Source organism: Mytilus californianus, unplaced genomic scaffold (genome assembly GCF_021869535.1).
Source record: "Mytilus californianus isolate M0D057914Y unplaced genomic scaffold, xbMytCali1.0.p SCAF_20, whole genome shotgun sequence".
NCBI lineage: Eukaryota > Metazoa > Mollusca > Bivalvia > Mytilida > Mytilidae > Mytilus > Mytilus californianus.
In genome coordinates this window covers 4,104,138-4,220,829 of record NW_026262669.1, presented here as the reverse complement: position 1 = coordinate 4,220,829, position 116,692 = coordinate 4,104,138, and the positions used below count along the sequence as shown (strand labels likewise).

The 116,692-nt window shown below is 35.1% G+C and overlaps 2 protein-coding genes and 1 long non-coding RNA gene across 32 annotated transcripts in view; 2 read left to right on the top strand and 1 right to left on the bottom strand.

Annotated features, from left to right (window-relative positions):
- LOC127731721 (phytanoyl-CoA hydroxylase-interacting protein-like) overlaps window positions 1-1,572 on the top strand; it is a 6,661-nt gene extending 5,089 nt beyond the window's left edge. The window contains exon 3 of the mRNA XM_052240559.1: window positions 1-1,572. This exon is cut by the window's left edge and continues 1,141 nt beyond it. The gene's annotated coding sequence lies outside the window, so the exon portion shown is untranslated.
- Window positions 1,573-37,857: 36,285 nt separating this feature from the next.
- LOC127731720 (uncharacterized) lies at window positions 37,858-45,109 on the bottom strand. 8 transcript variants are annotated; one of them, XR_007995713.1, is made up of 7 exons: window positions 44,615-45,109; window positions 44,147-44,437; window positions 43,019-43,614; window positions 40,007-40,184; window positions 38,947-39,123; window positions 38,630-38,769; window positions 37,858-38,454 (listed from the first exon to the last, which is right to left on the bottom strand). It is a non-coding gene; the product is annotated as an uncharacterized LOC127731720 (long non-coding RNA). The 8 variants fall into 8 exon arrangements; XR_007995710.1 differs by lacking the exon at window positions 43,019-43,614 and adding an exon at window positions 43,728-43,765 and having other exon boundaries at window positions 43,943-45,109; XR_007995709.1 differs by having other exon boundaries at window positions 43,019-43,410; window positions 44,121-45,109.
- Window positions 45,110-49,563: 4,454 nt separating this feature from the next.
- Window positions 49,564-103,017, top strand: LOC127731718 (pyruvate kinase PKM-like). 23 transcript variants are annotated; one of them, XM_052240535.1, is made up of 15 exons: window positions 49,564-50,181; window positions 57,138-57,233; window positions 58,452-58,478; window positions 72,936-72,950; window positions 77,131-77,287; window positions 79,130-79,221; window positions 79,615-79,734; window positions 80,167-80,353; window positions 89,222-89,364; window positions 90,440-90,567; window positions 91,156-91,306; window positions 92,438-92,590; window positions 93,892-94,058; window positions 95,310-95,428; window positions 101,326-103,017. In XM_052240535.1, the coding sequence occupies exons 2-15, from the start codon at window positions 57,165-57,167 to the stop codon at window positions 101,640-101,642; spliced, it is 1,845 nt and encodes a 614-aa protein (XP_052096495.1). In that variant the 5' UTR covers window positions 49,564-50,181; window positions 57,138-57,164; the 3' UTR covers window positions 101,643-103,017. The 23 variants fall into 23 exon arrangements, with proteins under 23 accessions (XP_052096495.1, XP_052096499.1, XP_052096494.1 ...); XM_052240534.1 differs by lacking the exon at window positions 49,564-50,181 and adding an exon at window positions 53,544-53,681; XM_052240536.1 differs by lacking the exons at window positions 49,564-50,181; window positions 72,936-72,950 and adding an exon at window positions 53,544-53,681.
- Window positions 103,018-116,692: the final 13,675 nt, after the last annotated feature.

The following is a 116,692-nucleotide window of genomic DNA, read 5'->3' as shown; positions in this document are numbered from 1 at the left end:
GATCTTTGTAACGTTATTGTGAAAAGTGTCAAGTGTTGAAATGGTATAAAAAGGACTACTTTAAACTTTATAAGTTTGAATAAACTAAGTGTGTTTTCCATTATTACACATTTAATGTGACTTTGTATCAACACTTGTTTTCTGTTTACATAATTTAGCCTGGAATACTGGTTCACTGCTCGACAGCAGACTTACTAATGCGAAGGTGTTGTTAACTCAGGATTCCAGGCTAACATAATTTGAGATGAGCAATTTTTCTTTGTCACCATTTTGGAGGGCAACTTGCACAGATTCTTTCATTAATCAAACTACTAATTCTAATAATGCCATTTCATATGTTGACCGCTAGAAATGTTGTTTTCTGAACAATTTACAGTCGTTTTAAGCCTTGTAAAAGTCGTCACTTCGATCTAGATATTTTATAAGACTTGATCGTAACAAATATTTCAATTTGATTAATCCATATATGTATAAACCCATGATTAATCATTTAAGAAAATCAACTAGTTTCCCCAACGACGTGATGATCAATGGAAATTCCTCGATCTCATATTATATCATTGCAAAACATTCTTTTTGGAACTACAAATCCATTCCATATACATTGTATGCATATATTTGAATGTATGGATGGTGAATGTGTGATTGTAATGAATAGCGCATGACACATTTTATAGGTAATAAGAATCGTGAATTTGAGATAATGTAACTTTATCCAGCCTTTGGTTATTTTCAGTGTTTTGAGGACAGTTCCACACCTGCGATCAGTTTAATACTGCTGGTTTTAGACATTTTATCTAACTGTGTTTATTTGTATTAACATTTATTCTGTAGCAATATTGTATTTTATATTTTACAAAACATAGTGTATCTCTTTGGTGATGAATGCATTTCGTAGTTTAAACAGCCTTCGATGTGAACAGGGAGATGTTTAATTGTTCTGACAGATAAAAAAAAGGTTGAAAACATCGGCATTCGTTTGTACGATGTTTTCCTGATTTTAGTTGTACATGACGTATTTGAATTGAAGTAATAAGTAATAACAACAATTCCTTTTCAAGTTAAGCCAATTTCGGATCGGGCACAACATTTTGAGAAAATATAAAATTTGTAGATTAAAGGTTTGTAATATTTCAACTGATGTCAAGGAATATCTTAATAGTTAGCGTATATAAGTATTTTGAATTTCTGTGAATAAATTTTGAAATTGACCGGTATATTAAGATCAATGTGATCAAATTAAAATGCATGACATCTGATGTTGCAGATGTAAAGCCGTTTGGATAACAAATGTTCAATAGAACCTATACTAATGTTACACACATTTATATTATAATCGACAGTAGTTTATCATGTCCCAACAAATGTGATATTCATTAGAATTATGCAAAGAACATTTTTTTGTAGAACTCCAATAAAGATTGAGTATTTCGTTGATATACTGGATTTGTGTCCAAAACAGAGAGGCGAAAGATACCAAAGGGACATTCAAACTCATAAGTGGAAAACAAGCTGACAAACGCCATAGCTGAAATAGAAAAAAGACCAACTGAAAAACAACAATATACAAAACACAACATTGCAAACTAAAGACTGAGCAACACGAACCCCAACAAAACTGGGGGGTGATCTCAGGTGCTCCGGAAGGGTCAGTAGATCCTGCTCCACATGTGGCCCGTCGTGTTGCTCGTGTAAGTACAAACCCGGTGATAAATCTAATTCGGCAGGTCACATTCGGGGAAAAGGGGACGGGATTGTAGTTACGACGATTAAAACATATCCGTCGTAATCTGTGAAACAGATATTAAATAATGGTCGACTAACTTGTGATGGCGTCCGTAAAATTTACGAAGGGATGATTTCAACATCACCACTTGGAACTCTTGGTTTAATAGATTCCTTGTGATCAGCAACCCTCTATCAAGGAAATCATGAAAGGAAATATAAGCCCTGGAATATCGTATCAACTGGGAGATATATACTCCGTTTGATGGAATGTTGCTACACAGATATGGAAAGTTCACAATTTGGAAGCTAAAATCGTCTATTTTGTTGAAAGTTTTTTCAACCGATCCTCATTGTCAATTTCTAGATTAAGTCAAATATCTCTTAAATCGATATTAAAATCAATACTACATGTATTTTATAAATGTTTTTAAATAAGTTTAAAATTATTGTTTTTCTGTCACTTGACTCATAGCTAATTACTGACCTATGTATTAATGTGATTTGTTTTTTGTCGTTACGACATTTGGTCTAATTAGGCACAAGGGAGGTATGTACGTATGTTAAACTGGTTAAACCATATCACATGTTGTGTCTGCATTAAGTCGGGCTATCTATACTATTTGCTGATTGTTGGTATAAAAAAGTATTAACGAAAAAACTGAGCTGTAAGGTAAATAAAGAAAGGGGGAAGTCCATAAAAACTGACAAAATCACACTTCAGACTGCATCAACCGACGGAACAAATCGATAAAAAAACTATGATATTCCTCACTTAGTACAGGCATTTTCCGAAGAAAATGGTGAGTCAAATCTGGTTTTATAGCTAGCTATACCTCCCACTTGTGTGACATTTGTTTATAGTTCTATTATATTTACAAAATTGGGTGAACAACCAAAACAGACATAACAGGTTGATGTGACAATAATTGGGATCTAGCAGCTATTGGGAACTTACTGTGTAAACATACATCACAAACATACAACACAACGGACTACAAATTCAAACAAACATAAAAATAAATAGAACAAATTTATAAAAACTAATAAATGTTTGTGTGTTTTCGGGAGTTTGTAGCAGATTCTGTTGTACTGTCCATTAATTGTGGCAATTCCTATTATAATTGGGTATTATTCGATTGAATCATCATCAATTTAAGAAATGTTCATGTGTTAAAGAGTGACTAAAGATGCCAAAGGGACATTCAAATCATAAGTAAAAAATAACCTGACAACGCCATGACTAAAAAAGAAAGAGACAAAAGGATAAACAACAGTACACAACGCACAAAATAGAAAATAAAAGACTCAGCAACACGAACCCTAACGAAAACGGGGGTGATCTCAGGTGCTACGGAAGGGTAAGCAGATCCTGCTCCACATGTGGCACCCGTCGTGTTGCTCATGTTAATACAAACCCTGTAATAATTCTAATTCGGAAGGTCACATTCTGGGAAAGCGGTATGGGATTGTAGTTACGACAATTGGAACATATCCGCTATCATCTTTGAACCCGTGATGGCGTCCGTAAAATTTACGAAGGGATGACTTCAACTTCACCACTTGGATCATTTGGTTTAATAGCTTCCCTATGGTCAGTAACCCTCTATCAAGGAAATCATGATAGGAAATACAAGCCCTGGAATATCGTATCAACTGGGAGATATATATTCCGTATGCAGGCGATGCTGGAATGTTGCTACATAGAAATGGAAAGTTCACAATTGGTAAGCTGAACTCATCCCTTTTGTCGTAAAGTTTTGTTTCCAACCGGCCCTCATTGTTAATTTCTATATGAAAGTCAAGATATGAGGCTATTTGGCTTTCTGTTAAGTAACACATACATGTTGATTCACATTCAGAAGTAAAACAATGTCATCTGTTTCCTCGGAGCGATCAAGCTTTTTTATATCTGTGTGTTTTTTTAATGTTTTTTTCTTGAATTGAAGACCAGATACCTTGTTTGAGTTTTATTTGTATTGTTTTTTTGGTTGAATCTCCTTTTGTCAGCTCACTTTGCCATTTAGTCTTAGAAATCATTTCTGAAATTACAAAACGAGAGAGAAAATACTAGGAAACGCAAGCCCTTGAATATTGTATCAACTGGGAGAATTATGCTCCATATGCAGCCGCTGCTGGAAAATTGCAACACAGAAATGCATTTGTCACAATGGGATTTTTAAATCGTTTCTTTATTCGTAAAGTTAAGTTCTAAACCGACCCTCATTGTCAATTTCTAGATTTGACTCTAGATCGGATGCATGCTTAACTGTATCTGTGATCTTCTTTATATCAAATTCAATGGGATAGGTGCGATCAACATGCATGGTCACCAAACCTAGAATTATTTAATGAAAAGAAATCTTTTACATAGGAATGTATGAAATGTCTTCTTCAAATAATTGCCATTTAGTTTTAAATGTTTTAGATGCAAAATTAAATTGCAATCTCGCGATATTATTTTTAGACTTGGCATAAAAGTGAATGTCTGGAACAAATGTTCCCTATGTATTTTTTTAACAGGATGAAAGACGTTACTCTCCACCTTATTTGTTTTTTGTTGTTTTTTTTTTTTTGTGATTCAAAGTTAAAAACATCTCTAGAGGTAAAAGGCGATATTTATTTTTTCTATTTTGTGGCCTGGCAATTGACGAGTGAACTCAGGCTCCGTGAATCATATACTATTAGTTTATATTACGAATGATAAACTTTCGAATGGCCCATCATCCTTAAGGAGGCAAAAACTCTTATTGCATAAACCAACCATACAATTAAGAAAATGCGTATTTCTGACATCTTAGATAACGTGGTTTCAAATCTTGTTCTTGCAACGACAAACCAGAGCAAATAAAATATTTTTTTACTGTACGAGAGTGAAATAAACTATCAATTGGTCTTGCGTAGAGAGTTGTCTCAATGGCAATCATGCCACTTATTTTGATATCTTTCACATATGGTAAAAAAAACATAGAATGGGTACGTATTTAAAAAAATATATAAAATAATATATTAAAATGAGGACAAAAAATGCCAAACAAGTAATATACTCTGTACTTAGTGATATCATTAACACCACAAACTTTACCGCACCAGATGCGTATTTAAACAACTGATGTCTCTTCAGTCATGATTGAGGCAAAAATATTTGAAGTATGTTTATAAATGCGAGTTGAATTGTTCAATCTAAGAATTTTTTACTATTTTGGAACAATGATAGTTGGTTTAGACTGTGCTGCTTATGTGCTGATTTCAGAATGATTAACTGTGGAACTTCAACCCGAAGGTAGCAAACATTGATCCATTGCCAATAGTACATGCTGCATTCGTTTACAAAAAGGTATTACCAATTTAACATTCGAAGAAGTTTCCATATTATTGCAAATAAAAACGTGCTATTTTGATTTTATACTTACAATATTATACTTTTTGTATTGGCTTAAAAATTGTACCCTTCAGAAACCTAAACCAAAGGACAGACTAGTTTGCTGTCTTGGTTGTCTTTATTTTTAGACGAAATTATAAACCTTTAATCGGGACCATGAATTTGTTTTGCCTTATATCTGGACCAAGACATTTTTAATAGAAAGACCACCATATTTTCTTTATAGTGAGGTATATTTGATGCCAACGTCAATGTAGTGTATAAGAAAGATTTTTCTACATGAACTTTCGAACAATAAACGGTTTTATTTCAAATCAAAATTAACTGCTTGAGACCAGTAAGATGCAAGGCGTCATTAACCTCCTAATATTGCATACAAAACATATAGAGGATGCAGTCATGATTACATGAGGAACGTCAAAAAGGAAGTTAAAAGATAATGAGTTTCATTTTGATATTTAAAAGTAAATAAACTCGGGTAGCAATCCACAGTTAGGTGTGTAGTTTCCCATTTTGGCCCCTGTGGATTTTTCAAATATAAGAGCTAATGTGCAATAAAATTTATTTTTGGATAGCTGAAGATTAATATAGCCTTCATAGTGGGTTTATAGGAACATCAAGATTGTGTAATGTATGTATTACAGGGGCGGATCCAGCCATTTTCAAAAGGGGAGATTCCCAACCAAAGATAAAGGAAGGGGGGTGTGTTCCAACTATATGTCCCCATTCAAATGCATTGATCGTCCAAAAAAGGGGGGTTCGAACATACAAACTGATTATACATATGCACATGTATGACACAAACAGTTGGTTTAATGTATTAGAAAGCCAGGAATAAAAGATGATTAAACATTTTGTGGTTCAGTTTTAATTTTATTTTCTAACTGTGGAGTGCTACCTCATCATAGATACCAGGATTGAAATTTTGTACGCCAGACGCGCGTTTCGTCTACAAAAGACTCATCAGTGACGCTCGAATCAAAAAAGTTAAAAAGGCCAAATAAAGTACGGAGAGAGAGTCAAAACTGTTTGCCGTATCTTCCACATCTGAGAAAAATACTGAGCAAACCCTTACTATCATTCAAAATAGAATTGATGTTATTGAGGAATCAATGGTCAAAATTTCAAAATCAGTAACTAACTTGTTGACTTTACAAAGTGACTCAAAAACTAACATAATCAGTGAAATACAAAACATGATCAAGTCAGTAAAGTGTACCCACAATCCACCTGATAGCAAAATGTATGAGTCACAATTAAAAGAAAAGAATTCAACAATTGAGAAACTTAAAAGAGATAACGAACTCCTCCGATCAAATAAAGAAAAAGATCTGAATACTGTAAAAAAGGATTTGGAGAAAAGAAACTTAGAACTTCAAAACCAACTTGAACAAATTAGAAAGTCAAAAATGGAATCTGATTTAGACAATGAAAAGCTAGTTTTCCTTATAGATAAAGCCAATAAAGATGGGGAAGAACTTAGGTATAATGTCAAAGCAAGAATTGAAGAAAAAGATGTAGTTATCAAGGACTTACAAGATAGGATACAGTCCTTTTTATATGACTGTCAGGGTTACCCGATTGAGCCATGGAAAAAACTCAAAGGACAAAATCAACAAAATGAAACAACTAGAAATGTAGGACATGTAGGAAATCAACAAAACAATATATCGACGCGAGAGAGTACAACAAATCATTTAAGTCCTACGGAAAAAGTTGCTCAACCTAACTCAAACTCTAACATGACAAATAGGAAAACAAATGATATCATTGAACTAGATAACACCGATGTCATCTTCATGCATGACTCTATTTGTCATTTTGTAGATATTAGAAGACTACTTTTAAGATCAGGTAAAGAGGGTATAAAATATACCACGTACACAATTGGAGAAGCTTTAGGGCAAGTAGACAGAGTCTCCTGTGTAGAAACAATCATTATACACGTAGGGATCAATAACCTGAAAAATGAATCAGCAGAAGACGCCTTTAGTAAATATACTGATCTAATAGAAAAGGCCTTAGGAAAAGCAGAATTGGTAGTTATTTCACTGGTAGTGCCTTCACAACTTGCAGGGCTTAACGTAAAAATCCAAGATTTTAATGACAGAATTTTGTCAAAATATGACACAGCTACTAACATAAAAATCTGTAGAAACAGCAACTTCATGACCAATGGTAATGTGGTAAAAAAATTATATTGGGATTCATTTAGACTGATGACAAATGAAGGAGTTCGTGTATTAGCTGGGAACCTAAGAAACACCTTATTCCCACGCACAATCTATCTATGAATTCATATAGAGAATCTCAGAAAGACACAATCAGGAATAGGAATGATTTTAACTACCCACACAATACACCTAATAGAAAGAACAGTGATCGTAGTGACAGAGGACGAATATCTGAGGCTCCAGATGCTAACCCCTACCAAAGGTCACCCAACATGTACTATGACAGAAAGCCAGAACACACTTATAATATGGGTTTTGATCATCAGACTTTAGCCGCTAGTATCGCATCGGCAGTAGCAAGTGTTTTTCACCATTATGGATCTTAGGAAAATAAGCTTAATGTAGACTATAAGATATCTCTTACTAATTAAAATATGTATTTTGATATGTTAAGAACTGATCATACATTTTGATTATTATTATTTCCATAAACTTCTTGTAGAAGTTATATTTTGTTGGTATTTTCTTTTAGCATGTGGAGAAAGGATTAGCCAAGGATGGCAAAAGAAAATATTGTAATACTTAGAATTATTTATAGTTCTGGAAATATTAAGTAATTTTCCAGCTTGTATCCTAGTAGAAGGCGAGCACTTTTATTTTATTTCTTCTAGAATATAGTTAAAGCAAATACTTATGTCGCAGATAGTGTATGCAAATTTAGAAATACTCAAGTACACCAAAAAACTAATAACTATGGAAAACTTATACTTGACTTATGCACAGAATCTCAATTAAGAATCCTTAACGGAAGAACACTTGGTGATTCGAAAGGTAAAATCACGTTCTATAATCATAATAGTGTGTCTATTGATGACTATTGCTTATGCTCATCTGAATTTTTACCAAATATTGTCAATTTTAGTGTAGGTCAATATGAACCAACAATCTCTGATCATTATCCAATTTCAATAACCATACTATCTCAATTAGTAAAGGAGCCAATGAATAATTATGTAAAGCCTACTCTTAGAAGAGTTAAATGGACTAATAAACGAGAAGAAATTTTTAAGTCTAATATGTTAAAATTTAACTTTAAAACTATTAACTCTGAATTAGATAATTTAACCCAAAAAATGGATGCAAATAATGCACTTGATTCCACTTTAGCTCAAAGTGTTATAATGACACAGTCTCAAGTATATCATCAATATTATACAATGCTGCTGTTTTAAGTAATACTAATAAAACCCCTGTTATAGCCAGAAGAAGTAAACGAAGAAAAGCAAAAAAGCCATATTATGATAATGAATGTGAATCTAAATATAGGTCTCTAAAAAGTCTGACTAGAAATTTGTGTACTGAGCCATGGAATGATAGTCTTAGACACAAAGTATTATATCATAAAAAGGAACTAAATAAAGTCATAAGGAAAAAATATAGACAGTTTTGACATAAAATGATAAAACAGATTATAGATTCAAATAATAGCTGTTCAGATGATTTTTGGAAAACTATTAAAAAACTAAAAAAGGAGAACTTCAAGGATCCTAGCTCTAACATACAACCTAAAGAATGGTTTGAATATTTTAATAAATTAATGAATATTGATTATGATAAAAATGTACTTAACGATCAGAAAATTTATACTGCTTTTAATGATTGTAATACTGAGATTTTAAACAGTTATATTACAACTGAGGAGGTGGTTATTGCAGCTAAATCTTTAAAGAATAATAATGCAAATGGTTCAGATTGTATTACAAATGAAATGTTGCAAATATCTTGTAATATGAATATTGATGTTTATGTAAAATTGTTTAATCTTATTCTTAAGTCTGGTATTTACCCAACTTTATGGAGAGAAAATTTTATTAAGCCCATTTTTAAGGGTGGGTGTTTTAATGATCCATCTAATTATCGAGGTATAGCCCTTTCAAGTTGTTTAGGAAAATTCTTTCTTAAAGTTTTATATAGTAGATTAGAAAAATATCTTGAAGGAAATAAAATTATTTGTCGTGAGCAAATTGGATTTAGAAAGGGAAGTCGAACAAGTGATCATGTTTTGACTCTTAAAACTATTATTGATAAGGCATTTAAATCATCAAAAAAGATATATGCCTGTTTTATAGATTTCAGGAAGGCATTTGATACTATTAACAGGGAGGCTCTCTTTTACAAATTGTCTTATTACAACATAGATGGCCTCTTTTTCGGTATAATGAGAGATATGTATAAAGAGGTTTTGTACTCCGTGAAGATCTCTGAAGGTGTCACTGATTTTTTTAATTCCACAGTTGGGGTAAAACAAGGGTGTATTTTAAGTCCCGCATTATTTTCTTTATTTATATTAATGATTTACCCCCTATTTTTGACTCCACATGTGATCCGCCCAAGTTAGATGATAATGATTTCATGTTTGTTATATGCTGATGATTTAGTTCTTATTTCTGAAACTGCTAATGGCCTACAAAAATGCCTTGATAAGCTAAGTTTATATTGCACTAGTTGGGATTTAACAGTAAATCTTTGACAAAACCAAAATTATGATTTTTAACAAATCTGGTAAAAAACTTTCAAAAGACAAGTTTGTATTTAATGATAATGTTTTGGAACACTGTACAGAATATAAATATTTGGGTATACTGTTTAAACCCTCTGGTAGTTTTACTGAGGCAGTGAGACTTCTTTGTAAAAAAGCCTCAAAAGCTATATTTTGTATTAGAAAACTGTTATTTTCTGAAGATATTAATGTTTTACCTTACCTCAAGCTTTTTGATGCTTGTGTTAAACCTATACTTCTTTATTGTAGTGAAGTTTGGTCTCTATATATGATTAAAGATATTACAAATCTAGAGTCAAAATATTGGTCATTGGCTACCAATAAAATTCAGATTAAATTTGCAAAAACTTTAATTGGAGTAAATAAAATAGCTGTCAATTTAGCAGTGCTAGCTGAACTTGGTATGTATCCAGTTTTTATAGAAGCATTAAAACTGTCAATTGGCTTCTGGTTGCATGTGATAAAATCTGGTAATAATTGTTTACTTAAAGATGTATATAGTTCAAACCTGCAATTAACCAATGGATTTGCGAAAAAGATTGAACAGCTACTTGCTACATTAAATTTTTCACATGTTTGGGAAAATCATGATACTATTTCAAAAAGGCGTTTATTATATGCACTTCATACCAAACTTAATGATAGATATCTGAATTATTGGAAAGAAAATATTTTTTGTGATGATAAATCATTGCACGGTAATAAGCTCAGAACATATAGGCAGCTTAAAGAAAATTACAAATTGGAAACCTATTTATTGTTAAATATTGACAGAAAAGTAATAGGACATTTTACCAAAATTCGCATAAGTAATAGTGTTCTTAAAATTGAACAAGGACGACACACTAAAACACCTGTAGAAGAAAGAATTTGTCCCTTGTGTCTTTTAGAAGTAGAAGATGAATTTCATTTCACTATAATATGTACAAAACTAAATACAATTAGAGAACAATTATTTTCCAAAATTAGTGAAATAGTTCCCTCTTTTTTAAATATGACTTTGTATACCTGTGGTGAGACTGATATAATTAAAATTGTTGTAAAATTGATAAGCACCATGTATAATTCTAGAAATGCTTTATTGAGTTCTTAATAACTTTGTGGTACCACCTCCTCAACAGAGATTATATACATTCATTTATTATTGTAACAATATTTTCTTTTTATAATGGAGGGGATATACAGTTATATATATATAATGTTTATAAATGTGGTCAGATTTTGTTTGTATGTTTTTGTATTGTCTTGGTAACAATCCTATAGTTTTGGATTTGAACCAATAAAATTATCTTATCTTATCTTATCTATCCACATCTTTTTGGAATTAAAAAATGTTTAATCTTGAACTTGTTTTGGGTGCTTGGATTCTAGCTCCACTGGTATTTAGTAGAAACACGTGTCTGGCGCGCCAAATTATCACTTTGATATCTTAAATGAGTTTTCTAATATCTAAAACAGCTATTTTATTCATTGCAATGTTCACCTCAACACCGTTTTAATTAAAATAATACCTGATAACCGCCTCAATGATCACACGCCTTGAACAAACATACATATGAAAGATGGTTGTTGATCACAGGAGGCTAGCATTAATTTAATCGCATTTCTTTTTCCGACCATTGGAATCGAATCTTGACAACGAGTATGTTCAATGAATAATTTATGATAATGTTTCCTTTTATTACTTTTTGATAGGAATTTCTTCAGTACAATACCGGCATTGTCCTGTTTTTGTTGTAAATCAGATCAAGGTAAGTTATGCTGTAAAGGGGCAGGGTGCCCGGGCCCCCGCTTATGGAGCTATATTTATGGTCAATACAGACTGTTTACCTGTTCCATTCCAAATGTTGCCTTTCAGTGACAGTAATAGACAAACAAAGATATGGGGTATCAATCCATGACACAAAATCAATACATGCACCGCAAATAACACAAAAAAGCAAAGGAACAGCGCTTTTATTGCTGTTCTTCATCTCAAAGTCACAGTGAGGCCTTTCAACACGGAGCAAAATAACTCTCACCTCACTGCAAGTTTAAGACGGCCCCTAACACCGACTTGAGCGGAATTCTTTGCTAAAATAATGTAAGCATACTATATATTTCTATTTATAGTCCGTACTGTTTATTCCATCGAAAGAGATAAAATGACAAGAGGTTGAGTAGTACAACCAGTACGTCGCCACATATTACTGTATCTGTTCAAATTTAGTCAGCAATAAAAGATTGTTTTTATTGTTTGCATTTATTTTCTTCTGGGAGTGTGTGTCAATCCATCTATTCCGTATATAGGCAAGGATTTCCGATGACGTCTGCGTGAAGATTTTCCAAAATGACCACATCCACAAGTCCAGTAGCGTGCCTTTACTGTAGTTTCGCATGTTGAGACAAAGTTTCTGGTCAATTGACGCACACCAGTTCTATCACGCGTTCTTTGTAGAGTAATTAATCACGTCTCTTTCCTATCTACACTTCAGATTGATTGATTTTTTTTGTGTTAACGCCACCTTCTGCACTATTGGCTATATCGTTGCGGCAAGTTTTTATTGGCGCTCCAGGGAGCCGAAGAGGATCACCGACCTTTGGCAAGAAAAATTGAAATCCTTGTCGATGAAAGTTGGAGTCGAACGCACGTGCGGGATTGGAATTCACAACCTCAGTGTTGACAGGCTAGTGATACTGTACTTAGACAACTCGGTCATCGAGGCCCCTATGAACTTCTGCATTACAGTGTACCTTATTATTTTAGTAAGCTCGTCTCTACGAGTAAACTTTAGGAACGGACGGGGGGGGGGGGACAGTCAAATTAATCAAAATCGAATTAAATGCAGCCATATAATTTGGTGCATATGTATCTTCAGTGAATTGACAATACGCAATGAACTGGAGCTTTATGTGGGCCGTATTTCTCTCCAATCAGTGGGTCTGATTAACTGGAACCTCATGTGACCCATATTTCCCGCCAATCAGTGGGTCTGATGAACTGGAGCTTCATGTGAGCCATATTTCCCGCCAATCAGCTAGTCTGATGAACTGAAGCCTCATGTGATCCCTATTTCCCGCCAATCAGTGGGTCTGATGAACTGGAGCCTCATGTGGTCCATATTTCCCGCCAATCAGCGGATCTGGTGAATTGATGCCTCATGTGATCCATATTTGATTTTCCCGCCAATCAGCTAGTCTGATGAACTGAAGCCTCGTGTGATCCCTATTTCCCGCCAATCAGTGGTTCTGATGAACTGGAGCCTCATGTGGTCCATATTTCCCGCCAATCAGCGGGTCTGGTGAATTGATGCCTCATGTGATCCATATTTGATTTTCCCGCCAAACAGTGTGTCTGATATAAAGATATATGAAGACATTTTACTCTCTACCTGTTTTTGTCAAGCCTGCAACATTTATGTCGGAAAAGCGAGACATAGCGAGCCTAGATTCCATCGTCGGCGTCTACAATTAGGTTCAGTCTGTGGTTAAAGTTTTTTACTTTGTCAAACCTTATGAAATTTAGATAGAAGCTTGTTTATGACCAAAAGACAGTATGCAGAGCAAAAATTTGAAAATATTTATTGTCATTTTCCGTATTTTACTAATTAATATACAGCCTTTTATAGCTGACTGTGCGGTACGGGTTTTGCTCATTATTGAAGGCCGTAAGGTGAATTATAGTTTTTAACTTCTATGTCATTTGATCACCAGGCTGAAGCTAGCGAACAATAACTAGCGAACAATAAGCCAGCGAACAATAAGGCGATATATCTAAAAACCGAAAAAATGAATAAGACAGCAACGGCCGTTAAATGAAAAATATTTAAACAGGCAGAAATTCCGTCCAAATATTGCAATTTCAACTCTATCATGAAATAGTATTTATCCCATCCATTGATAAAACAAGTCACATCTCTTTTTAGGCTAATATTCAGTACCACAGTAAATCTGCATCTGCCAACGGATTATTTGTAGGTGTAAAACCACCAACGCACCCACTTCCATTTAGAACGTATGTACAAGTAGTCCTTCCATGTAAAATACAGCACCTTTGATGTCATTGTTTAATTGAACTAAGATACACATTTGCAGAAATGGGGGTTGGCCTATTCCATGGCTTCTTGAGAAAAATAATGAGGGGTTTCACGGGGTATGACTATATAAGTCTTGTAGAGGAGAAACAGGCGCTTCTCTTGCGCAAGGTATCGAAGGGCGCTATGTTAAAAAATCTGAAACTAGAGCTCAAAATTTGAAAAAAAAAATGTTAAAAACAGGGGGATTGGCCTATTCCATGGCTTGTAGAGAAAAAAAAAGAAAGGTGTCACGGGGTATGACTATATAGGTCTTGTAGAGGAGAAACAGGCGCATCTTTTGCGTAAGGTATCGAAACGCGCTATGTTCAAAAATCTGAAACTAGAGCTCCAAATTTGAAAAAAAATTTGTTAAAAACAGGGGGGTTGGCTTATCCATGGTTTCTAGAGAAAAATAATGGGGGTGTCACGGGGTATGACTATATAGGTCTTGTAGAGCAGAAACAGGCGCATCTCTTGAGCAAGGTATCGAAGGCGCTATGTTCAAAAATCTGAAACTAGAGCTCAAAATTTGAAAAAAATTGTTAAAAACAGGGGGGTTCGCCTATTCCATGGCTTCAAGAGAAAAATAATGAAGGGTGTCACGGGGTATGACTATATAGGTCTTGTAGAGGAGAAACAGGCGCATCTTTTGCGCAAGGTATCGAAGGGCGCTATGTTCAAAAATCTGAAACTAGAGCTCAAAGTTTGAAAAAAAAAATGTTAAAAACAGGGGGGTTGGCCTATTCCATGGTTTCTAGAGAAAAATAATGAGGGGTGTCACGGGGTATGACTACATAGGTCTTGTAGAAGAGAAACAAGCGCATCTTTTGCGCAAGGTAACGAAAGGCTCTATGTTCGAAAATCTGAAACTAGAGCTCAAAATTTGAAAAAAAATTTATTAAAAACAGGGGGTTGGCCTATTCCATGGCTTCTAGACAAAAATAATGGGGGGTGTCACGGGGTATGACTATATAGGTCTTGTAGAGGAGAAACAGGCGCATCTCTTGCGCAAGGTATCGAAGGGCGCTATGTTCGAAAATCTGAAACTAGAGCTCAAAATTTGAAAAAAAATTGTTAAAAACAGGGGGGTTAGCCTATTCCATGGCTTCTACAGAAATATAATGAGGGGTGTCACGGGTAATGACTATATAGGTCTTGTAGAGGAGAAACAGGCGCATCTTTTGCGCAAGGTATCGAAGGGCGCTATGTTCAAAAATCTGAAACTAGAGCTCAAAATTTGAAAAAAAATTGTTAAAAACAGGGGGGTTGGCCTATTTGATGGCTTCTAGAGAAAAATAATGAGGGGTGTCACGGGGTATGACTATATAGGTCTTGTAGAAGAGAAACAGGCGCATCTTTTGCGCAAGGTATAGAAGGGTGCTATGTTCAAAAATTTGAAACTAGAGCTCAAAATTTGAAAGAAAATTGTTAAAAACAGGGGGGTTGGCCTATTCCATGGCTTCAAGAGATAAATAAAGAGGGGTGTCACGGGGTATGACTATATAGGTCTTGTAGAGGAGAAACAGGCGCATTTTTTGCGCAAGGTATCGAAGGGCGCTATGTTCAAAAATCTGAAACAAGAGTTCAATATTTGAAAAAAAATTCTTAAAAACAGGGGAGTTGGTCTATTCCATGGCTTCTACAGAAAACTAATGAGGGGTGTCACGGGGTATGACTATATAGGTCTTGTAGAGGAGAAACAGGCGCATCTCTTGCGCAAGGTATCGAAGGGCGCTATGTTCAAAAATCTGAAACTAGAGCTCAAAATTTGAAAAAAATTGTAAAAAACAGGGGGGTTGCCCTATTCCATGGCTTCTAGAGAAAAATAATGAGGGGTGTCACGGGGTATGACTATATAGGTCTTGTAGAGGAGAAACAGGCGCTTCTCTTGCGCAAGGTATCGAAGGGCGCTATGTTCGAAAATCTGAAACTAGAGCCAAAAATTTGAAAAAAAATAGTTAAAAACAGGGGGTTGGCCTATTCCATGGCTTCTACAGAAAAATAATGAGGGGTGTCACGGTTAATGACTATATAGGTCTTGTAGAGGAGAAACAGGCGCATCTTTTGCGCAAGGTATCAAAGGGCGCTATGTTCAAAAATCTGAAACAAGAGCTCAAAATTTGAAAAAAAATTGTTAAAAACAGGGGGGTTGGCCTATTCCATGGTTTCTAGAGAAAAATAATGAGGGGTGTCACGGGGTATGACTATATAGGTCTTGTAGAGGAGAAACAGGCGCATCTTTTGCGCAAGGTATCGAAGGGCGCTATGTTCAAAAATCTAAACTAGAGCTCAAAATTTGAAAAACAATTGTTAAAAACAGCGGGTTGGCCTAATCCATGGCTTCTACAGAAAAATAATGAGGGGTGTCACGGGGTATGACTATATAGGTCTTGTAGAGGAGAAACATGCACATCTTTTGCGCAAGGTATCGAAGGGTGCAATGTTCAAAAATCTGAAACTAGAGCTCAAAATTTGAAAAAAATTTGTTAAAAACAGGGTGGTTGGCCTATTCCATGGCTTTTACAGAAAAATAATGAGGGGTGTCATGGGGTATGACTATATAGGTCTTGTAGAGGAGAAACAGGCGCATCTTTTGCGCAAGGTATCGTAAGTCGCTATGTTCAAAAATCTGAAACTAGAGCTCAAAATTTGAAAAAAAATTGTTAAAAACAGGGGGGTTGGCCTATTCCATGGCTTCTACAGAAAAAAAATGAGGGTGTCACGGGGTATGACTATATAGGTCTTGTAGATGAGAAACAGGCGCATCTTTTGCGCAATGTATTGAAGGGCGCTATGTTCAAAAATCTGAAACTAGAGCTCAAAATTTGAAAAAAAATTGTTAAAAACAGGGGGGTTGGCCTATTCCATGGCTTCTAGAGAAGAATAATGAGGGGTGTCACGGGGTATGACTATACAGGTCTTGTAGAGGAGAAACAGGCGCATCGTTTGCGCAAGGTATCGAAGGGCGCTATGTTAAAAAATCTGAAACAAGAGCTCAAAATTTTAAAAAAAATTGTTAAAAACAGGGGAGTTGGCCTATTCCATGGCTTCTACAGAAAAATAATGAGGGGTGTCACGGGGTATGACTACATAGGTCTTGTAGATGAGAAACAGGCGCATCTTTTGCGCAATGTATTGAAGGGCGCAATGTTCAAAAATCTGAATTTAGAGCTCAAAATTTGAAAAAAAATTGTTAAAAACAGGGGGTTGGCCTATTCCATGGTTTCTAGAGAAAAATAATAAGGGGTGTCACGGGGTATGACTATATAGGTCTTGTAGAGGAGAAACAGGCGCATCTTTTGCGCAAGGTATCGAAGGGCGCTATGTTAAAAAATCTGAATCTAGAGCTCAAAATTTGAAAAAAAATTGTTAAAAACAGGGGGGTTGGCCTATTCCATGGCTTCTACAGAAAAAAAATGAGGGTGTCACGGGGTATGACTATATAGGTCTTGTAGATGAGAAACAGGCGCATCTTTTGCGCAATGTATTGAAGGGCGCAATGTTCAAAAATCTGAAACTAGAGCTCAAAATTTGAAAAAAAAATTGTAATAAACAGGGGGGTTGGCCTATTCCATGGCTTCTATAGAAAAATAATGAGGGGTGTTACGGGGTATGACTATATAGGTCTTGTAGAGCAGAAACAGGCGCATCTTTTGCGCAAGGTATCGAAGGGCGCTATGTTAAAAAATCTGAATCTAGAGCTCAAAATTTGAAAAAAAATTGTTAAAAACAGGGGGGTTGGCCTATTCCATGGTTTCTAGAGAAAAATAATAAGGGGTGTCACGGGGTATGACTATATAGGTCTTGTAGAGGAGAAACAGGCGCATCTTTTGCGCAAGGTATCGAAGGGCGCTATGTTCAAAAATCTGAAACTAGAGCTAAAAATTTGAAAAAAAATTGTTAAAAACAGCGGGTTGGCCTATTCCATGGCTTCTAGAGAAAAATAATGAGGGGTGTCACGGGGTATGACTATAAAGGTCTTGTAGAAGAGAAACATGCACATCTTTTGCGCAAGGTATCGAAGGGCGCAATGTTCAAAAATCTGAAACTAGAGCTCAAAATTTGAAAAAAAATTGTTAAAAACAGGGGGCTTGGCCTATTCCATGGCTTCTACAGAAAAATAATGAGGGGTGTCACGGGGTATGACTATATAGGTCTTGTAGAGGAGAAACAGGCGCATCTTTTGCGCAAGGTATCGTAAGTCGCTATGTTCAAAAATCTGAAACTAGAGCTCAAAATTTGAAAAAAATTGTTAAAAACAGGGGGGTTGGCCTATTCCATGGCTTCTACAGAAAAATAAAGAGGGTGTCACGGGGTATGACTATATCGGTCTTGTAGAGGAGAAACAGGCGCATCTTTTGCGCAATGTATTGAAGGGCGCTATGTTCAAAAATCTGAAACTAGAGCTCAAAATTTGAAAAAAAATTGTTAAAAACAGGGGGAATGGCCTATTCCATGGCTTCTAGAGAAAAATAATGAGGGGTGACACGGGGTATGACTATATAGGTCTTGTAGAAGAGAAACAGGCGCATCTTTTGCGCAAGGTATCGAAGGGCTCTATGTTCAAAAATCTAAAACTAGAGCTCAAAATTTGAAAGAAAATTGTTAAAAACAGGGGGGTTGGCCTATTCCATTACTTGAGAAAAATAATGAGGGGTGTCACGGGGTATGACTATATAGGTCTTGTAGAGGAGAAACAGGCGCATCTTTTGGGCAAGGTATCGAAGGGCGCTATGTTAAAAAAATTGAAACTAGAGCTCAAAATTTAAAAAAAAAATGTTAAAAACAGGGGGTTGGCCTATTCCATGGCTTCTACAGAAAAATAATGGTGGGTAGTAGTGTAAAAAGGGGGAGTCTGCCTCACTTGCCATTTTTAAGCACAAATCCTGCATAGGGACCCCAACCTCAAACATAAAATGCAAATGCATTGTGTTTCAACTAGTCTAAGGGTAGAAACAAGAATATGGCTTTTTGTAAACAATGGTAGAGACACCTTAAAGGGATGTAATCCTAGGGGTAGATACAAAAATATGGCTTTCGTACAAAAGATGGAGGAACTCAGAAGTTCAAAAATCGTAGACGACGATTTTATTGATAATGTTTTCGAGGAAAGGGAAAGGACCAGAGCCTGGAAACCCTAAAATGGAAGGAACTCCCAACCTGGGTAAAATATAAAATCCTAGAAGTGGTAGAAGTAGATGGAAAGTTTGGGAGGAGTAAGATCCTCACCTTGAAAAACAAAGAAGGAGAAACGACAAGGGTATGGGCCTGCAGTAGTCTGAACAAAGAGAAGGAACCCTTGGAATGAGCCTTCGTGAGAAGTACAGGCTTAAAAGTTAGTAAAAAGACCAAACAGGAGTACTTTTCTTGCGATCTTGTAAGAAATTAATTGAAAAAAAAAAAAAAAAATGGGGTGGGTGGGGTATAAAAAAAATATTCCAATCCGACATTTCTGCCGGATCGGAAAGTTTTTTTGTTTTTGTTTTCTTTAATGCTTTAAACGGAGCACATCGTGAAATGAAGCAGAACGGAACAAATCGTGAAACGATGTGTGTAGTGAAGCGTAATGGAATGTGTGACGTTTTTACGGCGCATGCGCATTATGGTCCTCACTAAAAGTGGTGGAAGGTTGTCGCAGCTGATCTTTCTCATCATAGTAATTCTTGAGGCAGCTTGCGATCTTACCAAACTCAGCATCATCAATTTGTTTATCATCAGCCAAAGCAGTACTAATACATTGTTCATCCAAGGATTTTGTGGACTGTGCCAATCGCAAGGTGTCGCGGTGTTTTTTCTTCTTTTTCATGATACGCCCTGAGATCAGTGTGAGTACCATCACGCCAGTGGCACTCAAGCAAGCAAGGGATCCTAGGGGAAGGGAGGCTATAATACCTATAACGGTCAAAGCTGAACCCATGGTGCAGCTGGTCAACATCAAACTGGCTACGGAACACACACCCTGTGCTATAGACACTACTTTATCGAGTCGTTTGTAGATCTTCAAGGTACGTTGATACTTAAGAATATCCGCGTTGAGTTGGTATTCCATACATTCGACTCTGGTCTGCCGGTATCCAGAATCTAAATCATCCATTTATTTATAGGAGCATACCGAGGAGGGGAATGTTTTTGAAGGGCTGTTAGCACCTAAGATCAGACCGGCTCCGTCGTGGAATTGCTGACCACGCTTTAAGTAGAGTCCATCACCATAGGTAATCCATGCGTTTGAGGGTTTGAGGTAGAGACCGTTGCCACTAGGTTTCACGGTATAAACACACCCACCACGTTTCAGGTACAATCCAGACCCTAAGGCCTTGTTGATGGCTACACCACCCAGACCGCTCAAGGCTCTAACACCCAAGGCAGGTAGAATTGTCTTAGCTACCATGGGATGTGCCCTCATTACCAGCCCTGCCAACATGGGTAGGAATCCACCTACTTTTTGCATGTTTTCCTTCATTTGGGCGGCACTCAGCTACAGATTCATACCACCAGTACCTTTCTGGAGAAGCTTAATAATCTTTTGAACCTGCCGAGAGGTGAGCCACATCTTGTGTTCACCTTGCAGGTTCGCGTGGGACAAACGAATGGAGACCGGACAACCTTGCTTGACAGCCTGTTGTAGTTTATCAGCTTGACCTTTTGTCAAGGTCAAACCATGTTCGTGATAAGTCATTTATTTATACCTCACGAAGATGAAAGCGGATGGTGAGATGTTCACCCCTGAAATCGATGGGCCTACCATCTTGATCGGTGAGATACGTTTGCATGCGATTGATGGTTCGCAAGGTCACCGGCAAGTATACTAGATTCTTGGGGGTTATCTTCATACCAGGACCGTCTGCGGGAAAGAAGCTGTAGATGGTAGACTGCTGTGTACCATTCACATAACTTCCATGGATGATATCACTATTCACCTGAATGCTGTTGATGCTGATGATATTTACAATTTGTTCCCCTTCTGTATAGCCATCTGTGATCATATCGAATGTGTTAATCTGCCGCTTGAATCCCAAGACGGTGTTGATGCTATTGACAACGTTGAAGTATACTTGATAGTGTCTGGCGAGGGTTAGCGTTGCTTTTAGGGTCGCCCGGTTGACATCGATGATGATCTTTGTTTTGTGTTTGTTGAGCCGTAGGCGCCGCTGGATCTCATTGTTGATGTCTTCGATGTCATAGGAACCTGTGCTCAGTGCGATGGGAAACCAGTTGGCACCATCGTCGGGGGAGTAGCGGAAGGAATTGTTACCTGTATGAATGTTGGGGATGGAGTTATAGGTTTCCAGGTTCACTAATGCCATCTCATAGGTCTTGGATTCCTTGAGTTCCAGTGGGGGGTTGAACCAGGTAAGGATTTGACTATCGTTTCCAGAGACGACGAACGAGAACCCCTGTTTGGGGTCAGTGTTTTTTGCAATTCGTCGCAAAAATGTGTTATCCATTTATTTATGGTACACCATTGTCACATATTTTTGCTTCCACTCTTCGATATCGTCATACTGCTCCTTGAGGTGTCTACCAGCCTTCACCACGATCGCATAGACTTCGGCAGGGCGGCTGCAAAGAGGAGTAAATTTTATCCATTTTTTACTTTTAGAACACAACGTTCATCTTCTGACCATCGGATTCAAACTGTAGGATTCTGTCGGAAATGATAAGTGCAAATGCTCTGGTGTTGGCCTCCACGTTACGCTCGAACTGGGCCCGGATCTGAATGTCCACCGTCGATTCTTTCAGCCTCTCGGACTGGTGACTCACGTCAATGACAAACAAGGGGTACAGATTGATGAAGTCAGAGGGGTTGATGCCAACGTTGCTGAGGAGGGTGTCCATGTTGTGTAATTTCTTCCTGAAGTCAGCAGCCTCTTTGAACACTCTGGCTACCCTGTTTTCGGTGAAAACGGCATTGTAGTCGACGGCCGGGTAGCGTTCAGCGTTGAGAGTGACATGGATGTTTTGCAATCGACAGAAATCGAACACGGCAACTTTGCGCTCCTGGTTCCCACTTCTCTCGGTTTGGAAGGCAACGATGATGTTCCTGGGCTTCTCGCGACCGCTCTTGGCAAATAAACGCCAGCTGAACTGTGAGGCTTGGGGGACGGCTATGGAATCGCACTGCCTCATTCGAAATCCACAGTTGATCTTCGCTTTACTCTGAATGGTTTTGTTTAGCTGCATCTTGTTTTCGTCTAAAGGAGTGACGTGGGGGACGAACCATGAGATCTTACGCAGGACAACTTTTCCCACGTCGACGGCGTGGTCCCTCAGGATGGCATTTGTATCTGAATCGCGCACGAGTGTGATTTCATGCCTGAACCCGTACACGATCTTGTCGTAGTCAACAGCGAACCCTAAAATGTGCTTCAGGGGGATGGCGAATGAAAACGACCCTTTGTTTGCCGGCTTGGCAATGATGTAGCCACGGCGCGCTACAAAGCCGGTGTTGTTTGCATGGGCGTCGATGGAGGAATCCTTGAACCACAGTTGGTTGAACCCTTGTGATTTGGAAAAGTCGACGGGGTAGGTCAACATTTCCATCATGGTGGTGGCGACGCCGGGGTCGTTGATGTGCTCAATTTGCTGGCCGGAGAGTCGATAGCTGATGGTTCAGAAGAGATAAATGATACCATTATGGACGAGGGACACGAGATCAGCGTCGGCATATGCAGTGCCGTCGTTCTTTAGGAGCCGTCCTACTACCAAGAGATAACTCTCGGTGGGGTGTAGGAACAAATCCTGGGTTTCGATGTTGATTCGGATTTCAAAATCGGCACTGTTCAGCTGGGCACCGGCTTGTGGTTCGTATTCTCGAACCTGATATTCCTGGAGACTTTCGTGGAAGGTCAACCCTTCGGTGATTGTAAGGATGTCAGACATAATGTATTTATTTATAGCGTTGGACGAAGTCATGGATGGTTTTGATACCAGAGCCGGAGATAAGATTGTTCAACCGAACTTGCTCTGGCTTCTTGCGTTGAACACTTGACTGTTGGGGGGTTTTATTGCGTTTCCTGGGGCGGGTCACTTTATCAATCACATGGTCGACGGCTTTGGAGGCCCCATTTTCAACACCTTTCAAGGCTGCATTCGTGGCAGCACTCACGGCCTTACTTCCTATGGTTTTGGCGGCAGAGGAAGTAAACATGCGTCCAGCCAAACTGGCGATTGTGTCAAACAGTCCTCTACCACCGTAGGCGTACTTTCGAGCGTAACCTTTTTTGATTTGCAACATTTATTTATAGGATGCTACGATGAAGCGCCTTATATTCCTCGATGCTGATATATCTACCCTTTCTCATAGCATCGATAATCGACACAATTTCGTTGCGCACACCATTATTTCCTGCCTGGTATGCTGCGGCACACAGTTCCAAGCGATCGAGAAGCTGCTTGAAGTTTGAAGGTAAAAACACGGTTTGCAGCCCACTGCCAAACTTATTCTTTTGGTAGATGTGGGACACGATTTCCTTCCACTTGTAACCCTTATTCGCCTTTGAGGTTATCGAGAGGGTGGAATTGCCTTGATACATGGCACCGGAACTTTTTAGAATCTGTGCATAGTCCTCTAGGTCTTCGGGCTCGAACGATTCTGGATTCTTTTTCACCATGAGTTCCCAGAGACCAAGGGTTCCTTTGTACCTCACACCATCCACGAAAATATCATCACCGTCAAAAGTAACTGGTGAGCTTCCGATAAAGATACTATCGTTTTCAGATCGCAATCCAAAGGTGTGGTCGGCGGAAGGAGTCATACTGAGCTGCAAATACTGCCGTGCTCGGGGTCCAAGGACGGTGTATGTAGGTGGTGCGATTGGTAGTGGGTCGGCAAACTCGGGCGGTGGAGGAGGAAGGGCTGGCACTGCTGCAGGAAGGTCTGCTATCATTTTGGTGATCTGTGAAGCTACCTCTCGCTGAGCCTCAACCACAGGCTTAAACACCTTTGCATACCAGCCTTTAGTCACAGGTTCATTGGCCGATTTTGGAGTTGGGAGATTGGTGATTGGGTGTCGCAGCATATCTATTTCACCATTTACCCTTCCCCCGGTCGAAGGCAAGCACTTCGCCACATCTTTCTCGATGCCGTTTAAACGTTTCTTCTCCACCTCAAGCTCTTTCGAGATTGCTTCGAGCGCAGCCTCTAGATCATTGATGTCTTTTATACCATCTTTCAACTGTTGGGTAACCCACCGTTTTGTCACGGCATCCGAGCTGTCCTTGGGATATCCTAGGCTAGTAATGCGATTGTCGTTCATATCCAAATCCTGCAGCATTCGCCAAATGGATGTGCGCTTTCTTGCATGAGATCCAAACTTATCCATTTATTTATAGAGTGAGAAGATTGTATCTTCCAGCGATTTTCCAGTCGCCAACACTTTCAACACAAATAGGCAAAAGTGACCACACACCACCGAGCCTCGTTGCTGTAATTTATCGGTGCTATATTGAATTTCAGGCTGTAAGTAGTTCACCATCTCTGCAGGCGGTGGCAATCCATAAGAGTCAAAGTAATACTTTACCGGTCCACGTTTATACCAGCAAGTCCAATGCGTTCCAGGACCCTCCCAGCTTTCATGATTCAAGATTCCACATTCGACGCGGCGCGGACTAGGTGGTAGGGTATCTCGCATAAACACCCCTCTAAAACTTGGGATTCCTAGGGCTGTGACGGCGTTCTCCAATTCCTTATTCGACAGAGGCTCGTGGGGAAGAACTACATTGTGCACCTCGATGTATTTCATTCTTTTCTGAGTTTTACCCATACTGTGGATTCATTATTATTCGTTGGATACCAATTTTTGTGGGTTTCGAGGGTACAGGTGAACCACGAATTCAAATGTTCAACGAATAACATATTTTCAATAGGCTTTGTTTACAGAGATTGGCAAAACTATGAAATCAAATATCCACGAATATGCAAGTTTTCAGCAATCCACGAAAATTAGTACCCACGAAATTAAATGAATCCACAGTACTTTATTTATTGCAGGCGGTGTTGCTCCTCAATTTTATAATGTCCGTGACTAAGGGTGCTAATTCCGTCGGGCAGAATGTGTCGCTTGGTATCTTTAGCCGAAAGTGCAACCTTGTTGATCTCCTGAATGTAGATCTGATGGCGGTAACTTCGGAAAATATTCATCGGTCGGTATATTTCCTGTTGGGTGTCAAAACATCTCTTATAGTTGTCAAAGGTAATATGCTGCTTGATGACAGCCTTTGTAACTCCCTTTGCTTTCTTGGTAGTGTCTCCATCATCCATTTTGTACGCATATAATTTTGGTCGAAGTCCCACGAAGCCAGTCATCCAAGGACGATGTATGTAGGTGGTGCGATGGGTAGTGGGTCGGCAAACTCGGGCGATGGAGGAGGAAGGGCTGGCACTGCTGCAGGAAGGTCTGCTATCGTTTTGGTGATCTGTGAAGCTATCTCTCGCTGAGCCTCAACCACAGGCTTAAACACCTTGGAAAGGTCTCGGCTAAGTCAAATCTTATAGCGTTTGAAAAGATATCTCTCATTTAGCGTTTAAAAACTTGTTGAAACAATGGGGGTAACGAGTATGGTTGTATTCTCTTCGAAAGCTTCAAGTGTCTTAGGCATAGGTCTTTACGCGGTTGGCATGGGTGTGTACACTGGTGGTCTCGAATCGTCTTGGTAGGGCATTGGGGTAGAGGAAAGCGCTCACCTTACCATACTGGCGGCCAGAGTTTCATACGTCGAAATCACCTACACCGCTATCGATCGGGCGGGGGATCGCGCGACCACACTTCCAACACATACTCCTCATATCGACTGAGTCCCACTCGAACTTACATTTGCAGGGCCACTAAAACTTGTAGGGCTGGGGTTCCTCTGTGTCTTCATACTCCATTTCCAGGAAGAAATCTTCAAACTGATCCATTCTTTATCTTATACCTCATAGAACTCATCTAATTTGTATCGGTATTTCCCTGCTGACTTGGGCTCGTGAGATCGATGGTTACAAATCCATAGGGTTGGGACCAGCAATGCTTACACAGAGAGTCAAATTGTTACTTGGTAAGATCGTTGCAGTGGTCACGCCGGATATGATCGAGATTCTTAGCATCTTACTGAAAGAGACAGATAAAGTTTGCATTTTCTCGGATCGATTGTCGGGGCAGATTGAAGTAGTTCTGGCACAGGTAGAAACAATCGACGTTGTTGTGGCGACCGCGCACGTAGTAATCTTCACACGTGTTCTGTTTGCTTAGCATCAAGTCGTCGAACACCATGAGGTTCTTGCGGCTGGGGTCAATTTCACGGGGGTCTGGTACATCGCTCCCTTGCTCGAAGAAAAAAGTGTCGATACCATTTGGGTGTCGTGGTTGTGGTAAGGCGTTGACCACATCGATCAACGAGTAGGGTGACTTGCCCTTGCACTGTAGGAGGTCTCGGATATCTTCCTTAGGGAAGCCTTTTCCCAGCGCTTGCTGTAGCGATTTTCCGAAAACGTACAATCGATCGTAGTCGAGCCATCCATCGCGCAGGAGTAGGTTGTTCAACAGCGTTGTCTTACCACAGTCCGACTTCCAAATGATCAACCCTCTGATCGACCGCTGCGGTAGGAGGTAGTGATTGCTCTTTTTGGGGGCGTTGGCACTGTGGGAAATGTCTTCGACGTTCATTTATTTAAATAAAATAGCGATGATCTTCTGCGTGAAATGTCGTAGGAAGACGGACACAGTTAACCCTGGCGAGACAATTACCAGCAACGGGCGATGGAGGAAGTTTGGCAACTGCAAGGTGTGCGGTGCCAAGAAGTCTCAGTTTGTTGCTACAACCGGTGCAAGGTACATGAACAAACTAATCAACCGATTACCCATGGAAATGCATCTGCCCGGACACAACTTCACCGGACCAGGGACTAAACTTAGCAAGCGGCTACTCCCCGATGGCACCCCGAAGGCTTAGTCAAAACCCATTAATCGAGTTGACCATGCTGCATATAACCACGATCTCTGTTATGCCCAGCACAAAGATACAGCCGCACGCAACTCCATCTGTGACAAAGCTATGCTAGCCTCGCTTAACACCATTCCCAACCCTACCACACGCGAACGCATTGACCGCAGCATCGTCGGACCCATCATCGGTACCAAAGCTCGATTTGGTCTGGGTATTAAAAAAAAAAAAGTTCGCTGGACCGATGATTTAGCCGAGGAGTTGCACAAACCTGTTCGACGCAAGTTTCAGAAACGCCGTGTGGTAGTGGGTGGTGTGGATGAGACCTGGGCGGCCGACCTTGTTGATATGAGTGCCTTTTCCAGGAACAGCAAAGGAAATAAGTTCATCCTAAGCATCATCGATGTCTTCTCCAAATATGGCTGGTTGATACCACTCAAAAACAAGAAGGGGATGAGGGTGCGGGATGCCTTTCAAGCGGTGTTCAAGGAGCGCGTTCCTGAGAAATTGTGGACAGACACAGGTACTGAGTTTTACAACAAGGATGTAAAGCAGCTGCTCCAAAAGCATGATATTGAGCTCTACTCCACTGAGAATGAGGAGAAGTCGAGTGTTGTCGAGCGCTGGAATCGCACCATGAAAGAGAAAATGTTCAAATATTTCTCAGCCAACTCTACATGCACCTACATCAATGTGTTGGATGATCTTGTTCACCAGTACAATACCGCCAAACATAGATCCATTAAAATGACTCCTGTGATTGCAAGCCTCAAGAAACATGAAAACAAGGTGTATTGGAATTTGTATGGAGACCTCCCTCCAATGCAGCAGGCACGGTTTCGTATAGGTGATAAGGTTCGAATTACCAAGAAGAAAGGCACATTGGAGAAGGGTTACACACCGCGCTGGACCAAGGACGTTTTCGAGGTGTCTCAAGTTCTTTCCACCCAGCCACCCACTTATCATCTTAAGGATTTAAATGGGGAGGAAATTCAGGGATCCTTCTATGAGCCCGAACTTCAGAAGACTGATCAGGACGTCTACCGCATAGAAAAGATCCTCCGCATGCGAACCAAGAACAGGATTAATGAGGTGTTTGTGAAGTGGAAGGGTTATCCTGCTTGTTTAACTCTTGGATCAAAAAGTCAGATGTACAATAATGTCAACCTTTCAAGCTTTCCCATCCTTTCAATCAGGACGGGAAAGGTTGTTGAGGTTACCCCAAGAGTTCCTTAATCCTATTAATGTGTTTATCCTCTTCAGACGCAACATCAAGCTCGCGCCGTGACCTTCCTCTCTTAATCTTCTTTTCGAGATCGTTTATCTTACCGGTGAGGCTCATGACAAGTTCCTGCCAGTTCTTTGCATACCAGCCTTTAGTCACAGGTTCATTGGCCGATCTTTCTCGATGCCGTTTAAACGTTTCTTCTCCACCTCAAGCTCTTTCGAGATTGCTTCGAGCGCAGCCTCTAGATCATTGATGTCTTTTATACCATCTTTCAACTGTTGGGTCACCCACCGTTTTGTCACGGCATCCGAGCTGTCCTTGGGATATCCTAGGCTAGTAATGCGATTGTCGTTCATATCCAAATCATGCAGCATTCGCCAAATGGATGTGCGCTTTCTTGCATGAGATCCAAACTTATCCATTTATTTATAGAGTGAGAAGATTGTATCTTCCAGCGATTTTCCAGTCGCCAACACTTTCAACACGAATAGGCAAAAGTGACCACACACCACCGAGCCTCGTTGCTGTAATTTATCGGTGCTATATTGAATTTCAGGCTGTAAGTAGTTCACCATCTCTGCAGGCGGTGGCAATCCATAAGAGTCAAAGTAATACTTTACCGGTCCACGTTTATACCAGCAAGTCCAATGCGTTCCAGGACCCTCCAAGCTATCATGATTCAAGATTCCACATTCTATGCGGCGCGGACTAGGTGGTAGGGTATCTCGCATAAACACCCCTCTAAAACTTGGGATTCCTAGGGCTGTGACGGCGTTCTCCAATTCCTTATTCGACAGAGGCTCGTGGGGAAGAACTACATTGTGCACCTCGAGGTATTTCATTCTTTTCTGAGTTTTACCCATACTTTATTTATTGCAGGCGGTGTTGCTCCTCAATTTTATAATGTCCGTGACTAAGGGTGCTAATTCCGTCGGGCAGAATGTGTCGTTTGGTATCTTTAGCCGAAAGTGCAACCTTGTTGATCTCCTGAATGTAGATCTGATGGCGGTAACTTCGGAAAATATTCATCGGTCGGTATATTTCCTGCTGGGTGTCAAAACATCTCTTATAGTTGTCAAAGGTAATATGCTGCTTGATGACAGCCTTTGTAACTCCCTTTGCTTTCTTGGTAGTGTCTCCATCATCCATTTTGTACGCATATAATTTTGGTCGAAGTCCCACGAAGCCAGTCATACTTTTACCACCACATTCGTCCTTAAACATTCCAATTATCTTCTTGTTGACGCCGGATGGAATTCCTGAAGTGTGGTCAGCTGGATAGTTCGAGGTATCGAATTTTTCCTGAAAATGGGGGGTAACATTTTTGTAAAAAACCTCGGTCTGAATTTCATAGGCCAAGCTATCTGTATCGGTAAACAGTAGCCGGGCGTTATCACCATACGTCTCCTGTATGAAACAGTAATGGAATTTATACATCAGGAGCTTTGAGATGTCCAGGATACATGCTCCTAAGTAGACTGGCTTGTCGAATTTCAGCTTGGTTCTTTTCATGTGAACGGCTGCCAGATTTTCATTGAATACGACCCGGCGATCAAAATTGGGCTTAGACACCAGTTTTAGGGCTTGTTTTTCACTGTTCACCAGTCGAACATCGACCCTCTTTCGAATATTCTCCATCGTTTTTCCAAACACTGAATTATTCATGAGTTCGTAAAAACCCTTCTCAGCATCGCTGTAGCCTGAGATCTGAGTTCGGTATTCAGGTCGATATACGGTTTAAGCCATGGGGATTGTTCAAATCTGATGATCCGATGAACCTTTTTCAAGATCATTCCCTGGGAGATATAGTATTGGAGGTTCTGAAGATGAAGGGTATATTTTTCGCGTTTGCCTAGATGAGGTACCAATTTACGAACTCCGTCGATTTCCATGGCTTCCGGCGCGAGAGGGTAGTCGTTATGACTATCGTGAAGGTGTTGAGGATATTCTAGATCACTTTCTACTAACGCCCCATATTTATGATCTTCTGAATATTTTAACATCTCGTCGATCTCCTCTAGATCTACCCATTCAAACCCTCCTGTGGGAAGGGGTTGTGCCATAGCCCCACCATAACTGTTTGCATCTAGGTAGGTCATAAACTTGGTTGGCTGCGATGGATCGTAATTGCTCATATATGGATTATTGGCATTTCCGAGTCGGTGAGATATCATGGCCACACCTCCCCTAGTCGCATTTTCGAACATCAACAGCATATCCGGATCGGCCAGAAGTTCCAGTCGGATCCTGCTGTATTTTAGCATCGCTTCGTGAGATAGACCTGGGGATGTGAAATAGTGTGCGGGATCGAGCTTGTTAGTTTTCATACAGTTATCCCTGAAATTCTCGAAAACATCTTCTAGTAAGGCCACATCACTTTCCAAGTAAAGATTATGATACTCTTGCATCGTCCGGCAACTAAATTCCTTGAACACCAGCTGGGCGTGGGCGTAATCTTCATTGGAAATATGTTCACCGCGAAGTTTGTTGAAAAACGCCTCCTTAGGTGGTAGCTGTGTTTCCTCCAGCTTGGTGGGACTATCTTCATAATCGTATGGATATACTCCCTTCCTAATCATCAGTTCGGTGTGATCACCGAAACACTTCTGCGTTGCCTTGAATTTATCCTTGGTCAGATTCTTTGCCAAGTTTTCAATGGAGGAGAGTAGGAATTGCTTGGAGTCTCGATATCTCCAACCTTCTTGGAGAAGCTAATATATTTTTCATCGGTATTGGGGATACAGTTAATCTTTCCTTCTCCGAATCCTAATTCCCTCACAAATAAATGGGCATCATACCCACTCAAATTATGAAATTCGATGGGGACAAATTTGGGAAGCTGAAACGCTAAATTACACTCGTTGTGTGCTGCACCTCGATATTTGCCAGTAAGATGATTGTGATCCCGAACCTTATCCCCACCCAAAGTGTTACCACAAATGTGACAGAGTGTGCTCGCCGCGAAATTCTCATTATCATCATCCGTCATTACCATCGCAATTTTGGTTTCATAGGTTTTGGCAATTTCTCCGATTTCCTTTTTTCATACACTCCACAAATGTCTTGGCTGTATCTTCTCCACAGTAAACGACTGAATCTTTGTAGTCACCGTGGACATATTTTATGCGGTAACAGAATCCAGATAGCTGATGCAGTTGATATGCCTTGGTGTAGGCTCGTGATGGATCTGGCTGGCAGGTGTCCATTTTTTCCGTAAAGCACTCAAAATCCGCATACTAGTAGATTATGAATGTACCCTCATCTGGCGTTGGTAGTTTTGGAAACTGATGAAGGTTCCTTCTTCCGGCATATCGATTCTGACCGGCTTCTTCTGACTGCAATATTCCATGTGCTCGTCTAGGATGTCCTGTCTGGAAAAGTGACACAAACACCTACGGCAGAAGTATACTGATTCTTTGTGTCCTGTCACTTGAGAGGTCAGAAGGCGTGAAAGGCTCTTAATCCATCAGTAGTGCTGCTTGTCATTATTTCACAAAAAATGAGGTCTATGTGTTTCTCTCCGGTGTTCTCCGATATTCTCAGGGGATATACTTAGAGATCCTCCTCTTCATCTTCACCTTTCTTAACACCATCGTAGCCAAAAACGTTAATGTTGAGGTTTGGATTTTGCCGCTTGAATTGTTAATTGCCTTGAGGGAAACTGGGAATTCAATCCCATCAAAGTTAAGCTCGCCTGCCCACTGTTTGTACTGTGTGACTCGGGTTGCTGATTTCCTGTCTACTTCCGGATTGTAAAGTGCTGATAACACTGCCCACTTGAAGCAAGGATCATCTTCATTTCTCATATTGATGATAGCTTTCTTTTGGGTGAACTTCTGTGGGAGTGGGATGTAAGACTTCCCGGCGAGTGGTTTGAATTTGTTCAAGTGGATTTCTAGCTTATCGATCTTTTTAAATGTCCATCCACTATCATCGCGCATATACTTGGCCATATTTTCCTGAACCTTCTCTGCCACAAGGGAATTCTCGAAATCGAGGTCTTATGATTGGGTGATCGTAACCTGACATGATCTGAAGGTGGGATATTCGTAGATATTCTCTCCGGTTGCAGGGTTTGATTTCACTAACTCTTCTGTTAATGCTATTTGCACCTTCAATGCTTTCTCTTGGGTGAGGGTACTTTTGATTTCATTGGAAATGGTTCCTCGGCTGATCTGGAAATACGTTTCCAAATTATGCTGCTTGAGTGGTTCAATGGTGACTGTACCAAATACACTTTTCAATGCATTGCGTCGGTCGACAATTTTGATTTCCTCTTCGATGGGTGCATTTTCGATATCATGTTTCACCAGCTCAGTCAGAGCAGCTCCCGCTAGTCGGGAATAGTTGGTGATTCCCCGTCTTTTGTTTGGCAATGGTCTTCAGTTCCTTTTTGGTGAAAACCTCTTCGCGAGTAAATTTGTGGGCGGTTTTGTCCTCGATTAACTTTACCAATTCCCCCTTGGGTTTCCTACTGTATCCCTTAAGTCCTTCCTTCTTCGCGATTTCTCGGAGTTCTTTCATGGTGGCTTTCACCACGATTTTCCCTCCAACTGGGGTATCCTCTTCCTTCTCCTGTTGGCGTGGTTCTTTGCTGTGTCTCCAGCAGAGCCCATCTTTTCCCGATTTACTCTTGCAGAACTGTCCCTTCTTCCTCTTCAGTGAAACGCCGCAAGTTTTTGGTTCTTCATTCTCAAGAAAGAAATCTTTGAACTGATCCATATTCATATCAACACTATGCCATCCCTTTATTTGTATCAATTGAAGGGGTGCTTCCTTCTAAGGTGTTTGGGGCTGGGGTATCTCTGACGTTTTGTGTGAAAGACATACATGTATCTACCCTAGGATTACATCCCTTTAAGGTGTCTCTACCATTGTTAACAAAAAGACATATTCTTGTTTCTATCCTTAGACTAGTTGAAACACAATGAATTTGCATTTTATGTTTGAAGTTGGGGTTCCTATGCAGGATTGGTGCTTAAAAATGGCAAAAAAGTTCAATTGGTCTGGGCGTCTCAATAGAAAAGTTCGTTGGACGGATAAAACATTTCGACGTAAATTCGAGAAACGATGCCTGAACGCTGTTCGTTTAGGTGAAACTTGGATTACAGTTCTATCTCAACAGAACAAAGAATTCACGTTTATTCTAAGCATCATCAATGTTTTCCTTGCCAAATACGACTGCTTAGTGCCGCCAAAGACCAAGAAGGTATGACGATCAAGGTTGCTTTTTTATACCGTATTTAAGTCAAGCATTTTCATAAAACTATGGACGGAAAAGGTTACTGAATTCCACAACAAAGAGGTTAAAGTGCTATGCCGAAAACACGACGTTGATCCCGCCAGAATGGAGGAAAGCCGAGTTTTCTCGACCACTGGGACCACACCATGATGGGAAGATGATCAAATACTTTAAAGCCAAATCTACGTGCACACCAACAAAATACCACCAAACAGAGATCGACTTAAGACCTTTGGCAGCAAGTCATAAGAAATATGAAAGAAAATAAGGTGTACCTCAACTTGTATGCAGACATGCCTACTATACAGCAGGGTCGGATCCGCGTGTTTACCAATTCCCATGATTTCAACGATGAGGAAATACAGGGTTCCCGAACTTCTGAATACCTCGTACCGCATCGATAAGGTATTGCGTAGGCGAAATCGGGGTGATGTCAATGATCTCTTTGAGAAATGGATAGGTAATCTCAGTCATTTATTTCTTGGATCAAACAATTAGACATGGAGTCACAACCTGTCTTTTCAAACACAAAGGTTCGTGGTTCGATCTCTGTTCCTGGGAGAAAATTTCATGGACCAAATTTTCGGCTCTGCCTTGACACCATTTGCGAGTATTGTCTTCAGGAACGATGATAGTCTGTCGGAAGGGTACGATAAACGGCTGACCCGCATTAAGAGAGATCCATATCACTGCACGTAAAAGACAACCTTGTAGATTTCGAAAGAGACCAGGCTAATGCCGCTACAAGGCAGCATTCGCACCAGCAAAGTAGAGAGGGATATGATTAATATAAGTTACAATAACTTGTTTCCAAATCCACTAAAAATAACTATGTTTAAACTAACCTCTCTAGAAGGTCTATATTCTTGATGATTCTCCAAGACTGTAAAGGTTATGAGAATGTAAAGGTTACTAGTAACCAATGGGTTTAACGGTTTTCTCTGATATAGCAGGGTTACTAGTATAAAACTATGCTGCATTTTATTGTACAAGAGGTGTCGACCTGAATCAAGTGGCGTGCGGGTTCTATTGAGAGGAGTCGCTTGCGGGTACACTATTGCCTGTAGGTGAAATCATGATATGTATGGGTGTATCAGCGGGAGTAAAATGACTAGCTTGAAAAACGGTAGTATTGACGGGTAAATTATGACTAGTTGATTGTGAGGATTGAATGAGTTTTTAATTTGACGGTTTTTTTTAATGTAAACGAACATGTACTGATCTGTTTGCTGAATTTCTTCCACCACGTCTTCATCCGAGCAAGCTTCTATCATTAAGACCTTTCTGAATATCACTTTTCTGTGACACGGAATCTAAAATAGCTGTGACTTCCTCAATTTCTATATCGAAACTATCTCTGCAGTTATGTCTCCAAAATTCTTCCAAAGTCTTGTAAGTGCTCGTTTATGTCCGAAACGAATGGCTTTCAGCTTTGTATCCATTTTCACTTCTTAAGATAGAAATAAAAGACTTCTTGACTATGTGATAGATGTACTAGTCATAGTAACATGTCAAAGTGACGTGACATTACATTAAGTGCGGCACATAGTTAACGTCATGTGTGTGGTATTTACGAGAGGTATGATTATGATGCAACGTATTACCCTCAATTTTTAAGATCTCGATATCTACTCTAGTTTATTTTAACACATCTCACTCCGTCAATCTATTGAATTTCTCTTTCTTGTTCTTACTATTTCTTTGCATATCAAACATTCATCACCTTGTCCTCTGCCATTTTATTTTCGTGAAGTTAACTAATCAAATGGTTCTGCATGTTTGAGTTTGTGGTCACACTTGTCCAGCTTGTCCATTATTTTTTCTCATGTTCTTTGATTGCTGCATCATAATCTATCTTCATTCATTTTATATCCGTTTAAATCTGGTCGCATTAGGTTTCATACGTGCTGTCTTTTACTTTTTTAATAACCCACCATTTCATTACAGCATCCGAACTGGCCCTCGGAGCTTTCAGAATGGTGATATGGTTGTCGTTCATGTTCCAGTATTTGAAGGAACTACCCATGATTATCCCTCTTTATCAATGGCCCTTTGTGTTGTTCCATTCCCTCAAAAAATGCTATTCGGAGATTGGCGAGATTGGCGAGCGTTTCCAATGGATTTTGGCTCTTTCTGATGGGTCGTCCAAATTCGTCCCAAAAATGTTCCATTGGCGATAATCTGGAGACATTGCTGGCCACGTGACAACAGGCGTTGTCCTGCTGAAAAACGTGATCAAAACGATGCCTTCGGAGAAACGGGAGAACGAGTGGAGCCAGAATTTCGTTCCCATACCTTTTTGAATTTAGGTTACCTTCAATAATTGTCAGATCGGTGCGTTCCTGGTAGGTTATTCCGTCCCATACAATAATTCCGCCACCCTCAAACAGATCCGTTTCCTGTACGCACGCATCAGAAAATCATGCATTGCACCTCCGGTAGACACTGGCTTTGCCGTCGCTAAATGTCAAGTTAAATTTCTATTCATCGGTAAAAAGGACTTGTCTCCATGTTAGCCTATTCCATCGAATCCGTACCCGAGTCCATTCAAGTCGCGACATCCTGTGACGTTGCGTAAGGATAGGTCCCTTCAACGGACGATGAGCTCTTAGGCAAACTTGATGCAGTCGGTTACAAACTGTTTGGGAATATAGCCTGTTTTTGTTCCTTCCATGAGTTTGTCGTGCTGTTTGTGACAAGTTTACAAATCGATTCCGGAGATGAATAATGCGGATGTGACTGTCTTGACGTAACTTCGTTTCACGTTGCCTGCAACCTCGGGGACGATTATTTGTCGTGCCAGTATCTAAGACGAGTCTTAAGCCTTTCAATATTCATTCTAGAGACATTGGGATGATTTGCAACCTGTATTAGAGTCATTTTTGCTGCCAACAACACAATAGCTCGTTCTCTCTCATTATGACGTAGACGTGGCATTGACTTACGTGTAACTTTTTCAATTTTTTAATGCGACCTTTTGTTAACAATAGTGCTCGACACATTTAATGACCAAAAGGACAACTCAATTCCATCTTGATACAGGTAATTGTTTGAAAAAATGCTTATTTGTTTAAAATCAGAAAATGACGTAACGTCGTCTTCGAATTTTTAACAAATTAGTAAATGATAGATAAATCATTCAGGTCACTAGTTTTAATCTTGAAAAAATTATAAATTAATATATGTAATTTCTTTTAATTAAAGACCAGGGTAACGTTTCTATTTTTGCCTAGTAAACATTTATTTATATCAGACAATGCACGCACGTGGACGAGGGTACTTATACCGTCTTTAAGAATGTGGCACTTGGATTGTCAATGATAAAGTTAACTGGTCTGTATGTAGTTTTACTATCATATCTTTTTAACAACTCAGTACTCTTTGCCGATTTTGTTTTATTCTGGTACAAAACCTCTGATATAAATAGACTTTTGAAAATAATACAAAGTAGACTGTCTATTAAGTCTGTAATAGTATATAGATTTTTAGGTTGTATACCAGCTGGCCTTCGCACTAAAGTTCTTTCATCTTCATCGTTTTCTTTTTCGAAATACCCTTGAAAAAAATTCAGCTAGTGTTCAGCCTTCTCTTTATCAGTACTTACATAACACATTTTACAATCTCTTTCATCATATAATTCGGATGGGGGAATTTGGATTTTCATTTCGACTTCATATGACAAGAAATTCTTCTTTGCTGACTCTGATATGTCTTTTTCACGATTTTCACGTTCTTGTCTGACATTTGAGTTGGCTTTGTTCCTCACTAAATTTTAGTTCCTTTCGACATAATTAAACATAGCACCTATTGAAGCTTTGCGCAAACTATGCGCCTGTGTGTTCTCTACAAGACCTTTATAGTCTTACCCCGCTACATCCCTCATTATTTTTTCCAGAGGCCATGGAATAGGCAAATTCCAGTTGTTTTTCCCAAATTTTTTTGAAATTCCGAGCCCTAGTTTCAGTTTTTGGACAAAGCGCAACTCGAAACCTTGCGCAAACCATGCGCCTGTTTCTCCTCTACAACACCTATATAGCTATACCCCGTGAAACTCCACATTATTTTTTTCTCTAGAAGCCATTGAATAGGTGTAATACCACCAATTAATGCATGGTACCTCACATCCGGTTGCATACAAAAATAGATCGAAAAAAATATTCCCTTAAAATTGACAGTTGTAGGTAATTAATCCATCATTTTATTGCAGTAAAACATTTCTGGGTCATAAACATATACATGTATCTTGGGTATTTCAAAGAATCATTATTGTTTTATTTGGGGTTTCTATAGAATAATTTGGAAACTTGAGTTTGCATGGTTACTAAAGCTTCTACACAGGTTAAATAAGGGGCAAATTTGATTGGTTAACTGACAGTGATAGTTATTTTCTTATATGCAAAGAAATGTTATGTTAATTTTTTAATTTGAAACAAAGATAAATTCTCCACATTTTTTTGAAAACTGCAAATTTAAAAAAAAAAAAAAAAAAGAAAATCAATGGAGGTATTACACCAATAGGCCAACCCCCTCTGTTTTTTCCTTTTTTTTAAATTTGAGCCCTGGTTTCAGATTTTTTAAAATAGCGCCCTTCGATACCTTGCGCAAAAGATGCGCCTGTTTCTCCTCTACAAGACCTATATAGTCATACCCCGTGACACCCCTCTTCATTTTTCTCTAGAAGCCATGGAATAGACCAACCCCCTGTTTTTAACAATTTTTTTTTTTAATTTTGAGCTCTAGTTTCAGATTTTTGAATATAGCACCCTTCGATACCTTGCACAAAAGATGCGCCTGTTTCTCCTCTACAAGACCTATATAGTCATACCCCTTGACACCCCTCATTATTTTTCTCTAGAAGCCATGGAATAGGCCAACCTCCCTGTTTTTAACATTTGTTTTTCAAAATTTTGAGCTCTAGTTTCAGATTTTTGAACATAGCGCCCTTCGATATCTAGCGCAAAAGATGCGCCTGTTTCTCCTCTACAAGACCTATATAGTCATACCCCGTGACACCCCTCATTATTTTTCTGTAGAAGCCATGGAATAAGCCAACCCCCTTGTTTTTACCAATTTTTTTTTTAAATTTTGAGCTCTAGTTTCAGATTTTTGAACATAGCGCCCTTCGATACCTTGCGCAAAAGATGCGCCTGTTTCTCTTCTACAAAACCTATATAGTCATACACCGTGACACCCCTCATTATTTTTCTCAAGAAGCCATGGAATAGGCAAACCCCCGTTTTTAACATTTTTTTTCACAATTTTGAGCTCTTGTTTCAGATTTTAGAACATTGCGCCCCTCGATGCCTTGCGCAAAAGATGCGCCTGCTTCTCTTCTTCAAGACCTATATAGTCATACCCCGTGACACCCCTCATTATTTTTCTCTAGAAACCATGGAATAGGCCAACCCCCCTGTTTTTAACAATTTTTTTTTCAAACTTTGAGCTCTTGTTTCAGATTTTTGAACATAGCGCCCTTCGATACCTTGCGCTTAAGAAGCGCCTGTTTCTCTTCTACAAGACCTATATAGTCATACCCCGTGACACCCCTCATTATTTTTCTGTAGAAGCCATGGAATAGGCCAACTCCTCTGTTTTTAACATTTTTTTTTCAAATTTTGAGCTTTTGTTTCAGATTTTTTAACATAGCGCCCTTCGATACCTTGCGCAAAAGATGCGCCTGTTTCTCCTCTACAAGACCTATATAGTCATTACCCGTGACACCCCTCATTATTTTTCTGTAGAAGCCATGGAATAGGCCAACCCCCCTGTTTTTAACAATTTTTTTTCAAATTTTGAGCTCTAGTTTCAGGTTTTTGAACATAGCGCCCTTCGATACCTTGCGCAAGAGAAGCGCCTGTTTCTCCTCTACAAGACCTATATAGTCATACCCCATGACACCTCTCATTATTTTTCTCTTGAAGCCATGGAATAGGCGAACCCCCCTGTTTTTTACAATTTTTTTCAAATTTTGAGCTCTAGTTTCAGATTTTTGAACATAGCGCCCTTCGATACCTTGCGCAAGAGATGCGCCTGTTTCTCCTCTACAAGACCTATATAGTCATACCCCGTGAAACCCCCCATCATTTTTGTCTAGAAGCCATGGAATAGGCCAACCCCCTGTTTTTAATATTTTTTTTTTCAAATTTTGAGCTCTAGTTTCAGATTTTTGAACATAGCGCCCTTCGTTACCTTGCGCAAAAGATGCGCTTGTTTCTCTTCTACAAGACCTATATAGTCATACCCCGTGACACCCCTCATTATTTTTCTCTAGAAGCCATGGAATAGGCCAACTCCCCTGTTTTTAACAATTTTTTTTCAAATTTTGAGCTCTAGTTTCAGATTTTTGAACATAGCGCCCTTCGATACGTTGCGCAAAAGATGCGCCTGTTTCTCCTCTACAAGACCTATATAGTCATACTCCGTGACACCCCTCATTATTTTTCTCTAGAAACCATGGATAAGCCAACCCCCCTGTTTTTAACAATTTTTTTTTCAAATGTTGAGCTCTAGTTTCAGATTTTTGAACATAGCGCCCTTCGATACCTTGCGCAAAAGATGCGCCTGTTTCTCCTCTACAAGACCTATATAGTCATACTCCGTGACACTCCTCTTTATTTTTCTCTAGAAGCCATGGAATAGGCCAACCCCCTGTTTTTAACAATTTTCTTTCAAATTTTGAGCTCTAGTTTCAGATTTTTGAACATAGCACCCTTCGATACCTTGCGCAAAAGATGTGCCTGTTTCTCCTCTACAAGACCTATATAGTCATACCCCGTGACACCCCTCATTATTTTTCTCTAGAAACCATGGAATAGGCCAACCCCCCTGTTTTTAACAATTTTTTTTTCAAACTTTGAGCTCTAGTTTCAGATTTTTGAACATAGCGCCCTTTGATACCTTGCGCAAACGAAGCGCCTGTTTCTCCTCTACAAGACCTATATAGTCATACCCAGTGACACCCCTCATTATTTTTCTGTAGAAGCCATGGAATAGGCCAACCCCCCTGTTTTTAACAATTTTTTTTTCAAATTTTGAGCTCTAGTTTCAGATTTTTGAACATAGCGCCCTTCGATACCTTGCGCAAAAGATGCGCCTGTTTCTCCTCTACAAGACCTATATAGTCATACCCCGTGACACCCCTCTTCATTTTTCTCTAGAAGCCATGGAATAGACCAACCCCCTGTTTTTAACAATTTTTTTTTTTAATTTTGAGCTCTAGTTTCAGATTTTTGAATATAGCACCCTTCGATACCTTGCACAAAAGATGCGCCTGTTTCTCCTCTACAAGACCTATATAGTCATACCCCTTGACATCCCTCATTATTTTTCTCTAGAAGCCATGGAATAGGCCATACTCCCTGTTTTTAACATTTGTTTTTCAAAATTTTGAGCTCTAGTTTCAGATTTTTGAACATAGCGCCCTTCGATATCTAGCGCAAAAGATGCGCCTGTTTCTCCTCTACAAGACCTATATAGTCATACCCCGTGACACCCCTCATTATTTTTCTGTAGAAGCCATGGAATAGGCCAACTCCCCTGTTTTTAACAATTTTTTTTCAAATTTTGAGCTCTAGTTTCAGATTTTTGAACATAGCGCCCTTCGATACGTTGCGCAAAAGATGCGCCTGTTTCTCCTCTACAAGACCTATATAGTCATACTCCGTGACACCCCTCATTATTTTTCTCTAGAAACCATGGATAAGCCAACCCCCCTGTTTTTAACAATTTTTTTTTCAAATGTTGAGCTCTAGTTTCAGATTTTTGAACATAGCGCCCTTCGATACCTTGCGCAAAAGATGCGCCTGTTTCTCCTCTACAAGACCTATATAGTCATACTCCGTGACACTCCTCTTTATTTTTCTCTAGAAGCCATGGAATAGGCCAACCCCCTGTTTTTAACAATTTTCTTTCAAATTTTGAGCTCTAGTTTCAGATTTTTGAACATAGCACCCTTCGATACCTTGCGCAAAAGATGTGCCTGTTTCTCCTCTACAAGACCTATATAGTCATACCCCGTGACACCCCTCATTATTTTTCTCTAGAAACCATGGAATAGGCCAACCCCCCTGTTTTTAACAATTTTTTTTTCAAACTTTGAGCTCTAGTTTCAGATTTTTGAACATAGCGCCCTTTGATACCTTGCGCAAACGAAGCGCCTGTTTCTCCTCTACAAGACCTATATAGTCATACCCAGTGACACCCCTCATTATTTTTCTGTAGAAGCCATGGAATAGGCCAACCCCCCTGTTTTTAACAATTTTTTTTTCAAATTTTGAGCTCTAGTTTCAGATTTTTGAACATAGCGCCCTTCGATACCTTGCGCAAAAGATGCGCCTGTTTCTCCTCTACAAGACCTATATAGTCATACCCCGTGACACCCCTCTTCATTTTTCTCTAGAAGCCATGGAATAGACCAACCCCCTGTTTTTAACAATTTTTTTTTTTAATTTTGAGCTCTAGTTTCAGATTTTTGAATATAGCACCCTTCGATACCTTGCACAAAAGATGCGCCTGTTTCTCCTCTACAAGACCTATATAGTCATACCCCTTGACATCCCTCATTATTTTTCTCTAGAAGCCATGGAATAGGCCATACTCCCTGTTTTTAACATTTGTTTTTCAAAATTTTGAGCTCTAGTTTCAGATTTTTGAACATAGCGCCCTTCGATATCTAGCGCAAAAGATGCGCCTGTTTCTCCTCTACAAGACCTATATAGTCATACCCCGTGACACCCCTCATTATTTTTCTGTAGAAGCCATGGAATAAGCCAACCCCCTTGTTTTTACCAATTTTTTTTTTAAATTTTGAGCTCTAGTTTCAGATTTTTGAACATAGCGCCCTTCGATACCTTGCGCAAAAGATGCGCCTGTTTCTCTTCTACAAAACCTATATAGTCATACACCGTGACACCCCTCATTATTTTTCTCAAGAAGCCATGGAATAGGCAAACCCCCGTTTTTAACATTTTTTTTCACAATTTTGAGCTCTTGTTTCAGATTTTAGAACATTGCGCCCCTCGATGCCTTGCGCAAAAGATGCGCCTGCTTCTCCTCTTCAAGACCTATATAGTCATACCCCGTGACACCCCTCATTATTTTTCTCTAGAAACCATGGAATAGGCGAACCCCCCTGTTTTTTACAATTTTTTTCAAATTTTGAGCTCTAGTTTCAGATTTTTGAACATAGCGCCCTTCGATACCTTGCGCAAGAGATGCGCCTGTTTCTCCTCTACAAGACCTATATAGTCATACCCCGTGAAACCCCCCATCATTTTTGTCTAGAAGCCATGGAATAGGCCAACCCCCTGTTTTTAATATTTTTTTTTTCAAATTTTGAGCTCTAGTTTCAGATTTTTGAACATAGCGCCCTTCGTTACCTTGCGCAAAAGATGCGCTTGTTTCTCTTCTACAAGACCTATATAGTCATACCCCGTGACACCCCTCATTATTTTTCTCTAGAAGCCATGGAATAGGCCAACTCCCCTGTTTTTAACAATTTTTTTTCAAATTTTGAGCTCTAGTTTCAGATTTTTGAACATAGCGCCCTTCGATACGTTGCGCAAAAGATGCGCCTGTTTCTCCTCTACAAGACCTATATAGTCATACTCCGTGACACCCCTCATTATTTTTCTCTAGAAACCATGGATAAGCCAACCCCCCTGTTTTTAACAATTTTTTTTTCAAATGTTGAGCTCTAGTTTCAGATTTTTGAACATAGCGCCCTTCGATACCTTGCGCAAAAGATGCGCCTGTTTCTCCTCTACAAGACCTATATAGTCATACTCCGTGACACCCCTCTTTATTTTTCTCTAGAAGCCATGGAATAGGCCAACCCCCTGTTTTTAACAATTTTCTTTCAAATTTTGAGCTCTAGTTTCAGATTTTTGAACATAGCACCCTTCGATACCTTGCGCAAAAGATGTGCCTGTTTCTCCTCTACAAGACCTATATAGTCATACCCCGTGACACCCCTCATTATTTTTCTCTAGAAACCATGGAATAGGCCAACCCCCCTGTTTTTAACAATTTTTTTTTCAAACTTTGAGCTCTAGTTTCAGATTTTTGAACATAGCGCCCTTTGATACCTTGCGCAAAAGATGCGCCTGTTTCTCCTCTACAAGACCTATATAGTCATACCCAGTGACACCCCTCATTATTTTTCTGTAGAAGCCATGGAATAGGCCAACCCCCCTGTTTTTAACAATTTTTTTTTCAAATTTTGAGCTCTAATTTCAGATTTTTGAACATAGCGCCCTTCAATAACTTGCGCAAAAGATGCGCCTGTTTCTCCTCTACAAGACCTATATAGTCATACCCCGTGACACCCCTCGTTATTTTTCTGTAGAAGCCATGGAATAGGCCAACTCCCCTGTTTTTAACAATTTTTTTTCAAATTTTGAGCTCTTGTTTCAGATTTTTGAACATAGCGCCCTTCGATACCTTGCGCAAAAGATGCGCCTGTTTCTCCTCTACAAGACCTACATAGTCATTACCCGTGACACCCCTCATTATTTTTCTGTAGAAGCCATGGAATAGGCCAACCCCCCTGTTTTTAACAATTTTTTTTCAAATTTTGAGCTCTAGTTTCAGATTTTTGAACATAGCGCCCTTCGATACCTTGCGCAAGACAAGCGCCTGTTTCTCCTCTACAAGACCTATATAGTCATACCCCGTGACACCCCTCATTATTTTTGTCTAGAAGCCATGGAATAGGCCAACCCCCTGTTTTTAATATTTTTTTTTTCAAATTTTGAGCTCTAGTTTCAGATTTTTTTAACATAGCGCCCTTCGTTACCTTGCGCAAAAGATGCGCTTGTTTCTCTTTTACAAGACCTATATAGTCATACCCCGTGACACACCTCATTATTTTTCTCTAGAAGCCATGGAATAGGCCAACCCCCCTGTTTTTAACAATTTTTTTTCAAATTTTGAGCTCTAGTTTCAGATTTTTGAACATAGCGCCCTTCGATACGTTGCGCAAAAGATGCGCCTGTTTCTCCTCTACAAGACCTATATAGTCATACTCCGTGACACCCCTCATTATTTTTCTCTAGAAACCATGGATAAGCCAACCCCCCTGTTTTTAACATTTTTTTTCTTCAAATTTTGAGCTCTAGTTTCAGATTTTTTAACATAGCGCCCTTCGATACCTTGCGCAAGAGAAGCGCCTGTTTCTCCTCTACAAGACCTATATAGTCATACCCCGTGACACCCCTCTTTATTTTTCTGTAGAAGCCATGGAATAGGCCAACCCCCCTGTTTTTAACCATTTTTTTTCAAATTTTGAGCTCTAGTTTCAGATTTTTGAACATAGCGCCCTTCGATACCTTGCGCAAAAGATGCGCCTGTTTCTCCTCTACAAGACCTATATAGTCATACCCCGTGAAACCCCTCATTATTTTTCTCAAGAAGCCATAGAATAGGCCAACCCCCATTTCTGCAAATGTGTATCTTAGTTCAATTAAACAATGACATCAAAGGTGCTGTATTTTACATGGAAGGACTACTTGTACATACGTTCTAAATGGAAGTGGGTGTATTGGTGGTTTTACACCTACAAATAATCCGTTGACAGATGCAGATTTACTGTGGTACTGAATATTAGCCTAAAAAGAGATGTGACTTGTTTTATCAATGGATGGGATAAATACCATTTCATGATAGAGTTGAAATTGCAATATTTGGACGGAATTTCTGCCTGTTTAAATATTTTTCATTTAACGGCCGTTGCTGTCTTATTCATTTTTTTCGGTTTTTAGATATATCGCCATATTGTTCGCTGGCTTATTGTTCGCTAGTTATTGTTCGCTAGCTTCAGCCTGGTCATTTGATCTCTGGTGTAGAGTTGTCGCATTGGCAATCATACCATATCTTCTTATTGTATATATTGTTTTTATTTTACAGTTTACATTCAAATTCAGTCTTAGGTTAAAGTCTTTCTGTCATCAATACCTTTGTCAAATCTTCATGGGATTTTACTAAAATTGGACAGAAAACCTTTTTATGATCAAAAGACAGTATTTACAGCAAAATTTAGAAAATATTTATTTCCATTTTTTTGTATTTTACTGGTAAATGACTGTCACATTTCTTTTTCTACAGTTAGCAAATAGATAAAGTCTAGGGTTAATGTTTGTTTAACATCAATTACTTTGACAAACCTTCATAGAATTTTATGAAACTTTGGCAGGAGCTCGTTTATGATTAAGAGATAATGTCTGAAGCAAAATGTAGAAAACATCTATTTTTAATTTTTCCGTATTTTACTGATAAATGGACTTTTGTTTTTTCACAGTTACAAACTTTTGAAAATCTATTGATTTCATTTTAAGTATTTTACTTCTTGGACCGAAGGTAATCTTCAAGATCAAGATCAATAAGTAGCAGCTAAAGAAAAGTTTGATTTGTTTTAAATTCTACATTTTACGAATAAATAGCTAGGCTCACTTTTTACAGTCAAAATTACACTTTTACACTGACAGCAACAATTAATCGCAGGCGGAACCCTTTACGAATTTTTATTATGTTTTAAACTTATGGTCTCAGATGAAAGATATTAAGAAGGTATACAATTTATAACTCCCGTTAGCCCGTGTGTCGAATAGGACACAAGCCTTCCATCTGAGTCTGTGTGATACTTGTTGTTGAACTTCTCCCTTAATTAAGCAAACCCAACATTTAGCAAGCTATACAAACGTAACTTGGTGTACAGACCTGACACAATATTCTTGTTTTTAATCAGGTCAACTTTTATACTGAAGAATGATCTTTAACAAAGAGTGTTAAATTAACTTCGAATTCCTTATGATATAAATAAGTATCAATTACTTTGACAAATATCGGTAGTAATAAGATTTAACAAATAACTGATAAGCATTATCCAGTGACGACATATTTTTGGTTGCATTGGGCTATTACAGAAATAGTCCCCCCCCCCCCTTTTATGAAAGACATGCAAAGTCAATTTTTTTTTTCGTAGGAGAAATTTTTCAGATTTTGAAAAAATGTCTGGATTTCCACTGATATACATGTATATTTTTCTAATTTAGTTTTTTATTGAAACCAAAATAATCTGGAAATCCAGTGTCTTCCATAGGGTTTGATAACAAAATATTGTTTGGAAATTCCAGTGTCTTGCATAAGGGGGCGGGGTTTGATTATTTCTGGAATTGCCCATTCTAGTTTAATAAAACGTTCAAATGAAAAAGAAATGAAAGTTATTGTTGTCAATTTATTTTAGATTTTTGTTTCTTTTTCTTTTTGTTGAGCCTGCGACTTTTGTCGCAGAGGCGAGACATAGTGATCCTACATTCCGTCGTCGGCGTCGTCGGCGTCCACAAATATTCACTCTGTGATTAAAGTTTTTGAAATTTTAATAACTTTCTTAAACTATCCTGGATTTCTACCAAACTTGGACAGAAGCTTGTTTATGATCATAAGATAGTATCCAGAAGTAGATTTTGTAAAAAAAAATCCAGTTCATTATTTTTATAATTTTATAATTGCATCTTCTATTTACATGCATTTTTATTGATGAATTAAGGGATAAATCATCAATTTTTTCAAACGTTTTATTTCATTAACTGTAAATCTATTATGTGCATTCCCCTATTACACTGAAGACATAGACAACAGCAAAAGTAGGGGAGACACTGGGTTCCGCGGAACCCTTACGATTTTTTTTTTTGCTCAACTGATCCAGACAAATAATAGCTATTGTTATCACTAAGTCTTGACGTACGATTTGTCTAAATTTGTTTTGAGAGCAAGAAAGCATTCTTTTCATTCTTTTTATGTGAGCAGATTCAATGCTTTGAGCTTGCGTGACTGTAATCATTCTATTTATTTCTATGTATAGTCCGTATTGTTTGCTTTATATGTGTTTTGTTGTTCCAGGCGCAAATTTTATGTTTTTCTGAACTTGAGTTTCCCTATCAAAAGAGATGAAATGGAGAGAGGTTAACTAGTATACTAGTAACACATATTAATGTATCTGTTCATTTCCAGCAACAAATTATTGTCTTTTTTTTCTTTCTGTGAGCGTGGGTCAGTCCATCTATTCCGTAAGTAAGTAAGAAAGTAAGAATACATTAGAATTCAACAAAAATAGGTCACTGACCTACATTTACACTTCATTGAAATAATTAGCGATCATTTATCGGTTATTGAAAGAGTACAGAAGATACCAAGAAGGTAATCAAAAACTGACAACACCATGACCAATAGAAAAACTAACAACACCATGACCAATAGAAAAACTGACAACACCATGACCAATAGAAAAACTGACAACACCATGACCAATAGAAAAACTGACAACACCATGACCAATAGAAAAACTGACAATACCATGACCAATAGAAAAACTAACAACACCATGACCAATAGAAAAACTGACAACACCATGACCAATAGAAAAACTGATAACACCATGACCAATAGAAAAACAGACAACACCATGACCAATAGATAAACTGACAACACCATGACCAATAGATAAACTGACAACACCATGACCAATAGAAAAACTGACAACACCATGATCAATAGAAAAACTGACAACACCATGACCAATAGAAAAACTGACAACACCATGACCAATAAAAAAACTAACAACACCATGACCAATAGAAAAACTGACAACACCATGACCAATAGAAAAACTGACAACACCATGACCAATAGAAAAACTAACAACACCATGACCAATAGAAAAACTGACAACACCATGACCAATAGAAAAACTGACAACACCATGACCAATAGAAAAACTGACAATACCATGACCAATAGAAAAACTGACAACACAACACCATGACTAATAGAAAAACTGATAACACCATGGTCAATAGAAAAACTGACAACACCATGACCAATAGAAAAACTGACAACACCATGACCAATAGAAAAACTGACAACACCATGACCAATAGAAAAACTAATAACACCATGACCAATAGGAACACAGCGAAAAGACACACATAAAACCCACAAAACGCAGCAAGGAACACTATACAGATAGTTCAATATGACCGCCACCAAAACAGGGGCTGAACCCATGTATCCTGGAATTTTAAGTATAGTTTCTGCTTCCATACTATTATCCGTTGTGTTGCTCACGACGGTCAAACATTCGGGATTATAAAGTAGCATTTATTTATGCGACCTGCAGTCTTATAACCACAAGTATTGTAGGTGTACAGATGAAAGCTTGGTATTACGTCGGAACAATTTTACATGTGTGTGAAATGTAGCTATATTGTTACACTGATCGAAATGGATATAAGAAGCACAAATGCCTCGTCCTAACATTGCTTATTTATAACTAGAGAAATTGGTATTCCACAAAAAGAAAATGTTTCAAATTTTATTTATAAAAGCTAAACGGTGTTCTGTTTAATATCTTTTATGTAACAATAACTCGTGTTTCATCATTTTAAAAATCGTCATTTGTTTTGATGCTGTCCCGCTGTCCGTCTTACTCCCCTAGCTTTACACTGGGTATTATAATTCAATATCCGTAAGAAATTCAAATAAAATATCATTTTAATTGTTTAAAATATCCTTCATCTTTGGTTGTCCTTCGTATTCGACTTAAAGCAGATCTCCAATATCTAAAAGAAAAAACCACAGAACATTGGTAATGGAATTTAATTCCACTGATGATTAAAAGTCCAGTAACACGGACACCAAGAACGACTAGATAAGAATTAGCCCTATAAACTAAGTGTTGTGTATCATTGCATGCTTTCTTACTCATAACTTTTGGACTTTATATAAATTTTGTGATAATTTCAATTTTGTTTATATACTAGTAGTATATTGGTATAAAAGAGAGAAAACAAATCATATTAAATAAGATATCTGTGATGATGCCACCCAGCAACTGCACTGATGTGTACATTACAATATCCAAAAAGATGTGGACTACAGGAATTAGTATAGCCTTGAAACAGTAATGAACCAATGAAATAATGATGATAATAATAATGGATTCTTTATTTCAAGATTGATTGTAGGTTGCTTAACGTCCAGTGGCAAATATTTCATCAATGTTTAGGACAATTTATTTCAAGAGAGATACCTAATTAGAACGTGTCTAATTTTCATTGAGGCCTCTTATATATGTCAGAGAGATGAGCAATATTAATAATACTTTATTCCAAAAGCAAGTATAATTTAGGGAACTCAAAATAATATAAGATTACATTGTATGTCTGTCCATATAAGTCATATATATATATAGACTATGATTCTACGTTACGACAATTTTTTCGTATCCGTTACCGAAATTGTTTGTAACTTTAAACTTACGTTTATGACGTCACATTATTTACATTAGGAACCAGCTGGTCTGGCATGCAAACCGTGTTTACAAAGGATATTCATTTGGTCATATTTGTTTTCGTGGTAATTAACATTATTGGCCAACATAACATTATGTCGCGTTATGAACCAACGGCCAAGAAAACGTTAAGATAGTAAGTGGCATCTCAAAACCAAGACTACGATTTTCCAAAAGAAAAGAGGATTAGAGTAATAAGCTTTTCCTGCTTCAGCCGTCACTAGTGGCAACCTTTTTGTTATTGCAAGAGTGTTAAAATTGGCGATATATATGCCATAATCAGCAACATGTTGTGAACGATCATAGAAATGAGGACAGGATTGGTGACTTTAACAATAGAACATCCGTGTTAGCATTTTCCTTGGAAATTTGAAAATCAATACTTTCAACGAAATTAATCAAAATTTACCAAAATTCTTTATAGACAACCTGGCCATATTGAAAATTCTGTACGCGTTTGGTACTTTGACATCTTTACAAAGAACTGCCTTACAAAAGCCCATATTCACTGAGCTGCTAAGAAGATTTCAACTTTCAAGACTTATTTTGGTATGCCGGACAATCCACAGTTATTTAGTAGTAATAATGCACACTGCTTTTATATTTCGATGCAAAATGAGATTCCAATAACGAGTCAATGATTCATTACAATGAATGCATACAATCTAATGAGTTCTACTGTAGCTGTATAACTATACAGTTCAGGGACCGTTTACGGTTTCTTTCGCACTGGAGGGAGACTGAGCAGCGGGACTGGGTCAATCTATTGGGTGGCGTCTCTGAAACGTAGTACTACCCATCCAGATGGTTTCAATCTATTGGTTGGCGTCTCTGAAATGTAGTACTACTCATCCAGGTGGTTTCAATCTATTGGGTGGCGTCATTGTAACGTAGTACTAGTACTACTCTTTCAGGTGGTTTCAATCTATTGGATGGCGTCTCTGAAACGCGTAGTACTACTCATCCAGGTGGTTTCAATCTAGTGGATGGCGTCTCTGAAACGTAGTACTATCCAGGTGGTTTCAATCTTTTAGTCTAAGAGATCTTGCAAGGAACGAGTTGTTTTTGTTTTAAGGCGTGACACTGGATTGTTTCATAAGTCTTCGGTTTTTTTTTCTTGTCGCTCTACAATGTTTGTGATTCTGTAGGCACTAAATTATTTTGTTTTGTTCTATCTTTTTGTTCCTGGTTGTTTTAAAATAGTCGTTCAATGGTATGCCCCGCACCAGGCCCTCGACTACTTTTTAAAAATCACAAGGCGTTGTTGCTTCTTTCTGGTAATGTAGGGGTTGACATTTTAGATCTGATAGCATGTTCATGACGTAGTCTACGTCGAGGAAGATGGAATGTTTACTGCCCAACAAGGCGGAAAAAAGTAATAATGGTGTGTACCTCGCTCAGTCTGCATAATGTCATTTCGGACCATCACTCTGAACTTTCCCATCGAAGGACTAAAACAGAAAGTAAAATTTTAAAACTTTGTGTTGTTCGTTATTAACATAAAAGATAGTGATTTAGAAAAAAAAACACACACAAGTTTTTAAAATTTCTTTTGAAAAGTGCGTTGGTGTGTTGCCATTTATGTTACTATGATTTTTTTTATTTTTCTTACTAATTAACATACTATTAACAAAAGATAGTTTCATCTTCGTTAGCAGATATTTTGTTTTATTGAGTAGGTTGATTGATAAGCAGTTAAAGTCGAAATCAATATTAAACTTCAGAACCATCGTGAATCTTTAAGGGTCCTGTTTAAGAATGGCGAAATCACAGATATTTTTGTAAGGGGACGACCATTTTATATTCGGGGGAGGGGAGGGGGCTATTTTTTTCGGATTGACTATTCATTTTCATTGTTGCCAAGCATGCTTTTTTTACGCGGCTTTGAAAACTTATTTGCACTTTAGTACACGATTAATTTCTACATTTTCTATTGCAAAATTTTCATTCTCATTCTGTTTTATGCAAGGTTACTTTTAAAATGATTTATTTAGTTTCCTAGCGAGAAACACCAAGACAAATAGATATAGAAGATGTGGTATGAGTGCCAATGAGACAACTCTCCATCCAATTCACAATTTGTAAAAATAAACCATTATAGGTCAAAGTACGGCCTTCAACACGGGGTCTTGTCTCACACCGAACAGCAAGCTATAAAGGGCCCCAAAATAACTAGTGTAAAACCATTCAAACAGGAAAACCAACGGTCTAATCTATATGAAAAACGAGAAACGAGAACACTTATGAAACAAAATAGTCCATTTTGATTAAAAGACTACGGTCGGTTTGTCAACACATCGCGAACTGACGTTGCAACTTAAGGGCGGTCAGATTATTCATTTTCACTCAGACCAGGGACAGAATATTTATTTTCTGCTCGCCCAAAAAGAACAAAAACCGCCTCCCCAGACCCCTCAGAATTAACTGGTCTTCCAGACAGTAATTTAACTTTTATGATTTAGAGCACCTTTTTAGAAGCAACACATATGACTTCAAACTTGTAAAACAGTCAAAATGAATTCTAACATTTTTATTCTAATGAAATATAAAAATATAATAGCATAAGTTCTAGCAATGAGGGATTTAAGGGAGACAGATTTTTATTAGTAATCCCGTTTCCGAATCCCTGTATAATTGTAATTTGTGCACTTTTGAAAAATAAATATTGTTTAAACTATAGAGGGATTTAATTGTCAAAATAGGTCAAATATCTGCGGAGCAAAGAGAGGCTTTTCTAAATTATCTGTACTATTGTATAGGTGTGTAATTTTTTTTTAAAAGATTTTGAATTTTTTGGGGCCCTGAATATTTGTTTTCATGTGTGATGAGGCAAGATTATTTATTTCCAACTTAATAGGGTGAATATGAATATTCTGCAATACAATACGCAGGAAACAAATATGTGCAAAAGTGAAAATAAATTTTAGCGTATACAAAGCAACAAATGAAAATAAGTGATTAATCCGGAAAAGACTTGACTTGAAGAGCTTAGACATACAATAAAATGTAATATTATGGCCCAGTTTAAAGTTTTAAAGAATCCCCATCAATTGCATTTATGATTTTAAATTTTCCAAAATTTCAGTCCTGCTTAAGGGACTGGTCATTTGTAACCTGAAAAAGGGGGTGGGGATGGGAGTAAAATGAGGTGGTGGGGACCTTGAAAATGTTTGGGCACGGAAAAGGGGTTGTCAGATTTTCAATACTTCAGATGGGGGCATCGAAAATTTTGGCGACCCACACCCTCCTCTTCCCCATACAATCAAAAATATAATTTTTTGGCACAAAAGACATCATTTTTTTTCGCCTCGCTCCGCTCTGCTCATTTGTTAAGATCTATTTCTTACATTTCAACATTTTCTTTCAAAAATGTATCATTATCTAAAGTTGATTTACCAACTTCTTTAATAAAGGATATAGATGATAAATGTGCTGAAATTAAATGAAGGTGTGGTAAATGTCATATTCCTTTAGACCCTTCTGACGGTGTGTTAATATATTTCACAACTTGCTCGCTATGTCCGTGTCTGTCCCAATTTGTCGTACTTGTATAATAGGCACTAGATCAACTGCTGATGCAATATATTATTGAACGATAATATAAATTGAAATTGTATGCATGTATATTTTTTATAAAGAATAAAAGAGTCATAAAAGTATCGAAAACATTTTTTTTGGGGGGGGGGGGGGGGGGGGGTGAAATTTTAATGTCTTTGGAAGGGGTCTTAAATCTATTTTCGTTCCTCAAGGTGGGGACATGAAAAAAAAAAATTCCACTGTTTCTTCCCATCCCCCCTTCTCTAGTGAAAGAAAATGACCAGTCCTTAATTTTGGTATACGCAGTGAGCACGCAAGAATGGTGTGACAGCATTTGTAATATTAATCGTCCGTGATTTCTTTGGTTTTTAGACGAACCGGATGTGATTGAAGGTGAAGGAAAGGTCGTCTGCAAAGAGACCGGAAGCAACTGTATGAACGGTCTGGAATTCACATTATTTATTGAAAGTTAATGCACTAGAATTTTCTAAAAACATCTGCCTGTTAAAGTTGTAAGTAATATAGTTTTGAAAAAGTCTTTTGCCTCATGACATGCCCTCTTTTGTACCCAACGATATGTGGGGTTTTAGTCAATAAGACAGCAACCCAACCACCGTAATGCGCACATTTCAATCGTGATTTAAAGCCTTCTTCTTTCAATGTTCATGACGTGCAACGTTTGAACTCACAACCTCAGTGTTGACAATGTGAAACTGTAGTTCAACTATTTAGAACACTTGACTTACAGAGAAATTTGTCTTCGAAATGACCTTAGATCTGTCTCTGAATAACCTTCTGTTCTGATGTTAAGCACAGGAGTTTGAAATCTTAGCAATTACGGTGTTTAACTATGCCAAACTTGACTATCACAGTAGAGCTTCTATTCAGTATTTGACGCTAACTGCCAAATGAGATTTTATAATGACGATAAACAATTAAGGCTCATTTGATGCTAATGTAACAGTAAATTTGGTCCGGTAGTAAAATTTGTCCGCCAGACTTTTTTTCCTAGTTAATCAAGTCCATGACCATTATTTTAATAGGAATTTAAGTCCCAGGACAAATTTTCCTAGGAAAATAAGTCCATAGCTAGTAAAATATGTCTGGCACTTATTTTCCTAGGAAAAATTGTCCAAAGACTTGTTTTTCGAGTAATTTTTATTATATTTTTAAAATTATTGAAAATAAAAATAACAACATTTTTTCTTAGTTAAGATTGGAAAGTTTCATTAATTTTTCCTATTAAAATAAATGACATGGCCGGACGTTATAACCTAGGCATGTTAATGACATGGACATGATGTCCTAGGAAAATTAGTCTGGGGACATAAATTTTATTAAAATATTAATACACAAATTTAGAAGATTTCAGTAATTTAGCATTACTTAATGATGCTAGTACCCGATACATGTGTATTGTATTGTCAAAAACAGCCCATATTTATGTAACAGGAGTATTCTTCTTTCCAATAAATAGCTAAAAATTTAGATTTTAACAATTTTGTAAAACTGCTATATTTTGGGGCCAAAAAGGGGTCTTACCGGGCCTACTTCTTTATTAAAATATAAATGCACAACTCTTAAAACAATATTAAAACATAAAAATTGAATTTCCATTGTTAACATGTAAATAATTTGTTTCATTAAAATTTTCCTTTTAAAATAAATGGCATGGACGTTTTTACCTAGGAATATAAATGACATGGACATGATTTTCTAGGAAAATTAGTCTGGGGACAAACATTATATTAAAAAAAATTGATACACAACTCTTAAACAATAACATTTATATTTACCTTTTAAAATCAAGGGCATGGACGTTTTACCTAGGAATATTTATGACATGGACATGATTTCCTAGGAAAATTAGTCTGGGGACATAAATTTTATTAAAAATATAAATACACAACTCTTAAATAATATTAAAACTTGATATTTAAATTTCCAATATTGTTTAAATGCAAATGATTTGATTCATTAATATTTTTTCTATAAAAAAAAAGGACATGGACGTTTTTACCTAGGAATATTAATGACATGGACTTGAATTCCTAGGAAAATTAGTCTGGGGACATAAATTACTAACATCGGACTAAAAATACTAGTAAATTCTGTAACCATGGACTTTTTATACTAGTAATATGTGTCCGCCCGGACATATTTTACCAGGACAAATTTATCTCTTACACTAACGGTTGCTAAAAATGGACTTTGGCTTCATAGAAAAATTATTAGGACAGTAAAACAGTCAGGGGAATGACTGATATAAGTGTCTTTAAATTACTCATGTATAATGCACTATCATGACTATGCAGAGTGCACAAAGTGTCTAGTAATACAAAATACATGCTGCACACATCCACCTTACTCTTAATTCTGATTGTGAATACCATGTTATCTTCCTAAATGGCTGCGCCCATAAACCTGTTAAAACAAATGTTCATGTTTTTTTTTGGCCCAAGGAATCAGAAAATGCCTATGGGTGGTTCATAGATAAAAATGTAAAATAGGGTGATCTGATTATTGTATTAACATGATTAGATTTTAAAAATCTCCAAACTTCCATTCTCTGAATCATTTGTGGTGCTGTTTGATAATAATTTGATAATTTTCACGAAAGCCACCTTATTTGAATAAATTAATTGTTCAACAATGTACAATGTAGCTGTACTGTCAATCATTTCATTTATTATTGTTGGACTATGGTTTCCATTCACAGAATTTTGTATATCAGGTGACTATCAGTGGTTAGGTAAGCATTTTAATTTGTACATCTATGTCGGAAATGCACGGTCCAACAGGTCAGATGTCTGACAATAATAGTAATGTATACCCCACATCTCCTTTTGTTCATATTAAAAGGTTGAAATTTCTTTTCCACCCATTTGATGTCAAAATGTGTTAAAGTTTTTGTGTTGTACACATGTAAGTTGTGTTTTTGAAATGACTGACTTATGATCAAGATCCATGTTTTACTAAAGAAGGAAATATCTGCAAATTAATTCATTAAGGTTTAATTCATCTAAGTGACTTTGATTGCAAAAGTAGATACATGTAACTTTCAAACTGCTTTACTGTATTCTATGAGAACTTTTTTTACTGCGTTACCATTCTCACAGGTGGTTGATAATTAGTCTGTTTGTTTCTGCCTTGAAATCATGGTAGAAATTGCTAATAGAATAAATATCCAAAAAGTAAAATTTTGCATTGAAGAAATTGAAGATATCAGCTTAAAATATCTACAAGTAAATAGAAAATACAACATGTGTACAATGTGCAAGTCAATTATAGTTTACCAGGAGTCAGGACATTTTATCAATGTGTAAGAATATAAAAACAAGGGATAAATTTCAACATATATTTTTCATGTTCATGTTTTTGTGTAAAACATGTAAAATGTTTTCCACAATTCATTTGTTAGTTTTGCTGTTGTCTTCTTCATGTCCTTGCATTTGAATAACACAAGATTTACTGCAGAACATATCTGAAAATAAAAATATCCTGTCCATACTACTTGTATATATGGATGCTGTCTACAGCAGTCAGGTGACACCTTTTGAAAGATATCTGCAAATTCTAAATTTTCTAAATTATACTTACATGTAAAATACCTAATATCTGATCTAGCTTTTATGCTGACTGCAAGTTACTTCTTTTTGATTTGTTGTTTTTCTCTATCAGCCATAGTAACTTGGTTAGAATTTCAATATCATAGTAAATTTCCTAAAAATATTCAACAGTCGACAATACTTTAAAGAGGGGGTTACCGTTAGGACGGGTCACATCCCAAATTCCCCAGAAAATAAATGCCAAATGTGTCTGTTCATGCATCATGATATAATTAAATCCTGAATTCCTGACGGTTTTGCTGGCTATTTCTGAATTCAGGGGAATTAAACAAATCAGTCCTGACATCCTGAAAAAAATTCCTTCCACCCCTCTTTGAACAGATATTAATTTCCTTTCAGATTCAAAGTAAAGATTCCTCCAACAAAATGAGTGGTACAACAGAGAAGATGCAGACACAGATGTCCAACATGTCTGGCAGTAGTTCCAGTGGAAAGGTAAACTCACAATTAAACTCATCATGTTGGTCATGTTGGTTGTGCATGTATGTTGTACCGAACCTTTTTGATAAAAAAATTCAATTGTTTTGTTCTACTGCTGTGTTCTCCCCAGGGCCTTATAGCATTATGATATTGCTTGAAAGTGTTTCTATCTGAAATTATATTTCTTATTGATTGCATTATGCGTTCCAATGTACTATGTATTTTGGTTGGTGTGTTCCAATGTACAAGTATTTTGGTTGGTGTGTTCCAGTGTACTATGTAGTTTGATTGGTGTGTTCCAATGTACTATGTATTTTGGTTGGTGTGTTCCAATTTACTATGTATTTTGGTTGGTGTGTTCCAGTGTACTATGTAGTTTGATTGGTGTGTTCCAATGTACTATGTATTTTGGTTGGTGTGTTCCAATGTACTATGTATTTTGGTTGGTGTGTTCCAATGTACTATGTATTTTGGTTGGTGTGTTCCAGTGTACTATGTAGTTTGATTGCTGTGTTAATTGTAGTTTGTTGTATTCTTATTAATATTGTGCTGCATCACATAAGGTCTATGGTGTTCTATGTGCAGGACCTATTTTTTGTGCTGTAAAAATCATTCATATTCTACGCTTTATAGAATAAATTGGTCCACATAGATAAAATTTAGGCTACCCACTACCCAAATTTATATCTCATCTTATCTTAGTGTACTTAACCATGTCTTTACTTAGTACTTAATCTTACTCGACATGCTCTAGTCCTAAAATAACATCAAAATCCTAATTTTTATTGAAAATGTAGATGCTAAATAGATTTACTTTCTGAGAGAAAGAAACAGCCTTCTAACCAACCTATTGTCATGATTGTGATACATTATAGAAATTTTGGGAAATCTGATTTTTTTTGCATGACCAAAGCTTGCCAAAAAAATTTGCTCTTATCTATCTTTGCAAATTACTTTTCCTGATAGTTAAATAGTCAAAATAAAAGTCTTTGACTTGTTCATTTGTCATTGGTAATGTTTGCAAAAGTCTAAGCCAATATCCAATGCCCCTCTCACTGTTTCAAGCTTTCAAATGACTTTACCCAAATTTTAACCTTTTTCTTCAAGCAAGAGATTGTTTTGCCGTGACATGTTTTTAATCATTATCTGAAGACTTTTAGACTGAGCAATCAGTGTATACAATGCTATGTAATTTATTTTAACATGTTTAACAGTTGTATTTTGATTCTTCAGGATCTTCCTACCATTAAAACACCAGAGGTTTGTTTCTTGCCTAACACTATTACTCTCCCTATACATTGCTACATTGATTAATTCTGTCATTTGATAACCTTCTCCAGGATTGCCACATCACTTAAAGTACAGCTTATAGTAAATCTCAACTAGTCAGACAATGATAATGTTGTCAATTTTTGGCTTTCATTTACTTAAGGGGACACTGTACTTTGGGGTAAGGATTCCATGAAGGGAAAGGTTAGAGTCTGTTTTAGTTAAGGGTTAGGTTAAGAGTACTTGTTAGTTTTGTTTAGCCCAATATGGGCTGGTTCCCCTAAAGTAAATGAAGGTTATTATATAGTCACAATATTAAAACCATTTGAGTGGCAGATTTGGATTGAGGTCTTCATATAACAGTGTTAACCTAATACTGTGGATTCATTATAATTAGTGGGATACTCATTGTTGTAGATTTACTGGGTGTAGGTGGCGCGTGAAAAAGGTGATTAAAAAACATGACAAAATACAAATTTCTAGAAGACTTGTATTTAGTCAGAAATTTTGTAAATGTTTTTATACGACTGCAAAAAAATTTTGAGGTCGTATATTGGTATGACGTTGGCGTCGTCGTCGTCGTCGTCGTCCGGCGTCGTCGTCCGAATACACAATGGTTTTCGCACTCTAACTTTAGTTTAAGTGAACGGATCTCTATGAAATTTTACCATAAGGTTCAGTACCACAATAGGAAGGTGGGGATTGATTTTAGGGGTTATGGTACCAACAGTTAAGGAATTAGGGGCCAAAAAGGGGCCGAAAATAAGCATTTTTGTAACTTCCAGACATAACTTGTGTGTAAGCATATGGATCTCTTTGACATTGTACCACAAGATTCCATATCACAAAGGGTCAATGCTGGGATTGATTTTGGGGTTAATTGCCTCAAAATTTTAGGAATAAGGGGCCAAAAGGGGGCAAAAAACTAGCATTTTTCTAGTTTCATGACAATAACTTGTGTGTAAGTGTATGGATCTTTCTGAAATTTTACTACAAGGTTCCATTTCACAAAGGGAAAGCTGGAATTGAGTGTTGTGGTAATTGCCCAAAACGTTTAGTGATAAGGGGCCTAAAAAGGGGTTTAAAATAAGCATTTTTTAGTTTCTATACAATAACTTGTGTTCAAGTGTATGGATCTCTCTAAAATTTTATTACAAGGTACCATACCACAAAGGCAAGGCTGTTATTGAGCTTGGTTTGGGGGGAAAGGGGGGTGGGGGTGATGAATCATAAGGGGGCGGCGGTCAAAAAAGGGGTAATTTTTTTTTTTCCTTTTTTTTTTGTTTAAAATTTACATTTTAAGTTAGTTATTTTTTATCACGAAGAGAAAGTAGGAATTGAGTTTTGGGGTTAATTGCTCAAACATTTATGAATAAGGGGCCAAATATTGGTCGAAAATAAGGATTTTTTTAGTTTGCAACAAAAACTTGTGTTCAAGTGTATGGATCTCTGTGAAATTGTATTGCAATGTACCATACCACAAATTGAAGGTTGTGATTGAGGTAGGGGATGGTGAATCAAAAGGGGGTTGAAAAAATGTGTGGGGGGTGGTTATGGCTCTAATGTTTAAGGAATAAGGGGAAAAAAGGTTAAAAAACAAGGGTTTCCATTTTAATAGACAAATAATTGAGTAAAGAACATTATTTAAAAGCAGTGTAAGGTTGGTAATTCAAACTCATTTAAATATCTCATCTACACTGCTTTTAAATTATGTAAATTGGAAATTTGCCAATAACTTTATTGTTAATAAATGCATTGGAAATTTGCCAACAATTTTAGTGTAATAAACTTCATTGGAAATTTGCCAATATAAAATTTTGCTGATGAAGGTTTTTTGTTTACCTTTAGCCTTGACTATGAAGTCATTTTCTATTTTTATAGCCTTATGATATAGTTGAATTATTTAATACTTTTATGATGTGTTTAAATGGGGTTTTATCATGTTTATGGTTGCAAATTTATTGTTTTAGTATAATAAACTCCATTTAAAATTTGCCAATAAAAAAAAATTTTGTTTATTTTTAGCTATGATTATGATGTCATTTTCTATTTTACTTTTATGGTTGCAAAGAAATTTTTATTTTTAGATATTACTGTTAAATGATGCTGATTAAGGTTTTTGCTATGTTTAGCCATGACTATGATGTCATTTTCTATTTTAATATCTGTTATGATGTATTTAAATGGGCTTTTATGGTTACAAAGGAATTTTATTTTTAGATATTACTATAAAATGTTGCTGATGCTGATTAAGGATTTTGTTTATTTTTAGCCATGACTATGATGTCATTTTCTATTTTAATACCTTTATGATGTAATTTCCATTTTTAGATATTACTGTTAAATGATGCTGATTAAGGGTTTTTTGCTATGTTTAGCCATGACTATGATGTCATTTTCTATTTTAATATCTTTATGATGTATTTAAATGGGCTTGTATGGTTACAAAGGAATTTTATTTTTAGATATTACTTTAAATGTTGCTGATTAAGGATTTTTGTTTATTTTTAGCCATGACTATGATGTCACTTTCTATTTTAATACCTTTATGATGTATTTAAATGGGCTCCCATGTATTTAGATTTTTGATTATTTATACATGTTACCAAATTGGTCCACATTGAACAAAAACGGTCCAAATTTCAACTTTATTACATTACATCAAACATTGAATTCTACATATTCTTTGATATATTGAAATTAACAAACAATTTATTTTAGGGATATTCCACCATAATAGGTAAATTAAATTTTTTCCAGTTCTTACACCACATTCATCCTGTGTCAGAAACCTATGCTGTGTCAAATATTTAATGACAATCCAAAGTCATAGCTGTATCAAGCTTGAATTTTGTGTCCATACTTGCCCCAACTGTTCAGGGTTCGACCTCTGCGGTCGTATCAAGCTGCGCCCCGGCGAAGCATTTTATTATTGTTGTAAAAATTGTAGAAAGAGGTTTTTCGAAAAATGAAAACTCTCATTTAAAAATTTGATAGCATTATTTCTCTGCAGCATTAACTGAAAATGAAATAATCAATTTCGCTTGTGTGGCCATTGTTCAACTATCACAATAATGATTATAAATGCACACATAAATTTCTGAATTAAATACTGTATCCACAAAAATGCAAAATTTCTCCAATCCTCAAGAGTTGATTCCAATGAAGATCAATGAATCCATGTAGCATTCCCTATTTTCATCCATCATTATCATCCAGCATGGGAGATTGGGACATTAAACATCCATCATCATCCCGCATCTGTTGTAAGAGTTGTCTCCTATCTACATGATCTAACAACATATTTTCGTCAAGTTTTAAAGGGAAACTTCGCAAAAAAATGAAAAATTGATATTATGTCCATTCTGTATAAAAAAGCTCAAATTCATAAATATTAAAATTTTATTCTGCTAGATAAGAGATCACCATCGATTTTAAATTTAGTGTATCAATTCTCTGCGTGCGGCCATTTTGACATCTTCTCGGTTTAGAAACAACGATATATCTATAAACCACAAAGGACCAAAACCAGCAGTAACCTAATGTAGTCGTGATTGCGTGTCGATATCTTGTCAATCGTACGGTTGTTTTATCCGACTAACTAACTTGATACGGAAAATGTAATTATTTGTTAAATAACTATGGTCTGTCGGTTTTTAAACTGTTTATATGGGAATTAGTTAAAAAGTCAAAGTTCAAAGTCATAAATAAGTGTTCCGTGTAAAATTGTTTTCGAAAATCTAATTTGTTCAAAATTCTTTTATGTAATAAACTTATTTAAATAAATTCGGACCTTCCCTTATCTGATCACCAGCATGGCTAAAGGTATTACTCCCAAAGGTATTGTGAGGTGACACGTCCAGGTATTCAAGCGATTTCCTGTTGGGCTTAAAAACTCTTATTACACAATTACATAAAGCAAGTTCATGCATCGTCTCACTTGTGAGAGTATTGATCAGTGTATACGGCCGATAACTTGTAACTTTCCATTTTGAAACTATCAGGTGTATAATATAGATCTCTGTCTTGCGTGCCGATAGTGATATACTAGTCATTACCAGAGACATCTCTGTCATTACTAAACTCATACGCTTGTTTATAAATAACATTTCTGGTGTAAAGAATACTATTTATGAAAATCTAAATAATTCCCAAAAAAGATTTGATAAAATAAAAATATATTTACAAATTTTTTTCCAAGGGTAAATTGGGGTAAATGTAAGTATATACTCGTTGTCAATAATGATGGACATTTTGAAACATACAAGAAATATTGATTTAACAAAAATGTACGCACTTGTCGATCATTGATTTATACGCCTTGATATATAAGAAAGAAACATCCAGAACCAATCTGATTTAAATACAGGTCGCGATATCTAACTTGCTTTGGTTCATCGAAGTTATGGACATAGTAAAATCACAGATTTATATTTCAATTAGATTGTTCTCGAACAGTTGAAGAAATTCATCATCATCACTATTGTTGGGTATAATCATGGAAGTAATATTTAATATTACTTCCATTGTATAATGTATAATAAGGTGAACATGGTTCTGAAAGTACCTTATGTCAATTTTCCTGTTCCGACATGCATGTAGTATATGCCACTGGACGTACACTAATGATCCCAAAAAGTCTATTTGAAGAAATAAAGAAACTTCACTTCGGATAGACTGATAGTAGTTGTACAAAAAATAAATTAACGAATACCGTATTAACGTCTGACCAGCAAGAGGGTTGATTAATTTGGGCAGGGACATAAACATTGTTAGATGTACTTAGGGTTCCCAGGTTGTTGTTTTTTGGGGGGAGGGGGCGTGTTGGAGGTCAAGTCTATCGAAAGTTACAAAATAAGAGTGTTTTATTTATGAATTTACAAGAAGAATTCTGTTCTTGGACGTACTTTTCTCTTTTTTTTTTTAGTTCGGTGATTTAAATTGAGAAAAAATCTAGTCAGAATTTAAATCGTTTCTGCAATCCCCCATCTAAGACTCCTCTAAAATCATGAATGGCCATGCGTCACAATCATCAGAATTTTCTTTGCATTGATACATTATGTATCCCATGACATTTCCGGGTATAACAGAGCTTCTTGTATATTACCTGTATGTGGTTAGGTGTCGCCCTATGAGGTCTTGCGTATACAGGTTCACATTTATAATGGTTTGTGATATAACAAGGTTTTATGACATTCACACTTCTGCATGTTCTGTATACCACATTATTATCTTATTTTCAAACTGAAAGAGGAAATGAATAATTTCCAGGTAAAATATTGAGTATCAAAGTATCAAATTAATTTCCAGATTTTTTTCTTTCTTGGTATTAAATAACAGAAATTTAAAGAATAGACTGCTTTTCCGCTTTAGGGGTATTCTTGCCAGTTAAAACAGACATATGATTATATGTGTATATATGTCTCTGGTATAGACATGGTTTATGAATGAATTATAAGTCTTGCAAAGGTACAAGATATAAAGCACATTGAAAATTGATTCCGCCTGTCTGTCTCCATTAAAAAAAAGGAAGGTTGACGATATATTGATTCTGTCATTTTTTTTTTTAAACATCGTTGGTCAAATAGCTTAAGTATTATACGTTGTGAGACTTATAATATTTTAATAAGGACATTCCTGATTAGGAATCCTTTTTTTTTTTATGTTTTTCACACCTGAAAAGAATATTTGTTCGTAATTATTTGATTCCATTCCAAGAATTTCCTGTCAAATTTTCAAACATCTTTTTTCAAATAGCTGAAGTATTTATACGTTGTGACAGAGACAGATTTAAAATATTTTGATGAGAACATTAATTCATGAATATGTAAAGAAAGATCGCTTTGGACGGACCAAATTATATAATTACAATTGGTAATTATCTATTTTAAATAATAAAGGTTACCGATTCTAATTTGAAATAGTACAATTTTTAGTTCATACACCCTTGTTTAGAAGGCCATTATTATTTATAAATCTATTAAATTAAATCAATTCAGTATTTCATGGTTACAAAAACAGTGACAGCGGTCATAATTCATTTTAAACTGAGCTTACGCAAAATATAGAAATATACCACGACTATCCAGTTATTGTGCAACCTTATTACTCCCCCAAAATAATTATATTTCTTTTTTATATTTTCTGAGTCTAAAACTATCACTCCCGTTTATCATTCATACAAAATGTTGTTCACACCTGGAACGGTGAACCGTGACGGCTAAGATTCACTGAGTGAAGATCAAAAGAAATTTTAATTACCCTGAGTTTAACCACGCATTCAACAGTCACTAAGTGTCACAGTACAATACACATTGTATTTACACAGTACTAGCTGGAAATGTTTGCTGGACTTAAGTAAAAGGTCAGAATACAAACATTCATTTTTAATACATTATCAATCATGTCAGTTATATATGTTTGTTCAAAATATTCGTAGGAAAAATATCATAAAAATGTTCTATTGTATGATTTACTTTTATTACTATAATCATATCAGAAATCCTTAAAACATAAATCCTACAATTTAATTTTACTGATCACTTTACTTTCTTAATTTTTAGTTGGTTAATAGCTACACCAAGAGTCGTCGATGCGCTTTAAATCGCGTTATTAGATGGTTAACGAACAAGACTTAAATGAGATTAATTCCACTCCCGGCATGCAAAAAGACTTAAACTACGTCACAGAAGTCAGGAAGTTTGAATAAATAGAATTAATAATTCCCAATTTTCTTCTTTATTAGTTTTCATATCCAAAAAAAACTTGGTGAATATGTTTTTTATGGTATTATGAACATAATAAGATGATAAGTAAAAAATCGCGAATTTTCCCTTTAATAGTCATTTTGAACATTTTTGGTTTTAAAAACATTAATTCCTCTTCAAAGTACATGGTACTCAAAATTAAAGCACAAATTTTAGAATTGATTTTGACCCGAAATTCAAATGTTCCATTTCTACAGAATATATATGATTCCAAATAGATAGAAAGTATGTTACATACATGTTGGAGACCTCCCAAAGAGCAACAACTCTTACATAATTAATATAGATTAAAAAGTTGGATGATTGGAAAAAAGGGGAATTGCAGTATTAAAACTGATAAAACTCCATATAAGATATAGTAAAATATATTTAAAGGGATACTTGTCTAATATTACAAACTGTCACTTGTCTTTATAGCACTCAGTTCTTACATGTAATGTGAAAGAACAATGTTCTTTTCTGGCAAACATTTTGTATGATAGTTAACTGAAACTATAAGTCAAACTTACTTTGGGAAAAGAGGAAGAAATCTGGCTTACCTTTGTTCAATATATCAACCATCCTGTCATTTAATTTAGCTTTTTTCATCACATTTATGTCCTTGGCCATAACATATCATTGCTTCGTGATATTTAGCACTATAATCTGATATACAGCTTCCAGGATTTATATTGAGGTCACACTTTACTGCATAGTAATTAATATATACTTAGTAAAAAAAGTTTACCCAACAAATATTTCTGATATCATATTTAATATAAAATCTAATTATACTTCTAAACATAATGATATATAAATTATTATAACAAAGAAAATAAACCAGAAGATCAAATTCCTAATTGACAAAAGAAATGTTAAAAATTTATGAAGTCAACTTTGTAAAGTTTAAGTTCAAAGTTTAAAAAAAATTAAAATATATGTTGCTGAACCTTTTGTACTCAGTATAGTCAATAGTTAAAACTAATTATAGGTTAGAATAGTAATCTGATCAAATAACTTATTAACAAATTGTATGGTAATTCTAAAGCTTTTAAAATACTATTAAATTGCTAGTATACAAGTTACAACCACATTATACATATGTCCAATACATATAGTCATCGTACTCAGAAGAGAAATGATTACAGAAATACTAGTTTTAAGTTGTACTCAGTACAAATTCAGGATACTCAAGATACTCGAGTATTAGGTTCTACTCATGATACTCAAGTTAAGGATATTAAATTGACCAGAAAGACAGTGAGTACATTATGAATACCAAGATCACTCAGTATTTTTCTGAAAGTTTTTATGGCATTTTAATCATGTTAATTGAGATATATAAGCTAGGCCGTATCAAGATATAAGCTAGGCCGTATCAAGATATAAGCTAGGCGGTATGATTGCCTCTAATTGTTTACATCCATGTCATTTGAACTTTGGTGGATAGTTGTCTCTTTCTCAATCACACCACATCTCCTTATTTAGGAATTATTATAGGAAAACAAACCTTGTTCTTAATCAGACAAATTTTCAAAAACTGTGTTGAATATTTGGGAGTATTTGTTGACCTGTTACAAGGTGCATGCTTTGTTTGTTTTATGGTATTGGGTTCGTTACTGGACATATCACTAGTATTGCTTTTTATTCACGTCTATCATATGGCATGATTTTTAGTGACTAAGCTTATCAAGGAATTTACTTACATTTTGTGAGCACTTCTTTTGATTGTGCTGTGGTCCTTGAATGAAAAAAAACAGGTACTCCTCCATGATAAATTCACTATCTGTTATAGGATAAGGGTGGAAAACCCATCAAGTCACATTTTACATTTAGCCATTTGTTAATGCATCAGCAATTACCTAACTTGTTATTGAGTGAAAGACATTACTGGGAGAGGGAAGCACAATAAGTAATTAATCAAAATCATCACAGAACTCGCTAACAATACAATGATTTGTGTATATATACTAATTAACTGGTCACATAAATAATACTACAGTTAGTACATATAGTGATGGTATATATAGAATGACCTCACTAACAATATTGTCTGTCTCTCGGTAAGTTATTTTTTCTATCTAATATGAAGGCTTCCTCTCGACTGTGGGTGAGACCTGCTTAATTATGTTTTATTGTGGGCATCTAGTTTTTGAACATTGTTACATTTTTTTATAGTCCAAAATTATCACTCCTTCTCAGATTCCCTAAGCTGATATTTGTTTTGTAAGACAGTTTGTCTTATAATGATATCATAGTCAGGATAATTCACAAATGTAGGCTACATTTAAGTTGATTTTTTTTAACATTAAATTTAAAGATTTCTTAAGTAAAAAAAGTCATTCACTCAAAGAAAAAATGAATGCATTTGATTTTAAAAGTGTGTATCATTTTTGTCGAGCCTTTGACTTTAGTCGAAAAAGCGAGACATAGCGATCCTACATTCCGTTGGCTTCGTCGGCGGCGGCGGCGGCGTCCACAAATATTCACTCTGTGGTTAAAGTTTTTGAAATTTTAATAACTTTCTTAAACTATCCTGGATTTCTACCAAACTTGGACAGAAGCTTGTTTATGATCATAAGATAGTATCCAGAAGTAAATTTTGTAAAAATAAAATTCCATTTTTTCCGTATTTTACTTATAAATGGACTTAGTTTTTCTGCCAGGAAATATTACATTCACTCTGTGGTTAAAGTTTTTAAAATTTTAATAACTTTCTTAAACTATCCTGAGTTTGTATCAAACTTGGACAGAAGCTTGTTTATGATTATAAGATAGTATCCAGAAGTAAATTTTGTAAACATAAATCTATTTTTTCCGTATTTTACTTTTAAATGGACTTAGATTTTCTGCCGGGAAACAACACATTCACTCTGTGGTTTAAGTTTTTAAAATTTTAATAACGTTCTTATACTATTTTGGATTTGTACCAAACTTGGACAGAAGCTTGTTTATGATCAAATGCTAGTATCTAGAAGGAAATTTTGTTTTCTTCCAGTTAACATTACATTCAGTTTGCAGTTAAAGTTTTTAAACATTTATTAGATTCATAAACTATCCTGGATTTTTACCAAACTTGGTCAGAAGCTTCTTACAATCAAAAGATAGTATCAAGAGGAATATTTTTATTGATTTACTTCCTCATTTTTGTTGAGCCTGCAATTTACAGAAAAAGTAGGCGAGACACTGGGTTCCGCGGAACCCTTACAAATTTTTATTGTAATATAAGGCAATCCTGAGTTGATCTCCTGACCTTGTTATCTGTGGGATATTCTACTTTCTAATGCATGTTATTGATATAAGTTTAAAGTGCATTTAAATGAAATATGAGACATACTTATATTTTCAAGTTAAATTTACAGCTTTATTTCCCAGTTCAGGCATTGTTTTTGATAAACAAAATTCTTTATAAGTCCATATATATTGCAAAAAGCATATACATGTATTGCTAAAAAAAAGGTGGGGGGGGGGGTGTGTCTTCTTCATTTGAACTCCTCTGATAGTTAGTTGTCTCATTGGCAGTCATTCCACATTTTTATGCCCCCTCCGCTACATTAAGTTTTACCCTTGTCCGTCCGTACGTCCCAAAGTTGGTTTCCGTTCTCTAACTTAAGTTTGCCTCAACCAAATTTTATGAAACTTATTCACAATGCTTATTACCACAAAACACAGATCAAGTTTGAATTTTGGTGGCGTACTTTAACCGATCTAGAGTTATGCCCCTTTACAAATGGAAAAATTGCTGAATTTTTCGTTTCCGTTCTCTGACTTTAGTTTGCCTTAACCAATTGTTATAAAACTTATACACAATGCTTACTACCACAAAATACAGATCAAAATTGAATTTTGGTGGTGTCACTTTTACTGTTCTAGAGTTATGCCCCTTTACAAATGGAAAAATTGCTGAATTTTTCTTTTACGTTCTCTTCCTTTAGTTTTCCTAAACCAAATAATATGAAACTTATACACAATGCTTATTTCTACAAAATACAGATCAAGTTTGAATTTTGGTGGTGTCACTTTAACCGTTCTAGAGTTATGCCCCTTCACAAATGGGAAATTGCTGAATTTTTCGTTTCCGTTCTCTTACTTAAGTAAGCCTTAACCAAATGTTATGAAACTTATACACAATGCTTATTACTGCAAAATACAGATAATTTTGAATTTTGGTGGTGTCACTTTTACATTTCTAGAGTTATGCCCCTTTACAAAGGGAAAAATTGCTGAATTTTTCATTTCTGTTCTCTAATATAAGTTTTCCTCAACCAAATGTTATGAAACTTATACACAATGCTTATTACCACAAAACACAGATCAAGTTTGAATTTTGGTGGCGTCACTTTAACCAATCATAGTTATGCCCCTTTACAAATGGAAAAATTGCTGAATTTTTCGTTTCCGTTCTCTAACTTTAGTTTGCCTTAACCAATTGTTATGAAACTTATACACAATGCTAACTACCACAAAATACAGCTCAAGTTTGAATTTTGGTGGTGTCACTTTTACTGTTCTAGAGTTTTGCCCCTTTACATATTAAAACATTGCTGAATTTTTCGTTTCTGTTCTCTACCTTTAGTTTGCCTCAACCAAATAATATGAAACTTATACACAATGCTTATTTCCACAAAATACAGATCAAGTTTGAATTTTGGTGGTGTCACTTTAACCGTTATAGAGTTATGCCCCTTCACAAATGGGAAAATTTTTCGTTTCCGTTCTTTTACTTAAGTTAGCCTCAATCAAATGTTATGAAACTTATGCACAATACTTATTACCACAAAACTCAGATCAAGTACAAATTTGGGTAGAGTCACTTCAATTTTTCTTCAGTTATGTCCCTTTATATGATATGCAAGCGGGGGCATCATCTGTGTCCCATAGACACATTCCCCATTTATTTTATATTATTTATATATAATTTAATTTGGATGTAACATGTCTTCTGATTGGTTGAAAGTGTTTTGTCTCTCAGCTCATAGACATAATTTTGTCATGTGACTGTGACGTCACCAAAGTTTTTTTCAAAATTTATACTCTTTAAAAATGAAATTTAGAATTAAATTATAAGGAATGACTGTAATATTTTTTCTGTCTATTTGAAATAACCTAAAAAATGTGGTGCACACTTTTAAATAACCCATTGTACAGTGTGCACCACATTTTTCATGTTATTTCTTCATAGACAGAAAAAAAATATTACAGTCATTCCTTAAATAAATTTTTATATTTACCAGACAAATAAGTTTAAACAGCAACATTACTATCTTTGAAGTTTTGTAGATTAACGTTCAGAATCTTAGGAATAATGTTCAATGAGATTTTACAGATTTAGTTTTAAAAATGTAGGACATAGTCACAGGACAAAAATGCACAGGAAAAAATGTTAAAGGACAAAATGTCACAGGACAAAAAGTCACAGACAAAATGTCACAGGACAAAAAGTCACCGACAAAATGTCATAGGACAAAAAGTCACATACAGGACAAAAAGTCACAGACAAAATGTCACAGGACAAAAAGTCACAGACAAAATGTCACAGGACAAAAAGTCACAATTCAGTTTTTAGATTATTTTTCTTTCAATAAGAAAACATTTTTTCATTTTTTGTTGAACTATAAAGCAAATTTGTAAACAAAATTTAGTCTAAAAAATTCAATAATTTTCAAATAATTGTTATGAAAAAAATTTGTTAAAGTGGCTTGGTACTTAAATGGCTTCATGATGTCAAGATGCATATCCTTTGCATGATTAAAATTTGATCAATCTTCATTTATCAAGGCTTATTAACAATTTCCTAAATTGTAAAATGAATATTATGTAATAAAAAAAAATAGTTTCAAGAACTTCCTCTTATATATTAAAACAATTATAAACAAATTAATTGTGACTTTCTGTCCTTTTAACTTTTTGAATAAATATTACATAGCAAATTTTACCCTTTATTTATCATTTACCATTTCAAACCCCTAAACTGGCTAGTCACCAAAAATGATCAAAGTACCTGTACTTAAGGGAAAGAACAAAGTGTACTAATAACTGACAGGTATGTGTGATGTGTACATGTTCCTATTTACATAATTGAAGGATAAGATCAGCCCATGCAATATATATTCCTGTGACATTCAATTTTATCATTACTCATACTTTGAAACTAATATTGGAGATTTAAAATGGTGTTTAGAAAGGTAATGATGATTTTACCTATTAATTTCAATAATGTGACATTTCAATATTATTCTCTTTAATTTAATGTGATCTTTTCAGAGCCTGCTTAATTATTTGTACATTATACAATTTTTATAATTCATTTATACTGATACAAACTTGAAACAAATAGCAAACCTTTTTTAGATGCACCTTTTAACATTTTGAAAATTTGTTAGATTAGTTTAGCATGTTTAGTATAATGTCAGCCCGATTTTGATATGTATATTGACGATCTTGTTCAATCCTGTCTTCTGTAGGGTACCAGTTTTCATGGATTTCCTAGGTATATATATATCAATGTATATATATGAACCCCAAATTTATGTGTTCAGCGAAGTACAAATTTCCCATGTGATAATGTATGTAGAATTTAGCAAAACCACAAAATCATGTGTCATAAAAAATTTTTTTTCTCCAAATCTATGAAAATTGATACCAAAGATAATAAATAAATACACAGTATTCAAATGTCCCTTTCAAATTTTCTTTCTTCTAGTTGGACTCTTCTGTCACAGCTTTTGCCTTTATTAATCTGTCAACATCATATAGACTGTCACAGCTTTTGCCTTTATTAATCTGTCAACATCATATAGACTGTCACAGCTTTTGCCTTTATTAATCTGTCTGAGCATCATAAACTTATCAAGATATATGTGACTAAATTTTGTTTTTTGATTTAAAAAAAACTTTTCTTTGCTGAGATAGAAAAAAGTACGATTCACATCAACACAAATTGCCAGGTTTATGTATTATATTAAAAAAATGTCTTGTTATATGGCTGTATCAGCTGAAGAAACTTAACCAAGATGCAAGGTGAATTACAAGCAGATAATTTCATAATTATATTTGTATTGTATTATTACTAAAAAGAGAAAATCTTTTAAGGATATTATATTTATAAAGAGATTATCCTTGTTATGAAAAAAACTCATCTGAAACCATTGGCTACAACCATTTCCATGGTGTCTAACTAGTTATTATGTCAAATAAAGATGGTGAATGTTACTATAAATAGAACAGAGTTACAAACTGGTATTACTAGTGTTTTAAAGCGCTTTTTTTCTGTAATTTGACTGTACATTTTAAGCCACTTCCATAGTTTTTAGTTTTCACAGTTGCAATTTTTATTATTTTCAGTTTCTAATTACCTTCTTTTGACCTAGTTATAACAATGTTACATAAGAGTTGATACCTTAAGACAGACAACTCTTAAAAATTTAAGAAATGTGAGATAACAAATAGGAAATCTATAACATTTTATTTGCATGTACTGTGCTGGGGTTTCATTTTCAGAAAAAAATATGTTTTTAATTTACCATGATCCACAGCATGCATTGGCAGCATATTATAATTTATATATTTAATATAAAGTTGAGGATTTCAAGGATTTGTTGTTAACTATGATCCTGAGGATGTATTATGAGATTCAGGATTTGTTGTTTGATATGAGCTAGAGAATATGTTATGATATTAAGGATATGATTATTGTTTACAGATGCCATTGGACACAGTAAGCTAGCACTCTAGGTCTTTTAATGATATGCTTCTCACACTGTCACTGATATTGCATTTTTGTTTTATTTAAACATATATCTTTCATGCCAAAATAGTAATAGTATATATATATACTTTCACTCTTGATTCAAGTATTTTATTTATATTTTCTACCTTTTTCAACTATTTATAAAACTGTGGCTTCAGACATGTATACTGTGGATTCATTATTTATGGATTTCGTGGATAAAGGGGAACCTCAGATATAAAGTTCCTTCAAAAAAATAGTTTTATAGAATTTTATGTAGAATTTAAAAAAAAAAGGTGAAATGAAATATCCACCAAAATACGATTTTTCTTCCTTGCATGAAAATAGGTACCCACTAATATATATGAATCACAGTCTGCACTGTTAGACCACTAGTCCGATGCCACAGACTAGTAAAATTTATTCGGACAATTTACTATGTGCAAAACTTTGTTTAGACACATAAGAAAAATGTCGGAATATTGGTTTTCAGACTGGTAGTTGGAAAAGAATTTGATGCAGACTGTATGAATCCACAGTAGTTAATTGTATAGATCTACAAAATTAACAATTCTGTAAATAAATGCTTTTTGAATATACATGTATAAAGTAAAGTACCAAAAAATAAGCAAGGAAAAATGAACATCTATGCGATATCAGAAAAACTATTTACTCAGGTACATTGACATTAAGGCATGATTTTAATAAAATAGGAACCTGGTGTAGGGCGCCTTTGAAGAAATCTTCTTAGAAGCATCATTATGATTATACCTCATTCCAGAGGAGAGAAGCATCATTATGATTATACCTCATTCCAGAGGTGGGGCTATACTGGTTAACCTCTGTCTGTCCATAAAATAGTCTGTCTCATTCTTCCCAGCAACTAAACATCATGGCTTATTGATATACTGTAAATTCAGAAATCATTGCGAGGTTTTGATTAATGCAAATATAGCAACCAGGTTAGTATCGCAAAAATAAGAACTCACATTCTAATATCTTATACACTTTTCCATTCTCAATTTTATCAGGGGCCTCAGTGGCCGAGTGGTCTAAGTAGTCCAAATTTTATCAAGAGAAAAGTAGTCCATCTACTGTATCACTAGCCAGTCAACACTGAGGTTGGGAGTTCAAATCCCGCACAGGGCAGGTGCACTCGATCTTAATTGACCAGGATTGTCAGTTTTCCTACCAAAGGTCGGTAGTTCCCAGGGCACTCCGGCTTCCTCCATAAATAAAAACTGATCGCCATGAAATAGTACACAATAGTGTTGAAAGTGGTGTTAAAACATCAATCAATCAATCAATCAATTTTATCTATGCAGATTTTCAAGAAATTGCAATAATCAATCTTGCATTTTTGTCCATTCTTCAAAAATCGCAATAATAAATGAACGCAATAATTCCTGAATTTACAGTAACTTGAGTAAGACACCAAGCTTCAACAGGTTATTTTTAATACCATGTGACTTTGGAAGTTCTAATTCTTCATTGCTGAAAACTTGTATCTTTAAAAATGTATCATATCATGCACATATATATGAAAGTTATGTAAGATTTTTCTAAGCAACTACAAGTTGTACAGTTTTTATATACAGGGTATAATTACTGAGCAATAAATAGGTTTTAGTTGTTTTTCTTGACTGCCATTTTGGAGGGGTAAATGGTTGAATTTTATATTTGATCAACCAATTGAAACATGCTGTACGATCAAATCTGATAAAAGATACTTACTAGATTGTAGTGATGAATCGAGATAGATTAAAAGAAATTAGAATTATTCAGAAAACAACTTTTTCTTTAACATGTTTAGTCTAGTGGTCAGTTTAATAAGTGGTTTTGGTTGTTTTGATAAGGAATTTGTGCATATGGACCTCCAACATGTCAACAAAAGGGAAGTAACTCTTGCTCAAATTGTGTCATTGGAAACCTATCTGTAGCTCACATTACATCTTGTTTACTATCTTGAGAATCTGCTGAAGTCTGTTACTCCATCATGAGTCGAATGAAAGTTTAGGTAAAAATAACTGAGCATAATGCATTCCCCCAATTCAAAATATTTGACCGTAAACTGACCTTGACTTTATTGTAATAGTCTATTTAAAAGTTATCTTTGTTTATAATTTATCTACTAAATCTTAATTGAAATACTTAAATGAGTTGATGGATCAAATTTCATGCTAAAAATAGCTGTGTGTTTTATTTATGACCTTTAATAAAAACAGGATATAGTTGGTCAATCGAGGTGCGAAGGTAACACAGCTATTTATTTTTAAGTTATATTAATGGTTCATAGATAAAGCAACAAGTTAAACCAGCATGATTTCTAAAAAATTTAAAAGATGATACATACTAAGATGTATAGTGATTCAGTGTAACCTCTTTTGAGAGTCCTCTTTTCTGAGATCTATAGTAATTCAGTGTAACCTCTTTTGAGAGTCCTCTTTCCTTAGAAACTTTAGCTTACTTAAAACTAAATAGCACATAAACCTACAAAATTAATATGGAATAAACATCGTTTTTGAAAAACCTCTTCTTTTTGGTTTTTATTTATAATCCTGGAACAGATTCACAGCAAAATTTTGCAATTGATTGGTGTTTCAATCTAGCTTTGCATATTTCAATGTGAGGAAAAAGATATGTTTCTATTCTGGATTTAACAACCTTTGAAGTGGGAGAATCTTCTAATACATAGTTCTGCATTCATAATATATTTGAGTCATTGTCCTAATGTTAAGAAATACTAGAATGCCTCAACAATACCTTCTCTTCTAGTCTTGATTATCATGATTATATGAATGACAATAGTATAACATGTACGTATTATCTAAACATTTTTAAAATTCTTTATCTAAAATATTTCATGTTTGCGTTTATTGACAGTTACTGTTACTGACTTCTATTTTGATATTCTTGTGCTAATTTAGACTCTAAATGCAGTTCATGTTTATAAACATGCTATCCTATAACTATTATGGTACAATTATTCTCGTTTGAATTGGCAGTGAATTACTTCTAAGGTTTGTCTTCTTCTTTTTTGGGGAAATGGGTAGGGGGAGTTCTAAGTTAGTCACAGTAACCTATTTTGTCTATTTAGGTTGCTCACTTAAATTTGTCAATATAAAGAATCTGTCAACAACTGTCAAACAAGTGGGAGGTTTAGGTAGCTATAAAACCAGGTTTAACCCACCATTTTCTTAGGAAAATGCCTGTACCAAGGCAGGAATATGATAGTTGTTTTCTATTTGTTCCATTAATTGATAAGTTCTAACTTTGATTTTTGTCAGTTTTCATAGACTTCACCCATTTTGAATTTATACTTTTTTCAATCTAATAAATGCTCAAATGTTTAGAAAATTCTAAAGATCAGCTTTAAAAGTAAAATAGTCCTTAAAATAAAAGTATGCTATAGTGCACCAAAAATGTGTTTCAGTCTATAAATATTAAGGATAGTAAACCTTCTTGAATCTGAAAGGCTGCTATACCAAGAGCAGTTTGTTTGTTAAACTGACAAATTATCAGGATTTTAGATATAAAAAACCACCTTCTTGCTCTTTTATATGTGATTATATCGCATCAGAAATGTTTTCACATTTAGTTTTAAAAAGATAAGGAAAGATATATCCCTTAAAAATCAAAGTAATGTGGCCAGTGTATCCGAAAATCAAAAGCTAATCAGAAATTGGTCAAATATTTCAAAATGGTCCCAATATATGTTTTCAGAGACAGAGTATCTTCAGTAAGTAGTTGGGAGATAAATCAACTTTGAAACAATTGTACTTGAGAATTTTGTTACAGGTTAGCTGACATAATTACTGTGAAACAATGGTTGGAATTTTAGGATGCTTTTAGCTTATTGTAAATAGTTATTTAGACTCAGATGAGATTTTCATCCTAATGAGAAAAATTGGTGAAGGGGCGCAACAACATTAGTCATTTATTTAGTTGTGTATGATGTAATTTCATCAATATAGAATGTGATAATTTCCTTATTGTAAATGTTATAAACTTTATATTTCTTTAACATACTTAAAACTTTTTTTTTACTGCAAATGAATAAATAATGACTTTTATTGATTTATTATATAATGCAATAGAAATTCATTTTACTAATGTCATTCATTTTGATCAGTTAAGTAATATATTTGTGGCTGTTCTTTATTTCTAGTTTGATTTGGACACTATGGAACAGGAAGGGGCCTATTATAGGCAGTCACAGCAGCTACAGGCAGCCTATGCTAGATCACACTTAGAGCACATGTGTAAGCTGGACATTGACTCTGAGCCACATGAGGTCAGAATGAGTGGCATCATTTGTACCATAGGTAAGCAAACTGTGAGAGGAACTTGTGCTTTACTATTATAACCTGGATATGACCATCATGAATGTATAGATTATCTTGTTTTCTGCACACTGGTGTTGTAAAATATCAGCTGCTAGCCACGAGTGAATCTTTTTGGTGAGTGAGTGCAGCCAACCAACAAAATAGTTTCACATTGTGTTGAGCAGCTGATATTTTACAATATCTATAAATAGAAAATCTGCTAATCTGTTTATCATACTATTTCTAGTCTTTTACCCTTTACCCTTGATTCTAATCATGCTAATGCAAGTCAGATTGATAAGTTCTGCTCTCAGATTGCTGATAACTTATTCTCACAATTTATGAAGTTCTGGTAGTTCTGCTCATGTCTCAAAGCCATGCTGTGAGAATTTAAGTAGCAAGTGAAATTGACACAAGGAAGTATAATTATGTATAATATCCTTCAAACTTAAATGAAAGTTCACAGGTATTATCATATATCTTTGATAAGATCTGCTTTCAGGAAACTCAGAACTTCTTCTGGAGCCAGTTTGGAAGATTTTAAGTATTATAGTGCCTCATAATATGTCAGATGGCCCACAGTTATTTGGTAGTGCATTTCTTTTTTTTGGTATTTTTTCATTTTATCTGAAAGAACTCCAAGCATTGAGATACATAGATATAGATATAATATATAATAAAAGTATTAATATTAACTTTTTCTATAGCAGTCTAAAGCTTAAATATATGATAATTATCTACTTGATCATACTCATCTTATCACTCTGGTATAAACTACATGAATATGTAGGAAAAGTTAATGATGGCTTTGACCTCCTCTTCTTACCACATGCCACATCTCTATCAATAATATGACTTCGAACATGAAAGGCACCAGAGGTGGTCATTAACATATAAGGGTTGGACAGGACATGTTTGATAGAGTTACAAAGTTAATAACAACCATAGTCAAGGGGAGACAATTCAAATACAATATAACAAAAACAAGTATATCTATATATAACAATATCAATAAACATCATAGATAGCAATGCAATGATGCACACAAACCATTGTCCAAATTGTGATGTGCATCAACATCTTATTAATTCTACATAAATTATTATGATTGCCTTAAAAAAAACTGTAATTAACTTCATTTTACCTGAGGGACATTTTTACAATTATGTAGGACAACTATAGGATTTAGATTTGAGATAGCATCTGGGTTATATGGCTATCTTAATATACCAATCTAAGGAGGTTTGGTTTTAACATCAATAAGACATTAACTGGACAATGGTCAATGCAAATAAAATAAAAAAAGATCAAGAGGTCAGCAAAAGGTGTAAACATAATCTTAAATCATATGACAAGTTGTAACCAATGAGCATGGCATTGACCTCAAGTATTCAGCAGCTTGTTTCACAAAATTATGAACTATTTTTTTTTCTTCTTTGTTAGCATTTAACCAAAACTGATTATTTAAGGGCTGTTCTAGATTTAACTTTGGTTTCCATCAATTAAGATAGTGTTTTTATGCCCACCTAGGGGCATTATGTTTTTCGATCTCTGCGTCCATCCATTCGTCCGTCTGTCCGTTTGTCCCGCTTCTAATTAAAGTTTTTGGTCTAGGTAGTTTTTGATGAAGTTGAAGTCCAATCAACTTGAAACTTAGTACACATGTTCTCTATAATATGATCTTTCTAATTTTAAAGCCAAATTAGAGTTTTGACCCCAATTTCACGGTCCACTGAACATAGAAAATGATAGTGCGAGTGGGGCATCCGTGTACTAAGGACACATTCTTGTTTTTGTGTGAAAATAGTCATTGTAATCAAAAGGTTGTTTTGTGATCTACAGGTCCAGCTTGTGTAGCAGTTCCCACTCTACAGAAGATGATGATCGAGGGAATGAATATAGCTCGTCTCAACTTTTCACATGGAACATATGAGGTAGGTTACCTTTTGAAGTGGATTCTTTCCTTTAAATTTACAGCCTCTTTCACTGCACAAGATAGACATCTGCTTTATACTAAAATAGTGATAAGGACTAAATACATGTTGTTTTAGATGAAAGAACTTCACATGGTCATGAAAATATATAAAATATAAATATGTGGTATGAGTACGATTGCCAGTTAGACTACTATCCCTGAAAAACCAAATGATAAAGAGCAACAATGAGCAAAACAAATACACTACACCCGGCGATAATTTCAGTTTCTCAACCAATAATGTACTGATTTAAGAGTTATAAGAAAATATGTAATAAAAATATATGAACAACATAGAACTACACGGTACAACTTTGAAACCGTAATGTATAATGATTGTTTTTTGTTTCAGTATCATGGTCAGACAATTAAGAACATCAGAGAGGCTGTTAGTAAGTTCAGTCATCCCAGACCAGTAGCCATCGCCCTGGATACCAAAGGTCCAGAAATCAGAACAGGATTACTAAAAGGGGTAAAGTATTGTAATCAGTTTGTTTAGAAACCTCTGTTCAGTTCTTAGTTATATATGGAGATTTTGAAAATAGAGCATAAAGATCTCTTTTGATCTCACCTGGCATTTATGTTCAACTATTGTGTGCCATTTTCTGTTGATTTTTCACCTTTCGTTGATTTTCTTTCAAGAAATCTTATTGATAAATAACGTTGATTTTTCTTTCAAGAAATCTTATTGATAAATAACGTTGATTTTCTTTCAAGAAATCTTAATGATAAATAACGTTGATTTTTTTTCAAGAAATCTTAATGATAAATAAAGTTGATTTTCTTTCAAGAAATCTTAATGATAAATAAAGTTGATTTTCTTTCAAGAAATCTTAATGATAAATAAAGTTGATTTTCTTTCAAGAAATCCTAATGGTAAATAAAGGATTTTTTTCATTTACAGGGAGCCAGTGCTGAGGTTTCCTTGAAGACAGGGAACCAGATTAAATTGACAACAGATGAAAAGTATTATGAAGAATGTAGCGTAGATCTTCTGTATGTTGATTACAAAAATATAACCAAAGTTATGGAGGTCGGAGGTCGGATCTTCATAGATGATGGTCTTATATCTGTTGTGGTTAAAGAGAAAGGTAGGTAGTGGTTTTTAGGGATCTTCTCAATAGTGATGTGATTTCATTTAATATCTTTATACTCCCACTTGATTATTGGAAGGGGGTTATACAGATGTACCTCTTTTCATCACTATGTCAATCAGCAATCCATCTGTCCCATGAAATTTTGTCATATTTTTATGCCCCCACTGTAGTGGAGGGGGCATTAATTTTTATACGCCCGTTTACGGGATGTATTATGGTATACCGTTGTACGTCCGTCTGTCCGTCCGTCTGTCCGTCCGTCCGTCGTCAACATGTCGGACATTAACTCAAAAATGCTTTAACCAATTTGCTTAAAACTTTGGTGAATTGTTTATATCTATTGACGTGAGCTCCCTTTCGTTTTTTATAAATTTTAGATATTACGTTTCCGAGTTATGGGGTTTTATTCATTGAAAAAAGGGGGATTTTCCAGTTTTCGGACAATAACTCAAGAATGCTTTCACCAACTTGCAAGAAATTTTGGTTAATTGTTTATATCTATTGACATGAGCTCCGTTTCGTTTTTTTTATAAATTTTAGATATTACGTTTCCGAGTTATGGGGTTTTATTCATTAAAAAAAGGGGGATTTTCCAGTTTTCGGACTATAACTCAAGAATACTTTCACCAACTTGCAAGAAATTTTGGTTAATTGTTTATATCTATTGACATGAGCTCCCTTAGGATTTTTATAAATTTTAGATTTTACGTTTCCGAGTTATGGGGTTTTATTCATAAAAAAAAGGGGGATTTTCCAGTTTTCGGACAATAACTCAAAAATGCTTTCAGCAGTTCTCATGAAACTTTGATGAATTGTTGATATCTATTGATGTAAGCTCCCTTCAGAAATTTATAAATTTTAGATTTTACATTTCCAAATTATGGGGTTTATTCATTAAAAAAGGGGGGATTTTCCAGTTTTCAGACAAAAACTCAAAAATGCTTTCAGCAATTCGTATGAAACTTTGGTGAACTGTTTATATCTATTGATGTAAGCTCCCTTTAGAATTTTATAATTTTTTTTGTTTTTAGTCTGACAACAGATTTACTAAGTATTGGGCAACAGCACAGTGTATTGCACAACAGCAAGAAATCTTTAATTGAATATAAATTCAATTCATATAACCAACTTCAAGTTCATTTATTCAGAAACCTATAATAGATGTATGTCAAATATTTAATTACAATCCAAATTCAGACCTGTCAATGCCTGTATCAAGCTTGAATATTGTGTCCATTTTTGCCCCAACTGTTCAGGGTTAGACCTCTGCGGGCGTATCCAGCTGCGCTCAGCGAAGCAGTTTATTACCCTTGTCCGTCTGTACAAACTTCCAAATGTCCCGAAATTGGTTTCTGTTCTCTAACTTCAATTTGCCTCAACCAAATGTTATGAAACTTATACACAAGTTTGAATTTTGGTGGCATCACTTTAACCGTTCTAGAGTTATGCCCCTTTACAAATGGAAAAATTGCAAAATTTTTTGTTTCTGTTCTCTAACTTCAGTTTGCCTCAACCAAATGTTATGAAACTTATACACAATGCTTATTACCACAAAACACAGATCAAGTTTGAATTTCGGTGGCATCACTTTTACCGTTCTAAAGTTATGCCCCTTTATAAATGGAAAAATTGCTGAATTTTTCGTTTTCGTTCTCTTACTTTAGTTTGCCTCAACCAAATTTTTATGAAAGGTATACACAATGCTTATTACCACAAAACTCAGATCAAGTACAAAGGACAAGGTATGATAATGGCTGTTCTAGCCCCCCCTTTTCCAGTTAAAACTTTGAAGTTGAAACCAATCCCTCCTGTGGAATGAACTATAGTATCTGCTCGTCCACGTAGCACCTTACTTAATTGTTTTATGTGCTCAAATCTGTGCAAACATAGACCTTGAAAAGGATGTGAACGACGAAAAGTGTAAAAAATCTACAATTTAGTGATGTTTGTAGATGAAATTTGACATCAGCGCCAACGTAGACCATCCTGAAATTTTCAACCATCAACTCTACACTTGTGTATCTTTCATTTAATAAAATATCACGGTGGTCTACTTTGGCGCTGATGTCTAAAATTTAAAAAATAATCCGATTGTTTACAATTTTGACAAGTCCATATAATACATCAAACGAAACGGCACTGGTTACGAGATTATTCCCGGGTCCACAATTAATCAGAATATCACGTACGAATAGCTTTTAGGTCGTATCCAGTCATCAAGACATGTCACTCTCTTAAAGATAATATGTTGTATGTGTAATTAAACCCAGGCAAAAAAGTCTACCACGGTGCAGACATAATACAGAGTGGTGTCCCTTGAAAAATGGTGAATTAATTTCCATTCATTATTATTTTCAAATATTCAATTAAAGTGAAAAAAATGAATTTTATAATAAGGTCTGCATAATTTAAACTCTTTTTGTAATTCTGAAGTAAATTGTTCATTTCCTCAAATATATTTTGCACTTGAAAGTTTTCTATTTTACCATTTACAGAAAAATAGATTTTGACCTATAATGGTTTACTTTTATAAATTGTGACTTGGATGGAGAGTTGTCTCATAGGCACTCATACCACATCTTCTTATATTTATTATATACTTTCATTTCGTCTACATCGCTTACTCTATTGTTTGACCGACCGTATGAGGGCTATATAGCTAGTCAAGGTCGTTAAACACTGCCATCATCATCACTCTATTATTGCCGAGCGTGCAAGACCCTCAGGCAGTCAAGGTCATAAAAAACTCCCCTTGTCATCTTTTCAATAGACAAAATTGTTGTGCAATGTGCAGATAAAAACAAAATAATGTGATAAAAAACATTATTCCATGTAAAAAGTGCAGTTGACACTGAAAGCAAGTTCATGAAACTTCTTAACCTCTACTATGTTTTATATATTGACACCCTATTTATATATATCTACATTTTCTTTATATATGTAAGCACTCATTTGACAAGTTGTATTCATAAAATAAAAGTAGCATTTCATTCTCTTAGCTCCTGTTTGGATTTTCAAATAAAACACTACAAAAAAAGGCTTAGTTTCAACATATTTTACTTGCATAAATACAAATTGGATAAGACCCATGGCAAACAGATTTATAAAGTCCCTGCTAAGTATGCGTGAAGAAATATGTGTATTTAGTTTTGCCATTTCAAACATTTATAGCTATTTTGTCTAAAGTTCTATCTAAGTGACAATCATTTCATGCCAAACCTATACCTTATCCCGGAGTGCACTGGTTCCTAGAAGTATGGTAGTACAAAACAAATTACTCCTGACCTGATCAGTGTACAGGTAAACTATGCCCTCTTATTTCAATTTCATATTTTATACCCTCCTTGACAAAATGTGGAGCAGGCATATTAATTTAGACCTATCCGTCCATCCATCCATCCGGTTGTCTTTTTGTCTGTCTGGATATAGATACATGATATGTCTGGCTATCTCCTCCTACAGTTTTTGAGCTACAGCTTTAATATTTTGTAGGATGTTTCTACACATAATAGAGGTGTGCATGTCCATAGGATTTTGATTTATTTTTTCAAATATTCTTTAAATGCCAGGTATTTGGACTTGGTCATTTTTTTATACTAGCTGCATAAAGAGATCATGTTGTTTTTTTTCGGCTATCTCCTACTGTTTTTGAGCTACAGCTTTAATATTTAATAGGTTAAACAGGGCGCATCGTCCATATCTAGTTTGTTTTTTATTTTTATTATTCAAAGGAAAATTTCAACAAAGTTTCAACTGGCCCAAATAAGTGGTTTTATATCTGTAAAAGCAAAGACTTGTCATCTCTGAGTTGGAAATATGTGTGTGGGTAAGGCTTTATGATACCTTGTGAAGTAGCTCTCAAATGTTCTGATTCGAACGTTTGGTAAGTACACAGCACACTTAAATTTTTTTTCCTTGTGCTTATATGCATGATATATTTCTGATTGCAGTCATCGTCATAAATATGGGCAACTGGTGCAACTATTTGCACTTTCATAATAACAACAAATAATGTTGAATTATATCATTTTCTATAATTAGATTTTAATATTTTAGTCCTCTAAGAAGTTGCACTGATGACACTTTTGAATTTCTTCACTGGTTTTCGATGTCTTTGATCGGTTAATCTATATTTTTCTCAAGAAACCACTTAACGGCTTTGTATAAATCAGGACTTTGCATAGTTGTGGTTAAAAGTGTGTCCTGTTACTGTGTCCATTTTCACAAATACTAATTAGAGCCTCAACATTAACGTTTTAATGAAGTATGTGTACCTTTCTAATCAAATTCAAATATTTTTGGGTTTCATAAAATATTTCTTACCAAGTACATATGTATATGTTTCCATATAAACATTAGCGTCACATTTTGGATAAAATAAGGAGATGTGGTATGATTGCAAGGGATACTATTCATTGGTGATCAATGCGTTAATTTCAGAAAATCTATCGTAGAAACAATGAATTCTCAGAGAAAGTTGAAAATGTTCATAAAGGTCTTCTTCGTCTACGCATCTTCTTGAGTGTTTTTTATGTCTTGCACCCTGACCTCAACGAGAACTTTGAACTTTGCGTTCAGTATTAATTTATTTAAAATATTGCTTTAAGTGTTAAAAAGTTCACAGTGTAGGATATTTAAACTGACAAACAATGGCATTGCACAAGCAACGCATATTTGTCATAAATACTTAAACCGTATTAATCAGATACAGAATTTTCAATAGTATTTTTAACCGCTTTTTGTGTTTTTGTCGAGCCTTCGACTTTAGTCGAAAAAGCGAGACATAGCGATCCTACATTCCGTCGGCGTCGTTGGCGTCGTTGTCGTCGGCGTCGTCCACAAATATTCACTCTGTGGTTAAAGTTTTTGAAATTTTAATAACTTTCTTAAACTATCCTGGATTTCTACCAAACTTGGACAGAAGCTTGTTTATGATCATAAGATAGTATCCAGAAGTAAATTTTGTAAAAATAAAATTCCATTTTTTCCGTATTTTACTTATAAATGGACTTAGTTTTTCTGCCGGTAAATATTACATTCACTCTGTGGTTAAAGTTTTTAAAATTTTAATAACTTTCTTAAACTATCCTGGGTTTGTACCAAGCTTGGACAGAAGCTTGTTTATGATCATAAGATAGTATCTAGAAGTAAATTTTGTAAAAAAATAAATCCATTTTTTCCTTATTTTACTTTTAAATGGACTTAGATTTTCTGCCAGGAAACAACATATTCACTCTGTGGTTAAAGTTTTTAAAATTTTAATAACTTTCTTATACTATTTTGGATTTGTACCAAACTTGGACAGAAGCTTGTTTATGATCAAATGCTAGTATCTAGAAGGAAATTTTGTTTTCTTCCAGTTAACATTACATTCAGTCTGCAGTTAAAGTTTTTAAACATTTATTAGATTCATAAACTATCCTGGAATTTTACCAAACTTGGACAGAAGCTTCTTACAATCAAAAGATAGTATCAAGAGGAATATTTTTATTGATTTACTTCCTCATTTTTGTTGAGCCTGTGATTAACAGAAAAAGTAGGCGAGACACTGGGTTCCGCGGAACCCTTACGAATTTTTTTAATGTAATCATCATGTATATGTACTGCTAATGCTATATATATTCATTAATTCTACTATTATTTATGAATATAAGTGTCACTATAAAGTTTTGTTTTTTATTTTACCTAACTTGTTAATGATTATTTGACAATCTGATTTGCATTTATGCATTTTTGTGGAATAATCTGACCAATTCCTTGGTAGCTCTCTTTGATTTAATCCTGTTTTTAGTCCTCTACCAACGAAGTCAAAGGGGACTTTAGGTTTGCACTCCTTCCGTCTGTCTGTCTGTCTGTCCATCTGTCAGTCCGGCAAATAGTTTTCCAGACTTTTGTTCTTCGTGCTTGAAGATATTGATTTGATACTTGGTTTATTGATTTATCATGACAAGTTGCAGGTCAAGTTCAATTTTCACGATTTAGCTTTTCTCTTTGTTCAGTTAAAGCCCTTTCCCTAGAATTAAATTTTTGATGAAATAATTATTAATTAGTAGATTTATTTTCAAAGGGAAATAACTCATTTTTTAAAAGACAAAATGACATTTTGGATTTTTTTCCTTTTCTTTGGTAAATTGTTTGAAGAATTTAGTGGTAGGTTTGTTTGTCATTCTTGAAGATATTGATTTGATAATTAGTATATAGTTTTATCATGACAAGTTACAGATCAAGATGGAATTTTGTTCCAGTCTGATAATTTTGTGCAGAGTTATGGTCTTTGGACATAGAAAATTCACTTAAATAATCAGTTTTCAACAGTTTTTTATACGACCGCAAAAAAAATTTTGTGGTCGTATATTGGTATGACGTTGGCGTCGTCGTCGTCATCCGAAGACACATTAGTTTTCGCACTCTAACTTTAGTTTAAGTGAATGGATCTCAATGAAATTTTACCATAAGGTTCAATACCACAAAAGGAAGGTGGGGATTGATTTTGGGGGTTATGGTACTAACAGTTAAGGAATTAGGGGCCAAAAAAGGGGCCAAAATAAGCATTTTTGTAACTTCCAGACATAACTTGTGTGTAAGTGTATGGATCTCTCTGACATTGTACCACAAGGTTCCATATCACAAAGGGAATGCTTGGATTGATTTTGGGGGTAATTGCCTCCAAATTTAAGGAATTAGGGACCAAAAAGGGGGAAAAAACAAGCATTTTTCTAGTTTCATGACAATAACTTGTGTGTAAGTGTATGAATCTTTATGAAATTGTACTACAAGGTTCCATATCACAAAGGGAAAGCTTGAATTGAGTTTGGGGATAATTGCTCAAAAGATTTAGGAATTGGGGGCCAAAAAGGGGCAAAAAATAAGATTTTTTCTAGTTTCCAGACAATAACTTGTGTTCAAGTGAATGGATCTCTCTGATATTATACTGCAAGGTACCATACCACAAAGGGTAGGCTGGGTTTGAGTTTGGGGGTAATTGCCCTAAACGTTTAGGAATTTGGGGCCAAAAAACAAGCATTTTTCTAGTTTCCAGACAATAACTTGTGTTCAAGTGTATGGATCTCTCTGATATTATACTGCAAGGTACCATACCACAAAGGAAAGGCTGGAATTGAGTTTGGGGGTGATGCATCATAAGGGGGTTCAAAAAATTTGGGGGGGGGGGGGATTTTTTTCTTCCTTTTTTTTCTTTAAAATTTTCCATTTTAAATTGGTTATTTCTGATTTATATATAAAAGCAAATAATAATGATATGGTTTGAATAGGTAAATTAAAAATTTTTAAGTTCTTTGACCACTTTCATTTTGTGTCAGAAACCTATGCTGTGTCAAATATTTAATTACAATCCAAATTCAGTGCTGTATCAAGCTTGAATGTTGTGTCCATACTTGCCCCAACTGTTCAGGGTTCGACCTCTGTGGTCGTATCAAGCTGCGCCCCAGCAGAGCATTTTATTTCATCATGCTTGAAGATTTTGACTTGATATTTTTATGTAGTTTACACCATGACAAGTTATAGATCAAGTTAGAATTACGTTCCATTACAATGAATTTGTAACCGGTAGAGGACTATGTATTGCCATGCAATACTCACAGAATGCTTGTTTCTGTTGTTAACAAGATATGAGTTAAATTAAAAAATGCTAGATAATTACTTATCAAAATCAAAATTATACTTCAGGTAACAAAAAAAAAACATTATTTGACCATTGCTAAGCACTATTTTGGTTGCTTAATTGTTGATTAGCATGATATACAATTGAATTACTTTCATTTATTACTGCTTGTTATTCTTATAAACCAATCTGAATTGCTTTTACTCTAATTTGTACAATAAAAAAACAAATGTATTTTTTGTAGTTAAATTTAATTTTATCTTTTTTGGCTGTTGCTATGCTCAATATGAACTTCTTAAAAAAAGAATAATGATGACTCAGACATCATTTATGAATGAAAAATCATTTATGGCAGCTAAATCATCAAACATTGCTATATTTATACCCCATATGGCAGAAATTACAAATTTTTGAACCGTTGCTAGGCAATATTTTTGTTTCTAGGTTGCTGATAGCATTTAATAATCTGAAGTTGAAGTGAATATTCATTTGCAACTTTAAGTTATTTATAAAAAAAACAATACTATTTTGAATTATGCTAATTTGTAATGAGAAAGCAATGCATAAGTGATAATTTGGCTATTTAATAAAACCGTTGCTAAGCAACCTTTCTTTCACCAGAACACAAAACAATCATTGTTTTGTCTAGTTTCTATACAAAGGCTATCAATGATCTATATATAAACTTTTTCGGGAAGGGGCCAAAAACACCCCTTATCATACCTTGTCCTTTGGGTAGCGTCACTTTTACAGTTCTTGAGTTATGTCCCTTTATAACATTATATGCAAGCGGGGGCATCATCTGTGTCCCATCGACACATTCCCCATTTATTAAAGATTTATTATGGTTTCATTTTTACCAAAGAGCACAAATATGTTTTAATACAGTATTTAGAATTGCTCTCTGGTTTATAATTGGTTTGGAAATTTTGTTAAACATGTTTGGAAAGTGATGGAAAACTTATTGAAAAATGGAATAGAAAAGGTATATGAACCATAAGTCAGTACTACTGTCCCAATGGTCATCCATTTTTCATGAGAATGCCCTTTTCATAAATGTTAGTATTCTGTTAATTTCATTGAAAAAATAGAATTTAAGATAAAAAGGGGAGTAACTCTAAAATCAAGAGTGGGCATTAACATCATGATGCAAGATAAAAAAAAAATTCTTGTAAATTAAAGAATGACACATGATCATGTTAACACCAATGAAAGAGTTGAATTTATATTTGTTATTCCAGGTGCTGACTGGTTGCTGTGTGATATAGAGAATGGTGGTGACCTTGGCAGTAAAAAAGGGTGTAACTTACCAGGAACACCTGTTGATTTACCTGCTGTTTCAGAAAAAGACAAAAAGGATCTTCAGTTTGGTGTGGACCAGGGGGTTAGTGTTGTACAAAATTTATACATCAACACACATGTATAGATCATTTCTTGACATAAAAAATATTGATTAAAGATAGCAGGCGTATAATTTGGTACGCCAGACTCAAGTTTCATCTACATAAGACTCATAAGCATATGAAACTGGTTAATATAAGTTGACAGCTTGTTTCCGGATCCTATTAACTATTCAAATATATGAATGTTTAGGCCAAATTGTGAATATTATTTTACTTGAATTAAATATATAGAATATGTTTACACTAACATATTAAAATGCTTTCATAGAAAAGGACTGAATTAAGGAACTGGAAGCATTTTATACCTTCCAAATTTAAAAAACTTATTAAAAAATGCGTAAAATATAGCGTTTACCTTGTGGAATTATTTATTGATATAAATGATAAAGATAAGGTATGCTTACCAATGAGAAAACTATCCACCGAAGGACAAAGTTGTAAACGACTACAGGTGTTAGTGCGGCCTTTAACATTGAGCAAACCCGTACTATATTGTAAGCTATAAAGAGACCCAGGATAAGAAAATGTAAACCTTCAAAAGAGAGAACTATTGGTCTGATTACAGCCTTAAACAAAAACCAATAATGGCTACCAACTACAAATTCAGACTACAGGCTCATGATTTTGGATGGGGACTTAAAAAGTGGCTGGTTATGCATGTTTTAAAACAGTCAACCCTCTGTAACCTTGGACAGAGTTGTAAGAGAACATTATCAGTATCAACTGTAAAATAAAGTTGAAACAGGCTTAGCTCTTCAGATTATTACATGTACTAAGAAGTACACTAAGTACTGATCTGAGAGTACTCACAGTTACTGAAAGCTAGCAAATAAATAGACTATGTTTCCCAGACTAAAGTATAAATTGGTATGCTTTAATTGGAAAAGGAGTGATTAATTTGATAGGTTCACAATTTGTCAGAGTAAAGTATTAAGTTATTTGCAAATGTAAATACCCATCTGATTGAGGTAATTTTTTTTCTATTTTGAAAAGGCTATGCAGGTAAATGTTTTTAAAAAATCAAAAATTAAAAAAATGAATTGTTTATTTTTACAGGTAGACATGGTGTTTGCTTCATTTATAAGAAGTGCATCTCATATCAAAGAAATCCGTGATCTTCTGGGAGACAAGGGAAAACATATTAGGATTATCGCTAAAATAGAAAACCATGAAGGTGTGGCAAAGTAAGTTGGTAGATTATCGCTAAAATAGAAAACCATGAAGGTGTGGCAAAGTAAGTTGGTAGATTATCGCTAAAATAGAAAACCATGAAGGTGTGGCAAAGTAAGTTGGTAGATTATCGCTAAAATAGAAAACCATGAAGGTGTGGCAAAGTAGGTCGGTAGATTATTGTAAAAATAGAAAACCATGAAAGTGTAGCAAAGTAAGTCGGTAGATCATTGCTAAAATAGAAAACCATGAAGGTGTGGCAAAGTAAGTTGGTAGATGATGGCTAAAATAGAAATGAAGGGTAAAAAGTGAGTCGCCATTGCTTATTGCTAAAATGAAAAGCTGTGAAGTGGTTTCAAAGTGATATAAAAGTAAACAAAAATGTTGTATAATTGCATTGAGACAAGTATCCAACAGAGAAAAAAAGACAAGGATGTAAACAAATAATAGGTCATGGTTCAGCCTTCAAAAATGAGCAAATTCATATGATGAAGTAAAATTACTTGTTTTTACTAACTAAGTATATACAAACAATTTAAGTTGGTTATGAAAACATCACTATACAAAATTAATTATATAGGTATTAATGATTTATATTTTAGATTTGATGAAATTTTAGAGGCAGTAGATGGTATTATGGTAGCCAGAGGAGATTTGGGAATTGAAATTCCACCAGAAAAAGTTTTCTTAGCACAGAAAATGATGATTGGGAGATGTAATAGGGCAGGAAAACCAGTTATATGTGCAACTCAGGTAATCCACAGAGAAATTCCCCTGTATAACAGAGTTCATACAGATATATACATTATAACCTTTAAGTCACAGGTTCAGAAGGCTATTGTCCATGAAATTTGGTGAAAATTTTGTAGTTGTTCCATAGTTAATAGTAGGAAGCCATTAGAATCTTCTGACTACAAATTTTGAACATGCTATCTCTAAATGTTAATTGTTATTAATCTGAAGTGATGTCACCCTGTGTTAATTGTTATTAACCTGAAGTGATGTCACCCTATGTTAATTGTTATTAACCTGAAGTGATGTCACCATATCAGGACACACTATTAAGACTCGGACCCAGTCATTCTCCTAAATGCTGTATACTTGGAAAAGAAGCAGTTAAAACTGATGCTTATAACTTTGTGTTGCTCAAGCCAGGGATTAAACTCATAGCTTGTTACACTCCAAGCTAGCATGCTTCCACTAGACCACTTAGACGGTAAAATAAAAACATGCATTGTATAGATAGTTGTCAGACAAGAAATATTCTAGAATATTTTCAGTGGTTGCCAGATTTCTTGCTGTAACTTTAAGTTCAGAGATTTATTTTATTCTTATAGGTTTATTGTTATACAATTACTGTCTTTTAATGATGTAAATATGTGGTTTTATTCACTAAAAAAAGATGATATTCACTGAGGCAATATCAGTTTTTCAAAAGTCAATTTAACCACATATTTGTCAAAACAAAAGACAGTAGTTGTTTTATTCCTTATTTAGACAATTATTGTGACAATTATTTTTATCGAAACCAATTGCGCATCAAGCATTTTACCATAATTATACATGTAAAAGCATGTGACGCTTAAATAGCACTAAATAAAATTTTTCTTCAAGTGAATATGCTGTTTAACTCAAAGTCCAATTTGTGTAGAAAAACCTACTAATATAATACCAATGTGAAATAATGTGTATTATTGAAAAAATACATTTTTTGATATCTGCTTCTTTGTATCCCCTCTACAGGAGGTTTTACAAAATCTTTTCTGTACATTTTATGTTTCAAAAGAATAGGTCTCTTATTTTATTTAGAATATCAGAGTCCCATAATAAGGTCCTGTAAATGGTAAAATGATATTTTGTATATCCCATGTCGATTTATTTCAGATGTTAGAAAGTATGGTTAAGAAACCTCGTCCGACCAGAGCAGAGACAAGTGATGTAGCCAATGCTGTCTTAGATGGAGCTGATTGTGTCATGTTGTCAGGGGAGACAGCAAAGGGAGATTATCCATTAGAAGCAGTCCAAATAATGCACAAGGTGATAGTCATTGAATTAATATGTCTTAATTGTTGTTTTGTCTTGTCCTTGATATAGGTTTTCATCTATTTGAACAAATGCCAATTCTAGAGACATCAAAAGGCAGATTTTATTAATCTTTTGTGCCTGACATGTTGAATTTGATGGCCAAATCCAGTTGTTTTTTGTAGATCAGTACAAATCACAGCATTATTCTGTCAGATGTTGAGAAGTTGAATCCAGTATTTTACAAATAGTTGTTTTGTCTTTAAAGAATTTTGTTTGCACAGACTTTGACTTTCTTAAAACATGTATGTTTAATGAAAATAAGTATTTTTGTCACACTTTTCTTGAGTACTGCTGAAAAGAGTGACTTCATTTTTGGTCACCAGCTTGATAACCACTTTTTTATATGTCAGATACCTATTTACTGTTTTATGATTTTTTGAATTAACGAGTTGGGTATGCTTAGCACTACAGGTTGTATATTCTTGTGTTTTTATCATTACAGATCATTACAGAAGCTGGGTTAACAGTATTTAAAATCCTATTTTCTTTTCGTTACAGATCTGCAGAGAAGCTAAATCAGCAGTATTTTACAACTTGTTATATTATTTTACAGATCTGCAGAGAAGCTGAATCAACAGTATTTTACAACTTGTTATATTATTACAGATCCGTAGAGAAACTGAATCAGCAGTATTTTACATATTGTTATATTATTTTACAGATCTGCAGAGAAGCTGAATCAGCAGTATTTTACAAGTTTGTTATATTATTTTACAGATCTGCAGAGAAGCTGAATCAGCAGTATTTTACAACTTGTTATATTATTACAGATCTGTAAAGAAACTGAATCAGCAGTATTTTACATCTTGTTATATTATTACAGATCTGTAGAGAAGCTGAATCAGCAGTACTTTACAACTTGTTATATTATTACAGATCTGTAGAGAAACTGAATCAGCAGTATTTTACAACTTGTTATATTATTACAGATCTGTAGAGAAACTGAATCAACAGTATTTTACAACTTGTTATATTATTTTACAGATCTTTAGAGAAGCTGAATCAGCAGTATTTTACAACTTGTTATATTATTACAGATCTGTAGAGAAACTGAATCAGCAGTATTTTACAACTTGTTATATTATTACAGATCTGTAGAGAAACTGAATCAACAGTATTTTACAACTTGTTATATTATTTTACAGATCTGTAGAGAAGCTGAATCAGCAGTATTTTACAACTTGTTATATTATTTTACAGATCTGTAGAGAAACTGAATCAGCAGTATTTTTCATCTTGTTATATTATTACAGATCTGTAGAGAAGCTGAATCAGCAGTATTTCACACCCAGTTGTTTGAAGAGTTGAGGAAACACACACCTACACCAACAGAACCTACACACACTGTTGCTATAGCTGCTGTTGAAGCTTCATTTAAATGTATGGCTGCTGCTATCATTGTCATTACTACTTCTGGAAGGTTGGTTATTATCAATTTAATGTTCACTTTATTGTAACAAACATTTTATAGTCACAAACAACAAATTAATTTGTAATACTTAAAAAAAAGTGTTGATATGTATAAAAAATAAATCAAAATGATGAAACGTTTACAAAAATATAGTTTGCACTAAGTACTGGAAAGGAGTAAATTCAGTCATGGCCATTTTAGGTTCTCATCGAACATACTCCTTTACAATTTTGTTACGTTTATATTTTATTTTAAAAATGTGATTGGGTAAGTATTAAATTGTTGAGAACTTTCATTTTAAATTTTGGTTGCATGATTTGTATACATCATGTTTACAAAATTGTTCTCTATATAGGTACTTGAACTGTTTCCTGTGTAGATATGATCAGAATCATTTTGATGCTGCATTCTATTTATTTCTCACCTTTGAAAAGTGCTTGAATAATTCAAGTTATCCATGAGATAGATTCAGAGTCTGAGATATGGTATCATACAATAGAAACGTGTTCAATATGTCAAAATCATAATCGGTAAGAGTCTAGACAAGTTGTGAATACATTTAACAGACTATTATCAATATTGTGTAAAGAAAAAATTAAGATATAAATATAGATGACCACTGACAAGGTTCTTGACATGAAGAGACAAAGAGAGACATGTAGAGAAAAGGAGGACATGTAGACACAAAGAGAGACATGAAGAGACAAGGAAAAAATGTAGAGACAAAGAGAGACAAGGAAGAGGTGTAGAGACAAAGATATACATATTGACAAAGAGAGACATGTAGAGACTCTTTGGTCAGGTTGTTGTCTCTTTGATTTTACAAAAAGAGGCATGTAGAGACAAGGAAGACATGTAGAGACAAAGAGAGACATGTGGAAACAGAGAGAAATGTAGAGACAAAGAGAGACATGCAGTGATGAGGAAGACGTGCGGAGACAAAGAGAGACATGGCGAGACTAAGAAGACATGTGGAGACAAAAACAGATGTAGAGACAAAGAGAGACATGGCCAGACTAAGAAGACATGTGGAGACAAAAACAGATGTAGAGACAAGGAAGACATGTAGAGACGCAAAGAGAAGAGTAGAGACAAAGAGAGACATGTATAGAGAAAGAATTCTTTTTCTTGGACAAAAATCAAATATTTCTAATGGCGTCTGTAAATAGGGAGGTTGGGGTTGTTATGAAATTTTATAAAGGGAAGTAATTATTATATCGTTGATCTGCTTTTTTAAAAGGAATAATTATTATATTGTAGATCTGCTCACTTGATCTCTGCCTACCGTCCACGTTGTCCTATACTTGCTATTACAAGAAATGCACAGACAGCACGACAGGGTCATCTTTGGAGAGGCATATTCCCAATACATTATAACGGTAAGTTATATCATTTCAGGTAATCCTTTAGACACAGGTAAGTGGAGTAGTAAATATCTATTACGCTAGACTAGGGCACAATAAAACTTTACTAAGTGTTGGGGAGCAGTACAAAATTTAGGCTCAAAACACCAAAATCAGTATTTTGGTTGGTTGATTTTTATGGTCGCAAGGTTAGGTTGAAAGAGCTTAAAATATTCAGTTGCCTTCATTCGTTTATGTTTTGATTTCAAAGGAGCCACTGAAATTAACAGTTGGAACAATGAAAATTGGGTAAAATTACATGTGAAGCAACCAGAGTTTCTGTGTTCACTGGAACTAGGAACACTCTTGATTCTAGGTTTTTATCAAAATCAGAATGTGACATGTAATAGGGAAAATTATTTTTTTTGTGAAACAACCCTGAAGATATATTTAGCTGTAGTTCCACTATGTGCTCATGTAAGATATACCCCCCCCCCCCCCCCCCCCCCGCCCCCAATTTTTTTTATATGGAATGTATCTGGAACAAAAAAAACTAAATCAAATTTGACTCAGATAAAACAAATGGAAAAGAAAAGTTAGTTTTAGTCTGGACAAAGATTGCTTTAATTGGTGTATGTTTCTAGTAATGCTTAAATTTAGCAAAATCTGTACCTTTCACACCTTTCACATTTATTAAAAATATTTGTGAAATTTTAATCTATAAAGTTAAACAAGCTTTTTTGTTTGTTTTCTTATTCATTATTGTAATATTATCATGGAAAGCACACGCAGCAAAAAAGATGTTTCATTTTATTAGGAAATGTTTTTAAAAATTTGGAATGCTTCACAATTGTTGTCTGCCAATGAAAATTACCGAATCTTACAAAACATCAACTGTGGATTCATTATTATTCGTGGATTCCAATTTTCTTGAATTTCGTGAGTATAGGTAAATCACAAATTTAAATGTTCAACAAAATACAAATTTTCTATTGGGTTCTATGCAGACTTTGGAAAAAATATGAAATCAATTATCCACAAACATAAAATTTTCCTCAATCCACAAAAATGAGTAATCACCAAAATAAATGAATCCACAGTATTTATTTAATCACTTCTGATCACAAAGTAGCTTGTTGACATCTGCATGTTGCATGTGGAAGGTGAAGGGTACAAATAGCACTGCTGCAGTCATCAAACATTTACTTTACATTCTGTCAATCATAAATCCTTGTAGAAAAGCTTTAAGGATGTACATTTATAGTAGTAAATGAACAATAACAGACTTTCTATATAAAAATAAGGATATGTGGTTTGATTGCCATTAAACAACTAGGCACAAGAGTTTTTAATTTTTTATGCCCGGCATTAAGTGTAACCCTTGTCCGTCTGTACGTCTCAAAAATAGTTTCCATTCTCTATCTTTAGTTTGCCTCAACCAAATGTTATGAAACTTACACACAGCACATAATTTTGAATTAAGATTAATTGTAGTTTGTTTAAGTCCAGTGGCAAATATTTCATGCATGTTCAGGACTAGAAAGAATTTAGAATCAATGACAGAATTAAAGTTAGTAAGTAAAAGTTTGATGACTGCATTACAATGTTTACACGCTTCCCTCAATGAATATATAGCTTGGCTATAGCATGCTTTTTACCTTATACTGCTTTGAATGTTTTCATAGTACTGCTTAGAAATCAGATATGCTCTTGCTCTGAAGTAACGACCTTTTAACCAATGTGAAACTTGATCTGTAAACTAACTAATTTTTGCCAGCATTTTATTTATGCGACGTTTATCAAGTAGAAAAGTTACACAAATTTAAATTTTTGTGAATATGTCAAACTAGGATCTTCCATTATATGGAAACATCAACATAAGAAATATCATAAAATAAGTTGCTTTGAAGTTGACCAGAAAAAATAGAAGGCAAAAAAGTATCTGCAAAAATAAGTTGGTTTACAGTAACAAGAATAATTTGAAGTAATAGAAGGTTTTCCTTCTACTTAGAATGAAATACACTTAAAAATTTACAATCAATATTGGCATAATTTTCTTTATTGATGCAAAAAAAAATGTTTATTTTATCAGTTTCAACAATGTATTTTTGGTAAAAAGAAAATATCAAATTGCTGACATTTCATTTAAAATAGCTAACATTTTACATCTGTCATTTACAATGTTTTAGTCAACAAATTTGAAAATTTTATTACTTTAATATAATTCAATGGCAAATTGCAAACCTTCTCATGCTCAGATATATCTTCTGAATTTATGCATCTTGTATATAAAAAAAAAAACACAATTAGTTTCACATTGGTTCATTTTATAACCTCCACCTTGCATGCTTGTGTTTGCTTTATTTGTACACAGAACCCAGAACAGAAGGTGGTTGGGCTGAGGACATGGATAAAAGGATATACAAGGGACTCTCTGTAGGAAGGCTCAGGAAGTTTATCAAGACAGGAGATCCTATTATTATTGTTACAGGCTGGAAATGTGGCAGTGGATATACAAACACAATGAGAATAATAAGCACTCCCTCCAAAGAGGGGGATCCCATCGTTGGAACACCAGTCATATCAGACTATAACGATTAACTATTTAGTTAACTCTCTGTCAAAGAAATGTTGAACATTCTCAAGACCTTAGTGCAAATGTTGACAATCTGTTGAAAAATTTTCTTGATTTGTGTTGATCATCAGCAGCTCTACAAAGTGGAGAATGATACACACTACCTCATACATTGTCATATTTATTTATTAATTTGTGCCAAAGGAATAATCAAACATAATATGGCCTTACTGCTGCTGCTTTATCAACTCACTTGTTTGTTATTAAAAAGAAAAAAAAATCTTTTTATTTCTTTTGTCCTGTTATATCACCCTATTAGGGGAAGAGTGCATGGTTTCAGATTTATCAGTAATTTGTGCAATCCACACCAAAAAATGGATACCAGTGATTCTTTTATCCATAAATATGTGTATGCCCCTGGTAAAAAGATATTTGGGGCCGTTTTGTTTTACTTCAGACTTGTCTTTTTCTGCTTTAAGATGTATTGGGTCTTAAAACAATAGAACATTTTCATACTTTGCCAAATTGTAGTTTATATCAATCTTTATTCAAAAATAATTTAAAAACTATGGGTCCTTAGGCTTTTATTACAAGCTACAGCTTTTGCCAAATTGACAGATTTCGTAAGAATTATATATGGAAAAAACATGTTTTTGTGTGAATAGAAAGAAAACTCAATAATAGAATTTTAAAAAAAAATATTAGAAAATACCTCTTATAAATTTGCCTTAAGAAAATAAAAAGAGAAATTGGTGTTTGAAGTCAGTGCTAATGTCCCGTGAATTGGTGTCATTGACCCGTCTTTCTGTCACTTTCCTGTCCATGATTCACCCCATAGTATTCATGATTTGAAAATATTCAAATGGTGGTGATTTTAGAAATAAACTGGTCATACTAAAACAGCTTTTTGTTTTTCCTTTTGAAAACTATAGACATTGTCTTGCAAATTAGAGAATTCCATTGTTTGATTTGGCAAGACCTCTCTTCTTTTATTTCAAATTGGTAAATACCAATGATGGAAATCATGAGACCCCCCCCCCCCCCAAAAAAAAATAAAATTGTGAGAAGGTGCCAAGAGCAAAGAAACATGGATTGATAGTAGTTGGCAGAACAATAAGTATGGAAAGGTTTGAAATTTTGAAAATGTAAGTTAGCATTTAGTTGACATTAAATTTTCTGTTAATCTTTTTCTTTTACGGTTTCATAAGTTGACATTGTTTATTGTTGCATGTTGCTTTTTCATTGCTTTTCATTGTGCTATGTTTATTATTATTTATTGTCTAAACTTGCTTTACCGGTAAGCTTTTTATTCTTCTGATATAGATTTTTAGATTTTATATATTTGAATTACAAACATAAACTAATATTCTGTTACTGTAAATTTGGAAATTATTGTGATGTTTTTATTATTGCGAAAAAATGCTACAGTGTTGTAATCGTAATAATTGAAACTCGCATTTTGGAAAATTTATACGAATGCAGCAGGATTTTTCTCATTATCGTAAAAATTAAAATCGCATTTTGGTGTAAAATGACTAAATGGCAATAATAAATGTACACAATAATTTCTGAATTATGCAATATTCCATAAGCAGGAATCCAAAAATCTTTGGTTTAGTCCTTTAAAAAAAGAGGGGAGGGTCTTTACTGGATTGAAGGTTAAAAGTAGAGGTAATTTTATCTCCAGTATAAATCTTGTTAAAAAATTTTAATGGTCTAGTCAAGTCTTCATATTACTTGGACTTAATGTTCAGTAAAAATTTAGGCCTTTTGTGTTAAAAATGGGAAGGGTAATTTTTTGTGGTATTTGGCCAAATCCTTTTACAAATATAGTAAAGATAATGTACATAGAAAATTAGTTTTTTTTTCAAATGATAGTGCTGTAAAATTAGTATATGTTTTGGTTGAAAACACTTTGAATGAAAAATAACTTTGACCTTTAAAAGTCACAAAATCCCCCTTCTCCAAAATGCTTTATTAGGATTTTTTTTTCAAAAGGTATTCTTAAACAATGTATTACAACTGACATTTATTTATAGAGTCTGTAATGAGTGAATGGACGGTAGATGTGATCGTAGAATCTATCTATAGAACATTGTATTAATAGCATGATATTCTATTTATAGAGTCTGTTATGAGTGAATGGACAGTAGATGTGGATCGTAGAATCTATCTATAGAACATTGTATTAATAGCATGATATTCTATTTATAGAGTCTGTTATGAGTGAACGGACGGTAGATGTGGATGGTAGAATCTATCTATAGAACATTGTATTAAAAGCATGATATTCTATTTATAGAGTCTGTAATGAGTGAATGGACAGTAGATGTGGATCGTAGAATCTATCTATAGAACATTGTATTAATAGCATGGTATTCTATTTATAGAGTCTGTTATGAGTGAATGGACGGTAGATGTGGATGGTAGAATCTATCTATAGAACATTGTATTAATAGCATGATATTCTATTTATAGAGTCTGTTATGAGTGAATGGACGGTAGATGTGGATGGTAGAATCTATTTATAGAACATTGTATTAATAGCATGATATTCTATTTATAGAGTCTGTTATGAGTGAATGGTCAGTAGATGTGGATGGTAGAATCTATCTATAGAACATTGTATTAATAGCATGATATTCTATTTATAGAGTCTGTTATGAGTGAATGGACGGTAGATGTGGATCGTAGAATCTATCTATAGAACATTGTATTAATAGCATGATATTCTATTTATAGAGTCTGTTATGAGTGAATGGACGGTAGATGTGGATCGTAGAATCTATCTATAGAACATTGTATTAATAGCATGATATTCTATTTATAGAGTCTGTTATGAGTGAATGGACGGTAGATGTGGATCGTAGAATCTATCTATAGAACATTGTATTAATAGCATGATATTCTATTTATAGAGTCTGTTATGAGTGAATGGACGGTAGATGTGGATCGTAGAATCTATCTATAGAACATTGTAATAATAGCATGATATTCTATTTATAGAGTCTGTTATGAGTGAATGGACGGTAGATGTGGATCATAGAATCTATCTATAGAACATTGTATTAATAGCATGATATTCTATTTATAGAGTCTGTTATGAGTGAATGGACGGTAGATGTGGATCGTAGAATCTATCTATAGAACATTGTATTAATAGCATGATATTCTATTTATAGAGTCTGTTATGAGTGAATGGACGGTAGATGTGGATGGTAGAATCTATCTATAGAACATTGTATTAATAGCATGATATTCTATTTATAGAGTCTGTTACGAGTGAATGGACAGTAGATGTGGATCGTAGAATCTATCTATAGAACATTGTATTAATAGCATGATATTCTATTTATAGAGTCTGTTATGAGTGAATGGACGGTAGATGTGGATCGTAGAATCTATATGGGTATCAACGTAGGAATGCTCAGAGGGTTCATCAATCCAGGCAACTCAGTTGTCATAGTAACAGGCTGGAAACCAGGCTCAGGATCCACCAATACAATGAGAGTTATTAATGCCACGGATACCAGACAGAAGGACATGTTAGATCCAATCACAGGAGTATCTAGTGTGCCAAGCTTCAATAAGATAGCATCAGGGGACTCTGTGAAGAGTCTGACAATTTCTGAAGGGAGCTCCAAGTCCATTGATGGAGATGTAAAATTTTTCTAATGTTGTATTCCAAGAACTGAAACTTGTTAAACGGCTACATGGTTATGTACATGGACATGTTATTTATTAACGAGTAGTTTTCTGCGACTGTTTTTTTTTTGCTGATTTTTAATGTATGTTTGTATTAAAGTCAAGTGACGGTTGGTTATGTTGATCATACACTCCCACTACTAAATTGTAATAGCGTAATACTTCTGTGACTCGTTAATATCTCATGATCAAGTTTAATTGTGGAACATTTGGAAATGATATAAGTTTAATTTCAATTTTCTGCAGTAATGGCTAATTTTATTGGTTTGCTTGTAAGATCCAACTTTGCTGTTTGATGCATATTTTTAGAGGAATTTAAGGTTATTAAGATACTTCACTAGTGAAGAAACAATCATTAGTATAATTTGGAAGGTTTATAGTAGTGTCAATATACATGTATTTATAAAATTTGTAAGCTTTAGCCTGCTCAAATTATTTTATTATTTTTTTATAATTAAAAAGGGGGAGGGCTATAGCATGCAGATGTTTTAAAAACTTGATATGTGATTTCTTTTCCAGTAAACAAATTTTAATTTGGTGGGCCTTGCTAATTGAGATATTGCATAATATTTATTTGTAATTTGATATAGAATCTTGTGGTCAACAAATTTTTGGCATGGTTATTTAAAAGTATAGTATATACTTTTAATTACCATTTGTCTTGCTTTTTCTGTAGAATTCAGGTCAAGATGATATTAATACTCAATCACACAAGAGTTACTGCCCCTAAGTAGTGAACAATGTAATTGTTTTTGTTAAGCAGCTATTTTCATGAAACTATGATTTTGATTGTTGTTATTATAAGACTGATTTCTTAATTAGTTATCGTTTTTCTTTTTTCTTTTTCTTTTAGATGTTTTTTTTGCAACAGGCCTTTGTGCTCCTTTCATTGGACATTCCTTGTTTTATATTACCACAAGCAAACCTTATTAAGAATATCACATGATTACTGATTGCCCTGTACAAAGTGTATTACTTTGTTTTGTATATTGTTAAGTGTGTCAGTATATGGAAACCCCCCCCCCCCCCCAAAAAAAAATAAACAACCAAAAAAAACCTTTGAATTACGGTAGGTCAATTAATTATTATAGAATAGCCAGTTGATTTCATTTACAAAAGAATAATGTCTAAATGGTTCATGATTTTTATAGTTGTAAAACTTAATTAATTTATATTGTTGTTTGCAAACTTTTTGTTAAACTTAGTAAGGACTTATATGTAAGAACACTTTTAAAGTGGTGGTTTGTTTTTATGGCTTAAATCATGCCTGAAAATAGTGCTATAAATTATCTCCACATTTTTATATTATATGTTGTATTAGAAAATAAAGTGCTATTTGTTATTACTTTAGTCTATTCTAAATACGATACAGATAAGTGTAGGAAGTATGATGTCAGAGAAAATTTGAAGTAACTACATTTTCATATATACTAGTAAAGTCTTAAGACAAGGCATAAAACATCAAAAATAATAGAAAAAAAATGTTGTGCTTGTTTTTGTGATATTTGAAATTTTAGAAAAGAACCGGTATTCTCTTAACCTTTAAATTGTCTCTGAATCCTGTTTAAGACATCAACTGGCAGAATTAAGCCTTGTACAAGCCACAAATTACAATGTTTTAACATTCACAGACCCAGACATATTTCTTTTATAAAGCAGTTTTGCAAGTTTTGACATTGATTATAGAGGAATTTTATATATATTCTTTTAAATTTTTAATGGCTTTGATGCAAAGTTCTGTTATTTCAAAGCTTGCATTACCATGAAAGCTTCTATCTATTGACTTTAAGCATAGTTTGGAGTTGTTTTGGTGGTAGAGATAGAGTGCTTTTCATAACATTTCTCTAATAGTAAACTATGATTTTGCATTTGATAATTGGGTCATTTTGCTTTTTTCTTGTTTTTTTTTTAATTAAACTCCTCCCTCTTAGTCATTAGAAAAATAATGATAGAAATCTGAATACATATATTTATGAAAAATTCAAAATATGTTATAATTTCGAGCATACGCCAACCTATTTAGCATGTTTAGTGGCCCATTCCTTTCTTCTGAACCCAGGTCCATAATCATTGCTGGCAGATAATAGCTTCAATTTACCTATAATTACCAATGGAAACACATATTACCTTGCCATCAGAGGTGGATTTAGAGGGTTTTTCAGGGGGCCAGGGCCCCCCCTTTAGTGGGACAAATTTTGTTGATTATATAGGGAATCACTGAAGCATGACTGGACCGGGCCCCCTCTTAGGCAGTCAGTTGGCCCCCCCTTATGAAAATTTCTGGATCCGCCACTGGCCATAGGAGCTTTTTGTAGTAATAACTCAGATAGCTGTACCTACCATCACCTATTAAATACCACCAAAACGCTTAGATACCTTAAATTATGTATCAGCATTGTAACTGGTCCTCAACCTTGTGAATATTTGAGTAGTAGACATAATTTATTTTTTGTTTTTGAAAATTATAATGCCATAAGAACAATAAAAATTATACATGCAAATCTACCGTTTTATACCGATAAAGATTGGATCATAGCTGTAAAGAATCTATAGTATTGAGATGTCAATGACAATAACCTAACAAGACCAAAAAATAGACGTCTATCTATATAAAAATAAGATATGGTATGATAGCCAATGGGACAAATCTTCACCAGCGACCAAATGATGTAGAAGTTAGCAACTATAGATCACCGTACAGCCTTCAACAACAAGAAAAATCCATACGGCATAGCAAGAAGAAAAAAGGCCCCCAAATGACAAATGTGAAACATTTCAATCTGCTTGATTTATGTACAATTAATAAACACAAAACAAATATGACATACAGCAACAAAAGACGACCTCTGAATTACAGTAACATACTGAATGTGGTGGGGTTAAACATGTTAACTGGTGCCCATCCTCCCCCTAAACCTTGGACAGTGGTGCAACAGAACAACACATGTTAACTGGTGCCCATCCTCCCCCTAAACCTTGGACAGTGGTGCAATAAAACAACACATGTAAACTGGTGTCCATCATACCCCTAAACATTGGACAGTGGTGCAACAGAACAACACATGTTAACTGGTGCCCATCCTCCCCTTAAACCTTGGACAGTGGTGCAACAGAACAACACATGAACATTTGTACAAAACAATTTCTGTGGCTTCATAATTATTCGTTGGATACCAATTTTCCTGGATTTCAGGATTAAAGGGGAACCACAAATTTAAATGTTCAACACTGAACAAAGTACAAATTTTCTATAAGCTTGCAAAACCACAAAATTAAATTCTAACAAAAATAAAATGTTCCTTCTGTCCACGACAATTGTTACTCACAAAAATAAGTGAATCCACAGTAATGAAAAACAAATATGATGCCCAGCAACCACTTGGTTTCAGGCTCCTGATTTGGGACAGGTATAATGATGGTAGGCACATAAAGAATGAGGTGGGTTAAACATGCTTGCTACACTAATATCTATTGTATGAAAATGACAATGAAAATAACCCAACAAAAACAAAAATCAAAATGCATATATCTATGTCAATGGCCTTATAACAACAACCCACAAAATGTAGAGACGTCTATCTATATCATGAGGATGTAGATGTCAATGACAGCAACTAAACAACACAAAAAATCTAGACATCTTGCTAAAGTATAAAGATGTCAATGATGGTAATCCAACAGCACAAATGATCAAAAGATTGCTATCTGTAGTATGGAGATGTCAATGACAGCAAGCCAAGAAAAATAATCTAGAGACATTTAACTATAGTATGGAGATGTCAATGACAGTAAGCCAACAACAAATGATCTAGAGACATTTAACTATAGTATAGAGATGTCAATGACATCAAGCCAACAACAAATAATCTAGAGACATTGAACTATAGTATGAAGATGTCAATGACAGCAAGCCAACAACACAAATAATCTAGAGACATTTAACTATTGTATAGAGATGTCAATGACAGCAAGCCAACAACAAATAATCTAGAGACATTTAACTATAGTATAGAGATGTCAATGACAGCCAGCCAACAACAAATAATCTAGAGACATTTAACTATAGTATAGAGATGTCAATGATAGCAAGCCAACAACAAATAATCTAGAGACATTTAACTTTTGTATAGAGATGTCAATGACAGCAAGCCAGCAACAAATAATCTAGAGACATTTAACTATAGCACGTAAATGTCAATAACAGCAAGCCAACAACAAATAATCTAGAGACATTTAACTATTGTATAGAGATGTCAATGACAGCAAGCCAACAACAAATAATCTAGAGAAATTTAACTATAGTCTTGAGATGTCAATGATAGCAAGCCAACAACAAACAATCTAGAGACATTTAACTATTGTAAAAAGATGTCAATGACAACAAGCCAACAACACAAATAATGAAATGACATGTCACTGACATCAACCTTACAACACATGTAATAAGAGAGATCTATCTATGGTATGGAGTTTTCAATGACAGCAAAATAATCAAGAGACGTCTCTGACAACAACCCAACAACACAATAATCAAGAGAGATCTTTCTTTAGTATGGAGATGTCAATGACAGCAAACACACAAAATCAAGAAATCTATCTTTATAAAAGTAAGGAGATGTGGTAAGATTGCCATGCAATGAAACAACTATACACTAAAGTTCAAATGATGTGGATGATGTGTCATGAGAAAAAAAACTAGACTGTATATTCAGCTATAAAATGCCCTGGCATGAAATTTTAGTATGGATATGTCAATGACAGCAACCCAATAACAAAAACAATCAAGAGTTGTCACTGACTACAACCCAACAACACAACAATCTAGAGACATCCATCTATAGTATGGAAAAGTCAAGGACAACAACCCATTTAAACAAAATAATTAAAAGATCTATTTATAGTATGGAGATGTCAAGGACAACAACCCAACAACAAAAATACTCAAAACACGTCTATTTGTAGCAACAAATAAAAAGACACCGGTCTATTTTATGGAGATGTCAATGACAGCAACTCAACAACACATCAAAGGACACCTGTCTGATGTATGGGGATGTCAATGACAGCAACTCATCACCACAAAATAAAAGTCATTAAGTTATAAGTTCTCAGCATAAAAGGTGTCTTATACAATATTTCTGACTGTTAATTTTGTGGAGACTCAAAAGAATGTGAATAAATTGAATTTTAACAGACTATCCGTGATCTACCATCAACCCTGAATTCTTTGAGTGACCGTGACGTTCATATTAAAAAGACAAAGACTAGGGAGGATCCTGAAATTGAATTTAGCAGTAACTGTATAATGTAAATAAAAACTAGTGTTTAAATTATCGTTCTATCTGGATATGCATGAAATATTTGCCACTAGCAACCAACAATGAAACGAGCCAAGGATTAACAAGTGTTTTGAGTTCTCATTACTCTCCCTTTTAATCTGAATATGTGGGATTACGAAATCTAGGTACACAAAACAAACAATAAAACTGACATCAGATATGTCACTTTTAATCTTTTTCATGGATGCCAATCTTCTGTTATTGTTTTTTTTTTGTATTGAGGGAATAGTGAGAATAATATCGGATTAGGTCAAATACCTCTTTCAGTCTATTACCTTAAATATTCGGCTCAGCACAGCCATCCAAGTACGTTATTTTGCTCCTAGTATGGTAAGCTCTAATGTTCCATGGTGCTCTTAATGCGTTAGAGAGGCTTTTGGTTATATCATTTTGCGCCAGGTGTGTAGTTAATAAATAAATAATAAAAAAAATCTTTATTTAACGAAGGTAACTCATTTAACAATGACATGCCAATTTTCCCTGAGGTCTTCAAAAAATGTAAAGTTTTTTAATTACAATCTAAGCAGATATTTTGGAAATATGTCCGACTCAGAAGAACCGGCTTCAAGACCTTGAAGCAAGTCTGGCATAAACTTATATACATACTTAATATATAATTCATAGAACAGAGAGTTGGATTATCTTTATCATCTTTTATACAAATGCTGCTTTATCATGATTATGGTCTGATGTATCCATCTACAATATGTCCGATACCCTAAATTACATTTATTTTCAGGTTCAATGACCACACAAAAAACTATCTCTTAAAGGTTTATTGAACAGACTCAAACCATTGTTCCAATTCGCTCCTAAGGCACCAGCTCTCAAACTATACCGCGCTCGCTAACGAACTACATACACTGAATTATAGTTCTCAATACATCCCATATCTGTAAATTAGTACAAATGAACTTTGAAAAAAATTTGGTTGCATCTTTTGAGTAGTTATACTAAAGTGTGTATTTTTTTCAGTTCGCTTGCCAGTTTGACAAAGATTGAGTTTTAATTCTAAACTCTTCTTTCGTGCAAATCTTATTTGACAAAACTACTGGCCTTGTAAGACTGACTTTCACAATAAAGTGTACGAATTATTAATTATTTTTGAAATATATTCTTGTTAAGGTTATTTAGGTCAATTTCCTTCGAGATTCAGTTTGTATAAACTAGAAGACTTAAAGTGGCACATCCAGGATTTAAAAAGGAGAGGAGAAATCAACAATTTAAATAAATGTGGATAGTGTTCACATGTGGACACAGATGATGCCCCCGCTTGCATGTCATATAGTTATAAAGGGGCATAACTGAAGAACGGTAAAAGAGACGCTACCCAAATTTGAACTTGATCTGAGTTTTGTGGTAATAAGCATTGTGTGTAAGTCTTATAACATTTGGTTGAGGCTAACTTAAGTAGAGAACAGAAACTATAGTTTCAGCAATTTTTCTATTTGTAAACACGTATAACTCTAGAACGACTGTGTATAAGTTTTATAACATTTGGTCGAGACAAACTAAAGTTAGAGAACGGAAACGAAAAATTCAGCAATTTTTATGTTTATAAATGGATATAACTCAAGAATGGTAAAAGTGTCGCCACTAAATTTTGTACTTAATCTGTATTGTGTAGTAATAAGCATTGTGTATAAGTTTCATAACATTTGGTTGAGGCAAACTAAAGTTAGAAAACGGAAACAAAAAATTTGTACTTGATCTTAGTTTTGTGGTAATGAATATTGTGTATAGGTTTCTTATGTTTGGTTGGGGCAAACTTAAGTTACAGAATGGAAACTAAAAATTTTGCAATCTTTCAATTTATAAAGGGGCATAACTCAATAATGGATAAAGTGACACTACCCAAATTCAACTTGATCTGTGTTTTATCTGTGGAAGTCAAAATCAAACATTGCATTGTATAAAGCATTGATTGTAGTTGATTCAACTATAATCATGGACAAAGGAAGATAACTCCAATTTTAAAAATTACTTGATATTTAGAAGAAAATAAAAATTTAGCAATTTTTCCATTTATAAAGGGGCATAACTCTAGAACGGTTAAAGTGACACCACCAAAATTCAAACTTGATCTGCGTTTTGTGGTAATAAGCATTGTGTATAAGTTTCATAACATTTGGTTGAGGCAAACTTAAGTTAGAGAACGGAAACTAAATATTTTGCAATTTTTCCATTTCTAAAGGGACATAACTCTAGAACGGTTAACGTGATGCCACCAAAATTCAAACTTGATCTGTGTTTTGTGGTAATAAGCATTGTGTAAATAAATAAATAAATTTGAGGACAAAAATTGAAAAAAATAAAAAAATATATTTAAAAATTTCCCCCCCCCAAAAATTCAAGGGAACACAAAAAATTTCTGAATTTCCCAAAAATAAAGAAAAAAAGTATTTGACAATGCGAGCAACATAAACGTTGAAAAAATGTTACACTGGAAATTTTTCATTACCATTTTTCAATTTTACACCCTGGTTTAATAAACAGCTGCCCGTCGTCTTGTGTGTGAATTTTTATGCAATAAGCATAAATAGTTTCTGACATATGGCGTGACATGCGAAAACCCCCCCTTTTTTTTTTACAAAAAACTCAATATCTCTAAACTAAAATTTTGAATAAAAACCAAAAAGTATACAGATCTTTAGATTAATATAACTAAGAAGTGTGTAAAATTTTAAGCAATAATCATAAATCGTTTTTGAGATACGGCGCGACATGTGAAAAACCCCTCCCCCTTTTTTTACAAAATACTCAATAACTCAAAAATAAAATTTTGAATCATCACCAGTATACAGATCTTAAGGTTAATATAACTAAGAAGTGTGTAAAGTTTTAAGCAATAATCATAAACTATTTTTGAGATACGGCGCGACATGTGAAAAACCCCTCCCCCTTTTTTAACAAAATACTCAATATCTCTAAAATAAAATTTTGAGTCATCACCAAAAAGTATACAGATCTTAAGATTAATATAACTAAGAAGTGTGTAAAGTTTTAAGCAATAATCAAAAATTGTTTTTGAGATACGGCGCGACATGTGAAAAAAAAACACACCTGTTTTAGTTACTAAGTCCCGTAACTCAAAAAGTTTCAATCTTATTTTCACCAAAAAGTATACAGATCGTTTGACCATCACGAGAAACAACTATGTTAAGTTTCATGAAATTTGGATAAGTCATTCTCAAGTTACGGTGCGACATGTTTACGCCGGACAGACAGACGGACAGACGGACGGACACCGGACATTTGTATACCATAATACGTCCCGTCAAAAATTGACGGGCGTATAAAAATGAGTAAAGGAATTGTTCATTAGAAATAAGTTCGTTATCTTGGTGTAATCAGGGGTGTACGCAATTTTACACCGTTGTTGAAAATTCATACACCCATTCGGCTTCGCCTCAGGGTGTATGAATTTTCAACAACGGTGTAAAACTCTGTAGCCCCCTGATTACACCAAGATAACTAATAATGCCCCCACCGCTACGGCGGGGGCATAAAACACCATTCTTTGCCTATAAGAATGGGCCTCGGTTCCTCCACTGCTGTTATGATTTATCTATGGTGTGTACTGTCGATTAGAAGCTATAAGAATGGGCCTCGGTTCCTCCACTGCTGTTATGATTTATCTATGGTGTGTACTGTCGATTAGAAGCTATAAGAATGGGCCTCGGTTCCTCCACTGCTGTTATGATTTATCTATGGTGTGTACTGTCGATTAGAAGCTATAAGAATGGGCCTCGGTTCCTCCACTGCTGTTATGATATATCTATGGTGTGTACTGTCGATTAGAAGCTATAAGAATGGGCCTCGGTTCCACCACTGCTGTTATGATTTATCTATGGTGTGTACTGTCGATTAGAAGCTATAAGAAAAGGCCTCGGTTCCTCCACTGCTGATTTATCTATGGTGTGTACTGTCGTTTATAAACATCTCTATATAATAACAGGACCTTAAATTTGAGTGAAGCTATGTCTGTTGTTATCTAAATTCTCCTCTATTTAAAATACAATTCACGATCATTACAAAATTATTTTAAAATAGATTTTGCCATTATAACCATGCAGCGTGCTTATTTAAGCACCGACCCTTAGTATAGGTGGTACAGTTGAGTCATCTGTAGTCGCAAATTCCCACCAAGAGCAGAACCTCGTAAACTGGGTTGCGTTCAATATCGTAGCGGCTACGTAGTGCTACGTAGATGTATGACTATTGAACGATTAGCTAGCCTAGCTGCTATCAATATCTATGTAGCAGCTAGGCTAGCTACACGTTCAATAGTCATATATCTACGTAGCCCTATGTAGCCGCTACGATATTGAACGCAACCCTGGACTTCGACGATCTTGCTTCGAAAGTTGATGTCGTCATTTCCGTCCACAAAACTGGATATTAAGGCAATGACCATTCATCTTTTAAGGGCACATTGGTTTTTCGGTTTTTGTTATTTGTTTGATTCTACATTATTCGGAATAGATGTCAATATATTAAAATAGCTGGTTTCCATTGAAAATTTGGACATATAAATGGTCGCTGCATAATTAGCTCTTCTCATATTTTAAAGGGCAAATGAAGATTTGTATCATAGTATTTGGTTGTCTGTGTGCTACTTTGCAAATCATATATGTTACATGCTATGAAAAGGGAGATAAACAAGATTAAGTAACGTTCATCACAACTTTCGTTGTAGAAAACTGAAATGTATATGTGTTTTTTTTCTATTCAAACTTCTGTATATGTACAATTATATTATGTACTGTCAAGTTTGTTATCATATAAGCAATAGAACAAAACTAAACTTTTGTATATATGTAGGACTCGGACGTGCGATGGGGACGCTGAAGTCCGATGGTCTTTTCGCTGATGTGCGATGGTCTATAAGACGCGTGATCGGTAGGTTATACAGTGGCGGATCCAAAAATTTTCATAAAGGGGGGGGGGCACTGACTGTCATAAGAGGGGGCCCGCTCAGTCATTCTTCAATGATTCCTTAAATAATCGACCAAATTTTTCCCATCAAAAAGGGGGGGGGGTACCCTGCCCCTCCCCCCTAAAATCCGCCTCTGTTAAAATTGATGTTCATTTATCACGAGAGCTTGATTTTTTTTTATAAGTTTGTATATGAATACCAAACATTCAATATTTTCTCCAGTTGCAGTAAAAATATCGATGCTCTATCTTATTCCTTGTTCTTATTCACAGCAGTCGTATTCATTTTTCTATAATTTTGTTTCGTTCTGAATAATCAAGAAGTATTTGCAGTTCAAACAACTAACACATGTTCTTCAGTCATTGTAATTAGCACTGCTTTTAAAGAACAATAGCTTTTTGTATGTAGCAGCAATTTCTGAAGGATTGTATGAACGACAGCTTTTTTTTAAAGCTATTCACAAAGTGTACACTAAAACGTTACAGTGAGGACATACTCTGCAATGACTATTTATCTTGAGTTTTAAATTAAACATGTTATAGATACTCTCGATGATTTACATTAAAAAAAACAAAAAAGTTCCTTCTAAGAAAGAAATTGACTTCCACATTGAAATGTAAACATTAAAAAAATTGAAAAGATGATTTATGTAATTCATCGCATTTCAGCGTACGACCATCGCACTTCGGCGTATCTATCAACAATATAGCGTCACAATGCCACCATCGCACTTCGGCGTGATCAAAAACGCACCTCAGCGTTAAACCATCGCACCTCAGCGTGACCATCGCGGTTCGGAGTACCATCACGGTTCAGAGTCCTACATAAATATTGTTTTCAATGTGTAATAGTACAATACATATCCTCATTGGACATGCAATTACAATATTATACTATTAAACCAATTTGTCTTTTTTCTGGATAATATTTATGTTCGTCTTGACATATGTTGTACTGTCAAGTGATTGGTTTTCCAATGGGTACCAACTGTTCCCCTCTTATCTAAAATTTTTACTATTACACTTATGAATCTCAGTTTATACTTCATACAAATCCAACAATATGTTCACCGCTTGTTGGATATTTTCACCAATACCAGCAACGTAACTTTTCTTCCCATGATGATAACATATTCCTTTGGTTCACTCTAAAGTAGAGTACATTTCTTGATCAGATCGATATGTGTGTGTTTATAGACTACCAGTTCCCCGAGCAGAGTATTTTTCTAGGTCAGATCGATATGTGTGTGTTTATAGACTAGCTACCAGTTCCCGAGCAGAGTACATTTCTTGGTCAGATCGATATGCGTGTGTTTATAGACTACCAGAGCAGTTCTTTGTCAGATCGATATGTGTGTGTTTATAGACTACCTGCAGTTCCCGAGCAGAGTACATTTCTCTGATAGTTCGATATGTGGGTGTTTAGACTTCAGTTTGGCTCACTCTCAAGCAGAGTATATCTCTCTGTTACTTCGATATGTGGATGTTTGTGATACATTCAGTTGACTCGCTCTCTCACTCTCAAGCAGAGTACATTTCTCTATTACTTCGATATGTATATGTGCTTGTGATGTGTTCATTGGCTCACTCTCAAGCAGAGTATATTTTTCTGTTACTTCGATATGTGGGTGTTTGTGATATGTTCATTGGTTCACTCTCAAGCAGAGTATATTTCTCTGTTACTTCGATATGTGTGTTTTTGTGAAATGTTCATTGACTCACTCTCAAGCAGGGTATATTTCTCTTTTATTTCGCTATGTTGGTGTTTGTGTCAACTATATTCATTGGCTCACTCTCGAGCAGGGTATATTTCTCTGCTACTTCGCTATGTGGGTGTTTGTGATATGTTGATTGGCTCACTCTCAAGCAGATTATATTTTCTCTGCTACTTCGACCTGTGGGTGTTTGTGATATGTTCATTGGCTCACTTTCAAGCAGAGAATATTTTTTTCTGTTACTTCGATCGCGCGATATGTGGGTGTTTGTGATATGTTCATTAGCTCACTCTCAAGCAGAGCATATTTCTCTGCTACTTCGGTATGTGGGTGTTTGTGATATGTTCATTGGCTCACTCTCAAGAGTACATTTCTCTGCTACTTCGATATGTGGGTGTTTGTGTGATATGTTCATTGGCTCACTCTCAAGCAGAGTACATTTCTCTGCTACTTCGATATGTGGGTGTTTGTGATATGTTCATTTTGCTCTATCTCAACAGAGTATATTTCTCTGTTAATTCGATATGTGGGTGTTTGTGATATGTTCATTTTCCTGACTCTCAAGCAGAGCCACACTTCTCGATTAGCTCGATATTTGTGTGATTATAGACTACCAGTTCCCGAGTAGAGTATATTTCTCTGTTAGTTCGGTATGTGTGTTTGTGGAATGTTTATTGGCTTACTCTCAAGTAGAGTATACTAGTATTTCTCTGTTAGTTCGATATGTGGGTGTTTGTGATATGTTCATTTAGCTCACTCTCAAGCAGAGCCACACTTCTTGGTTAGCTCGATAATTGTGTATTTGCAGACTGTCGGTTATCAAGCAGGGCACATTTCTTTGTTAGTTCGATATGTGTTTGTTTGCAGACTGTCAGTTTCAGTGGGTACTATGCGCCACAAACGCTTTTTCTGCCACCCGATCTGCCAAAGGTTTCGGTGGAAACAATGTGCCACGAATGCTAGGTCTGTCACCCGATCTGCAAAGGATTTTGGTGGGAACAATGTGCCACGGATGGTATCAGGTCTATTAAACAAAGATCGTTTATTAAGACTTCCAAATCTTTAATCCTTATGAAAATAATAAGATATTGTATGATTGGCATTCAATGAGACAATTATCCAAAAGAGACCAAATGACGTTTACAGATGTAAGCAACTATATGTTACCGTAAGGCCTTAAACAATTAGCAAAACCCATACCGTATAGTTAATTATATAAAAGGCAAAATTTACAAAATTCAAAGAAGAAACCTGATTTACGTACAAAACAATAAACATAAATGGGGGATGTGTCCTTAGGACACAGATGATGCCCCCGCTTGCATATAACATTATAAAGGGACATAACTCAAGAATGGTAAAAGTAACGGTACGCTACCCAAATTCAAAATTGATCTGTGTTTTGTGGTAATAAGCATTGTGTATACGTTTCATAACATTTGTTTTTTTCCATTTGTAAAGGAGCATAACTCTAGAACGGTAAAAGTGATACCACCAAAATTCAAACTTGATCTATGTTTTGATGTATAAGCATTGTGTATAAGTTTCATAACATTTGGTTGGGGGAAACTAAAGTTAAAGAACGGAAACGGAAAAATTTACCAATTTTTCCATTTTTAAAGGAACATAACTCTAGAACAGTAAATGTGACGCCACCAAAATTCAAACCAGATCTGTGTTATGTGATCATAAGCATTGTGTATAAGTTTCATAACATTTGGTTGAGGGAGAACGGAAACCAATTTTGGGACGTACTAGGATAAAACTTATGCCCCCTCTGCTACGGCAGGGGCATAAAAATCAAATATGACAGACATCAACCAACGACAACCACTGACTACTTTCAAAACATTTCGCTTTAAATAGCTTCAGAGACTTAAGTTTTTGAAAATTAACTGACAATTAACCAATCAGAATCAAAACGTGACTCCAGAGACCATTTTTCCTTTAAAGAATAAAAAATTTGTAAGGGTTCCGCGGAACCCAGTGTCTCGCCTACTTTTGCTGTTAATCGCAGGCTCAACAAAAATGAGGAAAAAAATTAATAAAAATATTCCTCTCTATACTATCTTTTGATTGTAAGTAGCTTTTGTCCAAGTTTGGTAAAAATCCAGGATAGTTTATGAATCTAATAAATGTTTTAAAAACTTAAACTGCAGACTGTATGTAATGTTAACTGGAAGAAAAACTAAGTCTATTTATAAGTAAAATACGAAAAAAATGGAACAAAATTTTAACAAAATTTCCTTCTAGATACTAGCTTTTAATCATAAACAAGCTTCTGTCCAAGTTTGGTACAAATCCAGGATAGTTTAAGAAAGTTGTAGAAATTTTAAAAACTTTAACCACAGAGTGAATGTAATGTTAACTGGCAGAAAAACTGAGTCCATTTATAAGTTAAATACGGAAAAAACGGATTTTTTTTTCACAAAATTTACTTCTGGACACTATCTTATGATCATAAACAAGCTTCTTTCCAAGTTTGGTAGGAATCCAGGATAGTTTAAGAAAGTTATTAAAATTTCAAAAACTTTAACCACAGAGTGAATGTAATGTTTCCTGGCAGAAAAACTAAGTCCATTTATAAGTAAAATACGGAAAAAATGGAATTTTTTTTTTACAAAATTTACTTTTGAATACTATCTTATGATCATAAACAAGCTTCTGTCCAAGATTGGAAGAAATCCAGGATAGTTTAAGAAAGTTATTAAAATTTCAAAAACTTTAACCACAGAGTGAATATTTGTGGACGCCGCCGACGACGACGACGACGACGACGCCGACGCCGACGGAATGTAGGATCGCTATGTCTCGCTTTTTCGACAAAAGTCGAAGGCTCGACAAAAAGATCGTTTATAGATTACGTTACATATATATCAATCCTGCCAAGTTTAGTTTTAATAGACAAAGCGCTTTTTGGCGTTGATTACAATGTGAAAAGTTTACTCCAAGTGATGGCAATAGTTCCATTGGCCTTTCAGTGCAGATAAGCTAATAAAATGCCAAACTTCTTCAATTAAGGACATAT

Bases quoted from the DNA above. Each gene is read 5' to 3' on its own strand.
- LOC127731718 (XM_052240533.1), top strand. From the start codon at position 66,335: ATGTCCAATACATATAGTCATCGTACTCAGAAGAGAAATGATTACAGA. The intron at 79,222-79,614 runs GTAGGTTACCTT...TTTTTGTTTCAG, and splicing joins TTTCACATGGAACATATGAG to TATCATGGTCAGACAATTAA. The intron at 80,354-89,221 runs GTAGGTAGTGGT...TTGTTATTCCAG, and splicing joins TGTTGTGGTTAAAGAGAAAG to GTGCTGACTGGTTGCTGTGT.